Source organism: Carlito syrichta, unplaced genomic scaffold (genome assembly GCF_000164805.1).
Source record: "Carlito syrichta isolate Samal-C Ts95f unplaced genomic scaffold, Tarsius_syrichta-2.0.1 Scaffold308976, whole genome shotgun sequence".
NCBI classification, from domain to species: domain Eukaryota; kingdom Metazoa; phylum Chordata; class Mammalia; order Primates; family Tarsiidae; genus Carlito; species Carlito syrichta.
This window is the reverse complement of record NW_007253072.1, coordinates 505,908-623,479: the sequence shown is the minus strand read 5'-3', so window position 1 is coordinate 623,479 and position 117,572 is coordinate 505,908. Positions and strand designations below refer to the sequence as shown.

The 117,572-nt window shown below is 44.2% G+C and overlaps 2 protein-coding genes across 10 annotated transcripts in view; one reads left to right on the top strand and one right to left on the bottom strand.

Annotated features, from left to right (window-relative positions):
• ELP3 (elongator acetyltransferase complex subunit 3) overlaps nt 1–26,657 on the bottom strand; it is a 98,650-nt gene extending 71,993 nt beyond the window's left edge. For 2 of the 9 annotated variants that reach the window (XM_008066506.1, XM_008066504.1), the window contains exons 1-7: nt 26,380–26,536; nt 22,836–22,935; nt 20,475–20,613; nt 15,102–15,172; nt 14,247–14,310; nt 11,511–11,579; nt 5,246–5,400 (exon numbers count right to left, since the gene is read on the bottom strand). In XM_008066506.1, coding sequence (XP_008064697.1) covers nt 5,246–5,400; nt 11,511–11,579; nt 14,247–14,310; nt 15,102–15,172; nt 20,475–20,613; nt 22,836–22,935; nt 26,380–26,398 — 617 coding nt within the window. In that variant the 5' untranslated portion in view covers nt 26,399–26,536. Of the gene's footprint in view, nt 1–5,245; nt 5,401–11,510; nt 11,580–14,246; nt 14,311–15,101; nt 15,173–20,474; nt 20,614–22,835; nt 22,936–26,379; nt 26,537–26,597 lie in introns of those variants that run through there. The other 7 variants (XM_008066508.1, XM_008066507.1, XM_008066505.1 and 4 more) reach the window with 6 other exon arrangements.
• Nucleotides 26,658–41,686: 15,029 nt separating this feature from the next.
• On the top strand, nt 41,687–87,082 carry NUGGC (nuclear GTPase, germinal center associated). The gene is made up of 18 exons (XM_008066513.1): nt 41,687–41,729; nt 44,462–44,566; nt 46,310–46,418; nt 47,226–47,448; nt 47,904–48,134; nt 50,796–51,005; nt 53,540–53,715; nt 55,087–55,105; nt 55,472–55,561; nt 65,316–65,421; nt 66,895–67,028; nt 71,342–71,506; nt 77,953–78,110; nt 79,617–79,755; nt 80,846–80,954; nt 81,617–81,753; nt 83,980–84,070; nt 86,937–87,082. Exons 1-18 carry the CDS (start codon nt 41,687–41,689, stop codon nt 87,080–87,082), a joined length of 2,391 nt encoding a protein of 796 aa, XP_008064704.1.
• The last annotated feature ends 30,490 nt before the right edge of the window (nt 87,083–117,572 follow it).

The window sequence follows — 117,572 nt, the reverse complement described above, 5'->3', positions numbered from 1 at the left end:
CAACCCCCCCCCCCCGCCCCCAATTATCTCATAAAAGTATACAGACCAAGAGAAAAGAGCAGAACATGTAAAGTGTGGGTTGGCAGAATTCAGGGTAACAGTTATGGGTTTATGGCTCCCAGATTGTACTTGTATTATTTCCCCAAGAGCCATTCATAAGATTTGTTGCAATGAAAACTCAAATCATGTATAAATTTTTATCTGAAAGTCAAGTGTTTGTTGCCCTCTTGAGGTACATGCAAGAACAGAAACAAAACAATGCTGCTTTGCCTAGCCTGTTACTGAAAGAGGCTTTCTTCTCTGAAAGGTTTCTTCTAACACACTGTGATCCGAAGCTAACTGGTTGTGATACATAACCCCATTTGCACCCCAACACCAGACAATGTACATTCAAACACCACTAGGCATTAAAGCATTTCTGCAAAAATAAAGTTAAAATGTTACACAAAAAATAAGGCAACATTTTTCAAGTTTCCAATGATGAAATGTCAAACTAGCTGAATCCGAAAAATTAATTACACAGATCTCAGTTGGCCGCTTCAAATAACCCAGGGGACCCAAACTGCAGGCTGTGAAATGCTTAGTGGCAAACTTTATGGGGGAGTAGTGGCAAATCTTATAGCTCAATTCCACTTAATATGCAAAGTCTTCAACATAAGAATACCTGTACTGAGAAAGGAACACATAAGCTTGGGTGGAAAAAAAATTTTTTTAATTATTATTTATTATAAAGATATGGGGTACAATTCAGGGTTAGGTATATAAACACTGATCATGCAGGTACCCTTGCTGATGAGGTATGCCCCTCCTTCCCCTAGCAGTTTCCCTCAACTGCCAGTCTTACTTGCCCCCCTGGCCCCCCGACAGTTTCCCACTACTGCCAATCACTTTCTTATAGCATTATAATTGCTCAAGGTCAGCTTATGAGTGAGAACATATGAAGCTCAGTTTTTTGTTTCTGTGATAGATCATTGAGTATGATTGACTCCAAATCCATCCAAGTTGCTGCAAAGTTCATATATTTGTCCTTCTTCATGGCTGCATAATATTCCATTCTATATATGTACCACATTTTAAAAATCCAGTTCAGTTTTGATGGGCAACACAGTTGGTTCCATGTTTTTGCTATTGTGAACAGAGCTGCAACAAACATACGTATGCAGGTATCTTTTTTGTAGAATAATTTGAGTTCCTCCGGGTATATTCCCAATAGAGGAATTGCTGGGTCATATGGAAGGTCAATTACTAGTTCAGAAATCACCACATTATCTTCCAAAGAGGGTGCACTAGTTTGTATTCCCACCAGCAGTGTAGAAGAGTTCCTTTTTCTCCACATCCTCACCAGCATCTGTTGTTTGTTTTATTAATGATGGCCATTCTTACAGGGGTTAGGTGGTATCTCGATGTGGTTTTGATTTGCATTTCTCTGATGAGTGAGGCTGAGCACTTTTTCATGTGTCTGTTGGCTCCCTGTATATCTTCTTTTGAGAAGTGTATATTCATGTCATTTGCCCACTTTTTAAAAGGGGCACTTTTTAAAAGTTTGTTTTTTTCCTTTCGGCGCATTTGAGTTCCTTGTATATCATAGATGTTAGACCTTTGTCAGATATACAGTTGGCAAATATGTTTTCCCATTCTGTGGGCTGTCTCCCTGCTCTCTTGAAGGTTTCTTTTGCTTTGTAGAAGCTTGTTAATTTGATGAGGTTCCACTTGTTTATCTTATTTCTTAAGGTATTGGCCTTTAGGGTTCTGAATAGGAATTGGTTCCCAGTTCCAATTTCCATAAGGGTGTCTCCTGCGCTTTCTAAGATTTTTATAGTTTGAGGTTTTACATTTAGGTCTTTGATCCATTTAGAGTTAATTTTTGTGTATGGTGATAGGTAGGGGTCCTGTTTCAATCTTCTGCATGTGGTTGGCCAGTTTTCCCAGCACCATTTACTGAATAGGTTCTCCTCTCCCCAGCGGTTGTTGTTGGAGGCTTTGTCAAAGATGAGTTGGTTGAGGAATTGAGGCTTTGCTTCCAGAATCTCCATCCTGTTCCATTGGTCTATGTGCCTGTTCTTGCACCAATACCAGGCTGTTTTGATTACTGTAGGGTTATAGTAAAGTTTGAAGTCTGGAAGCATGACACCTCCTGCTTTGTTTCTTTTGCTAAGGATTGTTTTGGCTATTCGTGGACATTTATATTTCCACATGAATTTCTGTATTGTCATTTCCAGGTCTGAGAAGAATGATGTTGGTAACTTAATGGGTATTGCGTTGAATCTGTAGATTGCTTTTGGTAGGATGGACATCTCAACAATGTTGATTCTTCCTATCCATGAGCATGGAATATTTTTCCATTTGTTTGTGTCTTTTTGGATTTCTTTGAGTAGTGTTTTGTAATTCTCATTGTAAAGGTCTTTCACTTCTCTGGTTAGGAAGATGCCAACCATTTTTCTGGTGGCTACTGTAAATGGGATTGTACTTTTTATTTGGGTCTCTGCCTGCTTGTTGTTGGTATATAGAAATGCAACTGTCTTTTGCACATTTATTTTGTACCCTGAGATTTTGTCAAAGTTCTTTATCAGTGCAAGCAGGTTTTTGACAGATTCTCTTGGATTTTCAAGGCACAGGATCACATCATCAGCAAAGAAGGATAACTTGACTTCCTCTTTTCCTATTTGGATACCCCTGATTTCCTTCTCTTGTCTAATTGCCCAAGCTAAGACTTCCAGCACAATATTGAACAAGATGGGTAAGAGTAGGCAGCCTTGTCTTGTTCCAGTTTTCAGGGGAAATGTTTCTAGTTTCTGTCCATTTAGCAATATGTTAGCTGTGGGTTTGTCGTAGATGGCGCTTACTATTTTGAGGTATGTTCCTTCTATACCTAGGTGTTTGAGGGTTTTTTATCAAGAAGGGATGCAAAAATATGGAACGCTTCACAAATATGCGTGTCCACCTTGCGCAGGGCCATGCTAATCTTCTCTGTCTCGTTCCAATTTTAGTATGTGCTGCCAAAGTGAGCACAGAAAAATTTAATTGTCTTGATAGATCACCTGCCAGAAAATTTTCAAAGTTGAATGAACTTTAGTCAGTAACCCTCTGAAATACTGCTGCCATTCCACTGTCTTGTGGCCTTGAACTAATTAAGGGTGTGTTTCCTCTAATCACATTTTATATAAGTATAGTTTGAGGTTTCAGTATTATTAAGAGGAATGGGTTGGATTACATCATTATTCCTCTAAAGTTTGAAGTCTCCAGTGTTTTACTAAGCATGACTCAAGTCTACAACTGATCAAGGTTTTGAATGAGCAGTAAAAACACAGTCACCATCTCATCTGACACCAAAGTCCCTGAAGGAAAAGGAGGTCACACTGCTACAAATCTAGATTCAGGGAAACAGAATTCAACTGTCAATCAAACAAAAGCAGGTTTCTATACACACACTCTCTCTTAGCTGCCAGACCTTCCACACAGGCCCCTCTTCCCGCTGCCTTTTCCATCTCAGCACACAGCACTGCCCCCCTACTGTTTCTGACAGCCAGAACCTGCATGTCAGGCTTGACTCCTTCCCCTTTCTTACCCCCAACCCAATCCTCTCTTCATCACCACTGCCGCCCTATATGCTGTCCCACTGTCCCCCTTGTACGCCTCTAATCCACTTGTCAGGCAGCAGCCAGAATGACTTGACCTGGTAACTAGAACGTGTCACTTCCTTGCTTAAAACCATTCATCTATATCCTACTGCTACTATTTATTTATTTTTAAGCAGTCGATTTATTGGATCGACCATAACAATCTCCAAATTTATGTCTGCCAGAAAATGGAATGAATGTGGTCTTATTTAAAATGAAATCTCAACTCCTCAAAGGCATGTACAATCTGGCCCTTACCTAACACTTCAACCTCATCTCATGATGTTCTCTTCTTTGTCATTTGGATCTAACCACACTGGCTTCCTCTCTGTTCTTAGAATCCCCAAGCTATTTCCCATCCCAGTGCCTTTATCTTATCCTTTCTGCTCTGGCCTGACACTCCTCCTTATATGTCAGGTCTCAGCTTCAATGTCACCAATTTGTCTAGAGAACAACCCTCTTTCTTTATCACAGCAGTCTACTTCCATCACAGCACTTCCACCCACCACAATAACATTCCACCCATCATAATAAACTCCACTTTATCCACACTGTGACTGTGATTTGTCACACTGGCAAAATGTAAGCACCACAAGGGCAAAGACAATATCTATCTTGTTCACCATGTTGTTCCCAGTGTCTAAAACAGTGTATAGTACTTCATGGGCCCTCAAGAAGCATTTAGGAAGAGAAATAATACACTAGTAACTATCCAGATGTTCCTGCAACTTCTGAACACAAAAACTATTTAAAGACTTCCACTTCTTAAGTCATTGAACTATACATGAAATCTTACTATTCTTCCTGCTAAAAACTGAGATACAAGGTATCAAAAGAATGCATAATTTTGTCAATATAATTCAGAATGAGTACATTATCCTGCTGTGCCTTAAATGTTTGTCCCCTTCAAAACTCATGTTGAAATTTAATTGCCATTGTAATAGTATTAAGAGGTGGAATCTTTGAGAGATGATTAGGCCATACAGGCTCTGCACTCATGGGTGAGATTAATGTCATTATAAAAAGATGAGTGAGGCTCCCTTTTGCCTCTCTTTCTGTCTAGCATGTGACGACACAGCACGAAGCCCCTTGTCAGATGCCAACACCTTGATATTGGACTTCCCAACCTTTAGAATTGTGAGCCAAAAAAATTATGTTACTTACAAATTACCCAGTCTCAGGTATTTTGTTATTGTAGCACAAGACAGAATAAGATCCCAATCATAAACAGACATTACATAATAGTTATTAGTTACTAATAAATTAAGTTTTTAAATAATAGTATCTATTATTTAAAATGTTTCAGGTAAAGAGTATCCTCAGTCCTCCTGTTCAGTATGTTGAAAACTCAACAAGGCTAATCAAAACTACTTCTGTAGTTTAGACCAGCCCAAGACTGAAAAGACCACAGATCATATTTTGTGAATCTATTTGAGAACACTGATAGTGGACCATATTTGTTTTTCTTTAAAATAATTATTTCGATGAAAATAATCCTTTCCAACAAAATAGGACAGACTACAAAAAACAAGAATGTAGGTTCAGAGCAGAAGGATTTCTCAGAGGTTATTGCTAGGAGGATAAACTGACAACCACTTTGAGACTATGATAAAATGAGAATTTCTTACTTGACTGCCTCATAAATATTGTTGGAAGTATGTCCTGATAAGGCATCATGTAAATTTCGAATAAAATAATCTCTGTATTCTTCTGGAAGGGCCATAAACGTTCCACCCATCACAATAAACTCCACTTTATCCACACTGTGACCAAGTTGTTTTAACTGAAAGACATAAATTCATCAGATTTAGAAATATATAAGCAACTACTTTAAGAAAGCATTACAAATTTCTCATTTTATTTTGTAGTGTTTTCACTGGTCTAGATTAAACATATTTAGCTAATTCTGTGGATAAAAAAATAGACTCAGATGTCAAAGAAAAATAATAATTATAGTTCGAATAAGGAAGGAGAATGAAAATTAAAAATAATTAACACAAAACCTGACTTGACTACCTAGAGAGGTAAGTAGAAATTTAAAAATGCAAATAATATAAACCAGAAAGCAGTGAAGATAAATACAACATGTAAAATAATAAATGCGGGGGATGCCAAAAAAAAAAGCATACATACTTTAAGAGATGTTATCTATGTATTGATTTCCAAAGTTGAATTAATTTATGGTAGCAATGTGTGGTATGATGTTCACTCAACTATGCTTCCGCCATTTTCTTTGACTGTCCTGCCTGTCCCATGGTGACACTAGCATTCATTTGATTAACACCATCTTTTGAGTGAACATCATACTAAAAATGTGTATACATTTTTTGGTACCAGCTGTATTTATTAATCATGTATTTTATGCCAGACTTAGTGATAAGCCTTGGGGACAAAAAAGATACATTTACGATCATGCAACAATTATATACATATGTACGATTATGCAACATAATCAGTTCTTAATGCAATAGAAGAAACAAACTAGATTAAAAAGAAAAATCAAGGAAGTTTAAAATTGACTGAGGATTCTGGGAACAGGTTGCACCTTAAGCCTGCATTCTGGAAAAAAAGTGAAAGTCTAATTAATAAAAAAATGAAATATCAGGTTTCCTCTATTAGGGGATAGAATGATACACATCTTTCATTTTGACAATACAATAAGCTAAGATTCTAATTTTTAGAAACAGGTATTTAAATTTCTTGCCATATTTTAGGCTTGAGAAAAACAGGATTAAGTGCCAAATTATGAAATATAATTAATATACTATGTAAAGGAGGTTTATACTTAATATGGACAAAAAGTCACCTTTTTTATACTTGTTCTTGAAAATGGTAGATAGTTTATACTATGTGTGTGTACATATGCATAAGTGTATATATATATAATATATATATACATATCATATGATATATATATATATCAAAAGAAAACTCTATTTCTATGTCTATGGTTGTTTATAAGGGATACACATGAAAACTACCCTGGTAGCTTTTTCAAGATATCTTGCTAGGACCCTAAACCAGACTTTTTCAGAACCTTCAAAGGTAAAGATCTCACACATATTAGTTACTCAGGTGATTCTAGAACATTTACAGTTAGAAAAGAATCTTTGCTCTATGTTAGTTTCCTAATCTTTTAACCTATGCTCCTTTTTGGTAAACATAAACATTTCATATTTTATCGAAAACATAGTTTTACATTTTTTTTTTTTTTTGAGTTGCAGTCTCACTTGGTCGCCCAGACTGGAGTGCAGTGGCCACTTCCGGCCACTGCAGCCTCACCTGCTGGGCTCCAGCGATCCTTCCGCCTCAGTCTTCCGAGTAGCCGGAAATACAGGCACGCACTACCATGCCCGGCTGACTTTTTGATTTATTGTAGAGATGAGGTCTCGCTGCCCAGGCGGGTCTCGAACCCACGGGCCCAGGCAATCCACTCACCTCAGCCTCCCAAAGGCGCGGGATTACAGGCTGAACCACCGAGCCCAGCTTAGTTTTACATTTTAATTGAATTAAAAATCATAGCTAAAAAAGAAACTGAGGCAAAAGTCAGTTAATGCTTTCCACACTGGGTGGGCTCCCCCAGGGGTCCTCTCCTATCACCGACAATCCTATTCTGCATATGCTTGGATGACAGTGAAGTAGAAATTAGAACAGGAAACTATTCATTCACCAATAAGCAGTTAGATAAACCCAGAAGCAACTTACTGACTATGGTATACAATACTTTCTATTTTAGACTTTGTATTTGTTCTATGTGTTACTGTTACAACTATGGACAATATATTTAAAAAGCTGGACAAGTTTAAAATAAAACTTGTAAACTAAGAAAAGCTATATTAATGTTCAGATTTCTTCCTATTCAACATAGTACTGTAAGTCCTTGCCAGAGCAATTAGGCAAGAAAAAGAAATAAAGGGCATCCAAATGGGAAAAGAAGAATTCAAACTATCTCTGTATGCCGATGACATGATCTTACACCTAAAGAACCCTAAAGACTCCTCCAAAAGACTTCTGGAATTGACAGATGAATTCGGTATAAAGTTTCAGGACACAGAAACAACACATATAAATCAACAGCATTGCTACATACCAATGACGACGAAACTGAGAATCAAATCAAGAACTCAATCCCAAAAAGTAGCCAAAAAGTTAAAACATCTAGGAATTTATCTAACCAAAGAGGTGAAAGATCTCTACAAAAAGAACTGCAAACACTGATAAAATAAATTGTAGAGGACACAAACAAATGGAAAAACATCACATTCTCATGGGTTAGAAAAACTAACATTGTCAAAATGACATCACCCAAAGTAATCTACAGATTCAATGCAATCCCTATCAAACCACAAATGTCATTTTTCATAGAATTAGAAAAAGCAATCCTAAAATTCATGTGGAATCAAAAAAGAGCCAGAATAGTCAAAGCAATCCTAAACAAAAAGAACAAATTTGGAGGTACCACATTACCTGATTTCAAATTATACCACAAGGCTACAGTAACAAAAACAGCATAGTACTGGTACAAGGGCAGACATATGAACCAACAGAATAGAATAGAGAATCCAGAAATAAACCCAAATACCTACAACCAACTGATCTTCGACAAAGCAGCCAAAAACATACACTGGAAAAGATATTCAATTCAACATATGGTGCTAGGAAAATTGAATAGCTATATGCAGAAAAATGAAACCTGTTCCTTACCTTTCATTACACATAAAAATTAATTCAAGATGGATTAAAGGCTTAAATGTCAAACTTAAAACCATAAAAATCCTAGAAGAAAACCTAGGAAAAAACTCTTCTGGACATTAGCCTAGGCAAAGAATTTATGGCTAAAACCCCAAAAAGAAATACAATAAAAACAAAAATAAATAAGTAGGGCTTAATTAAACTAAAAATCTTCTGTGCAGCAAAAGAAATAATCAACAGAGTAAATAGGAAACTTACAGAATGGGAGAAGATATTCACAAAGCATACATCTGACAAAGACCAATATCCAGAATCTACAAAGAACTCAAAACAAATCAGAAAAAAAAAAAAATAAAGCAAATAAGCCCATCAAAATTTAGAGAAATGACATGAACAGCCATCTCTCAAAAGAAGAAATACCAATGACCAACAACACATATGAAAAAATGTTCAACATCACTAATCATCAGGGAAATACAAATCAAAACCATGAGAAACCAACTTACACCTGTCAGAATGGCCATTATTTAAAAAAAAAAAAAGATGCTGGTGTAGATATGATGAAAAGAGAACATAAATACAGTTAGTAGGAGTGTAAATTAGTACAGCTTCTGTGGAAACGGGTAATGGAGATTTCTCAAAGAACTAAAAGTAGATCTACCATTTGATCCAGCAATCCCACTATTAGGTATCTGCCCAAAGGAACAGAATTTGTTACACACACAAAAAAAATCTGCACTCAGATGTTTATCGCAGCACAATTCATAACTACAAAGAAGTGGCATCAAGCTAAATGCCCATCAACTGATCAGTGGATAATGAAAATATAGTGGTATGTGTGTATATATATATATAGGTATACATACCACGGTTGCCAAAAAGTGTATACACATTTTAAGAGCTACTATCTATGTATTACTTTTAGTTTGCCATAATCAGAAGGGTCTGGATGCTGAAGGTAATCACTTTGAGTACCTCTTGTAACTGCAGTGGTCAAATGTGACCTGCATTCATTTTTTTGTTATCAGTGCATATCATAATTTTAATAGCTTTTTCCTTTCAAATGTGAATACATTTTTTGGCACCCTCTGTATATACCACAGAATCCTATTCAGCCATAAAAAAGAATGAAATAGTGTCTTTTGCAGCAGCTTGGATGGAATTGAAGAACTTCGTCCTAAGTGAACTAATGCAGAGATAGAAAACCAAATCCTACATGGTCTCACTGATAAGTGGGAACGAAACTAAGGATCTGTAAGAGCATACAGTATGCCATAATGGACATTGGAGACTCAGAAGGAGGAGGGTGGGAAGGGGTAGAGGGATAAAAATTACCTATCAAATACAATGTGCACAGGTGGGAGTGGTAGGTACACTTAAGCCCAGACTTTTTCACAGCTCTACAAGGTCTGACAATTAAGTTCATGAACTCATCCTAGAAAAGATACTACATACATCATTGCTGAATATCACTATGGTCGCCTTCAAAGTATTCCCCGAAGGGAGCTATGTGTAGATGCCAATGCCCAGTCCACTTGTCAAAGCAATTTGGAACTCTTTCTGGAATGGCCATTAGAGCTTTGTTGTATTACACTTGATGTCCTGAATGTCATCAAAATGTCTTCCTTTCAATACTTCCTTTATCTTCAGGTAAAGAAAAAAGTCATTGAGGGCTAGATCGGGTGAGTAGGAAGGGTGTTCCAATACAGTTATTTGTTCACTGGCTAAAAACTCCCTCACAGACAGTGTTGTGTGAACTGGTGCATTGTTGTGATCCAAGAGTGCTTTCAGGACCATTTTGCACACACCTTTCTCATGCCAAGATTTTCCTGATGTTTATTTGGTCTGCTATGCTTCTCACAGCTAGCCGATGATCTTGATGAACAATTCAACGGATTTTTGTAATATTTTCGTCAGTTCTGCTCATTACTGGCCATCCTGACTTCTCTTCATCAGTGATGCTTTCTCTCCCCTCAGAAAAACATTTAATGCTTTTGTACACTGCCATTTTCTTCATGACATTATCCACATAAACTTGGACTAACATGTCCCTGATTTTACTTCCACTCTTGCTAAGTTCAACAAGAAATGTTTTTTTTTAATTCTCAATCAAAGTTTATTTAGAAAGTACATGAGAGAGAGAGAGAGAGAGAGAGAGAGAGAGAGAGAGAGAGAGAGAGAGAGAGAGAGTGTGTCACCTCCCCAAGGTAGGGGAGGGGGCCTCAACAAGAAATTTAATGTTTGTTCACTGCTTTAATTCAAACTCCAACATTCTCGCAACAACATGGCTGTTCCAGAAAAAGAGTTTCAAAAGTGCTTTGACAGGAGGACTAGGTGCTGGTGTCAGTGCATGGCTTCCCAAGGAGAGTACGTCAAAGGAGGCCATAGTGATATTCAGCAATGAGGTATGTAGCACTTTCTCTAGTATGAGTTTGTGAACTTAATTGTCAGACTTTGTACAATCCATTCATGTAACCAAAAGCTATTTGTACCCTCTAAAGCTATTGAAATTTTTAAAAAGAAAAAAAAGTTTCTATTTCTTGAATAGTGTAAGGCCATTCACACAGTATTCATTTTTGATCAACTATACTGAGGTAAAATTTATATATGATAAAATCCACCAACTCTTAAGTGTACAGTGGATAAAGTTTTTTTTTTTGAGAAAGCAGGATTTATTGAGAGGACAGAAAAACTCCCACAGTGGGAGGGGACCCAAGGTAGTTACCCTATAGTGGATGAGTTTTAATAGCCATTTAGAGTTATGTAACCACCACTACATCATGATAGAGAACAAGTCCTTGTATCTCTTTGCAGTCAATTCCCTATCCCCACCTGGAAAACCAGTCCCAGTATGTCCTGATCTGGTTTTTGGAAGATGAAATTCAATCCATGCATCTACTATCTAAGAACTTTCACATACCTTCGCTCCACATATGTCATACTATAAATGACTTTCTACAAATTGAAAGAAATTTAGAGAATATAAACCCTCTAGAATAAATACAGTTTCTCATGCAAGTAGTGTTCTTGACCTTGCTAGGCAACGCAAATGTCTCCCTCCCAGGGATGGATATTAAAAGTTTACAAAGGGGAAAAAACACCTTTTTAGTTCTTATTTCAGGTTCAATTGAAATCAAACAATAATACCTTCTTACTAAGTATGAATATTTAATTTTAAAAAATTGTTTTTTAAAAATTTACCTGTTCTATTCGGTGTCTTGTCTGCAAATAAGGATCATATCTGGCACGGATAGCTCGCATGGAGGTTGGCTAAGAAAAAAGAGAAAAAATTCTGTTATGCCTACATCAAACTAAATAAATCAAATAAATTAAATAAATAAAACATAGTCTCAAAAAGACTGTATTAAAATTAAAATTCTCTATGGTTTTGGATACTACAAATCTGGCTTGTACTCCTTTCTGCTTAGCTCAGTCTTGTTGGGGCTCAAAATCATGTCCTGAATGGCCTCTGGCTGGTCTTTACCCGCACTGTCATAAGCTTCTCAACAGCAGGGTGTCTTCTAAGACTGCATCTGTCTTTTGTGTAAACAGACACCAAAGTGTGCTACTACTCATATAAATGTGCATACATATTCAGAAGAGTTATGTGGTAAGATAACCATGACATTAGGTTCTTACACACAACATAGTTCATAATGGCTGCACACATGGGCTCCATGCTACTCCCATACAATGGATTATTCTACAGCCATGGAACCAGATACTGACATGACATTGTTACATGAAAAAGACAAGGTGCAGAACAGCACTTGGATTTGCTATCTCATGTGTAAAAAAGCAGGATAAAGAATATATACAGGTTGAGCGTCCCTAATCTGAACATTTGAAATCTAAAATGTTCCAAAAGCTGAAACTTTCTGAGTGCCAACATGACACCACAAGTGGAAAATTTCACACTTAAGAACTTAATACAAGCTTTGCTTCATGCACAAAATTATTTAAAATACTGCATAAAATTACCATTAGGCTAGGTGTGTATAGTGTATTTGAAACATAAATGAATATCATGTTTACACATGGATCTCATTCGTAAGACATTTCATTAGGTGTACGCAAATATTCCAAAATCCTCCCAAAAATCTGAAATCCAAAACACTTCTGGTCCTGGTATTTTGGATAAGAGCTACTCCACCTCTGTATGTTTGTAGTCCCATAAAAAATTTCTGAAGGGTGGAGGGAGAATAACTCTGTGGAGGAAGAGCAGAAAAGGGTGGCTAGGGGATAGGAGTGAGAGGAAGCCTTTTCAATGAATAATCCCTTTTTTATTTTTAAAGATTAAACCCTGATAAAAAGAAATAAATGAAAACACATATACGAGAAATGTCACATTTTTTGCTGGTTTCTGAGCTCTTCTGAGAAGGGAGACTTTCTGAAGTGGCTCACTGCTCTCCTGCTTTCTCTCTGATCCCCACTCTAATCCTGTCTCCAAATGGCCATCAAAATGATCTTTAAAAATTGTAAATCAAACCGGGCTCGGTGGCTCAGCCTGTAATCCCGTGCCTTGGGAGGCTGAGGTGAGTGGATTGCCTGAGCCCGCGGGTTCAACACCTGCCTGGGCAACTTGGCGAGACCTCATCTCTACAATAAACCAAAAAATTAGCCAGGCGTGGTAGCGCGCGCCTGTAGTTCCAGCTATGTGGAAGGCTGAGGCAGAAGGACCACCGGAGCCCAGCAGGTCGAGGCTGCGGTGGCGGGGAGCGGCCCCTGCACTCCAGTCTGGGCGACAGAGGGAGACTCCAACTCCAAAAAAAAAAATGTAAATCAGATAGGGGTAACACTCTCCTGCTTAAATCCTAATGGCTTCTCATGGCAACTACTCTAAATTCCAAACTCTTCACCCTGGTTTGCAAAGCTCCCCACTCATCTGCCTCCCAATCTCATGCTTCTCCTTATCCACTGTGCTCCAGAACACTCTGCCGTCTTTCTTACCTTGGGCCTTTGCTCTAGCTACTTCTCTGCTTAAGAGTGCTCTTTCCTGGGATTCTTAGGACTAGCTCCTTCTTGTCAGTCCAGACTCAGCTTAAACGTCACCTCCTTGGAGAATCCCTTCCTAACCACCACAGCTAAACAAACCCAGCTCCCACACCTTATTCAATTTTACTTCTCTAATTAACATTTTTTTTTTGAGTTGGAGTCTCACTCTGTTGCCCAGACTAAAGTGCAGTGGCACGCTCCCGGCCACCGCAGCCTTGACCTGCTGGGCTCCGGCAATCCCTCCGCCTCAGCCTTCCAGGGAGCCGGAACTACAGGCCCACACTACCATGCCTGGCTAATTTTTTTGATTTATTGTAGAGATGAGGTCTCGCCAAGTTGCCCAGGCAGGTCTCAAACCTGCGGGCTTGGGCAATCCACTCACCTTGGCCTCCCAAAACATGGGATTACAGGCTGAGCTGCCAAGTCCAGCAGCTAATTGGCTTTAATTGATATTTTTCTTGCTTTTTTTAAATGTCTATCTTCCATTATTAGATGTAAATTACACAAGACCAGGGACCTTGTCAGTTTTTTCACTGCTAAAAAAAGAGTACAATGTAGTGGTGAGCAGCAGAGAGTTCAAAACCTGGTTGTCACTTCCTAGCAGAATGTTTCTGGGCCACTTGTTCTAGTCTTCTATGTCCCTGTTTCCTTATCTGTAAACTGGTATAGTAATAGTGCCTATCTCCAAGACACTGCTGTAAGATTTAAGGTTGTAAAGCACTTAGAATTGTGTTTGGGATATATTAGTAAGTGCTTACTTAAGTATTTAACTGGTGACCAGACCAATATAGGGCACTAGTAGACACTGAGCAAATATTCAGTGAATGAACAGAAAAAAAATAAAAACTAAAAATTTCAAGAAAGCCAGTTAGTACTTGTAAAATCATACCACAGGTAAAGTATGATATAACACTTGCATAGGGCAACCTCAAATTACTTCACCTCATATCCAGTATAGGACTGAGTTGAATACTCAAAATCCGAATCAGGTCCACCAGGGCAGTATCTGCCAATACAACAAAAGAATAAGAATGTCAGATATAAAACTTAGTTCTAAGCAGTCTAGTTCAAGTGTCTATGGTCTCCATAAAATTCTGATATCGACCAAGTTTCATTTTTAAATCCTAACAAAAGAGTCTACCTTTGAGGATCTGCAAATAATGTATTTTCTACACACAAGTAAACAAGATAAATATGTAAAGGAACACTATTACATTCATTTTCAAAATGCTGTATATCACCATTGTTTTAGACGTTTAAGCTTTTATGGGCAAATACCAGGGACTAAGTTTTCCTAAGTCTGGTCGGTACCCAAAGTGCTTTTTTGGAAACCACAATCAAGAAAATCTTTCGTTCAATCTTCCTACCTAAAATTATGTATACTCTTCTGATAATTTTCCTAAATAGGTAAGTTTGAGAAATCCAAAGCTTATTTATAAGGATAATTTCTTTTAATTTTAGTACTTTTCTGATCCAAATTCATTTTAAATTTCTGATATTATTTAAATTTAGACATATTTCCATGTTTCATTTATCAAGTTAACAGAAGGTCTACTGTCTTAAGTTCCATATTCTGTATTTTTTTCTTCTATATTGCAACAAATTAAAATCTCTATATATTCTCATTTTAAAGCACTGAAATATCCTTACAACGATCACATGTTTCAAAGAACTAATCCATAAACCTATTAAATAAAAACTTTAAATATTACCATCATCTACTGTTCAAGGGTTCTAGGGGACAGACAAGTTCAGTTACAATATACACATACAGCTTAACAAAATCATCACACTTACACACATATGTTTCCTGTAAAACTGATATGAGGACATCTGTGAGGTTTGCACATCACAGCCACAACAGCAATCTATAAAAGAAAGATGAGTTAAAATGCTATTATGGAATAATTAATATAAAATTCTAGAGAGTAGTTTTCCCTAGAAGGAGGAAGAGGAGCATAGAGATTGGCACAAGGGGCTTCAAAGGTATTATTAGTAATGCTGTATTTCTCAGGCAAGGCCCTCGGTACAAGAGGGATTTCTCAACATTAATCATCTTTAAAGTGTACAAATGAGTTCTTTATATGAGTTTATATTTTATTTTGCAATAGAGTAAGTGCAAAATAAGAAAGTAATTTTTAAACCCACAATGATTATTCTTTCTTCCTCTGATTTACTGTCTTACAAAAATAGCCTACAAAAAATTATTTCACACAATTCTATAAAACGGTATATAAACCTAATCTTCATAATTCGAACACCTGACAAACACATTAGATCTCAATATTTACAGCAGGAACTATTGAGCGAGGGGCTTAATGTTGCAGAGTCCATGTGTAAAATGTCCTCAGAGAGGTCTGATGGAGCCTAAGTAGGTGAGGCCTTTAAAGAAACAGGGGCAGATACGAGGCTGGTTACCTCTGAGGTGGTTGGTCAAACGAGGACAGAAATTAAAGCAAATGCAGGCCAGGCTTTTTGCTGTCAGAGAAGGAAGGCAATGAATATTTTATTAACCCCAGCTGGGGGACACACTGCAAAATAACTTGCCTGAAATCTTTAGAAGTGTTATGGTCATGAAGCAGGAAAGGGAGAAAACTAAAATGAACTCTGGGCGGGATGGAATTAAAAGTGTTGCTGCGAACTCAGTTTTCAACATATATAGATTGATATACTAATAAGTATAGATGAAAGTGTGTTATGTACATAAGTGTGCACCTATTATGTACCGATGTGTATATATATCCTAGCTTGGTCCACTGAGACCCTCTGGGAGCAGCAACACTCTCATAGCAGTAAACACATCTAGCATTCAGATCCTGATTTCTAAATACGCTTCTCCAACAAAAGAAAACAGAGCTTTCTGGAAAAATGGCTGATTCCAGGACAGAGGCAAAGAAAGTACAAGATGAGCCTGGAACACTTCATTGTGCCAGAAAGCCAGAAACTGCTCAAAGAATGATGGGGGCATTTCTAAAGAACACAAAAACCAGACTGAATAAGCTCCTCAAACCTGGGATAATTTGTACATCAAAATAAACAATGACAGTAACAGATTCTAACCCACAAAATATGAAACCATTAATTCAGCCATACAAATAAATGAGGAAACTGAAATCTGATGAGGAATAGGATATTTAACTAGCTTCAAAGTACTTCTCCACACAACACTTCTTAGTTGCAAAGTGGAAATAAATAACTACCGAGAACCCTGGCAGACATTACCTTGATCAAAATGGTTAACAACAGGAAAAGGACAAATGGAAACTACGCACACCTGGTGCGAGACGATGTAGAGGACACAGTCTCACATCTGTGCTGCTCCTGCCAAACATGCATAACCTGGACCTAATTATGATGAAACATTTTATTAGCCCAAATCGGGGACACATTACAAAATAACTTGCCAGAAATCTTCACAAGTGTTAAGTAATAAAGTCAAGGAAAGATAGAGGAAACACCCAGACTGAAGAGATACATCTAAAACCAGCAGACGATTCTGAGCTGCAGGACATTCTGGAAACAGCTGGTGAAACGCAAATGAGGTCTGAGGGTAACACAACAGCAATGCATCAGCATTAAATTCCTCATTTTGGCAGCTGTATTCTAGTGATGAAAGAAAATGTCCTTGTTTGTAGGAAATATACAGGAAATATACACTAAATTACTCAAAGGCATCAGTTTTGCAACTTACTCTCAAATGGTTCAAGGGAAAAGAGTTCTTTGTACTGTACTTTCAACTTTTCTGTAAGTTTGGGATTATTTTTCTTAATAAAAATTATATACAGGCTGGGTTCAGTGACTCAGCCTGTAATCCCAACACTTTGGGAGGCCTAGGCGAGTGAATTGCCTGAGCCCACAGGTTCGAGACCAGCCCAGGCAACTTGGCAAGACCTCATCTCTACAATAAAAAAATTAAAAAAATTAAAATTAGTTGGGCATGGTAGCGCACGCCTGTAGTTCCAGCTACTTGGAAAGCTGAGGCGGAAGGATTGCCAGAGTCCACAGGTCGACGCTGGGGTGGCCATGAACGTGCCACTGCACTCCAGCCTGGGCGATGGGGTGAGACTCCGATTCGAAAAAAAAAATTATATACAGGTACATTATTAACATTTAATTTAAATCATTAACAGTGATTTAGAGAAGCCCCCAAATAAATAATTTACATGAAATCTCATTTTAAAATCTGAATTAAAAACTTAGATTTTCAAACTAATATTTTTATTTAAAATGAAACACGACCATATATACCACTGATGAGGTCAGTCCAATTCAACAATCTTTTATTTTTTTTTTATTTTATTTTTTTTGAGTTGGAGGTCACCCAAGCTGGAGTGTAGTGGCATGCTCACTCTGTCACCCAAGCTGGAGTGTAGTGGCATGCTCACAGCCACCCCAGCGTTGACCTGCTGGGCTCTGGCGATCCTTCTGCTTCAGCCTTTCAAGTAGTCAGAACTACAGGCGCGCACTACCACGCCCAGCTAATTTTTGATGTATTGTAGAGACGAGATCTCGCCAAGTTGCTCAGGCTGGTCTCGAACCTGCAGGCTCAGGCAATCCACTCGCCTTGGCCTCCCAAAGTGCTGGGATTATAGGCTTAGCCATCGAGCCTGGCTGACAATCCTTTATTGGGGGCCTACTATACAGACCTCAATGGGCCCTGGGACTGCTACAGTAAAAATGCACTGCCTGTGCACTACCTAGCGGGGAAGAAAGACATATGGAAATAGGCTACTTCAAAATAACATGGCAAGAAGCATATGGAAAATACTAGGATACAACCAAAGAAGCAACAGGCCTTGGCCAGGAGTGAGGCAAGCCTTTCTGAGGGTCTAACACCCATGCTGATTCAGGAACTGAACTGGGAGGCAGAGGAAGTAGGGCCAGGGAAGAATGTGCAGTCATTTTCAAGCTTTTTAAAAAAAAAAATAGAGCTCCCCTCTCAAGTACCATTTTACTGTACAATATATTAATAATAGGAAAACTGGGGAGTGTTGAGGAAGTATATGGAAACCCTTTTTTCTGTAAACCTAAAACTGCTCTATAAAATAAACAAAGCACCATCAAGAAACAGCAAGAATAAAACCACAGAGGTGAGAATAGTAGTTGATAGGGGATGACAATCAGCAATGTTTTGCCAATATTTTTTTTCTTTTCTTTTGAGTTGGAGTCTTAGTCTGTTGCCCAGGCTGGAGTGCAGTGGCACACTCAGGGGATCCTTTCACCTCAGCCTCACAAGTAGCAACAACTACAGGCACGTGTTACTTTTTTATTTATTGTAGAGACAAGGTCTCACTAAGTTGCACAGGCTGGTCTTGAACCCATGGGCTCAGGCAATCCTTTCACCTTGGCCTCCCAAAGTACTGGGATTATAGGCGTGAGCCACCACGCCTGGCCCCAATATTTTTAATAGATCATTCAGGTGACATGGCTAAAGATAAATTTTGTGCCGGTAAGACAAAGCAGACCAGCTAGGAAATGACTACAATAATCTAAATAAAAAATAATAAAGACTAAAACATTCCTACCAGGGGCCATAGGAATGGACCATGCATTTCACATTTTTCAGAAACTTAGTAGATGGTGGCACCATAAACTTAAACTAACATGGACAGGAAAGATGAATGAGCAAAAAAGACATTAGTTTGGGTTATGTTATACTTGGGGAGGTTCTAAGGCAGTTAAAGGACAGATGCCTAACAGGTAATCTGACATGAGTCTGAAACCTGAGGAAAAGGTTAGTGCTGGGAGTTAGCATACAGCAGTGCTTAAAAACATCAAATGGATGAGATTACCCAAGAAAGCATGTATAGTAGCAAATACAGTGGGCCCAGAACCACATAAAACATCGATTATGAGAGACAAAAAAAATCAACTATGAGAACAAGAATAGACCTCAACAGAAGGACAGAATAATCAGAAACAGGAGAAACAGAGGGTGGTATCACAGAAGCTAGGTATATCAATCAGGTTGAAAGGCTGCTAAGTCTTTATTTTCCTTAGCAGCAAGCCCATACATAACGCATAATCTTAAAAACTCAAGACCTCTCTGTAAAGCATGTTGTTTAAGGACACGGAAATAAATGCTAAAGAAATTGGCTAAGAGTTTAAAGTAGTTGCCCCTGAAAGAAAATGAGGCGAGGGACATGGGGCTTTTACTTTTTTCCTAACAAGTCTTTTACACTAGGTGCAAAACAAACAAAACAAAGACACTTAAGTACAAAAAAACAGACACTAGGCTTACTGTTAGGTTGTAAAAGTCTGGGGGTTTAATTGGCCAGAAATGATAGGATCCAGGAGATATGGCCACCAGAGTCAACATGAGCTGCTTGAAATATAGTATCCCAATCCAAATAACAGAAGGAACCTGATGGATCACATCAGGATCACAGAGTTTGACTCTGGGGACTATGCTTTAAGGGGTCCCAATTCTACCAAATTTCCCTCGTTTATCTCACACTCATCTTTTTTTATCCTGAGTTTCTGCTAATTCGGGTCCTTAACATTTCACACTGAGGTTGGACCAAGAATGTCTAAACTAGTCTTTCTGTCTTCAAACTACCCTGTGTGTTTTATCCAAATTAATTTTCTGAAAATCAACTTTGTGCATATGACTCCCCTTTTCAAAAACCTTTAGCAGTCTCCTATCATCTACCTTCTTTGCTAGACACTTAAGATACTTACAAGCTGATCCCAAATGAACTCTTCAACAAAGTCTTGCTGCTTTCCCTTTCTACTGGGCCTTCTCCATCCCTTTTTTGCTTCAGGGACATCTCTGTCCTCTGGACTCCCATAGCACTCACAATTACCATATACAGAGCTACATTGTGCCATTAACGACCTTTTAAAAGTAGCCTTTATAAGCATCAATCATATTGAAAGCTACCAGCTTAAGATGGCCAACAAACACTGATCACATTGTGATTGTCACCAAGCCCCAATCTATAAGTTTAAAGACAAAAACATGATCTGCTCCCTTAATCACAACTAACTGGCTTCCTCTCTGCCCTCCTGGCATTCTGCATGTCTCCACTCCAGCACAGACCCCGATAAAGGACTTTCTCAGACTGAATTTCCAACCTCCAGTTCACAACCTGGGTGTTACACAGAGGTGGCCATTTCTAGCTGAATAGACACACAGTGTGTGACTACTTCTTGAGTTAAATCACTCACCCCACTGGCAGTTCTGATGGGTTTTGCCTTTAACTTGGGAACCAAGACCTTGCGATACTGAGGAGGTACTGCAGCAATGATATCCACCAGGCGGGGCTGAGCAGAAAGGCCATATTTGGCAGCTGTCCTGGTTTTCACCCTGAAAGTAAAGCATCCAGCACTATCAAGATCATGGTATTTTAAGGACAAGTTACCAAAAGGATGACTTCATAAGTCACATCATTAACCACTGTCACTCTCCCATCCCTTCACCACCCAACAAGAGTAGCTTTGAGATGTGTGAATACCAGGGAAATAGAACAAAATTCATGAATGAATGACTTCCTCTTCTCATCCTCAAGTGCCAGAAAGAAAACCGGAGGCCTATGGAGAGAAAAGAGGCCCAGGGCAATGACACAATGTGGGTCTACTTCAAAACAGTGCTCCAGCTTCAAAGAACTATTCTGACTCTACCTTATATCAACTGCAACACTACTGACATTTGGGACCGGGTAATTCTTTGTTGTGGGTGGCTGTCCAGTGCATTGTAGGATGTATTGTAGCATCCTTGGCCTCTACCCACTACCTGTTTTCCTGACGTAACAATAAAAGTCTGTAGACATTGCCAATTGTATCCTGGGAAGGAAATGACCCCAGGCTGAGAACTACTGGCTTAGAGAAAAAATAAATAATAAATAAATAAATACATAAATAACCAAAAAAAACAAGAAGGCTATGCAGAACCAAACAGGAAATAAAGCATATTTATTTGACCAGCTTTTCTTTTCTTCGTGTCTACTAGCCAAACTCTAATAGTCACCCTATCTTCTAATTTCAATTGATCTAGAATATCTATGGGAAACTCACATCAGTTTCAACAAATGTTAACTGAGCACCTAACATGTACAAGAGACCACCTAAATATTTGGTATGTCAGAGGGCACAAAGCATAGTCCTTTCACATTCTATGTTTACAAGTTTGCAGATAGGCATGCCAAAAATAAATGTATAAATGATAAAAACACACAGGATGAAACACACACAACCGACAAAGAATGCTTCTAGAGTTCAGAGAAGAATTTAATGCTTGCTGGAGAATATTCATGGAAAGCGAGCACAAATGAAAGAAAGGAGGCCTCAGACAGGCAGTGAAAGCAAAGAGAAGACACACAGAGCAGACGGGTTCGTTTATGGAAAGATACAAACACAAGAATGAATACATTTTAAGAAATATGACTAGGCCAACTTGACAAAAAGCAGATTTTCAATATAAGGGTACAAAAGCTTAAAAACTTGGAAAAACAGGTTGAAGCCAGACTAAGAGGTCTTACACAATGGGTTGGGGACATTTGAGTATGGCTAGCTTTAAGGAAGATAGCAGCTTTAGTTTTAAATGTGCTAAATTCAAGAGAATGACAAAAACATTTAAGTAGAAATGTTCACTAGAACTTAAAGATTTGTATAATTGGGGTATAACCAACAAAAGCATGGTAGAAAAATCAGTAAATTTTTATGTCTTCATCGTCAAAAGGGGTTTGTTATTAACTTCTTTATTCCTTTAGCAAATATTTTGTAAGCATGAGGTTTCAAGGCAGGGGTAAATATTGCAGCATCTCAAGGAACAGAGAATCGGATCTAAGAAAAGATCATGCTTGTGATGACTAGACCTGGGGCTGGGGGAGGAACCTTTTCATTAGAGCAGATCTATCTAGAGTGAATAAACAGTTTAAAAAGAAAAAGATGAAGAGATGAAAGATCATTCTTATTTGAGAGTATAGCACAGTCTGAGCTGAACGTGATTATGGAGACGAAGTGGATGAATGTGTCAAAGAGATTCTGAAGTGGAGAAGGGTTAGATTTGATCAAGGACCCCAAAAGGAGGGTTTTCCTGGCAGAAGGCTGCTGCTTCAGCAGACACAGCAGGGAAGAGAAGTGGGATGTAAAGTGACATAGTACAGAAGAACATAAACCATTGGGAGACACCAAATTACCTAATTCCAAGTCCCAGCTCTGCCAGTTACTAGTTATTTACCCCTGGACAAATTATTCAACCTCTCTATGGCTCAGATTACCCATCTATCAAATGCGAATGATATCAGTACTTACCTCAGAGAGTTTTCAGGGGGTTAACTGAGCTAATACACATAATGAACTAATAATAGTGCCAGGAATATAGTAAGTATCCAACAAACTTTAGAAGCTATTAGTATTATTAGGCTGAGGCACTTTGGCTATAAAGAAATGAGTGACAGGGCAAGGCAGAAAGTTAAGATTCTCAACTAAAATAAAACCTGAGATAGAAAACAAGTAATGTTAGATAATTTCATAAATGAGATCTGCTATCTAAGAGCAAAACTGTCCTCTTTCTATAGATGCACTTACTTATTTAGATCGATGTCTTTCCCCTGCTCATGGGCTTCAATTAGTTGTTTAATAACATCTCCTATAGTCAGCATCATCAGCTCAGCAGGGCTGAGATCTCCTGGAAAGATAATATTCAACACTGTCAAAAATTGTGTTATTCAGTAAAAATTTTAAAACCTTATTTAGTAGTAGATTTTCTTCCAAAATCATTCCAAATGTGCCAAATGAAAATCTCAAGTTCACAAGACACTAACCTCTACTGTTTAAGATTTGATTATATCTCTCTAAATTAAAACAAATCTGGCTTTACTCATATAGGAAGAAAGGTCCCTTTAGAAGCACATATACTAAAAGACTATTAAAGAGAGATATAGAAAAAGATAAAGAAAGAGAAGAAACACCATGAGAAAGAACCTAATCACAGAGAAAGGACTAAAACAGTTCAATATCTTTTCTTTATCTCCAGATTTGTAATTATTAACAGTTGGATAACACTTTAGAGTTCATAAAAACATTTAAGTGCATTACTTCAACTGACTCTCAGAACAGAGTGAGGGAGACAGAACAGGAATATTTGCCTATCCCATAAAGATACTATCAAGGGGTAAAACTGAAATTCAAACACAGGTGTCTGCAACAGTACGGGAGTGTGGGTTATATGCCTATCTAAGGATCTTAATGCATTTCTAAAATACTGTCTGTCCACCATCATGACTTTCTCCAGGCAATCTTTTCATCCAAAGGCAACGGCAGAAGCTAGCATGTTCTTATATAACCCCAACCACTCAATCACAGCTCAAAGATTGGTTCAAGAATGAGCATCTATCCAAGCCAGGCCAATTTGAGCTCCTTTCCGTCTAGCAAAAAGTCATTTTCCAGTGACAAAAGCTGTAGGATTTCAACTTGGAAGCTATCAACAAGCATGCTTCCTGCCTGTAGAGAAAGTTAGAAAAGAATGAAAAGTTTGGCAATTACGGAGCACTTTCACTTACTTTAGCTCATCTGAAACGTCAAAATAACACTAGACGGGTCTGTTATACCATGCTACTGATGTGAAAAATGAGGCTGAGGCAAGTTAAGACACCATTGTAAAGAGCATAGTTAGATTCAAATCCAGCTCTTTTCACAACTTCCATGCTTTTTTCACTGCACCACATTGCCTCTAATTTAATGAGGCAAAGCTAACACACCCAAAGCAATGTGAGGGAAAGAAAAGTCTATAACCAAAGGCTAGATGCCTTTCAAACCATGTAACTCAGCACTCTACAGTTCTACAAAGATGCCTCAGGGGCCATATAAAGGAGGCAGGACTGGTGGTGGTGGTGGTAGAGGGAGGAGGAGGGGGAGAAAAAAAGGGAGGGATCTCTATTTCCACTTCAACCACAACAGTTCTGCTTTCATTTGTTTATATATTAAAATTTTTGGCCAGGCACAGTAGCTCAGCCTGTGGATTGCCTGAGCCCAGGGGCTCAAGACTAGCCTGGGTAAACTGGTGAGACCTCGTCTCTACAGTAAATCACAAAAATTAGTTGGGCATAGTGACATGCATCTGTAGTTCCATCTACTTGGAAAGCTGAGGTGGAAGGATCACCTGAGTCCAGCAGGTAGAGGCTGTGGTGGCCATGAACATGCAAATGCACTCCAGCCGGGGCAACAAAGTAAGAGACTCCAAATCAAAAAATAATAATAATAATAAAAATAAAAATAAAATAAAATTCTGCATAAGAATTTATTTAGACAGTACAGGGGGGTTAGACTGATTAAAAAATACATTAAGATTTCAAAACCACATGCATATAGCCCTTGGGCACATTGACAATTAACTGGAAAAGTAAATTAGTAGGAAAGGCTTCATGGAGGAAATAGCACAGAGTTTTTAAAGAAAGGAAGAGGTTTGGACACACAAAACAGAAGGCAATCCAGAAGGAATAATGTCAGACATAAGAATTGCCTAACTTTGTGTGAAGGAGCTCTAACTAGAATACAGACTTTCTGACAAGGTTCAGTAAAGAATAGACTGCAGGGTACACCAACCGCTAGGCAAAGGCATTTTAGTGGGATGCAATAGATAGTGGAGATTTATATATTCTCACTTTGAAAATAAACGATGAAAGTAATGTTTAAGCAACGTGAGAATATTATCAGTACAAAGAATGATTCAGAAGGTGAAAAGAATACATAAAATCTGGATATGATATATCCACATATATTATGCCCATATAATATTTATATATAATATATCCATATAACATTTAATCTGGATACTAGGTAAAAGACTCTTTAAAGGCAACATTGCTTAAAAAAAAAAACCCACATCATTTAAGGCTCCAGTTCCAATCTCAACTGGCTGTCAATAAAGAGAACAAATTTCTGAGCCCCCATTTCCTTCTCCGTAAAATTGGGATAATAAAACAAATCTAAAACTACTGTGAGAATCAACTGAAACAATGTTATATGAAAGCCAAAGTATTATTCAAATACCATTTATTAACGAAGGTGGGTTAGGAGGACAATAACAAAATGAAGAAAATACACAATTTCAAGAGGTTCAAGATTTCTAAGTACAAACTAGCAGGGCTTGGTGACAGTTGAAGCTAAAAGAGACCATCTGGCCTGACAAACTGAGAGAAAACAAGTTAGAGTGAGATAATCTGGGGCTTGTAGAATTTGATGTGACAAGACTAAGGTAACTTGGACACATGGAACTGTTGTTTGGAAGGAAAAGAAACAGCAGCTACTGCCAAGTAGCCCAGTGATTAAGGACACACTTATTTCTCATTTTATGTTTTTGGGAGTCATAGATACAGCCTGACCAACCGCCTCCACAACTCCTAAGCCATAAATTTGAGCTGGGAAAGTTATTTCTTTGAATCTCAGCTTCTTCATCTGTAAAATGCAGATATTTATCGATCTCAGAATTACTAGTAAAGGCTCCGCAAATGGTAGCTATTATGATGATAACAGTTATCATTATTGGACCCACTATTAAAATGAGGACAGAACCTTTGAGATAATATTTAAAATTTGACTCCGTCCTGTCGAAAAACTAAGGATGGAATTTGCTCCATGCTAACACAGTAGGTAATTCAAACGGGAATAACTGCACGCACAACTCTTCCATAGAATCCAAGAACAATTCAGGGTTTTTTATATTTTAACGTAAGCCTTGAAACGAGACTCTCACATAAACAAACACGTCAAAAGTGTCAGGAAACAAATCTTAACAAATTAAGAATCTGAGAACCCGTTAAATCGACCGATCCTGCTAATTCCTTGGAAGGTGTAACTTGGAATACAGCTTTCCCTGCCATTTATGCAAAAGACACCAAGTGACTGCCAAAGAGAAAGAGAGTAAGAGTAGACTGGTTTAAAAAGCAAAAGGCACAACAGGTAAAATGAGAAAGCAGTGGGCTGAAATCAACACATCAACCCTAGGCGGCGGGGTGCTGGATCAAGCAGAGGACCCCGACGGGAAAAGTGGGGTTCGGCATCTGATCGCCCGGGCGTTTGCCCCTGTCTGACCACGCGCCTTTCCCCCTCTCCTCTCCCTCCCCTTCCGCACCTTTCCGCTTCTGCCTCATTTCTGCGCGGTCGTAGCAGGAGCCACCATGGACAGTGTGGCTACCGACTCAGACCACGGGGCAAGCTGACAGCCACCAAGCAACCCTGGCCTGTCGTAAAATGACGTCCACGTATCGTAAAGCCATTCCCAGAAGGCGTTGCGCGCAAAGCCCCGCCCCGCCCCGTCCCCGGACGCGTCTCGCCGGGCGGTGGTCCTACCCCGCATCGGACGGATGGAGGACGGGAAGGTCTGGAAGGAATTGGCAGCTTGAGAGTTGGAAAGCGGACCCGGGCAGTACAGCTCTGGGACGAAGCTTCCATATAGAGGTTGTGTCAGGAAGTCTAAGTGAGGACGTGGAAGTTGAGATCTCTGGGGGTGGGGGGTGTAGGAGCCCAGGGGCGTCACATCCGGGAAGGTTAGGCGGGAACGTGAAGGGGGGAGATCGCGGGAGGATGAACCCTCTAGTGTTGTGGGAACTAAATTCAGAGCGTGAAAGAGACCTGGAGAGGCAAGCAAGTGACACTCTGACGTGCAGGCTTTGAGACCAGTTGGTCACTTGGTCTCTGGTAAATGGCCCATGTCACGGATAACCAGCAGGAAAGCTGTGAATGCCTCTCCTGAAAAACACGCAGGCACACGGTTTTGCAGAGTTTGGAGGGGGAACATGGCATGTTTTCCTGAAACCCATCCGTGATCTCCTTTGTTCGTGGACCAGAGATTAAGGCTCCCCCCAGTAAAGACAGGACTATGTGCTCCCCTAGAATTGAAACAAGGAGTCTTTGACCCAGCTAGGAGGACACTGAAATTGTTATGGTCCGAGGCAGGCTTGGCTGCTCCTCTTCATACCAATTAATCAAAGGGGCAGGGAACTGATAGAAGTTTATTTCTGAGTTGGAATCCAGGGAGCAGAGCCCGATTCCAGGTCCCTTCTAAAAGACCGCGGGATTCTGCCCACCCTCCAGGCTTTTACAGTTTGCTTTTATAGTCCAGAGTTGTAGATACCTATAACCACGTGACCAGCAGAGCGTTGTTTAGAACTTAAGTTACAGCTGCATTTTACATTTAGTGACATTTAAAGTAAAGAAAGTTTACAAGGCCCAAGACATCATGCATTACAAAATTATGCAAATCACAAGACTCATGCTTACATTGGTACTATATAGTTCAAAGAAAGGGGGTAAGTAGGGATTTACATCTTTGGGTGTAGTCTGCTGGGAGGTCGAGAATCCCCTGAAGCTACTTATTGGGAGTGCATTGAAGAAAGGGAGACTCTCAGGAATGTGCTCAGGAATGTGCAAGAGCACTTGAATCCCCACCATGCCCTTCTCTAGGGGCTGTGGCAACAGGGAGGAACTTGAGTGGGTCTCTGTTATTTCCCCACTGTCAGTTGAGGCCATGATATCGATCATTGGAGTAGCTATGTCATGCTGCCTTATCATAAACATGTCTATGGTTCTTTCCTTCACCTGGTTTTCATGCTTTACAGGCTTAGCACTGCCATGATGTTCCCCGGTTCATCTGGGATGAAAGTGCAAAACTCAGTGTGGATAACGGCACATGTGCCTCCTTGAGACACGGATGTGGAGGGACACACTTTGCAGCCCTATATTGGGTGAAAAGAAACTGAGGACATAATCATATCATTTAAAATAGATCTAGTCCATCGAGTGTGCAGATAGGGCAAGTTGGCTATGTTCGCTTTTTGCAGAGTGCTGTGTTTGTGTCGTTGGGCCCATGGAAAGCCCAGAGTTCATCTGGGGAGAAGCCAAAGCCATAAATTAATACCACAGATCCACCATGTCCCATTGGGAGCTCACCAGTATACCCTTGTCCTGAGTCCAATCGGTAGCAAACAGATCGCTGTCTTTAAGGACAATTAGGTTTTGGCACTGTTCTAAAGGAAGCCAGCCCATGTGTCGGGTCGCATTCAAAAAATGTTGACTTGAGTGGCTTTTTTGTTCACAACACAAGGGGGCTGGTTTGTTTAATCTACCATTTTCAGGTGTGAGCCATATAAATCCATCCCACATCTGATGGAACCCTTCCATGGTTCGATAATTGGGGCTTCAGGCTTGCACTGATTATGTTGGCTAAAAACTAGTGTTATCTTTTATGGTAGATTGGTATGAAAAGGCGAAGTCATGACCTATTTTATTTATAGTTTCTTTAATGGGCCACTGCTGTGAACTAATCCTTGTTAGGTCATCACTATTAGCTGTTTATCTTTCTACTCTGTATTACAGATCCAGCTACTTCCAGTTGGTCTCCTGGAGGGATGAAACCCACCAGGGAAGCCCAAATGCCCCTGAGACTGAAGTTGTCCGCAAATCCAACAATTTGGATAATTGAATGTGCTAGCATAGGAATAGGCCCACTCTAAGTGCACATTTCCATTGGTAGTTATATCATAGGGTAACAAAAACAGTAAGAATCATTTTGTTTGCTTAAATAGCAGCCTTAAGTCCTGTACCGGCTCTGCTGTCCACTGAGGCTGTGGTGCTGGTCCGGGAACAGGGTCTCTCTGTTCAGGTGTATACTTTTGACTCGGGAATGGTCTATCCAAGACTTGATGCCCGTGGGCTTCAGTGCAGTAGGAGTGATGAGTAGGATGTTGCAGGGTTCTTTCCACTTTTCTTGCAGCTGAGGGTTGGGTCCTTCCTTTCTCAGCACTGGCTGCCCTGGGTGGAAGGGATGGATGTCTGTGTTCTCCGTGGCCCAGGAAGTTTCTAGGGGAAGCACACTTGTGAACTGTGGTTAAAACTTGTCCCAAACAGGCAACATATTTCCGTAGGAGCACCTCATGTCTGTGGCCCCACTTCCTTTGGAGATATAGGAAAAAGGCCCATCATAAACAATTTCAAAGGGACTTAAATTAGTCCCGCTTCGAGGATTGACTTGGACCCTGAGCAATGCAATACCCAATACTTGGGTTCAGTTTACTTGTGTCTCCAAAAGATTCCGAGTGATTATTGTGCTAAACCATGAACCGAAAGATCGGGCAGTTCTAGTCTTAAATCTGATAGAGTTTTCTTTTCTTTTTTTTTTCTGAGTTAGAGTCTCAATCTGTTGCCCAGGCTGGAGTGCAGTGGTATGCTCATGGCTACCAGAGCCTCGACCTGCTGGGCTCCTGTGATCAGATGATCCTTCTGGTTCCACCTTCCAAGTAGCTGGAACTACAGGCGCATGCTACCATGCCTGGCTAATTTTTTGGTTTATTGTAGAGACAAGATCTCACCAAGTTGTCCAGGCTGGTATTGGACTCGTGGGCTCAGGCAGTCCTCTAACCTTGGCCTTCCAAAGTGCTGGGATTACAGGCTTGAGCCACTGCACCCAGCCACTGCACCCAGCCTCTGATGGAGTTTTCTTTGGATTTGCCGAGAGGTAGGGTAGGCTGCAGCTTGACCTGCAGTAAACTGTCATTTTATAAATATCTGAATGCCTCCCCAAACCTACCTATGGGCAATTCATCTATGTCTAACCTGTGCTAACTACCCTGCCTCAAAACTGGCCTGGTCAAACTTTGTGACTTGACAGCTTGCCAAATTCAGTGGTGTATTTCTGTCAATTGTCATCTTACTACCAATGAACATAAGTTATCTTTCATGAAAATTTTTTATGCCAGACTCCTCCACTCTCTTGATTTTTCTTCTACTCTTTCTCAGTTCCGTGTGGACTCTCTGCCTCACCTCAAAATAGTAGTGTTTCACTGAATAGTTACTCAGCCCTGTCTCGACCAGAGACAGGTGATCCCCAGAGTACAATAGCTTTAAATACCATGTATCTGCTCCCAGGTTTATAGTCCAACCCCCACTTCTCCCCAGTTGATACCTTGTTAGCTATAGGTGTCCAATATGTATCTCAAATTTAACATGTCCAAAGCAGAACTCTATTTTTACTCCAAATCTGCTCTTTCCACATTCCTTCTTATCTAAAGGTGCCATCATCCACCTCATCACTCTTTTACCAGACAGAGAGAGAGAGAGAGAGAGAGAGAGAGAGAGAAGTGGTAATATCCTTGTAATTTTAAGTAGGCATTAGGGTGGACCTTTTTAAGGATGTGATATTTGAGCTAGTACTTGATAAGCAGATATCTCAGGGAAAAGTGTTTCAGGTAGAAGAAGCAGTTAGTGCAAAGGTCCAAGGGTGAAAGGAATCCTGGTGTATTCAAGGAAGGTAGGAGGCCAGGGTTAGTTGAGCAGTGAGTGAGGCAAGGTGAAATAGCGGTCAGAAAAGGAATGGGGAATAGGGGTGGGGAACGGTGCAGCTCATGTAAGACCTTGGAGGCCATTGAAAAGCCTTTGGCTGTTACTGTGAGATGGGACACCAAAAGAGTTTTCAGCACAGAAATGACCTGAGCTGATCTGTCATTTAAAGGCATGTCTATCTGCTGTGTTGAGAATAGACTGCAGGAGGCGGCAGTGTCAACATGGGGAAGATCAGTTGGGTGACTGTTACCATAGCCAGGCCGGTGATTCTCAAACTGTGCTGCACATTAGAATCATCTGTAGAGCAGTGAAAACTCCCAGTTTCCAGTTCAGATCCCATACCTACTAAAGCAGAATATTAAGGAATAGGAACCGAGCATGAGTATGTTTAAAAAATGCTTGGGTGATTCCAATACACAGCAAAGTCTGGGACCCACTGAATGAATCCAGAGATTATTGAGACTCAAATAAGGGTAGTCAGCAGTGGAAATGATGGCGAGAAGTGTTCAGATTCTAAATACAATTTGAAGATTTCGACAAGACTTCCTGACAGATCAGATATTGGATATAGGAGAAAGATAGACATCAACATCAAGTTTGACACCAAAGCTTTTGGACCAAGAAACTGGAGCAATGTAATTTCCATTAACTGAAAAGGAAAAAACTACGTGGTGTGGTGTTTCAAAAGGGTGCTGGGGCGTCAGTTTGAACCTGTTGTATTTTGGGATGCCTAGTGAGCAGAAAATCGCAAAAGAGGTCAGTACTGGAGATTCAGTCAAGAGTTACAGGCATATAGGTGAAATATAAAGCTATGAACTAGGTGAATATGGAAAGGAAAGAGACCAAAGACCAAGCCTTCGGGTATTCTATTACTAACAGGTTGAGGAGAAGAGGAGTTACCCACAAAAGAGACTGAGGAGGCACCTCTAGGGAGGTGGAAAGAAAACTTGGAGAATGTGGTTATCTGGAAGCCAAGTGAAGAAAGTATCTCAAGGAGGAGGGAATAGATCAACTGGCTCAAATGCTACTGATGGGTCAAGGAAGATAAAGGTTGAAAATTGACCATGATCATTGGAGAATTTAATAAGAATAGTTTTGGTGAAATGGGAAGAGCGATGAAGGCTTGACTGGAGTCAAAGCTTATGATAGATTGAGGGGAGAGGAATTTGAGGCAGTGAGTGTAGACAGCTCTTTTTGTAGAACTTTGTTATAAAGAAGCGCAGATAAATGGGGTAATAGCTGAAAGGGAAACTGAGGTCAAGAGGAGTGTTTTTTTGTTAAAATGGAATAAATGGCATCGTGTTTGCACACGATGGGAAGTAATCCAGTAGGGAGTGAAAATTTGATTAAGAGAAAAGGAAGAAGTGTTCTACCTAGTCCTTCAGTTGGAGAGGGGGATGGAATCTGGTGCACAAGAGGAGGAATTGACATTTAATGAGTGCATGGATAGTTTTATCTATTAACAGGCAGGAAGACAGAGCACCTGGTGGTGGTTGGGTGTGATTTTGGGGCTCTACGAATATTCTCTTTCAATTGCTTCAGTGTTTTCAGTGAGTTCAATGGACATTCAGCCTGACAGGACCAAACTTCTAACAGGCCTAGCAGCTAGGTGTCTAATAGCAGGCACGAGGAATTAAAGAATCCAGGCATGTCTTTTAAAAAATGCTTAAAATTAATTTTAGTTATTAAGTAATTTAGCAGCACTTCCAGTTAACAGTTGAAGCAAAGAAATAGCCAGTAGAGGGAGAGCTAAGCACATGTGACATGAATCTAAGTATAAAGTGTGATTTTTGCCCAGCGAGATAAGTATGAGATCCAACACTCGTGATGGTGTTCATGTAGATTTTCTAAGTTTTGAACTTGATATTTCTGTGGTTTTCTTATGGAGGACGCACATGGTCTTGCAAAAAGTTCAAAGCAGTTTTTAAGACCACAGTCTAAATGTTTATCTTCATTTCTTTCCATCTTTTGACCTCTCTACTTTCTGAATTCCTACTTTGGGTGGAATACATGTCTAAAGCACTGAGGGTTGTCTTGGTGACTGAGTCAGCATTTGAAGATAACATACCCTGAAGCTGAATGCTCAAAAAATCGCTTTTTCCCTGTACTTGGTGTGATAGTTTGGGTGACCAGACACAGCAATGTGAAATGGGATCTATTTTCTCCTTTCCTGAATAGCATCTTAAAAATATTTGTTTTCTGGCTTTTTTTTTTTTTAAAGAAGCATTTGAAATTGAAGTTCCAGAAAGAGACATAAAGCTGTATACCACTTATTTCTTTTTTTGTGTGTATTCATGAAATGCATTTTTTTAAAAAAGCCAGATTTATTGAGAGGACAGAAAAGCTCCCATAGTGGGAGGGGACCTGAAGGGGTTGCCCTGAAATGCAGTTAAAAACATTTTTTTTTTAATTTTAAGGATGTGGGGTACAATTCTGGGTTAAGTATACAAATATTCATTTGTATACTTGTTTATTTCTACAGTGAAACAGTTCAATGCTGTTTTATTTTTCGCAAGTTTTATTTTTGGTGGATCTCAAGACTTTGGGTTGAAAATAGGTTTGTATTTATGATCTCATATCATCCATCTCTCCCATTCATGTCTTACATTTGGATGTCTGGGAACCAGTGCTTTGTCCCTCTTGAAATCAAGGCATTTTTCATATTTGCTCGGGTGAGCCTGATCACCTGAATAGCATTCACCCACAAAGAAAGGATGCTGCAGGGTGGATGCTGCAATTTGTTTGGAAAGGAAAAATGGCCGCTCTGCCTGCTTGTAGGAATAGGACAGAGATGGTTGCGAGATCCCCAGTCCACGTACATTTTAAGTGAAAGGGGAAAATGATGCAAGTCAGTGTCTGAGGGAAGATGTTACGGTAGTCCCCTGAGGACAAGTCAGTTTCACTTCTGCAGAGCAGATGTGACTTTGTGCCCGTGGCCCTGAAGAGCTACATCCCCCAACTGGCTCCAAATACCTGTACTAAGGCAGAGAAGTCACCACTGTCTCCTCTGTGGACTCTGGAACTATAGCAGAAAAAGTGGTTTTTTTTCTGTTTAGTGACATCTGGTAAGTTTTGTGTAATTTGTACTGTAACTATGGTTGTTTATGAAATAGACTATTTATTTGCTTATTTGTTTGTTTTGAGTGATAGTTTCATTCTGTCACCTGGGCTGGAGTGCAGTGGCATGATCACGGCCCACCGCAGCCTCAACCTCCTGGGCTCAACTAATCCTCCCTCCTCAGCCCGCCGAGTAGCTGAGACTACAGGCACATGCCACTTTGCCTGGCTAATTCTTTTGATTTTTTTGGTAGAGATGAGGTCTCACTATGTTATCCAGGCTGGTCTCGAATTCCTGGCCACTAGCGATCCTCCTGCCTTGGCCTCCCAAAGTGTGGGATTACAGGTATGAGCCATCATACCCAACTGACTTTAATTTTTAGAATGGTTTTAAATTTACAGAAACATTGAGAAGATAGTTCAGAGCATTCCCATGTTTTGCCTGTTAGTATGGTACATTTGTTACAATTTATTAATCAACATTATCATGAACTAAAGTGCTTACTTCATTTGAATTTCTTAGTTTTAATTGGTTGTCTGTTTTCTATTCTGGCATCCTGTTCAGGATGCCACGTTGCTTTTAGTTGTTATGTCTCCTTAGGCTCCTCTTGGCTGTAACATTAAGTTCCTTGACAGTCTCGAGGTGTCCTGGTCAGGTTTTTGTAGGATTCTCCTCTACTGGAATTTGTCTGATGTTTTTCTCATGACTGGACTGGAGTTATGGGTTTTAAGGATGCAAATCTCAGAGTTAAACGTGCCATTGTCTACAGGGTGCCTGAATGAAACGTAATTGTACACCTAACCCTTAACTGTACCCCACAAAACCATAATAAAAAATATTGATTATAAAAAAAAAGTGCCATTCTCACGACATCATATCAAGGGTACATGCCGTCACATAATTATGACTGTGGACATTGACTTTGATCACCTGACTGAGGAAGTCCTTGTGAGGTTTCTCCACTGTAAAGGCATCCTCTTCCCCCTAATCTCTGTATTGTTCTCTTTGGAAGGATGTCTCACAATGCAAAGCACACACTGAAGGAATAGGGCATTATGCTCTCCAGCCTTGAGGGTGGACTGGCTGCATAAATTATCTAGGATTCTTCTGTATGGAACATGTGTCTCTTCTCTCTTGTTTGATTCTCTTTAAGTTATTTCGTGAGGGAAAGTGAATTTTACTTTTCTGTTTGTTTAAGTGAATCTTGAGGCTATAGAAAGGCCTGTTGGCTAGAAATGGGGAGACTCGGGTTTTTAGATTGAATTTTACTTAATGGTGTGATTTTTGGCAAGTCATTAATCATTCCTCCCAAAAGAAAACACTTATTATTGCAGGCATTGTTGGCAGTAGTATGAATTCCTGATAAGGATTGAAATGTCATCTTATGCCTCATTAGCTTTGGCAAGCTTGGGAGAGCAATATGAGAAGATTCAAATGAATTCCGTTAGAATCTGATAAAGTACGTTATGAAAATGTCTGCTTATTTAACTCACCTATTTGCCCAGGGGAGAAGAGTGGAGGAAAATATGCCATCACGATGCCTCTTCTCCGATGACTGCTTCTAGTGGCCACACTTGTAGTGTCCAACATGTGAGCTGAGGCGATAATGCTGAAAACATACTGCTTTTCCTTTAGAGGTTTGAAGGCCCTTGTTTCACCTTTTGCTTCTCAGCTAATGTGTTTAAATAGCTCCTTTGGGACATTCCTAGTTTGGAAGAGCAGCACAGTGGCCGATGAGGTGGCTAGGAAATGCTGCCAGCACCAAAGTTACTTAAACTTAAGCCTAAAACTGAAAGAGAAAGGAAATAAATCCTAAATTTCATCAACATTCCTTCTATTAGGAATCTCTTCCTTATTTCATCCTTCAGCCTATCTTCTTGTGGGATGAGGACAAAACTTCACCAAAGACTCTTTAAGGAAGTTGGTATAGCATCCTCAATGTGCTTGATCAGTGGGGACAAGGATGGGCCAGGATCTCAGTTAAGGTGGCATCTGTTCCCCACAAACTAAGCAGACTTGGCCAGGATGATACTAGTACTGAGTTCTAGTTTAACTGCCTTCACAAGATATTCTAAAATTAACATTTGTACAAACATTTAAGTGCCTGGAGAGCAGTTGTGCATGCATCTTTACACTGAAATCTCACAATGAACTCCTGGTATGGTTTTTAAATTTTTTTCCATTCCCATTCTATACGTGGAGAAACAGAGACTCAGAGACATCAGGTGATTTGTTCAGGGTTAGATTGAAGTACAGGAGCAGGAGCAAATATCCAGGCATTCTGACTCGGTAATTTCCACTACACCACTCACAGTCTGGAATGTAAGCCCTGTGTGTGCAGACGCTCGGCCCATTTTGTTCCCTGCTGTTTCCCCGGCACCTAGAACAGTGTCTGGCACATAGTAGACACTCAACAAATATTTGTTGAATGAATGAATTAATAAAATAATAGAGTCCCTGCTATTATTAATTTTAACCCCTAAGATATATTTAAAAGATACGCTGAATTCAGCAAATAACTTATTCAGTGTTAGCACTTTTTTTTAAAGACAGTTTCACTCTGTCACTCTGGCTGGAGTGCAGTGGCATGATCCTGACTCTCTGCACCCTCGACTTCCTGGACTCAAGTGCTCCTTCCACTTCAGCCTCCCAAGTAGCTGGGACTACAGGCGTGTGCCACTCCACCCGGCTAATTTTTTTACTTTTTGTAAAGACAAGGTCTCACTATATTGCTCAAGCTGGTCTCAAACTCCTAGGCTCAAGCAATCCTCCTGCCTCGGCCTCCCAAAGTGCTGGAATTACAGGCGTGAACCACTGCGACTGCCTTTGTACTTTCTATGTTTTTTAAAAGTAGGGAATGGACCAGGCTTGGTGGCTCAGTCTGTCATCCTAGCACTTTGGGAGGCTGAAGCAAGTGGATTGCCTGAGCTCGCAGGTTCGAGACCAGCCTGGGCAACTTGGCGAGACCTTGTGTCTACAATAAATAAAAAATGACCTGAGCATGGTAGCCCACACCTGTAGTTCCAGCTGCTTGGAAAGCTGAAGTGGAAGGATCGCCAGAATTCAGCAGGTTGACGCTGGCGTGGCGATGAGTGTGCCACTGCACTCCAGCCTGGACGATGGAGTTAGAATCCAACTCAAAATTTAAAAAAAAAAGTAGGGAATGAACCAATGCTTATGATTTAAATGCCTCTTAAAGAAACTGTACTAATTGAGATATTTAATATTTTCTATTACTGTTGCTTGTAGGATGGGTGTTGGAACAAAAAGGAAAGCGTTAATAATATTGGGAAGGGTTAATGACGAGAGGTAAGGGGGATGAGATGAGATTCTGACTAAAGGAGAAGAAACAGGGAAAAACAGCAGGACATTTGTCAGCTGTAACAAACATGTTCAGTTCTGCATTATGTACAGAACAAATGTAGTGAACATGTACTAGGATCTCTCTCTCTCTCTCTCTCTCTCTCTCTCTCTCTCTCTCTCTCTCTCTCTGGCGTATTTTTCTTCTGGGGCATCTTACGAGTCTGCAGGCAGTAGCTGTAGTTTGAGTTCCTGTGTACGACTTTATCAAGTTGCTATGCTTCCTCCTACTCAGCAGCCCTCATTCTTAAGAAATGCCTTTGTCATGCATTTGGGAGAATCCTAATTTGTGGGCACTGCTCTCTCTGTCCTGTGCCCGAGCTCCAGAGTGTTTATTTCAACAGTGCTCATCAGAGACTGCTGAGTGTGAGAAAAAGAACACTGGACTTGGAGCCAGGATACCTGAGTTTGAGTCCTCGTTGCCATAACCATACTGTGTGATCTCAGGCAAGTTCCTTCCCTTCTCTGGGCCTCAGTGTAAAAGAGTGGTCTGTATTATATTTATTTCCACTCCATATAGCTGTTCTAGTATAGGAGTGGCATTTGTGTTGCTTCTGTTGTTTTCCTATGAGAAGAAAGACAATAAGCAAACACAAACAAGAAAGGGACCATGAGAGATACAAGAATAACTGCCAAAAGTCACAGTTCTTTAACAGGAAACCAGTTCTGTGTGGCCTTCCTGTATCTAGCCAAATGTACTGAGTCTCATTTAAAAGATGCTATTGTTAGGCTCAGTGCACATGAATGTAAATAAGGACTAAAAGCAAAACTTAACTGTTAACCACATAGATGAAATACAAGCAAAATAAACAACACAGTCAGAAGTCTGCCTTTCTGAGCAATACATTTAGACTATTTTCAATTGTTTCTTCACAAACCAAATGTTCACAACATACACCACCATTACTGCCTCTCTTTAGAGGGAGTGAACTCCAGAATAATTTAAGGAAGGACTATTTACCTGTGGATCATTTTCTCTTAAATAAAGTGAACTTAAAATTACTCTCAGTTGTACTTCTTTTGGCTACACAGAAGCCCTAATCATTATTACTGTCTTGGTTTCAATGACAAGAGACACTTCAAAATGAAGATTCTCATCCTTTTAGCACCCATCTAAATCGGAGAACTTTCACACTTTAAGGACTAGTTCAATCCTTCCTTTACAGAGGGAAAACCTTAGGCCAGTGTGATAAAACGGCTTGTGCAAAGTCCTAAAGCTCTTTTGGTTGGTGGCAAAGCCAGAACCGGAAACTTCCACACCTGATTTCCAGCCTAATGCCCCTCCCACCACATCTTTTCGTTCAACCCAATGATTATATGCTGAGTGCCTGTGCCACACTATCCTTATTTGTTTATAGGTTTTCCCTTTAAGGACTTGGTGTTTATTTCTTTCTATCCGCCTAGACTTTTTGTAAATGATCCCTTTCTATTTTCCAGTGTCTTCGTTTGCCAGTCAGATAATCCCTTCCTGCCAGTCTTTGAACATTGGCAGAAGGAAATTGAAGTCCAGTTTGAATAAGTACATCTCACATAATTTCCAGTTACTCCAAATTTCAGTTAGGGTCCACAGATTACTTGTGTACTGATACCATAGATGCTACCACAGTGAGAGGTTTGAGGCTCGGGTCCCCACTGGATGCAGCTAAACCCAATCCAATCCCAGTTGGTGACATGCTCACAGCCTTTGCTGGCCTCTGTGTGCTGTTGATTTAGTATATGAAGTCAAATGAACTGAAGTTCCTGTGACCCTGAAAGAAGCCAAAACCGCTACCCACATTCTAGAGTTCAGTGAACACAGCTGCTTCTACTCTACAAACCCTTTGATTTTATGCACTTTGATCTCCATCCCTCTCTGAAAGGCCCTAATCTCAGTGTTTGCATGGTGACAACTCTTATCAACTTGGTGTATTAGTTTTTTGGGGGGACTTCATCTGGCTCCACTATTTATTTCTTCCTGAAATTGGAATTCCAGGACACAAGTTGTCCATTGGTAGGACCATTCCTTTTGTTTCGTTTCCAGTGTCCACTGTGATAATATGATGCTTAACATTCTGTGTTGCAATGGCTCCCTGAGCTGCTTTCTTCAGAAAACAACAGATCTCTCTCCTAAGAGTAATTCCTAGTTCTGCCTTATACGATTGGCATGCATTGCCTGCCGTATGTTTGCCCACGTTGTAGCTCATTTACCCTTTTTCCTCCTAACCCACTTAGGTTTTGATGCGCTTTGGTACCTCCAACTTAACATTTCAAACCAGAAATGGCAAGCGTCTTACGTGAAGTTGAGTGATTTCACAGAGCACTTCCACTACCAGCTTTACTGGTAGACGCTTCAAGTAAGAACATAGAATCTTGGGATTTGAAGAAGCCTTAAATTTCATCTAGTCCAGTGCTGTTATTGGGAGGTCATACCAGGATAGGTTTAGATACCTCTAGATGCAGAAAACTCATTACTTCCTAAGGGAGCTCATTCCATTTTGGACAACTCTGATGACCTGAAAATGTTCAGATGAAATGCTTTTTGTGTCTTCCACCTAGTGGATCTAGTTCCGCTGTCTTGGAAGCTAGAGCATAGACAGCACATCCGTTTTATACACAGCTCTAAAGTCATGTTGTGAAGACCACTATGAAGTCCATTCCCCATCTTTTGTCTTGGCCTGTGTCTTCTTTTCCTTAAACCAAACTTTCTGAGATTCTCTGGAGCAGTTCTTGTCGTGAATGCTGCTTCATTTGCATCCTTGATTATGTATTACTACTCTTTGCTTTACTCTTTAAGCTAGGGGCTAAATCACATGAAAGACTAATTTGGCTTTTAAGCATCCTTTGGTGTGGAATCTCATCCAAAGCTCCTCATTCACTGTTTCATTCATCCCTTTGTTCAGCTAACACGTGTTGAAGTCTTTGCTCTTCTTGATAGAAATACAACATTGAAAAAATTGCAGTCCCCTGACCTTGAGTGGTTCAAAAAGGAGGAAGGGACTAAAACAAAGCACAGTCAGTGCTACAAGAGGTGTGTATGGAGCAGTGGGGACATAGGGGTGGGGGATTGGGAATTGGGCGCTGTTTCACAGAGAAAATGCTAAGACAGGATTTTAGAGCAAGTAGGAATTCACCTGGGAGAAGAAGAGAAGGAACCCTCCGTGTGCTAAAATGCGTGGCAGGTCAGAAGGATGCCCTGCCTTGGAGAGCTATAAGGAGTGTGGCATGCTGGGCTCGGTGGCTCAGCACTTTGGGAGGCCAAGGCGAGTGGATTGCCTGAGCCCGTGAGTTCGAGACCCACCTGGGCAACTTGGCAAGACCTTGTCTCTACAATAAATCAAAAATTAGCCAGGCATGGTAGCGCACGTCTGTAGTTCTGGCTACTTGGAAGGCTGAGGCGGAAGGATGGGCAGAGCCCAGCAGGTTGAGGCTGCGGTGGCTGGGAGCGTGCCACTGCACTCCAGTCCGGGCGACAGAGTGAGACTCCAACTCAAGAAAAAAAGAGTGTGGGATGGCCCGAGAGGGCTGCAAGAGGAGGGATGCAGAGGTAAAGAACTCCACCTAAGGTCAGGACCCTGCTCATCATAGAGTTCTCGTCACATCCAGCCAGCACTCGCCGATCGCAGAAGCCGTCTACTTAGTATCTTCAAGCCAAACTAAGAGTAAGGGACTGTTTCAAGTGATAAGTCGTGATTTGAATTCGGGGTGAATGTGCAAAGGAGGCACAGTCTCCCTAACTAACAGCCCGTGGAGCTTGTGGGGGTTGACAGATCAGGAGGGGTTTTGCATATTTCAGAAGGGCTGATGACTCTGCTTTTGAAACACACCACTGAGTGAGCCAAACAGAAACAGTAGATAATGGAGAGTGGGCACTTCGGGTACTCCCCCTGGTGTTCCCCAGATTCTCCCATGTGGGTAGAGATGAAGAAGTTCCAGGCTAATGGATTCCCACCCTATCTGAGCAGTGCCCTCTGCCTCCATGGGTCCAGTTCTCCTTCCATGTCCACATCCTACCTGCCGGTGGACCGGAGACAGACTAGATCTGACATTTTACCTTTGGGGTCTGCCTCTCCTCTCCCTCCTGCAGATGCTGCATGCTGCAGGCCTCATATGGCCCCCTGTAGGGATGTCCTCCTGGTTGTAGTGGGGGTGGGGCGATGAGAAAGGTCCAGAGGACCTAGTTACTGCATCTCCTTCCTCGGTCAGTAGTCCCAGAGCACTCCAGGGAACCTGGAAATACCAAATATTCCATCCACCTCCCAGATTCTTGCCGAGACGTGCTCGAACTAAATATCACTGACACGAGGGTTCAAGGCTTACTGCACTGGGACGTGAACTCCACTCAAAGCAGCAAAGCTAAATAACTTCACCTTCACAGCTCTGGTCACCAAAGGTTTATTCTCATTTCAGAATAAGTTACCTCAGATCTCAGGTGATATCAGTTTAAATTTTTGTAGAGACAAGTATTATTGAAACCAGCAGGCAAACGTTGATCTTTGTTACACTGAAATCAAGCAGTGAACTAGGCATTGTGAGAGATTGAGCAGGAAGTTGGAATGGTCATAAACAAGGCACAGCAGATAGATTTACATATTCTCGGGTTTTGCTTTTTGTATTTTCAATTTCTGGTGTCCCACCCTGTGTTGTACTTTGTCTTTTCAGGCTGGTTCTCCCAAGTGGACAGGAACAGGCATTCACGTCACAGGGGATGGCTGAAACTGAGGACTGTGTGGGTTGGGAGCCACATCCAGGTAACATCCCTGCAGTATCTCCTGATGGAGTCCATGTCTTATGAGTGAAGGCAAAGGGGTTGAGACTGTATTTAGCTGGAGTCATTGTTCCTTGCTCTTTATTCAGAATTTGCTTTCTCATGCAAGTTAAATAGCGAATAGATATCAATTATTTCATCAGTAACTAAAATAGCCTATTCATAAAGACATGAACTATTCAACCAACAGTTAAATTTGTAGAGTTTCCAGCCTTTAAATAAAAGAATGTTCCAGAAACAGTCACCTCGGACTCTGAAGGTAGCCTCTCTTACGATGGGAAATGTAAGGCACCTGGAATGATATCAGGCGGCTTTTCTTGGAAGGACAGATGTAGGCCTGTTGGAGGGGCTCCATTAAGGGTGAGTCATGTTGGAGTCAGTGTGGGTGACTTTTCTCCCTCAGAAGGCTGATGGAGGCTTCCTGGAGGCTTCCCTGGGACAGTGGCAGGGACGTAACCCCCCACATGCAGAAAACAGGTGTATCACATCCTTTGTGCTTTGCGGCTAGACGGGGAAAATTTTTCTCGCCCCCAGGGGATGAATTCCCTTGGGGGAAAGCATTGTCTTCAGGTCAGTGGTGTGATAGCCAGCAAGTGAAGCATGGCTGCAACTCTGAGGTCCTCTTGGTCAAGCTCAGTCCTGATGAACTTGGAAGGACTAAATTTGGCTTAGAAGATCCGTGACCTTCTCTGGCAATAGGCTGAATCAATAGTGACACTACATATCTGGGCTCCAACGGTGTGGGATCAATTTTCGAAGGTGACACCTTGTGGCAGCAAGAAGAAACAGCAGCAGTAGAGTAAGGCTGTGTTTTTGAACTGCCTCGGCCCACCACTGCTGATGGTTCGGAGGATAATTCGGTGGAGAATATTGGAAAAGACAAAAAGTGCCTGCGCAGTTAAAGAGAATAAGAGCTATGATCCAAGTTTATTCCAGTTCATTTTAGTTACTACCCTTACCTGGCATAAATCCAAGATAATACACTTTCTCCTTTCCAGGTGGCTTCACATTTGAGAAACTGAAGAAAAAAATTTAAGCCCAGCTATTTTTTCTGACTTCTCAGCCTTTACTTTAGTTGAGACATGAGCATTTAATCTCTTGTCAGATTAATTGCCAGTTCGTATAAAGTTGGAATAAGGGCCCTGGATGTGTGAACTTGTCCCTTATTTTATACTTGTGGCTAAGAGACTGCTATGTATGTAAACATTGTTTACACAAAAGAGCTTCTGACTTACTGCATTGACATCCTTTTGCATTCGTTCCACAGACAGGTCTTGGAAACATCCTGGAATTACAAGATGCCTTTTGGAACACAGACCAAAGTGTTCTTCAGCTCATAGCTGGCCTAGGTGCCTCAGTGACATGTGCTTTTTCTCTGACTTTTTCTCTCCAGCTCCAGCCACCGAGCCAGCAACCACTTGGTATTTAGTTCTAGTGCGGTCCTCACACTGAACCAGGATGAATTCTCTGCGCTGAACTCAGTCATAAGTAGAATGTCTGAGACAGAAGAGTCTAAAGTAGAACCTCCCTGTGACTGCATGAGCATGAGGTGGCAAATAGCATGGCTCTGCCCTAGACTATTCTACTGGCTTCAGAGCGCAGCAGAATTTGTACTGGAAGATGCAAGGCTGAACAGAGGGGGAAGGCTGCCTGGAATGTGTGGGAGACCCAGGTCTGGAGCCCAGAGGCAGGGGTGGGCCTTCTGCTTGAGCTCCCATCTTGGGTCCTCAAATGAAGCTCCTCCTCTGTGGTTCTTCAGGAAAGGACCTCTTAATGTCACATTCAGTTTCAGAGCCTCCTGTCCTCCTATACGCGGAGCTTATCATATAGTAATTCCTGGGGGGTCAACTCTTCTGGCTCATGTCACAACCATTTCCTAAGGCACAAGCCAGCCCCAGGAGCACTGGGTTAGGACCCTATCAACAGCCTTCATCCCAAGGGCCTACCTATTGCCTCTTTCCAGCCAGGTGAACGCCACCAAGGAGTGTTTTCTAAAGCCCACCCCAAATAGAACATTTTTGGCTATACCCTTTCCTGAGGATTATATCATAACCAAGGGCAACCACTTGAAGTGAATGAATCTGCAGAGCTGCAAAGATCTGGTTTCTGTTCTTGTCTGTATAAGGAAACAGCTGCCAATGTCTCTCAGTGATGAAGGGGAAAAATTCCCCCAAATTTAGTCTCTGAAGAGCATCCATCTTGTAGGCTACCCTCAAAAAACTCCTGTAATACTTAATTTTTTGTCAGCTCCCTCGTTTTACAGATGGAGACACTGTAAGAGGCTCAGGGAGAAGTGATTTGCCCTGTTCACATGGTCCATACTTTCCTTTGCAGTCTGCTTCTGATCAATTTTCTTCCTAGTCTGAAGAGACCCCCCCAAGACCTTTCTTCACCCCACACTTAGGCTTTTCCCTACACAGTTGGTTGATTTCCTAAATCTTGGCCACGTTGGCTTCTGAGGACTTCAAAGTAGAAACTTTTCATCTGGGGAGATATATTGAACTCTCCGTTTTAGAACTAAATGCAGAAAGTCTGTGACTCTGAGAAGTAGGAACCAAACTGAAATGACCCAACAAGTGTTTTTTTTCAAATGAGTTTATGGGCTGACAGAGCTGGTAGAGGTCCTCTAAGACTCCGGTTTGTGTGTTGATAAGATGAGGTCAAGGTACCATGCCCCAAGACCTATAATCTCGTATAACCTCTGTTCATCTCTAGTTGATGATGCCTTATCTAAAGAACCAATGAAAAAGAGACGACGATCAGATCGAGACAAGCGGTTCCGAGCATTTCCCTCCATGGAGCAGAGTGCCCTGAAGGAATGTGAGTGTCATGAAACTGTTGCACAACTTGTTTTAACATGGTGCTGTTCTTTTCCAAATCTGTTAAAATGCCAACTCAGCATGGTGGCTCATGCCTGTAATCCCAGCACTGAAATGGGAGAGCACGAGAAGCCAGGAGCTTAAGACCAGCTTGGACAACACAGTGAGACCCCGTCTGCAAAAAATGAAATAAAATCAACCAGGGATGATGACATGCACCTGCAGTTCCAGCTACTTGGGAAACTAAGAAGGGAGGATTACGTGAGCCGAGGAGGTTGAGGTTGCAGTGAGCCATGATCACGCTACAACATTCCAACCTGGGCAACAAAGACAGACTCTGTTTCTAAACAAACAAACAAACAAATACCACCGAATTTATTTTTAAAATTGGGTATTATTCTTAATGTTTAAACTTTAGTCACCTTCAAAGTACTCTCCATTTGATGCAATATACCGTTGAGTTTTTTCCACCGCTGTAAACAGTTTCTGAACTCATTAATTTTGATGCCTTTTAGTGCTTCTGCTGTTTCTTGTCTCACCTCTTGCACATCAACAAAACGTTTCCCTTTGAGGACTTTTTTTCATATGAGGAAACAAACAAAAAAGAGTGGTTGGGAGTGAGATCAGGTGAATAGGGAGGGTGCTGCATGGGGGTCTTGCCCATTTTGGTAAAAAACTGCTGAACACTCAGTATGGTGTGGGCAAGTGCGTTGTCATGATGGAAGAACCAGTCACCTGTTTGCCACACTTGAGATGTCTTTTCTTCAGATTATGATACAACCATCTCAAGACTTCCAGATAAAAACTTTGGTTGACGATGTGATACAGAAGAACAAATTTTGAGTGTACTACAAGGAGTTCACCCTCCAAAAGATATTTCTGATTTTTCTTGGGGTCCCCCCTCATATGCCAAAATGCTCAAAGGATGAGAAGGTTAAATTCTGAAGCTGGGCCGGACGCAGTGTAATGCCTATAATCCCAGCATTTTGGGAGGCCGAGGTGAGGGGATTGCATGAGCCCACAGGTTCGAGAACAGCCTGGGCAACTTGGCAAGACCTCATCTCTACAATAAATCAAAAAATTAGTCGGGCATGGTAGTGTGTGCCTGTAGTTCCATCTACTGGAAAGTCTGAGGCAGAAGGATCGCCTGAGTCCAGCAGGTTGATGCTGGGGTGGCCATGAGCATGCCACTGCACTCAGCCTGGGCAACGGAGTGAGACTCTGACTCAAAAAAAAAAAAAAAAATTCTGAAACTGGATGAAACATCTTTAAATGAACCTATTTCAGAAAGAGATCCCTCAAAGTCTCTGCAGAGATACGTAATTTGAAAATTTATCTCTAGGCATCTCTGGAGAAGGGTTGTTATCATAATAACCTGTTTCTGATTAAAACAAAAACTGTGAAGATTATTAGTTTGGTGCTTAAGTGAGTGTTTGACGTGGTATCCTTGCGGTTTTTTCCTCTTTATGATCACAGGAGAGAAGAATCTGGAAGGGCTAAAGTCCATGGTATAAAGCATACGATGACTTCTGTTACCAGGAATTTCAGAGCAACCCGACTCTGGAGGTTTTCAGAATCAGTGATTACTGTTTCCAATGAGTCATTATCTCTAGTGCCAGATAACTCGATATCTCGTTTAACTGGCTTTTCATTCCATTTCTTTTTTTCCTTCTCTGCAATGTTCAGCAGAATTCTCCTTTGGAGACCTAGGTACTTGCAGGTAATGTGTCTCTATTGATTCCAGATGAAAAGCTGGAATCGCGGACCAGAAGGGTTTTGAGCAACACCTATCAGAAACTTATTCAGTCTGTCTTCCTGGATGACAGCATCCCTAATGGAGTCAAGTATCTCATGTGAGTCTGAAATCCACTACCCTGAAATCTGATGTCTTGTCTTTCCTTAGGTAATTGTAGGTGCTTTTTCCCAGCAACAAAGAAGGGAGTTTTCAATTAGAAATTAATCAAAGAAGGCTGAAACTTTCTGTAGCTATGGGCCATATTATAATAACTGATAGTTGCCACTCATTGAGCTGTCACTGGTGTCAGGTAATCTGCTAAATACTTTACATATATCAAATGCTGTTTAATTCACACAATGCCCTGTAAAGAGGGAGCTGTTACAATCATTTCCATTTTACTGAAATTGAGGTTCAGAGAGGCCAAGGCATTGAGCAAGTGACACTGTTGGCCAGTGAGAGGGCCCAGAACCTGCCCCAGGCTGTGTGACTCCCAGGCTACACCCCAAACTATTTGTGCCTAGCTTACCTGAAGGACTTGAGTGATGAGGCTGCAATTTCTCTGGCTCAGAAAGACTCTGTATTACTCCAAATACTACTTTACCTCTGGATACATTTTATTTCCAGGGTCAAGAATATGCAGTTTCCATAGAACACAAATAAGGATGCCTCACATTCATCTAGACATCACAGAGTTTGCATAGAATTGCCATTACCAAATATGCTTGCATAATCTTGCTTGATCCCCAAACAAACTCTGTGTAGTAAACAGGGATTAATAGTCTTTGACCAACAAGAAAGGAAAGATTCAGAAGGCTGTAGTGGTATGTCCAGGATTAGAACTCAGGTCTTTTGCATTCTGCTTTGATGTTCTTCACACTATACTTCGATGAATATGACAATGTGCATTTTAAAATTGATCCAGAAATAGACTTCTTGCCTTAATTGAAAAGCCATCACTAGATCCAATCTACATTGGACTCTTTGGAAGCTCTGGGGCTGGAAAGAGCTCCCTGATCAATGCCATTATCCAGCAAGCCATGTTTCTACCAGTGTCTGGAGAAAGTATATGCACTTCATGCGTTGTACAAGTGAGCTCAGGCTGCTGTGTGCAGTACGAGGCCAAAATCCACCTTCTCTCTGACCAGGTGAGTGTTCCTTCCCTCCCTCCCTCCCTCCCTCCTCCCTCTCTCTCTCTCTACCTCCCTTCTTTCTTTCCTTCTTCACTCCCTTTCCCCTCCTTCCCTCCTTGCCTTCCTTTCCTCCCTCCCTTCCTTCCTTCTGTTTCTTTCCTTCCCACTGTCTTTCAATGATTAATGTTATATTCCTTGTAACCGTAGCTCATGCCTTTGTTGAATGAAAAGGGCATATCACAGAATGAGAGTTCAACAGCACAAGATGGGCATTCCAGCCAGGTCCTGTAACCGTTGTTTATGGGACTTTGAACAAGCCACTTCTCTCTTTGGGCCCTGGATTGGATGAGCTTACATTTTTGAAATATGCAGCCCCCCTGGCCCTTCATGGGGGGAAAATGGGCCCCTCCTTTTGTGGTTGTTTTTGGTGTCTGTGTCTTGAGGGGCTTGGTCCCACTCTGCCTCTGCAGGAGTGGAAGGAGGAGCTGAAGAACTTGACTAAACTTCTGCATGGGACGGAGGAGCTGGGCGGAGAAGAGGCGGACGCATGGGACGGGGATGACGCCACAGAGGATGCCGTCTGGAAGTTACAGATGGTTTATGGAAATGGGGCAGAAATTAAGAGCTATGAAGAGCTTCTAAGGGCGAAACCCAAGGGGAAGATTCCCACCTCCAGAATTATCACCCTCAAGGCAGAAGAGGTAGCGACAAAACTGCTTTTCTCTATTTCGTCATGGATCTTAAGTATAATAGTTGAATCTATTTAGGGGACGTGCTTGTGGTACTGTGCTTTTATTGGAAATATGTTGACACCCAAATCAGAAGTATCATGGCCCCCAAGTTACCTTTCATTATTTATGGTTGTCAAATGGGAATTTTTCGTGTCTGAATGGAGGAGCATTTGTGTACAGAAAAGTCTTGTGGTTACTTGAGGATTAATTAGGGATGATTTGGGCTGAAAGTGATTTTTAAAAAGACTTATGATGGCTGAAACAAATAGGGTCTTATTAATTTTCTTGTATAAGAAGAAGGCAGTAGGGGTCTCAGGTTGGCTTAGTGGCTCAGCAATGTCAGGCTCGGCACCTCTGGTTCCCTTGGCCGTCCGTCATCCTCATAGCCATGAGATTGCTACTGGAGCACTAGACTTCACAGCTAGCCTCCTGGAAGGAAGAAGTAAATAAAAAACTGGCACCAACCACCTCTCTCCTTTCATCAGAAAGTAAAAGTTTTCCCAGAAATACCTCCATCAAATTTCTGTGTAGATTTTATTTTTCAGAACTGAGCCACATGACCCTTCCTAACTGAAAGGGAGTCTAGAGAAAGCAAGAAGTAGACTTGTCATGATTTGCTTAGACCAGTCCCCTCTACTGCCTTCCCAAGAAAACAGACAAAAATATGAGGGTTCTGCTGGCACAGAAGGACGGGATGGACAGTCAATAGGCAACTAGTAGAACAGTATTCTTGCCTTCATCATCAATTTTCATTTTCATTTACAATTCAATTCATAAGCCGGGCTCGGTGGCTCAGCCTGTAATCCCGCGCCTTTGGGAGGCTGAGGTGAGTGGATTGCCTGAGCCCGCGAATTCGAAACCCGTCTGGGCAGCGAGACCTCATCTCTACAATAAATCAAAAAAATTAGCCAGGCGTGGTAGTGCGCACCTATAATTCCGGCTACTCGGAAGGCTGAGGCGGAAGGATCGCCAGAGCTCAGTGGGTCGAGGCTGCGGTGGCCAGAGCATGCCACTGCACTCCAGCCTGGGTGACAGAGTAAGCCTCTGACTCAAAAAAATAAAATAAAATAAATGCCTGGTTTTTCTTGTATCTTAAAACTCACCTTTAAAATATTGTTATTCTATTTACAAATCTGGCAATTTTTATATAAATGAGAATGATTGCTTATACTTATCTTAAAGCTCAATGTTTATTTATCTCCTGATTAACAAAGCAAATCTTCCTTAAATATTTAATGCTTACTTATATACATAATCAAATTTCCACAGGTTTTTGGTATTACAGTTAAGGTTTAATATGTTTGAGTTTCTTAAAATATTTTAAATACTTGACTGAGCATACCTAGAAATCAAATGAAGGAAACATTTTCAAAGCCCTTTGCTATGTTTTATGTATCTATAAAATCAAACAAATATCGCACTCATTTCTCATAGCATTCAAATGAATATTATTATTAAAATTATTAAATTCCTAATATCTAAAACATAGATGGAACATATACAAAGAAACGCAATTATTGCAGAACAGGTTCCTTTATCTGAATATACATAACATACACAAGGGTAGCAATATATTCATTTCTTTGTCACCTGCATGTTTAGAAATATTCCTTCCCAGTGTACAAATTTACCCCCATTGAAACAAGGGCAACAGAATTACCATCTCATTGAGTGAGGTTACAAACTCGGGGTTTCCCTTAGAGATTCTGGACCTAGATGAGGGAGTCTGAGTTTGCCTTCCATAGTGGTTTGCCCAAAACCACAGTTTATTGGGCTGAGCCCTCTTGCAGAAAGAGACTTTTCAAGCCCCTGCCTTTTCCTGTACTTCCTTCTTGTCTAATAAACTTTCTCAAAAAGTTTTAATCTTTTCTTTTCTTTTTTTTTTTGAGTTGGAGTCTCACTCTGTTGCCCAGTCTGGAGTGCAGTGGCACACCCATGGCCACCGCAGCATCGACCTGCTGGGCTTCAGCAATCCTTCTGTCTCAGCCTTCCAAGTAGCTAGAACTACAGGCGCGTGCTACCACGCCTGGCTAATTTTTGATTTATTGTAGAGACGAGATCTCACCAAGTTGCCCAGGCTGGTCTTGAACCCACGGGCTCAGGCAATCCACTTGCCTCGGCCTCCCAAAGTGCTGGGATTACAGACTGAGCCACTGCGCCTGACCTAAAAAACCTTTTGAAAATCAATTTCAATTTGGAAAATATGGTCACTGTCAATTTCTGTAGTCATTACTGACTTTCTGGTAATTAAAATGTTCACATGAGCCACATGGGAAGAATCCTCTCTCTTTAAAATTTAGAAAATAGCCTATTACACTCATTTTAGCATTGAATGGCATTTAGGAGACAGCTTTATTATCCAGTTATGCTGTAACTTTCCTGAAGTCTCATTTTAGGTGACTTCGGGTTTTTTTCATCTGTAAGTTAAGAAGCCTACATTTCCTGATGTCAAGATCCTTCCTGGCTCTTAAGGTCTTGGCTCTACAGACCAGATGGCAGGCCTCCTGGCACCCATCGTCCAGTGCATTTTTGCCATTACTCAGGATACCTTCCACAAACCTGCATCACAGCCGCCCCAGGAGAACAGAGCTGGGGAGCAGCCAGGGTATGTGACGCTTCCTCCTTCCTCAGGCGGGAGCGCTGTCTGTCAAGCTGGATCCCTACATCCGCACTCAGAGGAGACGCTGGGATGGAGAGTCCGCTGAGACACACATCTGGCCCTTGATCAAATACGTGGAAGTAACTCTTCCCAAATCTGAGCTGATCCCAGAAGGGGTCGTGCTGGTGGACATCCCAGGCACAGGCGACTTCAACAGCAAGAGGGACGAGATGTGGAAAAAGGTGACTGCCTTCTTCAGTTTCATTCTCTTCCTTCAACTCCTCCGCCTTTCTGAGACAACAAAGATAGCTCGACTCCCAGCTTAGGGGATTTTCTGAGTTCACTGGAATTAATTCTACTTTCTATATTCTAAACCTCAGGGCAGTGGCAGGTGGGTGGTCAGAGAGGTTGGGAGAGAGGCATCACGGGGTTTGCTTGTGTCCAGAACAAGAACGTGCGATGCGCACGTAGGGCCAGCGATAGAGGGACCTGAGAGTAAGCAGAGTCCACAGGGACAGGGTGGGCGAGTGATGGAGAGAGGAAGAAGGGGCGTGGTGGCAGCCGGTGCAGTGGAGTATAGGGTGGGAACACAGGACAGGGGCTGGGGAGGAGGCGGAAGGACCAGTATTACTGAGTTATGAGCTGCACAGAAGCTACCGGAGAATCCAGTTCTTTAAACTCTTGCCCAAGACTACACAGCATGTGAGCAACAGAGTTTGAACTGGAGAGCAGGTTTTTTTTTTCTTTTTTTTTTTGAGTTGGAGTGTCACTCTGTCGCCCAGACTGGAGTGCCGTGGCTGCTCCTGGCCACTGCAGCGTCGACCTGCTGGGCTCCGGCGATCCTTCCACTTCAGCCTTCCGAGTAGCTGGAACTACAGGCACGCGCTACCACACCCGGCTCATTTTTTTTTTTTTTTTTTTTAATTTATTGTAGAGATGAGGTCTCGCCAAGTTGCTCAGGTGTGTCTCGAACCCACGGGCTCAGGCAATCCACTCACCGCAGCCTCCCAAGGCGCGGGATTACAGGCTGAGCTACCGAGCCCGGCTGAGAGCAGGTTTCTTAACTTCTCAGCCAGGCTCTCTCTACCACCTCTCTGTCCAGAACAACCCCGTATCTGCTTCCTTTAAGATGAAGGCCTGGCCGTGTGAGGCTTCGTTTCCGCAGGGTCTAAGCTCTTGAGCGGAATCACCGACCTCAGCTAGTTCCAGGCCCGGCCAAGGGGACGACAGCTTAGGGAGGTGGCCAGGCCCCTTACCGGATGGAGCTGTGGCTGCAGCCAGTTCAGATACGCTGGGCAGTGTATCAGAGCCGGCACGTTGGCTCAAGCACAGTCTCTGAAAAGGTCGGCTGAAGTGAAGGGAGTGTTCCCAACGCCTCCGCATTCTTGTGGTTTTGCGATATCCTCTCACAAGGAGTTACTCAAGTCTTTCCTCTCTGCAGGGAGAACAGAGCACAGTGGCCCTTCCCTTCGCTCAGGCTGCCAGCTTTGCCTTCCCTAAAACTTCGGTGTCCCTGGTCTGCCACTTAAAAGTCGTGACCTGAGGCAGGTCACCTAACCCCTAGGCCCATTCTCATCATGGGGAGTGGTGGGGGGGATAGAGGTCGCAGTGGCAGGATGCCATCCCATCCACTCCTAGTTTCAGTCGTTCTTGTTTTATAGAAATGCTTTTCTGTTTTTCTGCGACCCTAACTTCACCAAATCCTGGCAGTCAGGAGCTTTGTGTGAGGCCTGAAACAATTCCTGCAACCTTTATGATTGCAGTCTTTGTCTCATAGTCATACACGTTTATTAAGCACCTGTAGTTTACCAAGACCATGGGGAATACAGAGGTGACAGAGGTCCCGCCCTCGAGGAGCTACTGGCCTGGTATCCTTAAAGTCTTCCACAGCCTGACTGACCATTCACCGCCTACTGGGTTGACTCTTCAGAGCCCAAAGTTTCCCTGAGTTGACTGTAATTTGGAAGTGGAAGGGCAGTGATGGCTTTTGTTTTCTTGCCTGATCTGAGTCCTTTCATGCACAGAGGAGGTCCAGATCCATAGTAGCGTGGCCCTGTGTTAATCTCAACATTTTTCCTGTTAATTAATAACTTGTAATTTCATGTTCCTCGACCTTTGCAACTGGCGTCATGTGATTTCTGGCCATGTGCTGGAACACACAGTGGCAAATATCAAAACGATGCCACAAGGTGACAGCTTTGGGGTAGATGCACCACTAAAATTAGCTCTGGAAGAACAATACTTTCCCCCCGAGGAAAACTGAGGGAAAGCAAGCCGGTGATGGATCTGAGTCTGGAGGGCTGATTTGCTGACTCCTCTCAGTCCCTGATGCCACTCACGTCCATGAAGCCTCTTGCATGGATGAGCACTGGGCTTGAGGTGATGTGGATTCCAAGACGAAAGGAAAGGAGCGCACAGCCCCTTTGCGTCAGAGGCAGAGAGCAGACTCACTGCAGTCGCTCTGGGAGGTGCTGGTGGGTAAGTCCAGGTGTTAGAGGACGCAGAGGAGGGGCGGCCAGCACATTCTCGGGGGGTTCTCCGCAGAGTCTTGAAGGTCAAGTGGAAGCTAGGCAGAGGCTGTGGCAAATGCAAAGCCCCTGAGTGTTAACAGATCAAGGTAGGAGTCGCTCAGTCTGTCTGGTGCACAGAGTGCAGTGGGGAGTGGTGAGAGGTGGAACTGAGGGAGGGGTGGGCGTCAGCAAAGCATGAAGGAACCGGTCCTCCAGACCTGCAGTGCCGATCATGTGCTGACACTTGCTGTGGTCATGTTTCGCAGACCATCGACAAGTGCGCCGTGATCTGGGTGATCAGTGACGTAGAGAGAGTTTCTGGGGGAAGAGCCCACGAAGACCTTCTACGTGAGAGCATCAGAGCCTGCCAGCGAGGCTTCTGCAGGGATGTGGCCCTGGTGATCACCAAGACTGACAAACTCCACTTGCCGGAATACCTGAGGTATCATGCTGGGCTCGCCGTGATGGGGGCCTAGCCAGGGGCTTTCCTCCACAGGCCCTGACTTACAGAAGTGGCAGAGCTTGACTGCATGACCCAGGGGGCATCTTGGGCTTCAGGAAGCAACTGCTGGGGGTGAACGAAAAGACTGGGTGACTTCCTGGGACATCAGGACCTCTGGGTATGTTGTCTCGGGAATCTGAACATTCCAGGGTAGCTGCTTAGCTGCAAACCAGCTGTCCTCCACACGGCTCAAGGGGCACCGCTCGCCTGTCTCAGGTGCAGAGAGCACCTCCCAGCCTGTGCGATATAGTGGTCCCACCCGTCCACATAGGTGTGGAAAGTTTGCATGCCCCCACAGCTAGGGGTTCAGTGTATAATACTATCTGGCAGGGTACAGCTTTGAAGTGTCAGATTCAGTTTCAGATTTGCGCTCTCCTAAAATTTTCACTTCATTTGGAGTGGGTCCTCAAAGTTTGAGAACTTCAGTCAAAAGTAGAAGCATTCTCTTAGACTCATATTCTCACAAATAATAATGAAAAGTAAGCACTTTAGAGCTTAATAGATGCTGATTCCTATTCGCTTCCCCTATAACCAGGAAGACTGTAACTCATCTTCCATATTGGGGCACTCTTGAGAGTGAGGGGGGTGTCATTAGACCTTAAAGAGGCTCATTGGATAGAAACTGAGCTGTCCTGGGTACACAGGGCATATGGTCACGGGACATGACACCATTGATGCTTCTCGGCTCTAACAAGAACTCCTTCACCTGTCCCCTCCTCCGTTTCCCCCATGCCCCCTGAAACTTAAGTCTGACTGCTGTCTTCAGGAATTAACTTGCTCTTAAGGTCTAGGTAGGAGTTTTTGCTTCATTTTTTTCCACTGCAGTTTCTCCCCATTGTACCCCTACCAGAGAATAGTATCTCAAGCTTATCTTTTCCAAGGCCAGCACTAAGACTAGACATAATAAAATCTGATTTAGTAAGCGTTAAGTGAATACTGTGGTTCTAGAAAATGCTGCCATTCAGAAGCATGTTGTCTCTGAGCTGACTATCCAGAAGAGCGTTAAAGGTTATATGTGAGGGACAAGCAAAGTGCTGTAGGAACCCAGGGTAAGAGGGCTGCATTTTTGACTGGGACAGGGTTGAGAGGTCATTTTGTAGTTAACAAAACACTGGCTTAACACTGACAAATAAAGCTGCTTTTTTCAGCTGGATGCCGGAGGTGGATCAGAGGAGAGTGCATGGGGTGAAAGCAAGAGCTTAGGCAAAGGCACCGAGACCTGGTAGTGTGTGCTGCTTTTAGGGAAAGTCAAAAGACTGGGGACTGTAATACAAGCTAAGTAACTGTTACATTTTTCCAATTTCATTTCAGGGAAAGAAAGGTGGGAAATGTGAGTATGAACTGGTTATTTTTAAATAATACTTTCATGATTAATATTACAATTGATCCTCGAACAACTTGGAGTTTAGGGATGCCAACTCCCTCACTCAGTTAAAAATCCATGAATTACTTTTGATACCCAAAAAACTTAACTGAGTGTTAACGGCTAAGAGCCAACTGTTGACTGGAGGCCTTTCCGGTTACATAGTTGATGAACACATGGGTTTGCGTGTTATATGTATTGCACGCTACATTCTGTATGTATATTTGACTGTCTGGGCCAAATGAAGATCTGCCCAAAATATGTGTGTCCCATCACCTCATCAGCATTATAACTCTGGACTCTGTGCATGTTTTCATTTCTTTCACAATCCAGAAAGCTATTCAAAGTCAGCGAGAGGCTGTTTTAGAAAGAAATGAAATGATAAAACTACAAAGGAATAGAATTCTCAAGGAAAAACTGAAGGTGAGTTAACAGGTTTCCCTGTGTATCTTTCTGCTTCTCAGCCACTGGATTTTGATCTAGTAGTAGCAAGGGCAAAGGTTTTGGAGTAGATCATTGCAGCTTGACCCAGTCCTACTGCTTAATTCCTTTGTGACCTTAGACAAGCTACATCACCGCTCTGAGCCTCCATTTTCTCATTTAGACATTGGGGAGATCATAATATCTACCTCCTGTGATTGTTGGGAGGATTGGATGAGCATGTGGTCTCCTGAGAAGCATGTCTGGGCGAATCCAGGGGGAGGTGTGCCCCAATGGAGGAATCACGGGGTGCGATGGTTTTAAAGGGGAAAGATGCCCCGATCACACTGGCAGTTGGACAGGCGGTACTGGAGAGAGGTTCAGAGAGACTTGGCCTCTGAGCAGAATTTTAGGAAGCCAGTAGTCCTTAGTAAGGGGAAGAAGTAGAGGCAGGAGCATTCGAGGTGGAGGAAAGAACGCAGTTGAAATAGGCTGGCTTGTTTGGTGAATGGTCTGCAAGTTGTTTTGAAGGACTCAGAAAAGGGGGGTGTGGGAGGGCTGGCAGGAAGAGAAGGCCCGAGCTGCGTTTTTCAACCTTGAGCATCATCCTGTGGGACTCAATGTTTTCTTAAATTATTTTTGCAGTTGGTCACCAAAATAGATACACACTTAAAGCTCCTTACTATAATTGTCTTCTACAACTATAAAACTCAAACCAATTTTAAGATAAAATATAAACAAAACAACATAAGGGGCATATCAGAGTAAGTATAATGTGATAGATGACAGTTTTGCTGAAACTAAATCTTCAGTATGGTTCGATTGTAAAAACACTTGGCCTATGTCCAGTTCTATATTCAATTGCTTTCTGTGTTTTGACTTCAATAATACTGATACAGCAAATGTCTATTGTACAACATGGAATTGAACATTTTGAAGCTTTTGTTTTTAGTTCAGTATAATTAAGCCTCATATTTAAGAAGTGTTCACCGAGCAATTTTTGAATGCCAGTGCTAATGAGGCAAAACCCAGTAAAGCAGGTCTTTCTCTCTTGAATTATTCTTGTTGGCATTAAATAAACATGCACTTTGAGTACCTAATCATATAATTCCCGGAACTGGAAACACAGAATACTTCAATACATAATTCACAACTACGTTTATTGCTAATAAAAGTGCCAAATGGGTTTGTATGAGAGAGAGTCTGGGCAATAACACACCAGCTTGCAGGGTTACCACAGTTCTTACTTCAAGTTCTTTTGAGGCCTCCAACCATCACCTCCAATTGGTCGGTGATACCTTAATTCTCCAACCACGTGACTTCACTTTGAATTTTTGTGAAAACTTCACTTGTGCTACATGCCACCGTTTGAAGCAAATTTAACTTGAATCCTAGAAAACATAAGGCAGAAATGGATTATAAGGTAGTCATCCCTATAGCTGTGGGTCTGTGACTATTTTTTTTAATTATAAAGATGAAAAGGTATCATAAGAAAAATGACATACAGTCCTCTGGGATGATGCTTCTAATTCTCAGTTTGTAAATACTGTGCATCTTGGCAAGACTGTTTTCTCAGCAGTAGGGGGAGTGGATGGTGGGGATGAGGCTAGTGAGGTCAGGATGTAGAGAGACCAGTCAGGAGGCTTTTGCTGGAATCTGGGTGGGCAGGGAGAAGAGCCCGAACTGGGCCTGGTAAGAAAAGAAAGGAGGCGATGTCCTGGAGCAACATTAGGAAGGCCCAGTCCTCAGCTTTATCCATGGGAGGTAACAGAGAGAGAACTTGGGGTGACTGCTGGGTTTTCTAGCTTGAAGCAACTCAGGGGATGGGGGTGACATTCATAAAAATGAAATTCAGGAGGAGCAGGGGCTTTTGGGAGGTCAAAATGAAAATAAATGAATGAACATACTGAGTTTAATGACTTAGGGGATGTCCTGTAGCTAACTGGCTTTATGGTAGGGACCACTGCAAAAAGGCTGATTACAGGTAAAGATTTGAGAACCATGGGCATAGCTTGGGCTGTCCAAAGATAGTCAATGGAGGAAGGTGGGTGGAAGGTTAACCTTGGAACTTTCCAGTGTTTCTAGCAGAGACATTATTGACATTTTGAGAGGAGTATTATGTAGAACTCTCCTCTGAGTTCTGTAGGATAGTCCATGCCACCCCCTCTACTTTCCAAATGTCAGAAATGTTCCCCAGTTACTGTGACAACCAAGAATGCCCTCAAACCAAATGCCCCCAGTTGAGACTTCTGGATTAAATTATTGGGTAAGAGTACTTTTGGCTGCAAGTAACAGCAACAAGAACAATACAATAGTGTCTGACACTAATGGGTTTCTCAGGCTAACGTAATAAGAAATCGGGAAGGAGCAATCCAGGGCTGGGGCTGTTCTGGCATCATTGGTGTGCTGCTTTTCTCTTCCTGCCTGGCATCCTAGCATCACCAAATGGCTGCTGCACCCCAGGCCCCATGTCCACTGACCAGGCAGGAAGAAAGGGCTGGAGAGGAGGATGAATGGTGGTTCACCAGCCAGATCTGTTCTTTTTCATATCAGGAAAACAAAACTTTTCCAACTTATTGCCAGGACTACGTCCTGGTGGGAGGGCAGCATTGGAGAAGGGGATGTGACTGGGGATGGGTCACTCAGTTGAGAGCCTCAGCCACACCACCAGATGCCATTTCAATAACGTTTCAAAGCTTTTGTTTTCATCAAAATTTCAAATGTTGTAATTTCCATATTTAGGAGGAAAACTAAGGAAAGGAATCCCCTTGAGAAAGTTGGACAAGGAACTAGGAAGGCCCTGGGAAATGGTGAATGATGTCAGAGAAGGTGAGGAGAAAAGAGTCAGGAAGAGGGAGCAGTCAGCAATTTCAAAGCTGCAGAGAAGTCTTCTGAGAACTGAAACGCCTGTTGCTTCTAAGTGAGGCCTTCCCTTGTGAACACCCTTCATCACAAGGGCTGGATTTGAAGCTGGATTGAAGTGGGGAGTGCCAACTCCTTGTTCACTGTGCCGGGCTGCAGGGAGAAGTGGAGATGGAAGGATGGCCACACGTATACACAGCGTTCTACACACATCTTCCCTCCTGCCCTTAGAAGTGGCACTTCTGTCTAGTGCTGGATGGAAGGAGTGGAAAGGGTACTTCCTAGAGATGTCTGTGCATCTCATCCTTTCTCCCCATGTCTTAGTCTGTTCACGCTGCTATAACAAAAGTGCCATAGACTGGGTGACGTATAAACAACAGACATTTATTTCTTGCAGTTCTGGAGGCTGGGAAATCCAAGATCAAGCCACTGGTAGCTTGAATGTCTGGCAAAGACCCACTTCATAAAGGAACAGTTGTCGTCTCACTGCGTCCTTACATGGTGGAAGGGGTGAAGGGTTTCTCTTAGGCCTCTTTTGTAAGAGCATTAATTTTATTCATGAGGGCTCCACCTTTGTGACTTAATCCCCTCCCAAAGACTCCCATCTCCTGATACCCTCACCTTGAGGTGTGAGGATTTCAACATATGAATGGAGGGAGGGTGCAGAAACATTCTGTTCATAGTACCTCAAATTATTTGTTTTGTTTTATCAGGAAAGGTGGTTTTCTTGATAAAAATTGGAGTGAGGAAATTATTTTAGCAGGAAAAAAATTCGCATTTTTTAAAAGGAGAAATGGTGCAAACCCCCTTGTGTCCCCTCATACTGTGGGAGCTTTTCTGTCCTCTCAATAAATCCTGCCTTTTTAAAAAAAAAAAAAAGAGGAGAAATGATAGGGTTTAACATCTGTTTTTGACAGATAAACGTAAGACAGCCTTCCCCCCATAGCAGACCTCTGGAATTTTTCAGAGAGAATCCCCATCAACTTTGGAATTCTGAATTTTCAGATACTGAGGGCAGTCTTTGCGATGACACTTGTTAATGTGCGTGTCAAGAAGAAATACAGAGGCCAGTGCAGATGGCCTTGCAGGGGAAGCCACTGTCCTCTGCCCTTCCCTGAATTATTGCAGATCTGAAAGGGTCCTGTGTGAGTGCAGCCTATGGTACAGGAGCCTATGGGCATAATTTGCTGTGGGGTAAACACCACGATAGGGAGAGAGAAGGAACACCTTCCTTTTAGCTGAGCATTTCAGATACCATTGCCACATGAGGCTCTTCTTCTAACTGCTCCCACAGTATAAGCAAATGGGTCATTTTCTGGTTCATTCAGCTTGTTTTTTTTTACCATGAAAAGAACTGATTGCTGTGCATAAATGAAGCTTTGTCTGATTGAAATAATTTTCATTTAAACTGTCAAAATAACCAGGAGCCTTTAAGTTCAGCTTATAAATCTTATTTTATTTACAAACCTAATAATTATGCACCAACTGTTTTTCCTTGATTAATCCTCAATTAGCATATGGAATCGACAGCTTCAATTTCTGTATAAAATTACACCATCTTTAAACCTTAAATTTCTGTACACACTTAAAACTATAATCACGAACTTTAGCACTTAAAATACCTGCAAAAATAGATGCAATCTACACACATTGTGTTTGCAAACCATTCTCTAAACTCAGTAGAGAGTAACTTATAAAATGGGTTTGATTCATTTCATTATCACCTTTATACTTATTTTTATACCTTCTCGGGTTGTAAGGTCCCCTACCGTCTTGGGAAGCAGGATTTTAATGTTTCAAAAAAAATCTAAGACATCATCAATTTTAAGGTACATCACTGTTTTATACCTCTTTAAAAAAAATGCTGCCAATTAAACTATTACATGGTGCTTTCTTATTACTTAGAATTTTAAATTTTTTTTTTTTTTGAGTTGGAGTCTCACTCTGTCACCCAGACAGGAGTGCAGTGGCCGCTCCCGGCCACCGCAGCCTTGCCTGCTGGGCTCCGGCGATCCTTCCGCCTCAGCCTTCCGAGTAACTGGAATTACAGGCGCACGCTACCACGACCGGCTAATTTTTTGATTTATTGTAGAGATGAGGTCTCGCCAAGTTGCCCAGGAGGGTCTCGAACCCGCGGGCTCAGGCAATCCACTCACCTCAGCCTCCCAAAGGCGCGGGATTACAGGCTGAGCCACCGAGCCCAGCTAGAATTTTAAATTTTATGTTATCAAAAGATACGTATCAGATGTCTTTACCATGTATTTTGTGTGTGAGTGTGTGTCGAGATCTTACTCTGTCACCCAGGCTGGAGTGCAGTGGCATGATCATGGCTTCACCGCAGCCTCGACCTCTTGGGCTCAAGCTGTCTTCCTGCTTCAGCCTCCCCAGTTACTGGGACTACAAGCACGTGCTACCGTGCCCAGCTAATTTTTTTATTTTTTGTAGAGACAAGATCTTGCTATGTTGCCTAGACTGGTTTTGAACTCCTGGGTTCAAGCACTCCTCATGCCTCCCAAAGTGATGGGATTACAGGCATGAGCCACTATCCCTGGCCTAACATGGATTTTTTTTTTTTTTTTTGATTTGGCAGTCTCACTCTGTCACCCAGGCTGGAGTGCAGTCGCACACTCACAGCCACCCCAGCATCGACCTGCTGGGTGCCTCAGCCTTCCATGTAACCAGAACTACAGGCACGTGCTACCATGCCTGGTTAATTGTTTTATTTATTTATTGTAGAGACGAGGTCTTGCCAAGTTGCCTGGGCTGGTCTCAAACCTGCAGGCTCAGACAATCCACTCGCCTTGGTCTCCCAAAGTGCTGGGATTACAGGCTGACTAACATGGATTTTTAAATTCATATATACTCTTATGTCTCAGAAAATAATGAAACTATAAGTAGGATATATTGGCTAAGGAATTTCTACAACTGTTTTTCATTGAGTCCAACTCATCTACATCATATTTTGAGAGTCTTCAATTCTTTTCTCCCAGTTTCATCATCTATACCAGTAAGAGTACAAGGATGCAGCATTACTTAAAGTGTTCCATTGTTGTCTCTAGGATTTCCTTCCAAGTCACTGACACCCTTTCTGCAAGTTTTGACCTCAGCACTTTTTTTTCTGGGTGTGTGGCAATCACTTTGTACATATCTCAGTATCAAAACATAACCTAGCTTTACATGTGAGTGTGTCCTTTTGCTGGGTTCCACCTAGCACTTAGGTGTTGCTTTGCAAGAAAACCTGGAATTATTATCTAGTCCACCAACCATAAGCATTTTTTTCACTGATATCAAATGTATGCCCCACTGTTCTATTTCCAGAACTCTCAGTGTCAGCAAAAAAAATTTTTTTCAACTCCAAATCATAACATAGTCTTTTTTAAGACTTTTTTTTTTTTTTTTTTTTTTTTTTTTTTTTTAGTTGGAGTCTCACTCTGTCCCCCAAACTGGAGTGCAGTGGCTGCTCCTGGCCACCGCAGCCTCAACCTGCTGGGCTCCGGCAATCCTTCCGCCTCAGTCTTCCAAGTTGCTGGAACTACAGGTGCGCGCTACCACGCCCGGCTGATTTTTTGATTTATTGTAGAGATGAGGTCTCGCTGCCCAGGCGGGTCTCGAACCCACGGGCTCAGGCAATCCACTCACCTCAGCCTCCCAAAGGCGCGGGATTACAGACTGAGCCACCGAGCCCGGCTTTTTTTAAGACATTTTAAATGGCAATTAAAGAGAGCAGTTTCAACAACGCACAGAACTTATTAGCAACGCGAACAGCTGTGACCAAGTCCACCCATGTGTAGTGTATTAGTCTCCTTGGGCTGCTGTAACAAAGCAATACAACCTGGGTGTCAACAGAAAATTGCTATCTCACAGTTCTGGAAGCTGGAAGTTCAACATTAAGGTGTCAGCAGTGCCATGCTCCCTCTGGAGGCACTAGGGGAGAGTCTGCTCCAGGGCTTTCTCTGGCTTCTGGTAGATCCTTGGCTTGTGGCAGCATAGCTCCAGTCTTCACATGGGGTTCTCCCTGTGTACATGTCTCTGTTCAATTTTTCTCTTTTTATGAGGACATCAGTCATATTGGATTAAGGATCCACCCTACTTTAGTATGACTTTATCTGAACTTAATTTCTGTGTGTGTGTGTGTGTGAGAGAGAGAGAGAGAGAAAGCAGGATTTACTGAGAGGACAGAAAAGCTCACACAATGGGAGGGGACCCAAGGGAGTTGCCTAAACTTAATTAATTTCACCTGCAGGACTTAATGTCCAAAGAAGGTCACATTCTGAGGTAATAGGGATTAGGACCTCAGGATATATATATATATATGGATACAATTCAGCCCATAACACACAGGCAGTGACAACCACCTTGTGACTGCCACCTGGCCTACAGCAGTTGTAAGATGCATCTCAATCTCAGAAATATTAAATGGTAGAAAAGAAGTGTATCTTAGTATTTATAAACTATGGTAGCTTGTCAGCTGAAATCACATGGTTGAAGATTGAGGATTACAATATGGCTGTGCATTTGTGTTATCAGCTCGAGATCCAGGACTAGACACAGGCACATAGGTCCTTCCAGGATGCAGTGACTTGGGCTGGGCCCCATCTGATGGTAACATGTTGCTTATTCCATGTCTTTTCTTATTGTCTGGTATGTTATGCTTCACTTGAGCCTCCCTTGAGCTTTGTCTTGACTCATTTTTTAACTATACGTCCCACACAACATTTTATTGCAACCTAACTCACAAAGTTTTACTGCCTTTTTTGACCTGATGGGATTTTGTACCCCCACCAAGATTGTTACCACTCTTACAAAATTCTCTTAGGACCTGCACAAATGGGATTTAGTGGCTGGGTTTTGACATTCTCAGGCCCGTCATTTGAGCTGGTTGATGCCTTTGCTTTAACATGCCTTATTCACTGGGTTGTAGGATCATAATGAACTCTTCATCTCACAGAATTGTTGTGCTCTTTTTGCTGTTCACGGTGTCATATCTTGGCCACTGGGGGAGCTCTTTAAGATGACTTCCTTTAGCATTACCGGGACACTTTAAGAAACATTCTTGTTGTCAAACAACAGCAAGATATTCAGGTCCACTTTATTTTTCCCCGCCCCAAGACACAGACCAACTACTCTCCAAGAAACATGGGTTTCTTTTAGTAGAAGATAATAGTAGAAGTAAAAGTTGAGATGATAGGAGTACATATCAAATTATTTCATACAAGTAAGGCAGTGGCAGGGTGATATCAGTGCAAAATAATTTTGGTGACAAAACTAGAAAAGGTAGATTTTTTAAAATGATGTCGTGGTTTATATTACTGATTTCAATCTAAACCCAACTTCACTATGTCCTTTTCGACTTTGCTTCTAGTATCCCTTTTATTTTGAGCTCTGGGTTTTCCCTTCTTTCGGGTACAGGATCTTCTTACAAACTTTAATATATTGTGCTATACACTGTCATGATAAACCATGTGTTTAAATTAGAACAGGGTCTAATCTTCCCATAGCATAATTTGATAAGTGTCTACTAACCCCTTGGACCCTAGCCTCCACCTGTAACTGTTTCTACTTCTCTTTTACAATAACATGAGACCTTCATACTGTAGCCACTTCATTGATACTACAAAAATATTGTACTATAATAATAAGAATAAAGGTTAACTGATCTTCAATCATTTTTAGAAAAGTTGTACAAAATTTAGAGAAAGATTTCAAATAACGTGAACACCTAGACACAGCTAGGTACACTCCTTTTTTGTCACTGTTTTAAAATCCTACTTCAATTTAATTCCACATTAGTTTTATCTCCCAGTAGAAGTTAGCTTCAACTTTCCCTAAGCTTTTTCCTAGAGCCAAAGCTCTATCAGAGGCAAATAATCTCAGTAGATCCTTTATACAACTTTAGCTTGACTCTATAGTATGGCGGGGTGGGGGGTGGGGGCTTCTGTCAGTCTTCACAGGCATCTCTTTTCCAGCCTTAACTGCGTGTGCTTACAACTTGCCCGAGATATGTCTTCTCATCAATCCCTGTAAACTACGGGTCCTCCACCCACTCAGCAATTTTGCATCAGAAAGAGACTGACACTTCCCCACTGTGTCATGCACATGCACTCTCTGTATGTGTGTGTGTTTTCTCTCTTAAGTGAGAAAAATGGAAGATGGGAAATATTTACATACAATTCTAATATGACTTCTCAGTGATGATGTTTCTTCTAATCATAAAAAAGACTTTCTCACATAATTCTTAATTCCCTGATATTTAAAACCAGCATTTGTTTAAGCATTACTCTGCATTAAATTGTATATGATTATTTACCAAGTAAGCCAGCTAAGAAACTTTCACTTTTATAGGAACTTTTGCCCAATGCTGTATTGTGCTGGTAAATGTTTAACGACCAGCTTTTTATTTGACTTTTTTAAACTGACAAACCAAAACCAAAACACTGATGTGTACCATTTGCCGGTTCCCGTGATGTAAATAAATACTCCCACCATCGCCAATTTCAGACTACTAGCGTGATGTCTCTGAATACAGTGTAGGGAAGTGACTGGTACAAGCTGGCTGCAGCGCACTGCTGCCTCTTCCAGAGCCGTGCTTTCTCTTCCAAAAAGGATCTAGCTGCTTTCTCCCTCTGAACATTTAAATACACTTTTGAACTATTTTCTCCTAGAATGTATATGTTTAACTCCCGAGAGAATCGTTTCCGTGCAACAGTTTCCTCCCAGCTTCTGACCTTACTAGGAGAGGACAGATGGCAACACCAGACATTTAGAACATTGCCTCTTCCTTATGGGACTCTTGGAGAACTGAAAGAGAGCTGGACAGCCGAAATTTGCCGAAGGCTCTTGTGAGCCTTTGCCATGGCTGAGTTACTCTGTTTCCTGTGTGCCTCTCTCACTTCAGAGAAAACTGCCGACTGACTTCAAGGTTCTGGAAGCCTCAGATCTGGTGTACACAGTCAGCGCCCAGGAGTACTGGCAGCAGGCCCTCCTCACTGAAGAGGAGACTGGTAATTTATGCTTTTTACCTTAATCACTGGACTTCTCAAGATTAAGTGTGGCACGCAACATTTCCTGCTCTAGAACTTTCTGTGCCACACAAAAATTTTTTCCTGGCTTACCACAATTCCTCTCTCCTCCAAATCTTACCGTGGGTTGGTAAAGGTCAAGTGATTGGGTTGTCATTGCCTCAGTATTTGGCTTGAGAGTTCTCTCCTACCCAGTTGTGGGTATCGGAATTGTTTTCTGAGTGTCTAACATAGGCTTTGTCTGTGAGGCAGAGAAAGTGGAAGCCATGACCTCTTTCTTAACAGAATTTAAAATCTAGACGAGGAGCTAGTACTAACTGAAGTGAAAATATTAAAGTAAAAATAAGGCTTCGTTAGATGGTGCTGGCTGTGAGTACAGGAGGCCAGGAAGCGAGAGCTCTGTGTGTGCTGGAGAACTCATGGACACTGGGTGAACAGGCAGGTTCAGGGCTAGCTTTCATCTGAGCTCAGCATGGCTTACAACAGGCACACATTTTACTAGATGTGAATCGAGGTCAAGGAGCAGAGATGCAAAGTGTCCCCAGAAATGGAGCATGGACTTGACCAACCAAAGATACGATTAGGCTGGGCACAGTGGCTCGCACCTGTAATCCCAGCACTTTGGGAGGCAGAGGCAGGAGGAGTGCCTGAGCCCAGGGGTTTGAGACTAGCCTGGGAAACTTGGCGAGACCTCGTCTCTACAATAAAAATAAAAAAATTAGCCGGGCATGGTTGTGCATGCCTGTAGTTCCAGCTACTTGAGAGGCTGGGGCGGAAGGATCCTCTGAGCCCAGCAGATCGAGGCAGTGATAGCCCTGAGCATCCTGCTGCACTCTAGCCTAGGTGACAGCGAGACTTTCACTTAAAAAACAAACAAACAAAATACAAAATTAGCATGTTATATGGAAGAAATGATATAGAAAAATTGCCATCTATAGGAGTATTGGGGAAAGGATAGAGTGGCAGCTATTATCTTCTGACTGACAGAGAGATAGGATGAAGGTGTGTTTCTGATGTAGAGTCCCACACTTCAGAGGTTCCTATTCATTTCTAAAGCAAGCATGGGCTACTCTGGTATTAAAGGTTAGTTGACAGAAAAATCTGAAGGGACTGGAGAGCTGAGACTGTAGAAGCGTGAGTACTTTCAGTTCAGTTGTGGGCAAGTACTTGTCCACAGGGCCCATGTTTTCAACCAGCCTGTACTTCTCTATGTAGTTTGTTTTTTACAGCTAAAGAAAATTAACATTCAGCATTACTGATCTACCATTTATTGTTGTTGATTCTAGACACGGAATAAGTGTTTTTCAGAAAGGTTGGTTTTGTAGGCAGCCAGCCAATGTAGGACCTCAACTCTAGTTCATTCAGACCGCCGTCCTGATCTTTTCACTTTCATGAATTCTGTTGGCTTCAAACTTCTGAGCTTTTAAAATTGTTTGTGCTGCCTGTGAATTCCAGAAATCCCCAAGTTAAGAGAATACATCAGGAGAAGACTCTTGGACAAGAAGAGGAGGATGGTGACCAAGTATGTGACTGAAGCCTTTGGCTTGTTGGTCCTCACAGACAGTTTCAACTCCACGCAAAACATGTCGGTATGGAAGATGCTGGACTTACGTATTCTCTCTGTTCCAGGGCAGGGCATTTCCTTTTACTGAGTTAGAATATTAACTTATGATGTTTTTTTTCTTTTCCCATGAAAGGAAGATAGGAAGCTCAGAGAGTCTTCAAGACTAAAAAGATGATCAGAGGGTTAAAATCATAACATTGGGGGAAAAGAGAAAAGAATAATATTTTACCTGGGACAGATGGGCTGAGAAGAAAATGTAAAAATAGTCAGTAGCTATTTTCCATCTCTCCTGAGACTTGAATGAGATGGAATGTGTTTAAACAATGGCAGCAATGATTTGGCTTGCTTCTAGTAGATAACAGACACTTCTTGGTTATCCCGGAGAGGCATGTTTATGTGTACAATCCAAAAATGTTTCATCGGTCTCTGGTGTTCCTTCATGGCCTGATGCTGTCAGAATCTCAAACCCAGAGCAGTATAGTAAAATAATGTGAGAAGAAGGAAACTTGGAGGGAATTTCAGAAGGGTTTAGATATTTATCTTCACTGTCAAAAATGCAGGCCTTCTGTATGACCAGTTAAAAATTACTTTTCTCATATTAATGGACAAATTTATCTCTTCGATGGATGATTTTTTTAACCCTCAAATAAGAAGGATAAGCTGCTATATTAGAGGTCTAGGAGACTTTTGGAGAAAAACCTGTTTCTGTCATCGGTCACCAGCTGTATTGTTTCTTTGCGAGAGGCTGACTATACAAAAGACAATGGTTGGACCACAATAAAAATAGAACTCTGATCCACAACCTGCAACAACCTGCCCAGGATCCAGTCCCTTTTCTACAGTAAACAGTCCAGGAAGCCAGTCTTCCATCTGTATGTCAGACTTACAGGAAGTCAGACTGCTATCTCTAGTAACAATCCAGGGGGCTAAACAATAACTTCTGTAACAATTGGTCCCAAATGGCCAGGACTTGATTAATGACTTCCCTAATCTTTGTCCTTACTTCCAATTTCTGACCAACCAGGGAAAGCCAAATGTGTATCCCTAACCAACAGGCTGCCCTGTTTTTAGTTAGCCCACCTATCTTCTCCCTGCTACAACCTCCAATCAGGGCACACCTGAAACCTCCCCTTTCTTCCACTGTAAACATGTCCCCTTTCTCTGCCTGCTTCTGAGTCTCTACCAAACTGAAGTGACGGCGACTGACTCCCTTCTAGTGAGCTCTGAATAATGGTCTCTGCCTGTTCTGGTTGGGCTTCACTTATTTCCACACTTCCCTTTACCTGTCAGATTTGCACAGTCAAGCTGTCTGACTTCTTGTTATGTCAGAACAGGGAAGGAACAGAGGAAGCGTACCAGTAGGGCTCTATGAGCAGTCAAGGAACTGGTCCCAAGAGAAGGGAAAGCAGGCCTGGGATGAGCCTGCAGGGTGGCAAGGAGAGGCAGATCCTCAAGGCCTGACTTCCACGTGAGAGGAAGCAATGCCCACCGGAGTCTTCGGTTGTGGTCGAATGCCCACAGTTGATCACACTGTATAAAAGGGGCCTATCGAACAAAATTCGCTGTCTTTCTCATCATATTTCTCATGCCTTCTTTTGGTCTAGTTGTATGAGACAAAAACAAAGCAAAGCTCCAGGAATCTGAGATTTTCTAATTTTACTTTTGTCCTTTGAAATAGCTGGGAAAGGGTTTGACCTTCAACTTCCCGAAAACGTTCTTCGGAGTGAAATTTGTCTCTCTGCCCAGCACAAGATTGCTTTTGGAAGTGCCAATGGAAAACCAATCAAATGTGGTGCTGTGTGGTTGGTGTATTTTGCAAACATAAGGGCAAGGCATTTGGAAGTCAAGCCGGAAGTGCCCACCTCATGTGCTCTTTGCTGCCACAGAGGTGCAGTTCTCACAGGGCTCAGCCCCACCCTCAGAGCCAGACTCCAGGCCACGGAACATGCAGAGGAGGCAGGGGCTGATTGACACTTCTGTGATAGCCTTCGAAGGCAGCTTTCATCAAAATTCCTTGGCCTTAGATACTGGTTTTACTCTTAGTTCTTTGATGAAAAGTTGGAAGGCAAGAGTTTTGTCAGTTCCTTTGAATTATGAAAAATCAAGCCTAAATATGTGTGTGATTGATCATTTTTTTAAAGATTGTGACTCAAACTAAAAATTTAGAGTTTGGGTAGTTAGTGATTTTAAATGGAGTCTTTTTTTTTTTTAACAAATCAATAGGGCCTGGGCACAGTGGCTCAACCTGTAATCCCAGCACTTTGGGAGGCCGAGGCGAGTGGATCGCCTGAGCCCGCGGGTCGAGACCAGCCCAGGCAACTTGGCGAGACCTCGTCTCTACAATAAATAAAATATCAGCCAGGTGTGGTAGTGTGCACCTGTAGTTCTGGCTACTTGGAAGGCTGAGGTGGAAGGATCACTGGAGCCCAGCAGGTCAACACTAGGGTGGCCATCGCATGACACTGCACTCTAGCCTGGGCGACAAAGTGAAACTCCAACTCAAAAAAAAAAAAAAAAAGAATCAATAGGAAATTGATGATGACATCTCAATATCAAATGAATTCTGTATTTATTCACACTGAGTGCCAACTTTTCTCTCTCTTATGTTCTTTTATTCCCAGCTCTTTCCTTTTTTAGAAAAAAAATCATTTATTTGTTAATTCATTGGGATTCATTGAGAGTCAGACATTGTGAGAATCTTGCCTGTAGATCTCTTTCCACGACCTCTTTCTTATCTCATTTTGATCCCCAGAGACACCACACATTCAGAAGAGTCTGAAGGGCACTCTGGGGGGAAAGTGTGACTTGTAGAAGTCTCAATGGTGAAAACTAGGAAATTTCTCAGGGTGCATCTAAGTCTGAACAACCTCCATAAACTCCAAAGTTCATCAACTCTTAAGTTTCATGGAGTAGAGTTCAAGATTCTTTCAAGATCGTCCAACTCAATTCATTTACTTTAAAGATGATGCAATTGAGAACCAGAGAAGTTAAGTCACCTGTATAAGGTCTCACATCTACTTGAGAGCAAGTACTATTTGGAATAGGATTTAAAGGCCTATGCTATCCAGAATTTCTCTGTGCTACTCACTCAATCCACACATCTCTATAGGATTCGCCTGTGTGCCGTGCCCTGGAATAAACAGACATGAACAGTTTGTCCCTTCAGTGATATCCTAGTCCGGGGAAGGAGACATGTGGAAGGAAGGAGACATCCCACGGAAGGAAGAATACTATGGCATGGGAATTGCAAAATGAGATGGGAGCACAGGCCAGAGAACCCAGCTCTGCCTGGGGCGTGAGGGAAAGCCTCTCATGAGAAGTGACTTTTGAACTTTGTCTTGAAAGACAAGAAGGTGGGACTAGCATGTGCAAAGGCACAAGGGTCTCAGAAGCGATGGCATGTTTGGGGAATGGTAGCAAGGTCAGGGGCAGTTAGCTGGGGGACATTTTGGGCAAACAGAGAGATGGTGCAAGGCTAGTAGTGTCCTGACTGTGAAGGGCCTTAAGTGCCAAGCCAGGGAGTGTGGCTTCCATCTGCCACGGGCTGCAGAGACCACCAAGGTTCCCATGCAGGAAACAACACTGTGAGTTTTCCAGTTTGGAACCTGGAGGTCAAGGCTGTCCCCGGCGGCCACGTCCTTGTAATATCTGAATATATGTTTTCCCTCCCTGACTAGACTGTATTATTCTTTGAAGAAGAAATCATGGTTCTAATTTTGAGCTCCTGTAGCTTTGCTATTCAAAGTGTGGTCCAGAGCCTGGAAGACCAGCATCACCTGGGGACTGGCTAGAAATGTAGAATTCCAGGCCCTCAGATTTTAAAATCTTCCAGTGATTTGTATGCACACCAAAACTAGAGAAGCACTGTTCTCAAAAACTGCTTTGTGCAGAGTCAAGGCTCGTGAAATGTTTGTTGAATCAGATGTCACTGGAAAAATCTATTGAATAACAACCAGATTTTTAGGAGAATAGTTACTTCCCCCAATAGCCTGATGGATTCTACATCCGAAATACATTGTAGCAGGCAGATATTTGTTCTACTCTCCAACCCCCCAAAATCCTAGAAGGTCTGGGCACTGAGGGAGGCCTTATGAGGAAAATTAAGAGAAGTCAGGGGCAACCCCCTCAGGTCTCCTCCCACTGTGGGAGTTTTTCTGTCCTCTCAATAAATCCTGCTTTCTCAAAAAAAAAAAAAAGAGAGAGAGAGAGAGAAGTCAGGTCTAGGTGAGCATCTCAAGGTAGATCTTGGGTTGGTGACAAGCTTAAAGGAAGCAAAGTTTTAGGAGAAAGTGCCTGTGGGGAAGAGGTGGCCTGATGCTTCTGTGGCCCTTAACCTAGAACGAGCACTTGCGCTTGAGCAGCCTGCGGAGGTTCCTGGAAGAGGAGATGGAGCTCCTGGAGAAGGCGATTGCGCAGTGCTTCACCCACATCAAGCAGCCTCTGCAGGAAGGAGTTGGAGCCGCCAAGGCTTCCTACCGACGCATCCTCGGGGCCTGCCTCGTGGTGAGTGACACTTCCAGGGAAAACCTGGAAGTTTGGTGAGGGCTACCTGATCCCCCCAGCTCCTTTTCACCATCCTGTTGCTTTCAAAAGAAAGAGCTAGAAGAGAGTGGGAGAGAGTGGAAGTTGCACATAGGAAATCGTTCGACTGTGCATCTCAAGAACAAAGGAAGAGATGCAGTTCAGCAGGGATAGAGCTGAGATCTGGGTTCTGAGGGTACCTCCACCGAGCATCCACCTTGTAGCCTGAGCGGGGCCCTAAACTCATTAGGATTTTTTCTTCTGTAAAATGAAGTTGCCAAAAACTTGCCCTACCTATCTTGCGGCACTGGTGTCACTATCAGTTAGATTACACAATGAGAAGACACTTTATAATCTCTTACTTGGCATGCACATTGTGGTTTTATTTCTTAATTGTGTGGGGTTTCTGAGGGGTGAAAGTGTAAGTGCAAGACAGTGTTTATCTAAGACCAAGGAGTGAAAAATGAGACCCATCGTATCAGTCCTCTTGGGCTGTCATAAAGTAGTGCCACAGACTGGGTTGCTTACACAACACACAGCTATTTATTTTCCCGCAGTTCTAAAGTCTGAAAGTCCAAGATCAAGGTATCAGTGAGGTGATTTATTCCACGGCCTCTCTCCTTGACAAGCAAGTGGCTGCCTTTTCACTCTGTCCTCGTATGGCCTCCTCCCTGTGTGTGCACACTCCTGAGGTCTCTCTCTCATCCCATAGGTACTCCTGGCCTAATGGATCAAGGCCCCACCCTATGACCTCATTTATAACCTTACCATCCCCCTTTAATAATGGCCCGATCTCCAAATACAGTCACATTGGGGGCTAGGGCTTCCCACATGAGCTTTGTTGAGGGACATGCTTCAGTCCGTGGCGCCTACCCGCTAAGGGGAAAGGGGCTTGGACAACCCTGCTCACGTGGCAAGGATGACTTGGAGTCCCCAGTGCTGGGAGGAGTGCATGGATAGTGTATGGCGGTTGTTGTTTTCAACATGTGTGTTCCAGGGCCCGGAAGACCAGCATCACCTGGGGGCTGGATAGAAACGTAGAATCCCAGGCCCTCAGGTTTTAAGACCTTCCAGTGATTTGCATGCACACCAAAATTAGAGAAGCACGGTTCTCAAAAACTGCTTTGTGCAGCGTCAAGGCTCATAAAATGTTCGTTGAATCAGATGTCATTGGAAAGTTGGAATATGAGCAGTAGAAAATGTGTGGAAAGGGTGTATGATGAAACTCCTACCTTCTGGAGGCTTCTGTATGTGCATAGATGATACCAGCTTTCTAGCACATGGCCTCTTCTGGATGTTGTTATCTGCATGTTTTGTGTAAAACCTCGTTAAAATATCTATATGAGTAGGTATTTGTTCTGCGATTTGGCTGAAAGGAAAGCAGGAGATACCTCTAGCATAAGGCATCGAACACATAGCAAGAGAACAAGGGCTGAGAGAAGAGGTAATCTGGAGTGATTCTGGGTCACTAGGGAAGCTGTCAGTTTGTGGCACATGGTTGGGTAGGTGGCTGCATGTGGATACTACTCAGTCAGCAGACATGAGCGAAATGTGATTCTGATACCAGGTACTTTACATTACCTTATTCAGTCCTCACAGCAATTCTGCGTGGGCAACACCCTTTCTGTGGCTTTAGTTGTACAGCCTTAGAGAGGTCGATAACTTCTCTATGGCCACACAAGGACTCCACATCGAATGCAGGCCTGTCTCGCTTCAGAATCAGACACTCAGCCCCTGTACTTGCATGCTGCACCTCATAAACTGGATTCTGCAAACGATTGCAGCTACTTGTTGTTGCTGGCCAGTTACCAGTTTAACATTTGTAGATCCCCCCTAAAAGTAAATTTTGCTGCCCTCATTCCTTTCTTCATGTAAGAGGGGCTTCTGAAGACAAGAGTTGATTGCTAAGACGCAGCATATCCCATGGGGGAAAGACATGGGCTCTGGTTTGAATCCCAGTTTCCCATTTGCCAGCTGTGTGACCATGGACAAGTTTCTTAACCTTTTTGAGCCTTGGATCCTTTGTGTGTAAAATGAGGATGATGGTCCCTATATTGTAAAGATGAGTTGAGATAATGCATGTGGAGATACAGTGCTAGATGGACTGACATTCAGCACGTGGAGCGTGTCTAACAAAAGTCAACTGCTCTTACTATTCACTTTGGGGATAGGAGGATGGCCCAAACACATCCCTGCACCGAAGACTTGAAGAAGTATGCAGGGAACTATAATGAAAGGTAGCATGTTGGTGAGGGCCACCAGAGAGCCAAAAAGTCCTCTAAATGTTCAGAGGAGGGAGAGCATTCTGGTGGGGGCTGGGGCAGGCTGAAGTCAGAGTCCCCCCGTCAAGCCAGCCTAGAGCATCAGGAAGTGTATTGGCCCACGTGCCGAGAGCCAGAGGAGGAGAGGGCCTGGAGAACGAGCTGGACTCTGTGGCCCAGTGGGCCTCTTTCTCAGGCTGCCTCCCTCATGAAGGCAAAACGGCTGCAGCTGTCCCTGGGCTCACAGCTATGCACCACAGGCTCTGGGGGAGGTTTTGTCAACCTCAGCGTTCATGACAGTTGGGGCCAGATCGTTCTTTGTCGTGAGGGGCTGTCCTATGAATTTTAGGACGCTTAGTCCCTGGACTCTACCCCGTAGGTACTGGTGGCAACTCCTACTCTTCAGTTGTGGCAGAACCACCCCAGACTGAGAACCACTAGTCTAAGAAACAGAGAGGGGGGTCATTTCTGGATCTGATTTCATAAGCAAGAAGAAACTTCTTAGAAACCTGAGCAAACCTTCCTTGGTGATTCTTTTGGCTCCAAATGAATCCCATGCCTATTTTTAAACCAATCCCTGAAACCAGAGAATGCCTTATACCGAAGAGTGTGGGCCTATGTACATATCCCATTCTGGGATCAGGGATAGAGTTAGTTTCCTCCAGAACAAAAGACCTAGAGAGGACATAGCTGGAATTGTCAGGAGAATGGGGGATGATGTTAGAAAAAACCACAAAGCGTGTCAGAGGACAATCCAATTAGCCTTCTAGAGAGGGGACTATTGGAACCTGATCCTGGGGGATAGCGATACTTCCCTGGGCAGAGGAACGGAGGAGAAGGGCAAGCATCCAGGTGACAAGGGACAGAACATATTTGGGAGCCTGCTTAGAGTACACATAGCGGTTCTGGTTCTGGATGATAAGGCTGAAAAGCATCAGCGAGGGACAGGTTAAAGAGCTTGAATGTAGTAAAGTTTCAAGCAGGAGAAAGGCTTCATCAGAACTGTGCTTTGGGAAGCTTAATGCTTCAGGAAAGACTAGAAGCAGAGAGCCTGGCTAGGAGGCACTTGGGTCCGATGAGACGATAGGATGTGAACAAGGGTCAGAGCAGATGAAGCAGAGAAGACGAGATGGCTTGGAGAGCAAATGCGAAGGACACCTCCATCAGGATTGTTAGCAGTTCAAACAAGGTGGGTGTGGGAGAGAGAGGCGGTCACACTTCTAGGAAGATCTGTACCTGAGAGAAAGGAGATCTCATCAATTTAAAGAGGACGTAAGGAGATATGAGGGAGAGGAGTCTATCTCTGGTTTAGGGGGAGGCAACGTGTTCGGTATGGGAGCTAATGCATTTAGAGTTTAACGCAGTTGGAATATCTAGCAGGTTGGTAGGAAAGTGGAACTCGAGCCCCAGAGAGAGGTGCGGCTGGGAGTGTAGATTTGGCAGTCACTCATATGGGATTGGTAGGCAGACCTGTCGGAGTCAATGCTGTCGAAGCAGGAAGAGAGAGGACTGTGATATGGCATATCCTCATCAGAAGGCTACACTTGACGCTGGGCTCAGTGGCTCAGCCTGTCATCCCAGCACTTTGGGAGGCTGAGGCGAGTGCACTGCCTGAGTCCACGGGTTTGAGACCCGCCCAGGCAACTTGGTGAGACCTCGTCTCTACAATAAATAAAAAAAAAAATTAGCGCGCCTGTAGTTCTGGCTACTTGGAAGGCTGAGGCAGAAGGATCACCAGATGCTGGGGTGGTGATAAGTGTGCCACTGCACTCCAACCTGGGCGATAGAGCGAGACTCCAACTCAAAAAAAAAAAAAAAAAAAGGCCACGCTTAGGGAGCAGAAGAATAAAGAGGACCCAAGGGAGGGGTAGACAAGGACAAGCATGCAAGGAAGTAGAAGAAAATCGTGTAATGCCTATTTTCTTATTTTTTAATACTTATTTTCGGCATAATGCCTAATTTCTTATTTTTCAATAAGAAAACCAAAGTGGCTGGGCTCGGTGGCTCAGCCTGTAATCCCATGCTTTGGGAGGCCGAGGTAAGTGAGTTGCCTGATCCCGTGGGTTCGAGACCCACCCAGGCAACTTGGCAAGACCTCATCTCTACAATAAATCAAAATCTTAGCTGGGTGTGGTAGCACGCGCCTGTAGTTCCAGCTACTTGGAAGGCAGAGGCAGAAGGATCGCCGGAGCCCAGCAGGTCGAGGCTGTGGTGGCCGGGTGCGGCCACTGCACTCCAGTCTGGGTGACAGAGTGAGACTCCAACTCAAAAAAAAAAAGAAAACCAAAGCAAGAAAGCTTGTTAAGAAGGAGGCCATTAGATGCTCCTGAAAGGTCAAAAAAGTAGGATGAGCAAGGTCCCGGGATTGGGCCATTGAGGGTATTCACTGGGGTTGGGGCAGTGAGCCGCCAAAGAGGCCCCGTGGGTCTTCACCTCCATGGATCCGGGCCCTCATGGAGTCTCCCCCTACGCTGAATCAGGCCCGGTTTCTGGAGCCAGGAAATGTGGCAGAGGTGATGGCGTGTGGTTTCTGAGGCTGAGTCATAAGGGCCATGGAGGCATTCATGGTGGTCTCCTGGGTCACTTGCTCAGGGAGAGCCAGTCCGTACGTGCTGAAGCCAAGCTGCCGTGTGCGAAGGCCCGTGCAGAGAGCGGCTGAGGACTCCCACCTGAGGCCAGTGGCGAGCACCATCGTGCCAGCTGTGTGTCCTCAGTGGGAGATCCTCCTGCCCCACGTGGACAACTGCACTCCCGGCCACATCTGGCTGAGCTTCAGGAGAAACCAGAGCCAGAATGGCCAGCCAAGCCCTCCCATATTCCCACTCACAGAATCCTGAAGAGATTGTTGAAGTTCGCTGTTCGTTTTTATGCTACGACATCGCTGCTTTTGGTAATTTTGTATCGTAGCAATAGATAGCTAAGTGATCCTGGAGAGAACTGCTTCTATCCAATGATTGAAGAAAACAGATCCCAAAAAGTGAGTGAGTAGGTGGGTGCTGAGAAGATGACGGCACCAAGCTGAGACCCCCCCCCCTTGAGACAGTGTGCTGTGAAAGGAAGGGATGACACCAGCCACCTTCAGGCTTCCAGGACTACGCCCTCTCGTCAGCCCTTTAACGGCTTCTCCCTCTGGGACTACAAACACGCCCAAGGTGCTTCTATCTGGTAAACAACGTTCCTTTGAGATCAGAAATTTTGGCAGACAAATGTTTTATACTAACATTGTATCATTACTTAATGTAGGAAGATAACCAAAATGTCTAAAACATGAGAGAGGTAAAATGATGTATTCGACATGCATACGATGCTGTATTGGTTATTAACACAATGTTTAGGATGTATTTACAATGATTTGGGTTATGCTCATGTAATACTAAGTGAAAAGAGCAAGGAGGGCAGAGAGAATATTACATCAATTGAATCATGCTATGCAGCCATTCACTTAAAACATATTTCCCTAAAACATGTATCATTGACTAAAGACAACAAAGGCCACTATTGAAATTTAAGCAAATATATTTTTATTCTTATTGCTAGTGATCACCAGCTGGCTAAAATTGATTAATATCTCATAGTTCTAGCTTTATAATCCTTTTCTTTCCTTGGGTTTGTGAATTTATTTCCCTGGGAAAAATATCGCCAAGGTGTACAAATCACATTGTATTTCAGTAAATATTTAACAAAAAGCATATGAGATTTGGACTATGCTTAGAAAATCCAAGGCATATACTTACTGGCAGGCCGTAGCACATTGTCATTCATTCGGTAAACAATTGCTCACTTAACAAATATTTATCAAACACTACTTAAGTCTTTGCCAGAGGCTGAGAACTTAAAGATGGATGAGACACGCCTGATCTCAGCGAGCTGATGGTCTGGTGCGGGGGCCTGACAAATGAGTAAACCGACAGTTGCAAACCTGTGTGAGAAGGGTTGCGATGAAAGTGTGCACAGGGCACTTGGAAAGCCCACGGCAGGAGCACCCAGCCAATGCAGAGCCATGGCCATTGTCCTCTCTTGTTTAACTTAATATGATGTTTGAAGATCGTGTTGTCTCTACTCTTTCCTGTGACTCTTGGTAAAGGCCTTTGGCCAAGGCAACGCAGTTCTGATCCAGCAACCTTCTAGTGCCTACTAACTCTGCTAATTTATTGCTTAATGATCTAGAGGAGTCAAGGAAACCAAGGTTTTCACCAGACTCTGAAAGCTGTCTGCCTGAAAAATGGCATCTACGCCTCCAGGACTCGGGCAAGAATCGACCTAAATGAAGCCATCACTCGGCCCATCTATGACCAGATCGACCCTGTTTTTGGAGACATTTTTAGGTAAAGGATCTTCTATCTTGTGCCTTCGTGAACAAACATCTGAAGAACATTGAGCCAGAGTCTCATCTTTAAGAATTTATACTTTGGATCTGGAAGTGTAAAGAGTAGCTTGTAACTTGAGGAGGAAGGCTTAGTCTTTGGCAAAACACAAAAGCCCTCTTGGTTTGGTTTACTTAAAAATTTCCCATGCTGACCTGGAGCACGGATCGAGATGTTGCTTTCAGACTAATATTATGATTCCCGTTATTTTTCAAAGATCTCACACATGCAGCGGGGGATAACTTTTCTTGTGGATCTAAGCCCAGGACAGAGTATTTTGATTGGAGAGCAGAATTAAGCAAACACATGGCCTTCAGAACTTTCCCTGCATGCACCGAGGACTCTGTTTCTGACACACTCATGGCTCACAAACATGGCGTGGGCTGGGGGGTGTGTACCTCCTTGTTGCCCCCCTTCCTTCCCTCCTTCCCCGACCTCCAATCCTTTCCTTCATCGACAGAAGCAGAATCTCTTGGTCCCTGAGTGTAGCCGCCTGTCCCTGTCTCTCTTCTCCTTCCCTGCTGGCGTCCCACCTGGTTGCCTACCTGCTGTGGCCTGAGCCATTCTCCTACCTTTGCTTGTGTTTTATCCAGTGCCTCCTTGCCCCAGCTTTCTTTAAACATGTCTTGGATCCTGTCATTCCACCTACACCCACCCCTGTGTACAAGTCTGTGGGCTAGACGCCAAATTCCTCAGAATGGCACTTGAGCCATTCCTGCCTCTGGCTGGCCTTCCCAGCCTCTGCCTGCGCTGTCACTGGTCGCAGCCCCCTCTGGAACCAGCTGGCAGTAGCAAAGAGCAACTGCCACATCCCAGGTACCACTCTAAGTTCTTGGCCTGCATGAGCTCACCGAACGCTCTCCAGAACCTATGAAGTGGCTTCTTGCTTTTTCATCCAAACGAACTGAGATTCAGAGTGTGCAATTTTCCCAATGTCTCCTGGCTCACGAGAAGAGAGCTGGGACTTACAGCCTGTGCTCTCTCCTCCATAACCTGTCACTTGACACTCCTGGAATATTCTGAAACCACTGTGTTCACTGGGTTGTACCCTGGCGAAAATTCCTCTTTCTCCCCACGAATCTAACCCAACTTTTAAGGTGTAGTTCAAGTCCCACTCTTCCAAATGGAAACACCTTTGCAGTGGAAAGACTGTGAGTTTTGTGGTGAAAGCAGTGTTCCAAGCTTGGCTTTGCCTCCTGCTAGCTGTGTGGCCTCAGACACATCAGCAGTCCTCTCTGATCCTTGATCTTCTCATCAGTAAAATGGGCATTGTCACACTGATTTGCAGGCTTTTATGTCAAAGGCCTGGCACAGCACAGTGCCTGGCATGTTATAAGAGTTTGACAACCATTAGGTCTCATCCCCTTCCCTTAAATGAATAAAAGGACACCAGTTGGTTTCATGCTTGTTTCAGCATCACAGTTGCCACCATGGTCTCTTAACCTTTTCCACTGATTTCTTCCATAGGACCGGGAAGCCCACTGGTTCTGCTCTGATGCCTCACATAGATGCTTTTAAGCACTCTCTGCAAGAGAAAATGATGGAAATTGGGATTAAAAATGACTGGAAATATGATAGCTGCAAAAATAATTTCCTGATCCAGGAGGTAAGTTACTTATAAAGTGAAAGGGTGGTGAGCTTGGCTGTGGCTTTCTTCCCAGCCGGGTCTTGGAGGCTGCCTGTCTCTCCCCGCACATTCTGCTGGGTTGCTTGGGGTCAAAACATACCTTATAGGAAGCTCTGTGAAATACAGAACCTGATGGGATGGGGAGAAATGTAGCCCTAAGACCACCACAGGGGTGTGGGACATTTGGTTCCACTGTGAAGAAGCTGGTAGCACATGCTTGTAAAGTTAACTCAGTTCCCAGGAAGAATCTTCAAAGAATCTTTAGATGTGTGAAAATTTGCATCAACTTGTAACATTTTCACTATCATTTTTGCCAGTAGTATAGTGTCCAAAGCAGTGAAGCTTAAAGAAATCAGGGTTTTTGTTGTTGTTTGTTGTTTTTTGCAGATCATTCTTTAGTTGTGAGGGCTCAAGGCTCTTGTCCTCTGTGGTTCACTAGACAGGGACAGCCCCAATTACGTGGCAACGCTAGAGGATAACTTATGCAGCCGGGCTTGGTGGCTCAGCCTATAATCCCGCATCTTGGGAGGCTGAGGTGCGTGGATTGCCTGAGCCCACGGGTTCGAGACCCGCCTGGGCAACTTGGTGAGACCTCATCTCTACAATAAATCAAAAAATTAGCCGGGCGTGGTAGCGTGCACCTGTAGTTCCAGCTACTTGGAAGGCTGAGGCGGAAGGATCGCCGGAGCCCAGCAGGTCGAGGCCACTCCCGGCCACTGCACTCCAGTCTGGGCGACAGAGTGAGACTCCAACTCAAAAAAAAAAAAAAAAAAGGAGAATAGCTTCTGCTTTCCTTAACCCCTCAAAGAGGGCCCATACTGGGGGCCATTCAACTCAGCAAGTACTACTGGGTTTTGTAGAGGCCAGGCACCGTGGGAAGCACTTTGCGATTTAAAGATGCTTAGGACAAAGTTTCTGCCTATGAGGAGCTCACAGCCTCGTTGTGGCGATGACATATACACAGCCAACCATGATATGAGACAGAAGGAATGGTGGCCACACGGGGACACTTGACCTGCCTCTGTTGAAGGAATTGTCACAAATGACCTCTGTTGACATGGCTTCCCAGATAAGCGCCATCCTGGGAGGCCTGGAGGGCCACGTCCTCAGGAGGAAGAGGAGGATCTATGAGTCGCTCACCACCTCTGTTCAGAACGACCTGAAGCCCTGCTACGAAGGTGGGGCTCCCGGGGCGACGCGCCCTGGTTCTGAGTCTTCCTGTGGGTGCCCAGCGCATCCTTTTCTGCGGCTCCTGCCTCCTGGTGCTTGTGGTGCTCTCTGCCAACATGCGGAGACCGATGATTGCAGGGGGTGAAGGTGCCACGAAGGCCACTTCTTATCTGTTTCTTTCCAGTTCTTTCCATCCACACTGTGCCTCAACACCTTGCCTCTGCCCACGCTGCACCTCAGTTGATTTAGCAATAAGACCCAGGATCCCGTTCTCATTCTTGTTTTCTTCAAGGATCTGTGAACTTGCTTTTAGGCTCTTGCCCATCTTGGCGGCACCGTGGTCTGGGAGTTGGGGGCGATTTTGTCAGTGTCTGCTTCATTCACTCATCAGGATTTCTGAATGATAGTTACAGCCTGAGTATTGGTATTTTATATAAATATTTTTATTGTTATATAAAATATATTTTACATGCTATTTTTGCATAAATGTGCTTATGTATTAATATATGTGTGTGTATGTATATATATATGTGTGTGTGTGTGTGTGTGTGTGTGTATACACCCACATGTAGATATATTGTTTTGTTTGCTTTGCTTGTTTTTCTTTCTGAAGGCAAAAATTTCTAAGCAAGTCCTTTCCATGTGTGACTGTCACTATCATTTTTGCCAGAGGCAGCTCAGATCACTGGCAAAAAAGCGTGTGAAAGAATGAAAGATGTCATCAGAAGAGGGGTGGACCGGCAGGTGGCCGAGGGCATGTTTGAAAGGGCTCAAGAGAGGATGCAGCACCAGTTTCAGCAACTGCAGGTATCCTACATCCGTGGTCTGAATCCCAGGCCCAGGGTGGCTGCCGAGAAGTAGAGGAAATGTGTGTAGAAGGTGAAAAACATAGCAGGCATTTGGGCCCAAATGGAACCCACGCCTTCTGCCCAGTGGGCCCAGCCAAGGCCCACGATGCCAGGAGAGGGGCCACTGCACTCGCATGTTGGCACCAGCTCCCTTGTGAGGCTGTGATGCCAGAGCTGCATCAGAGCCGCGTCTCTTGCCTCCTTTTCCCCTTCTAAGTCAACAATAGAACAGCAGCCATGACATCCAGACAAGTGCTCAGCTCTTTGCAGACATGGCTCATTGAATCCTCAGCTAGTCTGTGAGCAGGTACTATCACTGTTGTCATCTGAGAAGAAAACTCTGGCAGTGAGAGGTGTATCAACAGGCCACACAGCCGGGACGATGCCGAGCTGGTTTGGGACCAGGGAGCCTGGCTCCAGCACCTCCCACAGTAGCATAACCTCCAGGCAGGCTTTTTTAAACGAGGGAAGTGCCTTGTCTGCATAAAATGTCAATAAATAAATGCCAGTCCCTATTGAAGGACGCTTAGTCACAGTACCTAGCCCAGACTGAGCTTTGATTCTGTCTACTCTGGAAGGCAGTTCCTAACAGTCTCCACAGACCTAAGTCCTCCTGCCAGGCACACTTGGACCACCTTGCCTCAGCTCCAAGGCTCTTGGCTTGCCACTCCTTCTCCTCCAAATCGCAGAAGTCCTTGGTTTTAGTCGAAGGAACTATGGACTGCCCCAAGGGCCATGTGAGGCTCTAGATTCTTCTGCCTCAGTTAAGGCTTGTCGGCCCTTCCTCCCAATTGTTCAAGGACGCTGACCAGCGGCCATCTCAGTCCATGTCTGAACTAGCCTTCGTGAAACATTTCCAACCTGCTTCTGTCCAATCTTCTTCCCTCCTTCTACAATTGCAATTTTGGAAAATACCTTCTCTGTGATACAAAGCCTGTACTTTACCTTGCCATAGGCTAAGAGGGCTTTCATTCACTAGCAGCAGTTTGGTTTCCAGCCTTGTATATATTATCACAGTCTGCAAATACCCTGGCAGGAAATTGGTGAACTCTACAAAGGCAATCCCCATTTCCCCATTGACTCATAAAAATTCTGACCTAAGGTGTCCAAGAAAACAGTTCCATTGACTATGTAAAATGATTAGTCCATTGACCATGTACCAATTACAGAAACTCAGAAGTTAAAACTGGGCAAAACCATTGAACATTCCTAGTCCCCGATTTTTTTTTTTTTTTAGAATGCCAGTTAATTTTTAATTGTTGAAAATATTTTAGTTCTACATAATAGATGGAATTTTTTTTACATAATATTTAATATTTGGAGATTTACTGATTTTTTAAAATTACCTCTTCATAATATTCTGATAAGTTGAAGAATAAAAGAACATTTTGTTGAATATGCTGACTAATCTCTGGTATGATCAGTAATATGGCTTGCTGATTTGCTTTCACTCTCGAGTGAGGGGGCTGCTTCTTCTGATTTTAGGAGCTGTGGTTCCTCTATCTTCTGATCTTAAAGGTGAGGAGGCTGAGGTCTGGGGAGCCCCTAGCTCGGGGCTTACAGCTAGAGCTGAGACTTGAGCTCAGGGTTCTTGGTTGAGCACGAGAAGGAAAAGCATACGATTTGAGATCTAGGTTCAAACTAGACTCTGCCAGGCTACAGGAAGGAATCTGGTGTTTATCAAAAGGAGGCAAGTGACAGAAGAGGGAAGAAAATGGCTCTAGTTGATACCCAGGCAGCAGGGAAGAAGCGTCAGACGTGTCAAGGAAGGTGTGATGCTTTTGCTGAAGGTCCTTTGCCCAGTGGCCAAATGCATGAGAGGAAGTGGAAGAGTGATGAGCTCTTGTCGTTTCTCCCCATCCCTGTGGTTGCTGGTCCCTCCCCCACACCCTCATGCATCCTCGTCAGCTCCTGATTCAGCAGGTCAGCCCCAGAGGTACAGTCCCCGAACATCTAGACAGGCAGGGAAGGAGGGGCTGAGACAGGCGAAAGCCCATAGAAATGTTGCCCTGCTGACTCATGGGGTGTTCGGTGTACTCTAAAGGGGTTCACTTTTGGACCTGACTTTGACTTTGGTGACCCCAGTCTGTACCCTCTTTGGGGGATGGGGTGGGGTCCCTTTTAATAAGATTCACTTTCACTTGGGCTGTGCCATCCTAACAGATTGCGTGTCCTTGTTGTGTAGACCGCGATCATGGAGAAGATGAAGGGCAGCCTCGCCACCATGTTGACCCTCGCTTCATCCCAGGGCGATGGTCTCTTCAAGGAGCTTGCAGGTAAATATGTAAAAGCTTTGCATAAAGGGTGATTGTGCAGGTACTCCGACTCTGGTTGCTTCTTACTGACTGGAAAGGAAGTTAGGAAGAATTTCCAGGGCAAGGCATGGGTAGGATGATGGCAACGACTGTCCATAGCTGAGACCAAGCAGTCTACTTGGACTCTGAGTGCATGGCCAAATCCTCACATCAGCTCTCAGAGGTAGATGGATGTCACGGTCCCATTGTGCAGATGGAAAAAGAGAGACTCAGATTAGGTAATACGCCCAAAGCCCCTAGCTGGAAAGTGGCAAATTCAGATCCACAACTCTGCCCTGCTGTCTCCATAAAGCCTTTCTTTTAAGTTGATATCTTCTTGTGAAAAACGTCATCACCCTCTTCTCCCAGGTGGTAGAGAAAGGTTTCTCTTAACCCAGGAGGAGCCTGAGAACACACCACCAGCTGTATGTACTGTTGCAGGCACCCACCTCCCCTTCATGGCACGGGCCCTCCCGAGCCCCCTCGTATAAACTGGAAAGAGTAAACTGGTGCAAAAAGCAATTGGGCAATTTCTAGCAATATTTTAAAAGCGCATACCCTTTTGTCCTACAATCTTGCCTCTAGGAATTTACCTGATAGGAATCCTTATACGGGGAGAATGGCACACAGACAAGGCTATTCAGGATATTGTTGTTTGTAATGTCAAAAATCGGAGCAACTCAAGTATTTGTAAGTAGAGCACTGGTTAAATTAAATTAGATACACAACCAGTGGAGGACTGTGCAACGGTTAGGAAGAATAAAGTGAATTTATAAGTAGTGGTATGAAACAATCTCCAAAATATAAAATGAAAAAAAGCAAAGTGAAAAATGGGTGTGAAATGTTGCCGTTTGTGAGAGAGGGAAAAAAAGGCATGCATATGTATGTGTTGGTGTGTGCATGCAGATCTCCCTGGGATATGCAGGAAACAGGTGGCTTCTAAGGCAGGGACCTGGGAGGCTGGAGGGCAGGGGAGGGGGGAGACCTGCTGTACACCCTGCATGTTTTATACCTTTTACATTTTAAACCACATGCATAGTTGCCCACTAGAATAAAACAATGATGCTTTTGCTGAGCTTGCCAAGGTGAGCGTGGTCAAAGTAGAAGCCACAATTGTTGCTTCTGAATATCCGTTCTACACTCCTCTATCTCTCTGTGAATCATTATGCCCATTTCTGGCTGCCCAGATGGATGTCTGACTTGTTCTTAACAGTCTCCAACACCTTCACACTATGATTTATTGACTCTTCCATGACCTTCTGTCTAGGCCTTTATAGGAATCTAAGTTTTCAGCGTATAGTCATCCAACTGTGTCTTCTTTAAAGAACTCCTACTTGCCAAAGGTCATTCAACTATCCAGGTCTTGCAGACAGAAAATGTTCCCCTAAGTTTGATGTAAATTGTGCCTGCTGTAACTTAAGCCTGTTTCCTTTTCTTCACCATCAGCAACAGATATAGGGGATACTGTGTCAGGTGCTGAGGTTGTCAGGGTCTTACCTGGTTGGTGAGACAAGATGTGTCAGGATGCAAATGACAAGATCGGAGGTGTGCATTCACTTAACAAGTGATTCTGATCACCTCCTGGGTGCCAGGCAGTGTTCTGGGCACCGAGAACATAGCAACGGCCAGTACAGGCAAGAGCCTCTGCCTCCGTGGAGCATACAGCCCAGCAAGCAGACGGCCGGCAATATGCCAACCAATGAGTAAAATATGTAGCAGGGAAAGGGAAGAGGGAATGCTGGGGCAGGGGACAGGTAGCCAAGGAAAGTCTCACTATGGATGTGACACTTGAGCAAAGGTCTGAGGGAGGGGACCCACTCAGACACCAGATCATTATTCTTGATGTTCAGGAGACAGAGTCATTACTCAGAGCTGAAGCACTAAGGAAGCTCCTTGTATGCTGAATCCTGGGGGAAGCCTTGAATGTTAGGCAGGATTCCAGGGGCAGCAGGGCATGGGGGTGGGACAAGACCAAAAGACTCAGGGTCCTAACAGCCTCCTGGTCATGAGTCCCATCACTGGCCAGTCTCAGGAAGGCCAGTCTGAGTTACCATCTGGGGCACATAGAGCCTCACAGGACTGAAAGGGCATTCAGGAGCAATGCTGGAACCAACTCTAAGGTCAGTCAAAAGTGTCCCTTCCAACACTTTGTCAGTCAGGGCTCTCCAGAAAAACAGAACCAAGAGGATGTGTGTATAGATATAGAAAGAGATTTATTTTAAGGAATTGGCTCATACGATGGTGGAGGCTTCGTGAGTCCAGAACCTAGTTCTCGGCTAGGCTAGAAGACTCTGGAAAGAGCTGCGGTTCGAATCCAAAGGCCGATGTCACCCAGGTTGGAGTACAGTGGCCTGACCATAGCTCACTGCAGCTTCAAACTCCTGGGCCCAAGCAATCCTCCCACCTCAGTTTCCCAAGAAGCTAGGACTATAGACACGCACCGACATGGCTGTCTGCTTTTAAAATTTTTTTGTAGAGACAAGGTCTGACTATGTTGCCCAGGCTGGTCTTGAACTCCTGGCCTCAAGCAATCCCCCTGCCTCAGCCTCCCAAAGGCCTGGGACTACAAGTATGAGCCACTGTTCCCAGCCTAGGGTTTTTTAATGGGTGGGTTCGGGTTTCTTTTGAGAGTGATCCCTATGCGGAGAAACTCTCGGGTGGAAGGAAGAAATCTCTGGTTTGACTTGGGTTATTTATGAAGCAAGAAGATTGGCGCGGCTAATCTCCAAACACCACTTCAGACCTTTTATCCTGGGACAAGTGACAGGATTCTTGGGGAGATTGGTTTTCTGGAGACATTTCTAGAAAGGCCTCTGAGTCCTCACGCATGCCTTCTGTTCTCTTGCAGATGTCAAGAATGAACACAGGGAGATGGAGAAGCTGCACAGAAGCCTGAGGGAGGTGGCCGAGAATGCCCTGCTGAGAAGGGGTATGCAAGACTTCCTCCTGAGGATGTCCCCCAGCAAGGCCGGCTCCCGCAGAGCATCGCTCTAACTCTGGGGCTTGCCCCAAAGGGTGAAAAGTAAGCCCAGTGCCAAAAAGTCAGAATCACTTCTGTATTGTGAAATCGAATAAAGAACATCTCCCAACTCTTTGCGCTTTATGTACAATGGAAAACTCAAAATATTGTTGCCTCTGGTATAATTTTATTTTATAGCTAAAAAAGAGTCATCTGAAATCCCTGTTGGAATTTTGAAGCTTTCGGACAAGAAACTTGTGCTTCGTCAAAGAAAGATACCTGCCGGGCTCAGTGGCTCAGCCTGTAATCCTGTGCTTTGGGAGGCTGAGGTGAGTGGATTGCCTGAGCCTGCACGTTTGAGACCCGCCTGGGCAACTTGGTGAGACCTCATCTCCACGACAAATAAAAAAAGTAGCCGGGCATGGTAGCGCGCGCTTGTAGTTCCACCTACTTGGAAGGCTGAGCGGAAGAATCGCCGGAGCCCAGCAGGTCGAGGCTGCGGTGGCTGGGAGCGGCCACTGCACTCCAGTCTGGGCGACAGAGTGAGACTCCAACTCAAAAAAAAAAAAAAAAAGAAAAGAAAAATACCTAAACATCCAAAAACGTAAATAGTATGGTAAAAAATTGCAAGATATAAAATACACCATGAAAATAAGCTCATGCTTCACTAAGGAGAGTGATATAAACATTGAAAAATGTAATATTATGGGAAAAACTACAAAATGAAACTTCAGGGACCCAAGTCTACTTTTCGTTTTAATACCAATGAGACATTTGGGGTAGGAGGCAACACTGTGTGGTGGGCACAACCTGAGTTAGGGAGCCAAGTGGCCATAGACCCAGCTTTCCGCTTCTCAGGTGTGTTACCCAAGACCAGCCCTTCTCCAACACGCGGGTCTCAGGAGCCTTCACTCTCGAGGCCCCTGGAGAGCTATTGATATGTGCTGTCATCAGAATTAAAATGAAAAATATTTTTATGGAAAAAGCTATTTCCCCTCCCCCAGAAAATGTAGTGACGTTATTATTACTATTTTTGAGTTGGAGTCTCACTCCGTCGCCCAGGCTGGAGTGCAGTGGCACACACACAGCCATCCCAGCATCGGCCTGCTGGGCTCCGGTGATCCTTCTGCCTCAGCCTTCCAAATAGCTGGAATTACAGGCGTGTACTACCACGCCGGCTAATTTTTTTTTTGTTTTAGAGACAAGGTCACACCAAGCTGCCCGGGCTGGTCTCAAATCTGTGGGCTCAGGCAATCCACTCACCTCGACCTCCCAAAGTGCTGGGATTATAGCCTGAGCCACTGAACCCGGCTGACATTATTTTATAGCTTTGCAAACCTCTTTATTCTTTGGTTAAACAGAAGACAGCTGGATTTTCATAACAGTTTCTGCACCCAGTCTGTTGCAATATGTCTTTCTGGTTGATGTTTATCTCACACAGAATTCTATCTCACACAGAAATGCAGCTGGAAGTATTTTAGTCAGGTAATTTCTGGATATTCTTTGATACTATAATCTGGACTAATGGTATTTTCTTAAAGGTTAGTTGCAGTGTGGAATATGAAACCATACCAGTGAACGTTTTTTCATGCCCTGTTACACCAAAACCCATTGGATTATCTTGTACTTTGGATTTTTTACCCATGCATATTTTGTGGTGTCAGACATTTGGTCATTTTGAACATATTTATTCACCGAGTTAAGCAGATATTCAAAATGTTGATGCATTTTATTGTACCATGCCACAAAATCATATTGTCAATATCTCTACCCATCTGATAAGGAAAGTCTTGAAGTATTGGGAAGCTGTCAAACTCAGTGGAAGATACAAGTTTTACAAACCTTCCCCAGTTTTTCTCTAAAAGCTCATCTTATCATTGGCAACAAATGTCATCGGTTGTTTTCTTTGAAGTTATTGTTTCATTTTGTTCATTTCTGAAAAAATGCCCACTGTATAACCACACATGATTAACCATCTGTCAGTTGTTTTAGATAAAAAATGATGTTCTATGAAACAAGTGTCAAGTTCAACTCACAATCCAAGCTCTGGAGGAAGTGTTCTTCCTTGAGGGAGCAGAAGTACTTTAAGTGTACCTCCCATTTTGTCACACAGAATGGTATCTACATAAGTGTCAATAATTGATACAACTAATAACATACTGTTTCACTAAGAAAATTCTTATGTGAAACTGGCTTTTTAAAAACTGCAAGCACGTGATGGTGGAAAATACCTGAGTTGTGAGCAGTTTGGTGCCACTGCTCTGGTTCGTGCTAAAACACAGGTACTTTTGCCTTCTTTGCTTTTATACCTTTAGTGCAAGTGTCAATGTGGTTAAAAAAAAAAGAAGCAAATCCTTCCCTTTTCATTGCAATATTTTTTTGCCTAAGATTTTAAAAAAGGATGCAGCCAAGTAAGTAGGTCTCAGAGGTTCCATCCATTTTAATCTTCTAGACACACAGAGCTCTATTGCAGTTTGCATAGTTCACTTTTCATATTTCACATGAGAGATGTAGAGGACTTCCACTTCCAGCCATGGTAAAGTGACAGCATCGGATTTATGCTCTGGTCGTTGGCAGCAAAAGAAACAAACAAAATTTATGGAACAACCTTTTTTAGTTGTGGGAAAATAGTGCAGGACAGTGATCCCTGAAGGAAGGGAGATAAGGCCAGCACGACAATTGTTCCATCTTGCTACCTAGGTCGTTTTCTAGACCACAGTATGGGAGTGGGGACTCCAACGAACAGGGTAGTCTTTCTGAGCTGAGGAGACAGAGGTCAGAGTTTGAGAAATCAAAGGGGATTGGAATTCACAGGGCAGAGTACTATGGAGAAGAGAGCTGAACGGAGAGCTCTGGAGACATGAAGCAGGTATCCCTTGAGTCTTTACCTGAGTCTGATTAGCACGTGCATAGGAGGAAACTACCAAGAGTAAGGAAAAAAGCACCAGAACGAATCAGGCAGAAAAATTCCCAAAGCTCAGTTCAAGGTAGAGTTGCCAGGGTGGAAAGACCTTCTTACACACAGGGCATCAAGTAGACTGCTCAGAAGAGTATTGCCTTCTAGTGGAGCCAAGATAGTCCTAGATGAAAGGCTGTGCCTCCACCTAACCAAGTGTAAAAACAGGTTGCAGAAGGATTATACTGTTTCCAAGTAACCTAACTACATCCCAGAGCAAAACATGAAAACATTTAAAGGACTAAAGAATTCCAGCACTCAACCATGGAAAATGGATGTGTTTGGCATCAAAGCAAAAATTACTAGATATGCAAAGAAATAGGAAACTATGGCCCATAATGAGGAGAAAAAAATCAATAGAAACAGATGCAGAAATGACACTGGTGGTAGAATTAGTAGACAAGGTTATTAGAATTGCTATAATAAATTTACTCCATATGCTTAAGATGATAAAATAAAGCATAAACATAATGAGAAGAGAAATGAAAGAATGAAATGAAATTTAAAAGACTCAAATAGAACTTTTAGAGATAAAAAAAAAAACCTCTCAATATCTGCATGGGATTAACCGCAGAACAGATGCTGTGGAAAAAAAGACAAGCAAGTAAACTTGAAAACAGAGCACTGGAAACTCTCCAAAAGGAAACACAGGGGGGAGAAAATGGGGAAAGAAAAATGACCAGAGCATTAATAAACTATGGAGCATCATCAAGCAGCCTAAAATGTGTATTACTGGACTCACTAAAGGACAGAAAAGAGATGAGGATACGGGGGAAAAAAATCTAAGAGAAGGGTGTTTGAGAGCTTTCCAAGCTTGATTTGACAGCAACAAAAACTATAAATCCACAGATCTGAGATGCTCAACAAAATCCAAGCACAAGAAAAATACAGAAAACCATAAGACATATCATAATCAATTGACTGAAAAGCGGTGATGAAGAGAAAATGTTAGAAACAGCTGGGTGTGTGGGGGGAAGTGGATATTACTTCCAAAAGAACAAAAAATGACAGCAGGCTTCTGATTGGAAACAATACAAGCCAACAGGCAGTGGAGTGAGCTTGCTCTTTCTTTTTCTTTCTTTTCTTTCTTTCTTTCTTTCTTTCTTTCTTTCTTTCTTTCTTTCTTTCTTTCTTTCTTTCTTTCTTTCTTTCTTTCTCTTTCTCTCTGTCTCTCTCTCCCTCCCTCTCTCTCTCTCTCTCCCTCTCTCTCTCTCTCTCTCTCTCTCTCTCTCTCTCTCTCTCTCTTTCTTTTTGTGTCAGAGTCATACTCTGTCACCCAGGCTGGAGTGCAGTGGCACGATCATGGCTCACCACAGCCCTAACCTCTTGGACTCAAGCAATCCTTCTGCCTCAGCCTCTGGAGTAGCTGGCGTGTGTTACCAGGCTCAGCTAATTTTTTAATTTTTTTTTTTTTTTGTAGAGATGAGATCTCACTCTATTGCTTAGGCTGGTCTCAAATTCCTGGGTTCAAGCAACCCCCCACCTTGGCCTCCCAAAGTGCTAGGATCACAGGCGTGAGCCACCATGTCTGAATACAAGTTGTTGTTGTTGTTGTTGTTTTAGAAACACTGTCTACTTACTAGCAGAGATGAGAGCTCCCGTGTCATTGATGCCTGACCAAATGGGTATTATCCTTTTCTGCAGTACGTTAATGGGACAGATTTTTTTTTTTTTTTTGAGTTGGAGTCTTACTCCATCACCCAGGCTAGAGAGCAATGGCACACTCACAGCAACCTCAGCATCGACCTGCTGGACTCCAGTGATCCTTCTGCCTCAGCCTTCCAAGCACTCGGAACTACGGGTGCGCACTACCATGCCTGGCTAATTTTTTGAGTTATTGTAGAGATGAGTTCTCACCATGTTGCCCAGGCTGGTCTTGAATCCGTGGGCTTGGGCAATCCTCTCGCCTCGGCTTCCCAAAGTGCTGGGATTGCAGGCTTGAGCCACCATGCCCGGTCGGGACAGATTTTTTTAAGTACCATCTTGCACTCTTGGTTTGTTAGTGATGTTGAACATTTTTCATGTTTACTTGAATTGCTTCTTTTCAATGGTCTTTTCTTTGGAGTTCTCCATCACTTTTGTTTTGACTTGTTTCTTTGAAAGACTTTCAAACTGACAGAAAAGTTGCAAAAATAGTATGAAGAACTCCCATATACACTGTATCAACTGGTTAACATTTCACTACGTTGCTTTAGGTATAAATCTTTGTATTTGCTTGAGAGAGAGAGAGAGCGTGTGTGTGTGTGTGTGTGTGTGTGCGCGCGCGTGCATAGAATTTTAAAGAAGGCGGTATACATCATGCCCCTTTATCTCTTAACATTTTAGTACATTCCATAAAAACAAGCATATTCTCTCACATAACCCCAGAAGAAGGATTAAATTGAGGAAATTTCACGTTAATACAATATCATCATCTTATTCATAATCTGCATTCAGCTGTCATCAGTGGCCCCAACTGTGGCCTATATAGCAACGTTTTCCAGTGCAGGATCCAGCCCGGAATCACACATAGCATTTATTTGTCACGTCTCTTTGATTCCTTTAACTCTGGAACCGTTCCTCAGTCTTTCTGTCTTTCTTTGTCTTTCGTCACATTGACATTTTTGAGGCATCCCGGCCGCTGTTTTATAAAATTTGGGTTTGTCTGATGTCTCTTCGTGATTAGGTTTAGACTATGCATCTTGGGCTAAAAACAACTACATCAGTGTCCCCCTTCCTTTCTAATTAAAAAAAGTTAGAATTGACTGCTGACAGCTTGACAACAAAGGAGGAAACCAGAAACCAAAAAATGGCGAGAGTGGGTGTAGAGGCAGGTCCCCCACTTTCTGCCCCGCAAGGGCGGTCTTGACCAGCCCATGGGGTGAGCGTGTAAGGCAGGGAGGATGAGGACCACTAGGTGCAAGCCACTCAGTCTTTTAGGCCTAGACTGTCGCCTGCCCGTGGCTGCCAGGGATCAGGGTGGTACTGCCAAAGGTCTTTTTTTTTTGAGTCGGAGTCTCACTCTGTCGCCCAGACTGGAGCGCAGCGGCCGCTCCCGGCCACCACAGCCCCGACCTGCCGTGCTCCGGCGATCCTTCCACCTCAGCCTTCCCAGTAGCTGGAACTACAGGCGCGCGCTACCACGCCCGGCTAGCCAAAGGTATTTTTAAATGTGAGTGGAAGGGAGGAGGGAGAGGAGTTGACCTTTAACTCTGTTTCAGCCTGTGGTGATCAGGAGGCCAGTACCTTCCATTTCAAGCTTCCCCGCGACTCCCTGAGAGGCAGACCACGGAAGGCCCAGGTGGCCGTCTCAGAGCACAGCAGGCGCAGGACAAGAGCCTGAGCCTTTGCAGCTGAGGAGAGGTGCCTCCCAGGCTGAGACCGCCCAAGGCCCCCTCTCTCCTGACTTTTCTCCGCCTCTGCTCCTAACAACCCCTCTGCGGGTCCCACATCTCCTCCTTGGGGAGCTCCAGCCTTTCCCACCTCTCAGTGGAAACCTCAGATTGTAGGCTTTGGCCCAAAATTCATGGAGACCCTCCTCTGCTCTTCCCGATGTGAGAGGAATGGATCCTGCTTCCACCATTCCGGCCTCTCCACCGTGGCCACACAGATGGTCTGTGAGCAAGTTCATCTCCCCAAAGCAAATATTTTCATTATTATTACGTAGGACACACGCTGACTTATCCCATATCTCTGTTCCTTGGCATGATCGTGCTGTTCCGGGTTGGTGTCACTAAAGCCAGCAGCTGAACTGAGATGGGCTGTGTCTTCTGCACCCCCACCGGGTGGTGTAACTTCAAGTTGCAACTTCAAGGGAGAGGTTACTTTCGTCCAGCACACTTACCTCACCATTGTCAGACCCTGGCTCGTTGCCAGCGTTAAATTATAGCTGATATAGTGTGGATGCTGTCCCCTCCAAATCTCTTCTTGAAACGGGATCCCACCTGGAAGTGGACCCTAGGGGGCTCTGACTGGATTACAGGGCGGAACCCTCATGAATTGCTTAGTGCGCATCTCCTGGTAACGAGTGAGTTCTCGCTCTGTTAGCTGGCTGCTTAAAAGGCCCTGGCCCGTCCCTCCTCTGGCTCTTGCTTTTCTGCTTTTGCCCTGTGACATGCCCACTCCTCTTAACCGCCCGCCTGGAGTGGAAACTTCCTGAGGCCTCACCATGCTTCTTGCACCATGCTTCTCGCACAGCCTGCAGGACCGTCAGTCAAGTAAGTCTCTTTTCTTTATAAATTACCCAGCTTTGGGTATTCCTTTAGAGCAATGCAAAAGACTAATAAAATGACCAATAAGCTCTGCTTCAGAAGATTCTTGTAGAAGGCATGTCATTCACATTGTAATAATAACACACTTTTTTTTGAGTCAGAGTCTCACTCTGTCACCCAGGCTGGAGTGCAGTGGCACGCTCACGGCCACCGCAGCCTCAACCTTGCTGGGCTCTGGCGATCCTTCTGCCTCAACCTTCCAAGTAGCTAGAACTACAGGCACATTTCACCAGGCCTGGCTAATTTTTTTTTTTTTTTAATTGTAGAGACGAGGTCTCACCAAGTTGCCCAGGCTGGTCTTGGATCCCTGAGCTCAGGCAATCCTCTCGCCTCAGCCTCCCAAAGGGCTGGGATGACAGGCTTGAGCCACCGCGCCCAGCCTAATAATACACTTTCATGTGTCAAATAACGTAAGGGAATGTGGTGTTGGCGGAACACATCATTCCCTGACGATGTAGGTAAACTGAGGTGTTGCTATTATATTATTAAAATAAAACATCAGCATCTCCATGGTCATGAGAGAGTAGAAAAGGAAGCAATCGTTTCCATCTTCTCTGGAGGCTTCACACCACGTGCAGTGTTTTCCACTGGTCTTAGGCTCTTTGTTTCTTTCCCACTTCTTCCCATTCCAAAGAATCACCCAGAAGAATGTGAAAGCGCGCCTGTTTATTCTCTTCTGTCCCCATACCATGCCACAACAAGGCAGAGCCCCCCTCCTCTTAAACACACAGTTTAATCCGATTCGGGGCAGAGAAAAGTGATAATGATTCTGGAGTCTTGTTAAGACCGTGTTCTAGATGCCCTTGTGATAAAACCACTCGAACTCTCCATTTTAAAATTAGGCTGCCGAGTCTCTATAAAAGTTCTTCCGTTTGTTTTTCCCTCTGGAAGAAACGTGTGGATTCTTGCTGCTGGAAAGGGGACACGTTGTGTGAACGTGGCCTTTTTCTTTTGGCATCCTGTGGAAGAAAAGGCAGGTTTTGCCTCAAGCTAGAAGGCAAGAAAAGATCTTGTTTAGCTGGTTGGGAGAAAGCTGATGACTGCCTGAGACTTGGAGGGCGGACAGCTGCATTCTCTCTGCCCGCACCTTCTCTGCCCCCTCTTTTTCCCTCCTCTCTCTCCCCACCTCCCTCTCTCAGAGAAATCAACACCTGTGGTTGAAAAAAGACGTTCTTAACACTCATTAAAATCGCTGAAAACTTTGGAACTACCCGTCCCTTTGAAAACATCCCAAGTAACTTAAAGATTCCTACTCAAGCCCAGACTGAGGGGAACGAACTTTAGAAAGCAGCAATTGATAACAATTAAGGGCTGTGCTTAGCCACGTCTTTCTTTATATCCTGCTGACGGTTCAATTTTTGTCATTTTGGATAACGCAACTTTTACTCTATTTGGGTGTCCCTCAGGGCATTGTTCTCCACCTTGGTTGTGTTTTGGGGCCACCTGAGTTGCTTTCTGAAATCCCCATGCCCTAGAAGATGGGTTCCACACGTCAATTTAACCAGAACCTCTGGGAACAGAACTCCGGCATCCAGTATTCATAAAAATCACTACTTCGTGGCAAGGCAAATTCACGTCCTGGAATCCTGAAGCTTCTGTGCTTTGAAGATCCCAAGTGCGTGCTGGCTCTCTGTAACCAGCAGGCCCTGTGGGTGTGTCAAGGGTGTGCATCTACATTTTTAGCAGTCTGGGGAGCTCAATGAGGCAGCCAGTGCCTCCAGCCTCCCCAGGTGAACTTTCGGCCTGAGAGAAGACAGAGCAGCCTGTGTCCCAGCGGGGTGGGGACATAAACGCAGAGAGAATGGGAAAGTAGGAGGAAGGAAGATGGTGACAAAGAGAAATGCCCAGCCAGGGTGTCTCCTTCAAGCGCCCTTAACCCAGCACTCATGTTTGGCTGGTTCAAACGCTTTCCTAAAATGTTAATTCTGGAGCAGTTTCCAGCAGGGCAGGGAGAGGACAGGCCTGGCGCAGACTTCCCCAGAGACTGGGGCTGAGCACAGGGAGGGAACACAAAGGCCTTTCCTCTGCCCCACAGACCTGCAAGGGGAGGTCATCCCTGGCGTCCCCAACACTCACCCCCGTCCCCAACTGCTGGCTCCTAGTGAGAGAACTCCTCTTTTCCCTTCCCGTTATCTGGCTACCAGCTTCACACCTAGTCAGCAAGTCTTTGTTTTGTTTTTACTCATTTATTTTGAGACAGAACCATGCTCTGTCACCCCGGCTGGAAGGCAGAGGTGTGACCCTAGCTCACAGTAACCTCAAACTCCTGAGTTCATGTGATCCTTTCACCTGAGTCTCCTGAACACCTGGGACTACAGGTGTGGGTCACCACGCCCGGCTAATGTTTTTAATTTTTTTTGCAGAGATAGGATCTCACTGTGTTACCCAGGCTGGTCTCGAACTCCTGACCTCAAGAAATCCTTCTACCTTGACCTCCCGAAGCCCTGGGATCACAGGTGTGAGCCACTGCACCCAGCCAGCAAGTCTTCATTTTGTGCTCTCTCTGTTCAAATAACCAGTGTGGTGTAGGGCTCCCGAGTGATGCTGACGGATTCCTCGGGCAACTGAGCCAGGCAGGAGGTTCGGCGCAGGAGAAGGGGTGTTGGGTGTGGACCCAGACAGTGTGGCTGGACAGGAAGACACCCTGCTTGACCCTCGGTGATGGGGTCCTCTCAAGGCAAGGAGTCTGAGCTCTTTGGCTACTAGGAGAACCAAGGCTGAGTCACGGTCTGTGAGCCTGCCCCATTTAGGGACAATCGAAGGAGAAGGGGGAACTTTGAATCTTAGGTCTGGAAAGAAACTGGAGGTGACCCCATAACCTTAAACATCACACCTGGTCTCTAAAGGAGATAGTTAAGAAGGGGCTGCAAATATACTCCCACCGGCTTCCGTCAAGCAGGGCTGACTGACTAGCATGGACCACAAAAAACAAAATGAAAGTTGGAGAGGCAAGCACAGAAATAAGATCAAGCCACAAAAGAGAATGAGGACTTTGGCAATACCAAAAGCACCCATGTGTTTGGGCACAGCCAGGCACGTAGGATTGCAGGCACTCTGACCATCATTTTTTTTTTTTTTTGAGTTGGGGTCTCACTCTGTCGCCCAGACTGGAGTGCAGTGGCACGCTCCCGGCCACCAAAGCCTTGACCTTCTGGGCTCCGGCGATCCTGTCTGAAGGGTAGAGTAAAGGCTCTGCCTCAGCCTTCCAAGTAGTCAGAACCACAGGTGCGTGCTACCATGCCCAGCTCATTTGTGATTTATTGTAGAGATGAGGTCTCACCAAGTTGCCTGGGCTGGTCTTGAACCTGTGGGCTCAGGCAATCCCCTCACCTCGGCCTCCCAAAGGGCTGGGATTACAGGCTGAGCCATCGAGCCCGACCTGACCACCATTTTTAAAAAGTGTTAAAAGTGCCACTCTCCCGGGCATAGAGCTTTAGAAATATTGGCAGTGGCAGTCTGGGCATGGTGGCTTATGCCTACAAATCCAGCACTTTGGGAGGCCTAGTAGGGAGGATTGCTTGAGCCCAGAAGTTCGAGACTAGCCAGGTCAACATAGTAAGACCTCATCTCTACAAAAAAATTTTAAAATTAGCCAGATGTGGTGGCATGTGCCTGTAGTCCCAGCTACTCAGGAGGCTGAAGTGGAAGGATTGCCTGCACCCAGGAGGCTGAGGCTGCTGTGAGCCGTGATTATGCCACTGCACTCCAGCCTGGGTAACAGAGTGAGACCCCAACTCAAAAACAAAAAAAAGAAAGAAAGAACATTGGTGGTAAGCCAGTAGGCAACAGACTAAATCAGACCCTAGACTGTGGGCTCTCTGACTGAAAAGGAAATCTGATTATGCCCGAGAAAGGAGGGCGAGCACTCCCTCCTGTAAAATACACAAATAAAGGCCTTAACCGCAAGACGGTTCCATGCATTGCAGATTCTTTTCCAGCGGGGAGGAGACTTTTCATGTGCTGTCCACAAACTCTTACATCTTTCTATCCCTTGTTTGTAGCAAACTAAAAGGAGACGTCTTTCCATCTGGAATCTGGAAATGGCTGTCCTTCACAGAAAAAGATGATAGCAGGTGACTCCCGGACGTGGTTTTGTTGCTAAGTCAGAATCTGCTTCATGATGCGTGTTCACAGGCGGCTTAGTCAGCCTGGGCCATTGGAGCAAAGTACTACAGACTGGGCAGCTTCAACAACAGAAATGTGTCATCTCTCAGTTCTTGAGGCTACAAGTCCAAGATCGAGGTGATGGCAGGGCTGGTTTCTCCCTGTGTCCCCACATGGTCATTCCTCCGTGTGTCTGTGTCTTAATCACCTCTGCTTGTAAGGACGCCAGTTCTTTTTTTTTTTTGAGCTGGAGTTTCACTGTCGCCCAGACTGGAGGGCAGTGGCATGCTCCCGGCCACTGCAGCCTCGACCTGCTGGGCTCCGGCGATCCTTCCACCTCAGCCTTCCAAGTAGCCGGAACTACAGACATGCGCTACCACGCCCGGCTGATTTTTTGGTTGATTGTAGAGATGAGGTCTCACTGCCCAGGCGGGTCTCGAACCCGTGGGCTCAGTCAATCCACTCACCTCAGCCTCCCAAAGGTGCGGGATTACAGACTGAGCCACCAAGCCCAGCCTTAATTTTTTATTTATTGTAGAGACGAGGTCTTGCCAAGTTGCCTGGGTAGGTCTTGAACCTGAGGGCTCAGGCAATCCACTCGCCTCGGCCTCCCAAAGCGCCGGAATGACAGGCTGAGCCACCAAGCCCGGCCAGGACACCAGTCCTATTGGAACGGGGCCCATTCCAGTGACCTCATTTAACCCTGAGCATCTCTTTAAAGACCCTGTCTTCAAATACAGCCGCTTTCTGAGGTACTAGGGGGTGGGACTTCAACATATGACTTTGCGGGAGGTAAGGGAGGGGAATTCACCGCATAGCATCTGCTTGGTGTCCCCAGAACCAAGGCAGGCCCAGGGCAGAGGTGGACAAACAAAGCCCTGCTGCTGGCCGCTGAGAAGCAACAGTCTCTCCTCAAGCACGCTTACACTCCAGTAGGGACGAAAGGGTGACCTGTATAAACCAGAACCAAACTTCAAGAGAGGTACAAACAGAGAAAGGGCTCCCGCAGCGAGAGGGAGCTGGTTGCCTGGGGGCTGAGCCTCTTCCAGCCAGTGACGGCTCTGGGTGGCTTCACAGCGCCAAGTCCAAGGCCTCTGACTCTTCCGAGATCTCCCTTCTCTGCAAAGGGGTCACATCCTTGAAGTCAGGAGGGTGAGGCGTGAAGAGGCTTGTGCCTGTGTCAGGCAAGAGTCAAACAAGCACTTGCATAAGTCAGAGGACGAGCAAGGACTTCAGAGACCCGTGTCCCCGGGCTTCCAGGAGCACGTCCCACAGATGCCGCCTCCAAGCCCATCTCCTGGAGGGCATGGAGAGTAGCGTTCTCCATTTGAGTCGCTTGCAAAATGAACACGCCTTGGTCTCTCTCTCCCTCCCCCCACATCCTCGGAAGCCCTTTTCCTTCCAGAGTGCAGGGTCATTTTAGAAACAAGAGCCCATTCAGAGATCTCTATCATTTCTTCTTGGGTGTGGGGAAGACCAGGACTTCTTGAACTTTAATGTGCATGTGAGAATCACCAGGGAGCTTCCCTGAAAGGCGGATTCTGATTCAGCAGGGCCAGGGCTGGGGCGGTGGACCCCGGGTTTCCAACAGGCCCCCAGACCTGCTGCCGCCACGGTGCCCCACGCTTAGGGGAGCAGAGGGGAAGAGGCCGTCGAAAGTCCCGGGTCCCAGGCCTGCTTCTGCCCATGCTGCCTGGACAAGTTACCACTTCTGGCCACAGCCTCCTTGTCGCCCAAGTGAGGGAGTAGATGCCATCCAACTCCATGTCCCTGTGGCTGTCACCTTCCAAGGAGACCAACGTGAAATCTGCCCAAGGCGTAGGGCAGTGTGTCTAGAATGACAACAAGACGGACTCAATTTCCTGTTCGGATGCTCCTGACGTCTTTCTTCTGCCTGATGGCTCTGGCTAGGACCTGCGGTGCTCTGCTGAATAGGACTGGTGAGACACAAGACAGGGACAGCAGATGCTGGGCACCGCTAAGGGAGGGTGGGGGGGATAAGGCAACCACCCATGGGGGACCATGCCCACTAGTGGGAGTGGGCTCATTAGTGGGCTCACCTTCACAAAGTACACTTATGTAGCAAATCCTCAAGTGTACCCTGCTGTTCTAAAACTAAATTAAATTTTAAAAATAAAAATAAGCTGGGTACAGTGGCTCAAGCCTGTAATCCCAGCACTTTGGAAGGCCAAGGAGGAGGGAATGCTTGAACCCATGAGTTTGAGAGCGGTCAGACAATATATATAGCAAGACCTCATCTCTACAAAAAAAATTTAAAAAATGATTTGCTGGGCATGGGGGCACATGCCTGTAGTTCCAGCTACCCGGGAGACTGAGGCTGGAGGATCACCTGAGCCCAAGAGGTCGAGGCTAGGACAAAATGTGATCATCCGACTGCACTCCAGCCTGGGTGACAGGGTGAGACCCCACTCAAAATATAAAAAAAAAATTTCAATAAAAATAAAAGTAGGTCGAGTACAGTGGCTCAGCCTATAATCCCAGCACTCTGCAAGGCCGAGGTGAGAGGATTGCCTGAGCCCGGGAGTTCGAGACCCGCCTGGGCAACTTGGTGAGCCCTCATCTCTACAATAAACCACAAAAATTAGCCGGACGTGGTGGCATGCCCCTGTTGTTCCAGCTACTTGGAAGCCTGAGGCGGAAGGATCGCCGGAGCCCAGCAGGTGGAGGTTGCGGTGGCTGGGAGCAGCGTGCCACTGCCCTTCAGCCTGGGTGACAGAGTGAGACTCCAACTCAGAAAAACAAAATAAAAAATAAAAGTAAAGACAAGACCGGATGAAGAATGGTTAGCAGTGGTGCATAGCTGCAGAGGAAGCCACTCCCAGGGAATACTACGTGAGCGACGCCCCCGGATTTGTGCAACGGTGCATCCCTGGGTCACCAGGCAAACCTTTCTATCTCTGTCCACTCCTTTCACTCTTGAGTTCCTGCAAAAGTTCCTTTTTATGTAAGATAATTGGTCCTTCTTAGGCAAACTGCTGTGTACTTGAGGGATTTGGTGTTCCACCAATACGCCGCGAATGGCGAGTCCCCCAACTGCCTGAGAAGTGCTCTCCCGTCTTCATCAGGAAGGGCTAGGCACAAAGAAGGCCCACTGCCTGGAAGGAGAACCTTGAGAGCCCCTGCGCCGTCCCTGAGCGAGTGCCAAACAATTCTAGTAACATGAGACTGCAGGCTCGGATGTGCCTGACTGAATCCTGGAACGTGAGTTCTCAAGGGGCCCAGGGAGCCTCCAGGGCTCAGGGAGACCAAGGGTGTGGGCTTGGCACGTCGGCACCTGGATGCTTGGGCTTCAGCCCTTGGCAACAGGCCTTGGTCTCCCGAGATGCTGCAGCCAGCCGGCAGAGCAGCCGCACAATGGAACAGACCCTGTGCGTGCCCGGCTTTAGAGGATGTGGCAGGGAGGGGACCCCTCCGAGAAGAAAACAGGAAAACGGGCCTCGCTTCCAGAGAGGACCGTTTCCAAAGGAGAGGTCCATCCATCAACAACCCACGTTCAGAGAACACGAATTGGAAGGGACTGTGGAATCCCTCTTGATGAACCCAACGGATCCAGGACACGCCTGCTGGGATTACAGGGCTGTGGAGACAGAGGAGGCTGGAGGGGCTTTCTCTTCCCCTCTGCTATGGCAGGGGACAGCTGTCCAAGGAAAGGGACCAACTGGAGATGCAGCTGCTGCGCTGGCCTCATCGGTGACACGTGGGGACGTGGGGACACCGGGGCGGACGGGCCATTCTCGCTCAGGAGCAGTTCTCCTGGCTCAGCCCTTGCCTCCAGCAGGGACGGGTTGTCTCCGAAGCAGCCCTGTGCGGGCTCGTTCAAGGGACCGGAAGCCTTTCCAGAGCGAGGCAACAAGATTCACGAGCCTTCGCCTCACACGTGCTAAAATCCTGGTGCACGTGGTCGCTCTGGCAGGGGCATGTGGGCCCATGTGGCAGGGAGTTCTGAAATGCGGCCTGCAGTGCGGAAGGGCCCTCAGCCTTGCCAGGTGCCCTTTTTGCTTACCTCAGTGGGCCTAGGGAACAGACACTTCATCCGGCAAGACCTGGGTCTGACTCCCCGCCTTGAGCTGTGATTTAGGGTTTCCATGAATGGTAAGTTGCCACAGGAACTGGGAAGCTGGGGGAAACTTGAGCTAGGAACCGATCTGCCCTGAGAAGGACACACTTGTGTGCACGCCTTCCGAGGAACGTACTGGGGACCCCGGGATGTTTCAGCCTCCCCAGTGGAGCCTTCAGAACTCTTGAGCAGAGAAGGGTCGTAGAGTGTCATCTGGCACTTTCTTCTCTTCTTCTTTTGGTGAGGGAGCCATCAGGCCTGCGGTGTCATGAACACTGAAGCCAGACTTCTCGGAGACTCCCACAGACTCACCTTGACTCAACGTTCGTTCGAGGACAAGTACGCTGCGTTTGTGTTTGAACACGGTGTTTTATTGTGTGTGTTCGGATGCTTTGACATCTAGGGCCGTGCTAACCCTGGAGGGACTGCCTCTCACAGGTCTAGCCAGTTCCCAGAGATGGCAAACAGCTGTCTCCCAAACAAGCATGATGAACCAAAGTCAATGAACCAATTCAGAGCCCATACCCACCACTTCCTTTATGGCAGGGGTCCCCAGCCCCCAGGCCACAGACTGGTCTGCGGCCTGTTAGGAATGGGGGGTGGGGGAGGCACCCAGCAGGAGGTGAGCAGTGGGTGAACCAGCAAAGCTTCATCTGTATTTACAGCCGCTCCCAATCGCTCGCATGACCTCCTGAGCTCCACCTCCTGTTAGGTCGGCCCGAAAAATCTCACTTCCATTCCCAACACCCTATCTTTGTGAAGCAGGGTTTTCTGCAGCGACAGCGACCGAGATGAGATGACGGAGTAGACTGGACATGAGCCACACACTTGGCGCGCGCCTTTGTCCCATCACCCCCAGATGGGACCATCGGGTTGCAGGGAAACAAGCTCAGGCTCCCACTGATTCTGCATTGCGGTGAGCTGTATAATTATTTTATTGTCTATTACAATGTAATAATAGAAACAAGGTGCACAATAAATGTGATGCTGCTGAGTCATCCCACCCCACCCACCCCTGTTGCTGCCCCATCCGTGGAAAAATTGCCTTCACGAAACCGGTCCCTGATGCCAAAAAATTGGGGACTGCTGCTGTATGGAGCGCTCTACTCTGGGCCGCTCTCCACCTGCCCTAGTGGCCCCAGGGCCAGGAACCAGTCAACGAGGGACCGCTCTGTGCCCCAGAGCGGCTGAAGTTTCTCAAGCCAGCGAACCCCAAGCCTGCCTCGCCCCTTCTTTCTGGTTCTCCCCTATCGCTCCCCCCACCTCCTGATCAACCCTGATGCTCCCCCGTGTGGCCCCCTGTGGCATGGCATGTTCCCTCCACTTAGAACTGTAACCAAAAAACTACCTTTTGGAGGCAGTTGTCTCCCAATCTATTGGCTTTATCATACCTCCAATTTCCTAATCACTTGTGTTTTGTTTTGTTTTGAGTTGGAGTCCCACTCTGTCACCCAGGCTGGAGTGCAGTGGCACACTCACGGCCACCCCAGCGTCGACCCACTGGCCTTCAGGGATCCTTCCACCTCAGCCTTCCAAGGAACCGGAACTACAGGGGCGTGCCACCACCCCTAGCTAATTTTTTATTTATTGCAGAGTCGTAGTCTTACCACGTCGCCTAGGCTGGCTCGAACCCACAGGCTCAGGCAATCCACTTACCTCGGCCTCCCAAAGTGCTGGGGTTACGGGCTGAGCCCCCTATATATATATTTTAAATTTTTTCCAGCCGGGTTCGGTGGCTCAACCTGTAATCCCAGCACTTTGGGAGGCCAAGGCGAGAGGATTGCCTGAGCACACTGGTTCAAGACCAGCCTGGGCAACATAATAAGACCTTTTCTCTATAATAAATCAAAAAATTAGCCAGGCGTGGTGGCACATGCCTGTAGTTCCAGCTACTTGGAAGGCTGAGGCGGAAAGATCGCCAGTGCCCAGTAGGTTGACGCTGGGGTAGCCGTGAGCGTGCTACTGCCCTCCAGCCTGGGCCACGGAGTGAGACTCCAACTAAAAAAAAAAAATTCCCTAGATATAGAGAAGTAAAAAGACTCATGCCATTTCTGCTGCCATGATGGAGAAACAGGCTGAATGCCAAGTAGCTACAGCTTGAATGACAAGAGCCAGGCGTAGTTGTCCCAGGGATCAGCCTCATCTTGGGGAGAGAGGGCCACTGGGGTGGCCCAGATCTTCAGTCCTAAACTTCTCAGCATATTGTCAGTGGCTTGATTGTGGCCGCTGGTGGCTGATCAGATTTGACACAAATGACACAAAGCTAGGATTAGCTACTCTCTTGAAAGCAAAATCAAAATTCAAAAGATCTCAGAAGACTGGAGCTATGAACGGAAGGCAACAAGATGAAACGCAGCTGGGATAACTGTAGAGGATCCCTCTCTTGGCAGGGCTCAGTGGCTCAGCACTTTGGGAGGTTGAGGCGAGTGGATTGCCTGAGCCCTGTGGTTCGAGACCCACCCGGCCAACTTGGGTGTAGAGACCTCGTCTCTACAATAAGTCAAAAATTAGCCGGGCGTGGTAGTGAGCACCTGTGCTTCTGGCTACTTGGAAGCCTGAGGCAGAAGGATCACCGGAGCCTAGCAGGTCGACGCTGGGGTGGCCATGACTGTGCCACTGCACTCCAGCCTGGGTGACAGAGTGAAACTCCAACACCCCCCCCAAAATAAGATCCCTCTCAGAGTTTACAAGTCAACTTCTCGAAAACAAAATGGAAAAAACAAACCCTAGTTTACCAATAACCCATGTGTGAAGGTGGTTTGGGTAACTCAGTGTAAGTCAACAGTGTGGAGCAGCAGTTAAGAAATGCCATTTGAGGCTGGGTGCAGTGGCTCACACCTATAATCCCAGCACTTTGGGAGGCTAAGATGAGAGGATTGCCTGAGCTCAGGGGTTTGAGAACAGCCTGGGTATGGGAGGCCAGTCCCTGAAAAGAGTTTTAGGAGGTCCCTTGGAAGGTGTGATGGCGTCGGCGATTATTCTGGAGGGATAGATATTAAAAGAAAGAAAGATGGAAGGATAGATAGAAAGAAAGAGAAAGAAAGAAAGTGGACATCTGTTCAACAGATTGAGCAGAAGCCATTTACTGAAACTTACAGCAGGTATTTATCCCAAATTTTACACAGGCAGTCTTTACAAGTCTTCCACGTGAACACAAGCCAGGTGCAGTAGGGGCGCCCCCTCACCCACCAGGTGTTTCCTCAGGCATGAGAAAGAACAATCTCAATTAAATCACAAAACTTCTATATGAGAGCCGGGCTCGGTGGCTCAGCCTGTCATCCCACGCCTTTGGGAGGCCGAGGTGAGTGGATTGCCTGAGCCCGCGGGTTCGAGACCCGCCTGGGCAGGCGAGACTTCATCTCTACAATAAATCAAAAAATCAGCCGGGCGTGGTAGCGCGCGCCTGTAGTTCCGGCTACTTGGAAGGCTGAGGCGGAAGGATCGCCGGAGCCCAGCAGGTTGAGGCTGCGGTGGCCGGGAGCGGCCACTGCACTCCAGGCTGGGCGACAGAGTGAGACTCCAACTCAAAAAAAATAATAATAAATAAATAAATAAATAAATAAAAGAGAGAGAGAGAGAGAGAGAGAGAGAAAGGCCATTTGGTCTCAGGCTACAACAGCAAAGAATTACCTCTAGGACAAGGAGAAAATTGTCTCATAGAGCTACGTACCTGCAGCCTGGGTTCAATGTCTGGTGGTCCATTTTCATAGATTTTTCGGAAAAAGTATAAGCTGTCCAGAAAAGGGTGATCAGCATGGTGAAGGGTCTAGATACAGCCGTAAGCAGAGAATATTTTTTAAAAATGACTAAATACAGTCATCTCCTCTGCCTTTAAGACCCCCTTTAAAGTGACTGCAAGATGTTTTTTAAGACATCAGCCTGGTCAAAGAGAATGGGTGAGACAAAGCAACACAATTCTCAAAGCTGAAAAGCAGAATGAGTGGTCACTGATTTGGTAGGGTCAGGAAATATTGAATTCTAAGTTGGGGGTGGAGAAAGGGGGAGACTGAAGGAACAGTCTAATTTGAAACTTAATGTGGCAGGGTTTTTTTGGGGGGGTTGAGGTGGAGTCTCCCTCCATCACCCAGGCTAGAGTATAGTGGCATGTTCCCGGCCATTGCAGCCTCGACCTGCTGGGCTCCGGCGATCCTTCCGCCTCAGCCTTCTTAGTAGCCGGAACTACAGGCGCATGCTACCCTGCCTGGCTATTTTTAATTTTATTGTAGAGATGAGGTCTCGCCAGGTTGCCCGAGCTGGTCTCGAACCCACAGGCTCAGGCGATCCCCTCGCCTCGACCTCCCAAAGTGCTGGGATGACAGGCTGAGCCACCGAGCCTGGCCTATGTGGCAGTTTTAAAACATATTTCTTGACCCAAATTCTTTGACACTCCTCCCAGTTAGAGGTGACAACTGCAGGGCACCACAAAATGTATGCACATTTTAAGTATGACTTTTGCTGAAAAGATGGCATTAATCAAATAAATGCTAGCATCACCATGCAACAGTCAGGGCAGTCAATGAAAGTGGCAGGAGCACGGCTGAGTGAACATCATACTACACATTGCTACCGTAATTTAATTCAACATTGAAAAGCAATACATAGATAACCTCTCTCAAAATGTGTATTCATTTTCTGGCAACCCCTGTACGTCCCCGCTCCTTGGATCTGGGAGTGCTTGTGGCTTCTCCCATGAAGAGAGTACAGAGGAAGGGGTGCTAGCAAGCAGTCCCGGCTGAGTCCAGCCTTCGTGTCATTGCAGCCCTAGTACTGGATGAGTGATGCAGCAAGTGGACAGTCCATCTCCAGTGGACCCCGTCTTTTGCCAACCAGTATCCCCTCCAGTCATCTGAGTCTGTCCAGCTGAGGCCCCAGACACCGTGGAGTAGAGAAACAAGCCTTCCTTGCTCTGGCCTCCCACATTCCTAACTCATAGACTCCACAAACTCCATGAACCTAACAAGAAGGTTTTTGTTTCCTGTCACAAGGTTTGGAGATGGTTTCTCACACAGCAGTTGTAATTGGGACACACCACAAAACCCCCAGGAACTGAAAGCAGCTGGTATCTGTTGAGCTTGGGTCAAGGTAGGGCCCCAAACTGGATGGTCAGTGGAGGCTCTATGAAGCAGTTCAACTCCCTGTTAGGTTCTCTGACTCCACGCTCCTGGGCAACAGTTCCTTCCTGACCCCAACAGAAGACTGCAGGCTGCTCTTTGGAGGAGCAGGTGGAGGAACAGCAAGCCTGGCCATGGCATACTGATGTCACACTGAAAACACATTGGTTAAATGCACATACGGCATGCCGAGACCCTCCTTCCCAGCCCTTGTTCCCCTTCTGCTGCCAGAGCACAGGCAGCCAATCCTAGACCCTCCAAACAAGACTGCAGGTGATCGGACAACAAGAAAAGATAGTGCTATAATGAAAGAAGTATCAGAGAATGAGTAACTCCTGGAAATTAGCACATATATCAGCAAAAATCTTTTTTTAAGAAATAAAAGATTAACTCAAAGAAATGTCCTAAAAAGTAGTACCAGAAAAAAAGGATAAGATGAAACCTGGGAGAGAAAATCAAGAAGAATTAGCATACCTGTCCAGGAAGCCCAGTATCTGAATAACAAGAGAGCAACAAAAAGAGAAGAGAAAAAAGTAAAGGGAAGGATCTCACTAAGACAGTGACTCAGGCTGGGTGCAGTGGTTCACACCTATAATCCCAGCACTTTGGGAGGCCAAGACAGGAGGATGGCTTGAGGCCAGAAGCTCAAGACCAGCCTGAGCAACATAGGGAAACCCTGTCTCTATAAAAAATTTAAAAATTATTCGGGTATAAATAATTATACCTATAGTCCCAGCTAGTCAGGAGGCTGAGGTGGGAGAGTGGCAGTGAGCTATGATTGTGCCAGTCTCCCTTGAGTGACAGGGTGTGACCCCTTGTTGCTAAAAAATAAAATTTCCCAGAAATCAAGGATCCAGGTTGATGGGTTCAATTGAATGCATGGGATAACAGATAAAAACTGACCCATGCCAACATTCGTCTTTGTGAAATTTCAAAAAACTGAGCACAGAAAAGATCCTAAAAGAGAAAAATGTAAAGGGGAAGAATCAGGAATCAATGTGGCTTTGAACTTTGTCATATTAGAAGCCAAATGACAGTGGGAGAATGCTTTCAAAATTTGAAGGGAAAAAAAATCTCAACCCAGAATTTTATACCCAGACAAACGATCACTCAAGGGTGAGGATAAAAGTAAAACTATTTTCAGACACGCAAGGTCTCCATAGATGTATTCCACTATAAGTGTACTCCTCCAAAACAAGGAAATAAGAAAGAAAAAGGCAGGATTTTAAGAAAGCAGAGCCTCCACCCCAAGACAGAATCAAAGAGAAGCTCCAGCATTAGAGTGAAGGCACATCTCAGAATACTAGCCATGAATTGGGTGCAGGGGGGTATTGGTCCAGTTTGAAGCAAATCAGAAAGTCTATGAGAGATGTATGCAGAAGGATAAAATTCATAGAACACCTGATGTGTTTGACTGTCGAGAAGAGACTGATGCAAATGGCAGGAAAATAATCACATCGTTGAAGAAAATACTCACTATGACCTGGCTGTGAACAGTATTGATATAGTCATAATAAAGTAAATTGAAATGATCTATGACAAAGTAGGGTGTAACTGTCTGAGGAGGATAGGGGAAGTCATGTGTATAGGTGAGAGGTAGAGCAAAGGAGAGCACATTTTCCCCCTACTTTGGGATGAATAATGCATGAAACAAACAACAGCAACAAAAAAGAAATAGCAGCATAGCTGTGTTATTTGGAAATGTGGCGATAAATATAAAAAGTATAGCTGAAGGGTTAGAAATGGATGCCCATGAGACACAGGATGTGGATTTCAGAAGTTAGGTAGCTGTTGCTTTCATAATAAGCCTTGTAGAACTATTTGTTTATCTATTTATTTACTTGGAGACAGGGTCTTGCTCTGTTGTCCAGGCTGGAGTGCAGTGGCATGATCATAGTTCACCATAATCTCGAACCCCTGGACTCAAGTGATCCTTCTACCTCAGTCTCCCAAGTACCTAGGACTACAGGTGTCTACCATGACACCCAGCTAGCTTAAAAATTTTTTTTCCTTCAAAGATTAGGTCTTGCTAGATTGCCCAAGCTAGTCTCAAGCTCCTAGCCTCAAGCAACCCTCCTGCCTCAGCCTCCTGAGTAGTTGGGATTACACATACAAGTCCCCATACCCAACCATGATTATTTTTAAAATTATTAATAATATATGGCCTGGCTTGGTGGCTCAGCCTGTAATCCCAGTACTTCGAGAGGCCAAGGTGAGTGGATTGCCTGAGGCTGCAGGTTCAAGACCAGCCTGGGCGACTTGGTGAGACCTCATCTCTACAATAAATAAAAAGTTAACCAAGTGGTGTAGTGCATGCCTGTAGTTCTGGCTACTTGGAGGGCTGAGGCGGAAGGATCGCCGGAGCCCAACAGGTCAATGCTGGGGTGGCCATGTACTGTACTCCAGCCTGGGCGACAGAGTGAGATTCCAAAAAAAAAAAAAACAAAAAACAACAAAACAGCCCATATACATATATGTGTGTGTATGTGTGTGTGTGTGTGTGTGTGTGTGTGTGTGTGTGTGTGTGTGTATTATGTATGCATATCTTTGATAAACATAAAATCTAAATTAAAAACAGAAAACCTCTGCCTTGACACTAGCCATGAGATATATCAGGTTTCAGGAAGGAAGAGAAAGAAAAACATTAAAATTTTATATCACTTTGTGTCCTGATTCCTCACTCTTCTTCTCCAACCCCCCTCCCTCTCTCTCTCCCTCTTTTTATCCACTTATTTGCCTTATTTTCTTCTCTTTTGTTTCCATCATTCTTTCTCAATTTCTCTTCATGTTTTCTCCTTTTTTTATTTTTTTCCCTCTCTGGCATAAAATGCAGCTGAAATATATCTTTATTAGTATTACTTGTTATGTTTACAAGAATATAATATTTCCTGTTTTTAGCTCTTACTATTAAAACATGCATGGAATGTTCTGTCTCTCCCCCAGCCAGAGCTCTGCTAAGCAGGAAAGTCAGTTGTAAGTTCCTTTTGTATCATGGTGAAGACAGTTTCCTTGTAAAGGGTCTTAGACTCGGGAAAGAGATCGGAGGTTGTTGGGCCCAGTCTGCCATCCCGGCTCTGTTGAAACAGAGTCAATAGAGGGAGATTTCCAGGTGCAGCCAGGACACCAGGTCCAGACAGCTCAGTGGTGGCCAGGAGCTTTTGTGTGTTAAGTGGAATTCTGCACCTCTTCTTGGATAGTTCAGAGAAGACCCAATGCTTCTCCCCCAACAGCGCTTCAAATATCTGAAAACACAGATCATGCCCCCTTGAGTCATTTCTTTTCTGGGCTAAACACCGCCCCTTCCTGTTGGTTGTGGATCCTTCACCACACTGGTCACCCTGGTGAGCCCCTTCTAAGTTGTGACTATATCTTTCAGAGGCACCTCGAACTGCACAGACAACACCAACTCTGATCTCATCAATGCAGAGTTCAGGAGCTCTGCAACCTCCATTTTTCTGCTCTTCATGTTTTTATTAATGCAGCCTAAGTTTTGAAATCAGGTTACATGCCTAATTTGAAAACCCCAAACCTGAAACACTCCAAAATCTGAAATGTTTTGAGCACCAGCCTGACACTCAAAGGAAATACTCACTGAAGCATTTCAAATTTGGGATTTGTGGGCCAAAATCTGAAAAAAACCCGAAATCCAAAACACTCCTGGTCCCAAGCCTTTCAGACAAAGGCTCCTCAACCTGTAGCTGTTTTCCTTGTCTCTTGTTGACTTATGTCAATCTCAATGTCATCTGAAACGTGAGATGTTTTCTTATGTACCCTGAAAGGCCTGGTATTGGTCCCGCACATGGGAAGCCACATTTTTCCAACATTGGTGTCTGTTTTGCTTCTCCTGCTCAATCCATAGTGATCCCATAATTATTTTTAAAATTATTAAAAATATATGACTGGGCTCAGTGGCTCACGCCTATAATCCCAGCACTTTGGGAGCCTGAAGCGAGAGGATTGCCTGAATCCAGGGATTCGAGACCAGCCTGGGCAACTTGGCAAGACCTCTTCTCTACAATAAATCAAAACAATTAGCCAGATGTGGCGGTGCACACCTGTGGTTCCAGCTACTTGGAAGGTTGAAGCAGAAGGATCATCTGAGCCCAGTAGGTTGAGGCTACGGTGGCTGTGAGCATGCTACTACACTCCAGCCTGGGTGACAGAGTGAAACTCTGACTCAAAAAAAAAAAAAAAAGATATCTGGCCCAAAGTCTCACCCTGTTTAGAGATGTTTCTGATGATTCATTGGAATCAATGTGTTTGGCTACCAATTACAAATCACTCACACTAAAATTATTGCATCATCCAATTCTCGACAAATTTTACATCATCTCAGTTCCAAGGCAGATAGATCCCTGAAGGGGTAACCCAGTCCATTGAGTTTGACAGTGTAAGGAGCTCCGGGTAAGCCCTGCTTGTGGGTCTCCAGCTTGTGAATATGATGGGGGGAAGCTCACTGACTGTACTGTCTACAACCCTGGGCCCATGCCAGAAAACCTGGGCTGTCTCCTATAATCCATCATCCCCACACCTTCTGGGAAATGAGTTAAAACGAGCTGAGCACATCGGGCCGCAGCAGATGCTGGGTGGATTCCACGGAGGAGCAGGGAACTCCACCAAGCAGGGCTCACCCTCCCGCTGTCCTGAACTTGGCGCCAGCTGTCAGGAGCTGGACACTGGAGAACCACATTGTGAGGAATACTCCATGTGTCAGGAGCTGTCAACTCTGAAAAACAATAGCGGCTGACACTTAGGAAGCACTTTGGGGTTTTCAAAGCACCTTCCTGTCATAATCACCCTTGAGATGGGAAGGCCAGGAAGTAGGAACCTGGTTTTACAGACCTGGAAACTCAGATTCAGAGAGGTTTGGAGCCTTGCCCACCTCCACAGGGCTGGGGAGGGTGGAGATGGGATTCAAGACCATGCTTTGGGGCTTGGAATTCAATCTTAGCATCACAAAGTGTCCCTGATGTCTGCCATCCATGCAACCCACTGTTCTATGGAGAGCAGATCTACGAAAACCTACCCCCAAAGGCCACAGAGGCTGAGAGGCTGGAGAAATGAAACCCAGTTCTCCCTGGAACTGATGGTCACAGATTTAAAAACAAATAAATAGATACACAGACAAACAAACATAGAAATGGACTCTCCTGGTCTTAAAGCTTGAAACTTACATTGGTCTTATCTGAGATCCTTCCTCATAAAACCAACCCTCAGGCCTATAGTATCAAGAAACTGAAACTCACCAGATCACAGTATCCAGATTCTTCCTGTTTACTAGCTCCTCTTCCTGACCCCTCCCTAATTCCTGTTGGCTACATTCCTGCCCCACTACATAAACCCCTGACTTCAGTGGGACAGGCAGACAGATAGGAGATTGCATCTCCCATTCTCTTTGGTTGATATCACCCAAATAAGAAAAAAAGAAAAATCTTCCCTGGCAATTCTAGTTTTCTCAGCAATGGGCCTTCCATGCAGTGTGACCTCAACCAAAACCCAATGTTTTGGTACCAGAAAGAGGCTGACAAATCCAGTTTCTAAAAAGAACCATTTAATAGGAACTTATGAACAGAAGCCATGTTCCCAGCAGCCATGAGACAAGATGGCGGAACCGTGTGCCTTTACTGCCTAGCCTGGGAAAGGGGTATATGGGAATTTACCAAAGGGTAGGATTTGCATCAAGGTTGTTTCGACCTATGGTAGAATTTATGATAAGCACATGGAAGTAGAAATCCTAGAGGCATTCCTGGAGGTGGGGTTAAGTAGAAGTCAACATGGCAGATTCACATCCAAGATGGAGAAGCTTTAGCGCGTCCACACCAACTAGTAAGTGTGGGTTCACCACCTGCTCTGGGTCATCACTGGGCTAAACGCTGAAGGGGGACACTCAAGAGTATAACACTTGAACCTGGCTCTCAACGAGCTCAGAAGCATATTGCACAGGTGGTCAGCCCCTGAGCACAGTAGCCATCTAGGGAAACAAAGGCCCAGTCAACAGAGAAGTTTCCAGAAGAGAGGCAGGGCTCGAGCTAGTCTTAAAGGGTGAGCTGTGCTGGGAAGTCTGGAAGGTGGTGGTGGAAAGCGGGTAGATGGCAAAGACTTAGTAGGTGGGTAGGGAGGAGAGTGAGAGAGACTGGCCTAGGACAAGAGAAAGGCATGGGGGTCACAGAGGAAGAGAACCCGATGGAGAGGGCAAGCCGGGGCCAGGGACAGCCCTTGGCCTTGAGGCTCTCAGGTCACTACGTTTACAGAGCCATGCTGCAGGTTGGGAGACAAAGACCGATAAGACAGGGTCCCTCAGGAAGGGGACAGGTAAAGTGGTCCTCCTGTTTTCTCAGAATGGATTGCTTCTCCTCATTCTCCTATAGTATGAGACATCTTTTACTAGCTGACACTCAGAGTAATAAGCCTTAACATTTTTCTATAATTGCTTTCAGTGATAAACAAGTATTCTTTATGACCTGAGCTCAGAATTTCCCTCAGTGTGTTCTGTGAGCACTAGCCCTGGTCTCTGAATTCAAGTGAGAATAGAGAAGCCATAACACTTCATCCCCTTCTTGGTGGGTCACCATGTTCAAGAGCATCTCAGAGGCTCTGATAAGTCCTGCCATAAAGGAATGTCTTTTGCATTCACCAAAGAACCCTTTTTCAAGGGACTCCTAGGCAGATCTCATGAGACCAGTGGGCTCTCAGTCACTGTCTTATCCCATCTGGTCCTTGGAACTGCCCTGTGACATATGGCATTATCTTTATGTCCCATGAGAACACTGAGACCAAGAACTTTAGTGATATGTCCAAGAAAGTGCAACGAGGAATTATCAGATTAAAGTCCAGGAATTGACACCAAGTCTAATGCCTTGTACCTAATTCAGTCTTTTGTTACAGAGGCATGTGTTGTTTATATGCCTGTCTTCCTTGCTAGCTTGCTAGTGCATTAAGGATAAGTAATCTCTGAGTCATCTTTTTAAGAGGGTATCTTATTTTTTTCTAAGTGACAAAGTATATACAATTTGGGGGGCAAATCCAAAAAATTACAGAGGAGGAAATTCAAATAAAAATTTTTGAAACTGGGCTCCTTTTTGATTTGTGCTGTCCTTCACTCCCTGAGATTCAGCTAAACAGATAAACATTAAGATGAAAAATCACGCCGGGCACAGTGGCTCAAGCCTGTAATCCCAGCACTTTGGGAGGCTGCGGCAAGAAGATTGCCTAAGCTCAGGGGTTTGAGACCAACCTGGGCAACTTGGTGAGGCCTCGACTCTACAATAAATCGCAAAAACTAGCCAGGCATGGTAGCTTGTGCCTGTCGTTCCGGCTACTTGTAAGGTTGAGGCGGAAGGATCACCTGAGCCCAGCAGGTCGAGGCTGCAGCGACCGTGAATGTGCCACAGAACTCCAGCCCGGGGAAAAGAGTGAGACTTCTACTCAAAAAAAAGAAAAATCAGAAAATGTTCATGTTTTTGTTTGGACAAAAATTTACAAATGCTAAATTCTTTTATCATTTCATGCATACAATAACTATTTTTTTTTTACCAAAATGATCTCCTGCTCAAGATCAATGGATGAAATTCATTGTAAAATTAAACCAGTTACTTTTAAAAACTGATAAGTCCAAATTCTGAGTTTTTAATGACATATTTTTCACCAAGATATTTCTACAAAGCTGAACAGCAATAAACAATAAACACCGGTTTGTGACCAATGGATAAAAATAGTTTTTGCAATGTTTGTATTTCACATGAACCAGGCTAAAAACACACTAAAAAGAAAATACTAAAGGGAAAATTTTAAAGAACACATTTTTGTAGAGCAGGCCACAGATGGAATAATAGCAAAGCCCTGGAGGAGTCAGACAGAAAGGAGAATGGTTGTGCCGGGGGCTAGGAGGCGGGGGAGGAAGAGTTGTTTACTGAGCACAGAGTTTCAGTTTTGCAAGATGAAAGATGGATTGGGCGCACATAGATTGGGCGCACATCAGTGTGAATGTACTTAACACTACTGAACTGTACATTTAAAAATGGTGGCCAGGTGTGGTGGCTCACACCCGTCATCCCAGCACTTTGGGAGGCCGAAGTGGAAGGATTGCTTGAACCCAAGAGTTTGAGATCAGCCTGGATAGCATAGCGAGACCTCATCTTCACAAAAAACTAAAAAATTTAGCCTGTTGTGGTGGTGCGCACTTGTAGTCCCAGCTACTCAGGAAGCTGAGGCAGAAGGATCACCTGAGCCCAGGAAGTCGAGGCTGCAGTGAGCCGTGATTGTGCCACTGCACTCTAGCCTGGGCGACAGAGTGAGACCTCGACTCAAAAATAATAATAATAATAATAATAAAGATGGAAAATGTCATGCTATGTGTATTTTATCACAATTGAACATTTTTTTTAAGTTTAAATAAGAAATAGCAAACTATAGTGAAGAAATACTTTTTTTTCTTTGAGTTGGAGCTTCACTCTGTCGCCCAGGCTGGAGTGCAGTGGCACGCTCATGGCCACCCCAGCATCTACCTGCAGGGTTCCAGCCATCCTTCCACCTCAGCCTTTCGAGTAGCTGGAACTGTAGGCATGCTACCACGCCCGGCTAATTTTTGATTATTGTAGAGACGAGGTCTCGCTAAGTTGCTCAGGCTGTTCTCGAACCCTTGGGCTCAGGCATTCCTCTTGCGTTGGCCTCCCAAAGTGCTGGGATTACAGGCGGACCACCGAGCCTGGCCAAGAAATACTTTTAAAAAATGCAATACAGGATCTCTGTGCTCCCTGGAAGGAGCAGGAGACACACAGAAAGCACAGTGGCCTCAGCGTCCCTGTGCTCAGGATAGAACCCAGGCCAATCTCCCCTCTGACTCTCAGTGCATGTTTCTCTCCATGCTCTGACCACACGGGTCTCCCTTCTGCTCCTCTGGCACGTCTGGTGTGTTTCCATACTGAGGCCTCCAAGCAAACAGTTGCCTGCACCTGAATGCTCTTTCCCACACAATTGAGATTTCCTAGGTGCCAGGCACTGTTCTGGGCATTTGAGATGCAGGAGTCAGCTGCCATGCTGGATCTGCTATGCTAGCCGACACAAAGCCCATCTGGGTAAGGCAGCTCGAGAGTGGTGAGGGGTGGGTAGCAATTTCAAATAGGGTCAGTAGCATCGAGGAGGTCACATTTGAGACGAGCTGGGAAGGAAGCAAAGGAATTAGTCAAACATTTGATGAGACCATTCCGGGCAACCCAAAGCCATCTGGCGGGCGCCTGCTGGTGCACAAGATATGGGACCAACATCAGACCCCATGAACATATTTCCGGGTGCTCAACTTCATGAGTTATTGGGAAAATGCCAGTGAAAACCACAATATGATGCACGGCATACCCGCTAGAGTGGAGAAAATGGGAGAAATAAACATCACTGACACTGACGAGGACTTGGAGCCCTCCAGCTCTCACCCATGCGGGGGGGAGGGGCATGCTGTCACAACCACGGCGGGACGCTCCTTGGCAGTATTGACTGAAGCTGAACACAAGACCACCCCGGGATGCAGCAATTCCGCTCCCAGGTACGTGCCCAAGTGAACTGCATCCATATATATTTGCCAGAAGCCATGTGCAAGAATGTTTGTAGCAGGGCCGTTTATAACAGTCAAAAATGGAAACCTACTTGAAGGCCCATCAGCAGCAGAAAGATAAACAGAATTCTTTCTATCCCGTGAGGGCTGCTTAGGCTGTGAGTAGCCACGCAACTGAACACTCACAGCATGAGGATGAAGGAACAACTGCTTCGAGAAATACTCAAAGAATAATCTCACTAACATGACGAGGAGAGAAAGAAACCAGACACATCCTGTATGAGTCCTTTGATGGGGGGGACCCAAAAAAATCCGGAATTCATTTATTAAAAATTGTGTATTTATTTTTCCATGTTTAAACTTCAGTCACCTTCAAAGTCCTCTCTGTTGGATGCCATACACCGAACGAGATGTTTTGTCCACTGCTCAGAACAGCTTTTGAACTCGTCGATTTGGATACCTTTGAGTGCTTCTGTCATTTT

Excerpts from the sequence above, each read along its gene's own strand:
- NUGGC (XM_008066513.1), top strand. The coding sequence starts at position 41,687 with ATGGCTGAAACTGAGGACTGTGTGGGTTGGGAGCCACATCCAG. Across the intron at positions 51,006-53,539 it reads GGGACGAGATGTGGAAAAAG|ACCATCGACAAGTGCGCCGT; the intron begins GTGACTGCCTTC and ends CATGTTTCGCAG. Across the intron at positions 78,111-79,616 it reads GTTTTTGGAGACATTTTTAG|GACCGGGAAGCCCACTGGTT; the intron begins GTAAAGGATCTT and ends TTTCTTCCATAG.